At 46.2% G+C, this 144,179-nt stretch overlaps 3 protein-coding genes across 6 annotated transcripts; 2 read left to right on the top strand and 1 right to left on the bottom strand.

Annotated features, from left to right (window-relative positions):
- Nucleotides 1–25,348: 25,348 nt before the first annotated feature.
- Nucleotides 25,349–47,455, bottom strand: cnot9 (CCR4-NOT transcription complex subunit 9). Of its 2 annotated transcripts, none has more exons than XM_060828221.1 (8): nucleotides 47,307–47,455; nucleotides 41,092–41,268; nucleotides 39,087–39,202; nucleotides 35,992–36,101; nucleotides 35,433–35,542; nucleotides 34,210–34,308; nucleotides 32,294–32,385; nucleotides 25,349–27,673 (listed from the first exon to the last, which is right to left on the bottom strand). In XM_060828221.1, the coding sequence occupies exons 1-8, from the start codon at nucleotides 47,328–47,330 to the stop codon at nucleotides 27,505–27,507; spliced, it is 897 nt and encodes a 298-aa protein (XP_060684204.1). In that variant the 5' UTR covers nucleotides 47,331–47,455; the 3' UTR covers nucleotides 25,349–27,504. The 2 variants fall into 2 exon arrangements, with proteins under 2 accessions (XP_060684204.1, XP_060684205.1); XM_060828222.1 differs by lacking the exon at nucleotides 47,307–47,455 and adding an exon at nucleotides 47,068–47,104.
- A 319-nt stretch (nucleotides 47,456–47,774) lies between these two features.
- On the top strand, nucleotides 47,775–94,438 carry usp37 (ubiquitin specific peptidase 37). Its single transcript, XM_060828220.1, has 24 exons — nucleotides 47,775–48,076; nucleotides 56,076–56,283; nucleotides 59,031–59,190; nucleotides 60,686–60,786; nucleotides 61,809–61,963; nucleotides 65,217–65,294; nucleotides 65,530–65,627; nucleotides 68,264–68,342; nucleotides 68,832–68,993; nucleotides 70,418–70,549; nucleotides 71,677–71,800; nucleotides 74,311–74,516; nucleotides 75,242–75,359; nucleotides 78,762–78,841; nucleotides 79,941–80,105; nucleotides 81,419–81,481; nucleotides 82,113–82,254; nucleotides 84,237–84,504; nucleotides 85,610–85,767; nucleotides 86,115–86,175; nucleotides 88,502–88,617; nucleotides 89,461–89,530; nucleotides 91,948–92,086; nucleotides 92,984–94,438. Exons 2-24 carry the CDS (start codon nucleotides 56,128–56,130, stop codon nucleotides 93,072–93,074), a joined length of 2,922 nt encoding a protein of 973 aa, XP_060684203.1. The 5' UTR covers nucleotides 47,775–48,076; nucleotides 56,076–56,127; the 3' UTR covers nucleotides 93,075–94,438.
- An 11,469-nt stretch (nucleotides 94,439–105,907) lies between these two features.
- Nucleotides 105,908–136,420, top strand: LOC132817372 (mitochondrial chaperone BCS1). 3 transcript variants are annotated; one of them, XM_060827784.1, is made up of 9 exons: nucleotides 105,908–105,988; nucleotides 112,000–112,068; nucleotides 115,706–116,074; nucleotides 116,925–117,064; nucleotides 119,815–120,009; nucleotides 123,161–123,224; nucleotides 124,852–125,021; nucleotides 128,753–128,870; nucleotides 136,081–136,420. In XM_060827784.1, exons 3-9 carry the CDS (start codon nucleotides 115,755–115,757, stop codon nucleotides 136,331–136,333), a joined length of 1,260 nt encoding a protein of 419 aa, XP_060683767.1. In that variant the 5' UTR covers nucleotides 105,908–105,988; nucleotides 112,000–112,068; nucleotides 115,706–115,754; the 3' UTR covers nucleotides 136,334–136,420. The 3 variants fall into 3 exon arrangements, with proteins under 3 accessions (XP_060683767.1, XP_060683769.1, XP_060683768.1); XM_060827785.1 differs by having other exon boundaries at nucleotides 105,924–105,988; nucleotides 112,003–112,068; XM_060827786.1 differs by lacking the exon at nucleotides 119,815–120,009.
- The last annotated feature ends 7,759 nt before the right edge of the window (nucleotides 136,421–144,179 follow it).

Below are 144,179 nucleotides of genomic sequence, written 5' to 3'. Positions count from 1 at the left end.
TCAGGATGAAGTGAGCAAGGGAATGCTAGATTGAGAGAGACAGCAAGGGAGGGAAGACACCATTTCAACTGGGTCAACACATCCATCCTCTGACAAGCCAATCAGAGACACGTACGAGAATTCCTTGAAGCATAGCATTCCAACCGGAACTCTATTAACAAATACATTGACTTGAATCTCATTTTCCAACCCCCGAGAAAAAGAACAGGACATGACATCACCACAGGAAATGACATCATCAACCCAAGGAAACCTCAACATATAAATAGAAAGCAGGCCATGCCACCAGTGCTTCATCCGGAGGCTCACTGATAACGTTACCGCGTATGGTGACGAAACATCTGAAAATGCACCTTCCAGCTCAGCGAGCAAACCTCCATCCAGAATCCTACATGTTTCAATAAGATTATCTCATTGTAAACTCCAGTGAGTAGAGTCCCAACCTGTTTAGCCTTTGCGCATGAGACAACCCCTCCATCCCAGGGATCATTGCTGAGAACCTTCTCTGATCTGCCTCCGATGAAATGACGTCTTTCCTTAAATAAGGGATCACACAGTGCTCCTGATGTGGTCTTCCCAGCGCCTTGCACATTTTGTAGAAAGACTTCCCTACTCTTATTCTCCAAACCCCTTGAAATAAATGCATCATTCCATGACCCTTCCTGATTACCTGCTGCCCCTTGCTGTGTTGGATCATTTCTACAATGCCATAAGAGAACCAGAGAACGGTAGAAATGATATAGCACAGCAAGGAGCGATTCAGCCTATCTGGTTCATTCTGACCCAAAGACACCCAAGTTGCCCGTTCTAAATCCCACTCGGCCCATCGCCTTGCGCTTACAGCACTGAAGGTGCAGATCTGGGCACTTTATTAAAAAGTTTACGGTCTCTGTCCCCACCACCGATCAGGCAGCGAATTCCAGACACCCACCACCCTGTATGTAAAAACGTTTCTCCACATGTCCCCCCGAATGCTTCTGGAACTTAGCTTGAATTGATGACCCTGGACTTTGAATGCTCTGTCCAGGGAAACAGGTTCCTCCTGTCGACTCTGTCTCCACCCTCACAATGTTGTATACCTCAATCATGTCATCCCTCAGCCTTCTCTGTTCCTGGGAAAACTACCCCAACCTCTCTAATCTGTCTGTGTAACTACAATTCTCCAGCCTGGGCAACATTCCCGTAAATCTTCCCAGAGTAATTACATCCTTCCTGTAACATGGTGACCAGAACTGCACACGGTACACCAGGTGTGGCCTCGTCAGTGATATACACAGTTTCATCGTTACGAACCTACTTTTATATTCCATCCCTCTGCCAATGAAGGGGAGCATTCCAAATGCCTTCTTTACAACCTTGACAACCTGTACTGCCCCCTCAGGGAAACAACGCTCCTCAGACACCATCCACACTCAGTGTCATACATCGTCATACACACACTCTTGGCCTCTTCCTCCCCAACAACATCGCCTCACGCTGGCTCAGAGCTGCACTGCTCCCCAGTTCCACTTCATTCCCCAGCTCACTCAACGTTCTAACAAGAACCCTTTTCTTTTCCATTCAAGCATTAGGAACACAAGGTGCAACAATTCAGAGATACCCACGGCCCTCTGGAACCTTCCTCACCTTCCTTTCCCTCTGACTGCATTCCTGCCTCTACCCCACCCGCTGTTGGCTATTCACCATCCTTCCTGACTTTCCGCTCTATGGTGCTGAACGCTTTTACTCAGCGAAGGTCTCAATTTTCCCTCAGATCTCCCTCTGTGCCCCCACCTTTAATGAATTTCGGGGCACGACATGAAGAGTCAGGCTCTTTGTCAGTCGTCTTCCCCTCCGTGCCCATTTCTATGGACAAGAGTCCTATCCCTGTCCCATAGATCCTTTCGCTCAGTTCCAACACTCCCTCCACCTGGACCCCTCCCTCAGGTGTTTTACCTGTAAATAAACTGTTCATTGAGAACTGTTGACAGGACATTGGTCCCCTCCATTTCTCTGCCTCACTCTGACCCAATCCAATCTATCCCCCTCCAAACTGACTGCTCTCCGTACTGTCAAAACCTACCCTGAGTTTGTAATGAAGCCTACTGACGAGTGTCGTGCTGTTGTAGTCCAGCGTACTGACCGCTACATTGCAGGAGCTGATCCCCAGCTCTCAGATACCTCCCCCTACCTCCCCTTGAACCATGACCCCACTGTGGGACATTGTGTACACTACAGTCACTCACATCTGGTGATGTCCCCCCACCCCACTGCCTCTAAGCTCATAGTCTCCCAACCCCACACAGCCCATTTCTTCCCAAAATTCACAAACTGGAATACCCAGACAGACCCAATGTTTCAGCCTGTTCCTGCCTTGCTTTTTCTCCCGTTGTCCAGTTCCTTCACACTTACATCCACGATTCCTCTGATGCCTTACATCAGTTTCTGAATTTCCAGGCTCCCCCTCTTTCCCATCCTTTTACACGCCCATCCCCCACCAGGATGGTCTCAGGGATCACCCTGGAGCAAAGGCCTGAACCGTCCCCACCACCCACCGCTCTCCCCCCACCCGGCCGAGCTCACCCTCACCCTTAACAGGTTCTCTGTTACACAGACTCTGGGGCCTGGTACAGAGACACTGGGGCCTGTTACAGAGACTCTGGGGCCTGGTCCAGAGACACTGGGGCCTGTTACAGAGACTCTGGGGCCTGGTCCAGAGACACTGGGGCCTGGTACAGAGACTCTGGGGCCTGCTACAGAGACCCTGGGGCCTGGTACAGAGACTCTGGGGCCTGGTACAGAGACTCTGGGGCCTGGTACAGAGACTCTGGGGCCTGTTACAGAGACACTGGGGCCTGGTACAGAGACTCTGGGGCCTAGTACAGAGACCCTGGGGCCTGTTACAGAGACTCTGGGGCCTGGTACAGAGACTCTGGGGCCTAGTACAGAGACCCTGGGGCCTGGTACAGAGACTCTGGGGCCTGGTACAGAGACACTGGGGCCTGGTACAGAGACACTGAGGCCTGGTATAGAGACCCTGGGGCCTGTTACACAGACTCTGGGGCCTGGTACAGAGACTCTGGGGCCTGTTACACAGACTCTGGGGCCTGTTACAGAGACCCTGGGGCCTGGTACAGAGACACTGGGGCCTGGCACAGAGACACTGGGGCCTGGTACAGAGACCCTGGGGCCTGTTACACAGCCTCTGGGGCCTGGTACAGAGACCCTGGGACCTGTTACAGAGACACTGGGGCCTGGTACAGAGACCTTGGGGTCTGGTACAGAGACACTGGGGCCTGCTACAGAGACTCTGGGGCCTGGTACAGAGACACTGGGGCCTGCTACAGAGACCCTGGGGCCTGGTACAGAGACTCTGGGGCCTGGTACAGAGACACTGGGGCCTGGTACAGAGACTCTGGGGCCTGCTACAGAGACCCTGGGGCCTGGTCCAGAGACACTGGGGCCTGGTACAGAGACTCTGGGGCCTGCTACAGAGACCCTGGGGCCTGGTACAGAGACCCTGGGGCCTGTTACAGAGACCCTGGGACCTGGTACAGAGACACTGGGGCCTGGTACAGAGACCCTGGGGCCTGTTACAGAGACCCTGGGGCCTGGTACAGAGACACTGGGGCCTGGCACAGAGACACTGGGGCCTGGTACAGAGACCCTGGGGCCTGTTACACAGCCTCTGGGGCCTGGTACAGAGACCCTGGGACCTGTTACAGAGACACTGGGGCCTGGTACAGAGACCTTGGGGTCTGGTACAGAGACACTGGGGCCTGCTACAGAGACTCTGGGGCCTGGTACAGAGACACTGGGGCCTGCTACAGAGACCCTGGGGCCTGGTACAGAGACTCTGGGGCCTGGTACAGAGACACTGGGGCCTGGTACAGAGACTCTGGGGCCTGCTACAGAGACCCTGGGGCCTGGTCCAGAGACACTGGGGCCTGGTACAGAGACTCTGGGGCCTGCTACAGAGACCCTGGGGCCTGGTACAGAGACCCTGGGGCCTGTTACAGAGACCCTGGGGCCTGGTACAGAGACACTGGGGCCTGGTACAGAGACCCTGGGGCCTGTTACAGAGACCCTGGGGCCTGGTACAGAGACTCTGGGGCCTGGTACAGAGACTCTGGGGCCTGTTACAGAGACACTGGAGCCTGGTACAGAGACTCTGGGGCCTGTTACAGAGACCCTGGGGCCTGTTACAGAGACTCTGGGGCCTGGTACAGAGACTCTGGGGCCTAGTACAGAGACCCTGGGGCCTGGTACAGAGACTCTGGGGCCTGGTACAGAGACACTGGGGCCTGGTACAGAGACACTGAGGCCTGGTATAGAGACCCTGGGGCCTGTTACACAGACTCTGGGGCCTGGTACAGAGACTCTGGGGCCTGTTACACAGACTCTGGGGCCTGTTACAGAGACCCTGGGGCCTGGTACAGAGACACTGGGGCCTGGTACAGAGACCCTGGGGCCTGTTACAGAGACTCTGGGGCCTGGTACAGAGACACTGGGGCCTGTTACAGAGACCCTGGGGCCTGTTACACAGCCTATGGGGCCTGGTACAGAGACCCTGGGGCCTGTTACAGAGACACTGGGGCCTGGTACAGAGACCCTGGGGCCTGGTACAGAGACACTGGGGCCTGGTACAGAGACTCTGGGGCCTGGTACAGAGACACTGGGGCCTGCTACAGAGACCCTGGGGCCTGGTACAGAGACTCTGGGGCCTGGTACAGAGACCCTGGGGCCTGGTACAGAGACACTGGGGCCTGGTACAGAGACTCTGGGGCCTGGTACAGAGACACTGGGGCCTGGTACAGAGACTCTGGGGCCTGGTACAGAGACACTGGGGCCTGTTACAGAGACCCTGGGGCCTGGTACAGAGACCCTGGCACCTGTTACGGAGACACTGGGGCCTGTTAAAGAGACTCTGGGGCCTGGCACAGAGACCCTGGGGCCTGGTAGAGAGACCCTGGGACCTGTTACAGAGACCCTGGGGCCTGGTACAGAGACACTGGGGCCTGTTACAGAGACTCTGGGGCCTGCTACAGAGACCGTGGGGCCTGGTACAGAGACACTGGGGCCTGTTACAGAGACCCTGGGGCCTGGTACAGAGAGTCTGGGCCTGGTACAGAGACACTGGGGCCTGGTACAGAAACCCTGGGGCCTGGTACAGAGATTCTGGGGCCTGGTACAGAGACACTGGGGCCTGGTACAGAGACCCTGGGACCTGGTACAGAGACCCTGTGGCCTGGTACAGAGATTCTGGGGCCTGGTACAGAGACACTGGGGCCTGGTACAGAGACCCTGGGACCTGTTACAGAGACACTGGGGCCTGGCACAGAGACCCAGCCGATGTCAAGCAGTGAATGGAGGATTGGTGGGGGGTAACAAGCAGAGTGAAAGGTGAACTCTATTGCAGTAAAATCTTACATTATTTTCAGCATTTCAAGATGGTGCTGGAGTGTGGTAACACTTTGCATTTTGAAGAAACACTTTTCACGCTGTGTTTATATACAGCTGAGAATAAACCTAAATCTGAATCTAACCAACCCAGAGTTCCCCAGCACCATAACTGACAGGACCCTCAGCGATGTTGATCCCATTTCCTGTACTTCAGCCCTCACTCCCTCTCTTTCCTCCTTGTCCCCTACCATCCCCCAAGCATCCATATCCAGAGGATCGTTAGCTGCCATTTCCTCCACCTCTAGCAAGATGCCACCACCAGACACATTTTCTCTTTCCCTCCCAGTCAGCCTTCTGCAGGGACCATTCCCTCTGGGACAATGTGTATCCACCTCTCCTTCACTCCCAACACCCCCACCCCTACGGCACCTTCCCCTTGCAACCACAGAAGGTGTAACACCTGCCCAATTCCCTCCCCCCTCCCCAGTATCCGAGGCTCTAAACACACCTTCCAGGTGAGGCAGTGCTTTACTTGCGCTTCGCTTGACCTAGATCACGGCAGTCTCTGCTCACAGTGCGGTCTCCTCTGCATTGGGGATACAAAATGTAGGCTGGGTGACCACTTCACAGAACACCTATGTTCTGTCCGGCTGAACTTCCACTTTAACCCCCCCACCCTGTTCCCTGGTCGATGTCTCTGTCTGAGATTTGTTGCAGTGTTCCCGCAAAGCCCACCATAAACTGGAAGAACAGCACCTGCAGCCCTCCAGAATCAATACCAAGTTTTAATAATTTAAAAGCCTGCATACCTTCCTCCATGTTGTTTACCACCCTCCCACCTCCTTTTATAAGAGATTGGAGCAGAAATTAGGCCATTCAGCCCATCGAGTCAGCTCCACCATTCAATCATGGATCATTTCTCAACCTGGGCTGAGGAGTGGCAGATGGAGTTCAACCCTGCCAAGTGTGAGGTTGTCCATTTTGGAAGGACAAATAAGAATGCGGAATACAGGGTTAAAGGTAGGGTTCTTAGTCAGGTGGAGGAACAGAGGGATCTTGGGGTCTATGTTCATAGCTCTTTGAAAGTTGCCACTCAGGTGGATAGAGCTTGTAAGAAGGCCTATGGTGTATTAGCGTTCATTAGCAGAGGGATTGAATTCAAGAGTCGTGAGGTGATGTTGCAGCTGTACAGGACTTTGGTTAGGCCACATTTGGAGTACTGTGTGCAGTTCTGGTCGCCTCACTTTGGGAAAGATGTAGAAGCTTTGGAGAGGGTGCAGAGAAGATTTACCAGGATGTTGCCTGGAATGGAGAATAGGTCGTACGAGGATAGGTTGAGAGTTCTCGGCCTTTTCTCGTTGGAACGGCGAAGGATGAGGGGTGACTTGAGGTTTATAAAATGATCAGATAATAGATAGAGTAGACAGTCAGAAACCTTTTCCCCGGGTACAACAGAGTGTTACAAGGGGACATAAATTTAAGGTGAAGGGTGGAAGGTATAGGGGAGATGTCAGGGGTAGGTTCTTTACCCAGAGAGTGGTGGGGGCATGGAATGCGCTGCCCGTGGGAGTGGCAGAGTCAGAATCATTGGCGACCTTTAAGCGACAATTGGATAGGTACATGGATGGGTGCTTAATCTAGGTTAGATGTTAGGCACAACATCGTGGGCCGAAGGGCCTGTTCTGTGCTGTATTGTTCTATGTTCTATGTTCTCATTCTCCCACTTTTCTCCTGTAATACTTGATCCCGTTTACAATCAAAAACCTATCTATCTCTGTCTTAAGTAGACTCAGTGACCTGGCCACAACAGCTTTCTGTGGCAGTGAATTCCATAGATCCACCACTCTCTGGCTGAAGAAATTTCTCCTTGTCTCTGTTCTAAAAGGTCTTCCCTTTACTCTAACTCTGTGCCCTTGGGGCTTAGTCTCTCCTACCAACGGAAACGTCTTCCCAACATCTAGCGGGATACTCTGAATGTTTCAATCAGATCCCCCTCGTCCTTCTCAACTCCATTGAGTATAAACCCAGGGACCTCAAACGTTCCTCATATGTTAAGCTTTTCATTTCTGGGACCATTCTCATGAACCTCCGCTGAACACGCTCCAAGGCCAGTACATCCTTCCTGAGATATGGGGCCCAAAACTGTGTACAATACTCCAAATGTGGTCTGACCAGAGCCTTATGGACCTCAGGAGTACATCCCTGTTTTTATATTCAAGTCGCCTCAAAATAAATACCATCATTGCAGATGCCTTCCTAACCACTGGCTCAACCTGCAAGTTGACTTTGAGAGAATCCCGGACTAGAATTCCCAAGTCTCTTTGCACTTGAAACTTCTGATTTTTCTCCCTATTTAGAAAATAATTCATGCCTCTATTCTTCCTACCAATGTGCGTGACCTCACATTTCCCCATGTTGTACTCCATCTGCCACTTCCTTGCCCGTTCTCCGAACCTGTTCAAATCTTTCTGCAGCCTCCCTGCCTCCTCAATGCTACCTGTCCCTCTACCTATCTTTGTATCATCTGCAGACCTAGCCAGAATGCCCTCAGTTCCTTCATCTAGATTGTTAATGAATAAAGTGAAAGGTTGTGGTCCCAACACTGATCCTTGTAGAACATCACTTGTCACTGGCTGCCATCCTGAGAAGGACTCTTTTATCCCCACTCTCGGCTTTCTGCCACACAGCCAAGCTTCTATCCATGCTAACACCTGATCTCTAACACCATGGCCCTTATCTTACTCAGCAACCTCCCTGTGTGACACCGTGCCAAAGGCCTTCTTGAAGTCCACATAGATAACTTCCATCGGCTCTCATTGGTCTAACCTGCTCATTACTTCCTCAAAGAATTCGAGCAGATTTGTCAGACATGACCTCCCCCTGATGAAACCATGCTGACTTTGCCCTATTTTACCGTACACTTCCAAGTATTCAGAAATCTCCTCCTACACAATGGATTCCAGGATCTTACCCACGACCGAGAATCGGTCTGTAATTTTCTCTCTTTTGCCTGACTCCCTTTTTAAACAGGTGTGTTATGTTAGCAGTTTCCTAGTCCTTGTGGAACCCTCCCTGACTCTAGTGATTCCTGAAAGACCACCACTAATGCCTCCACTATCTCTTCAGCTATTTCCCTTAGAACTCTGGGGTGTAGTCCATCTGGCCCAGGTGATTTATCTACCTTCAGGTAATTCAGTTTTTCTAGCACTTTCTCCTTGGTGATGGCCACCACACTTAGCTCTGTCCCCTCACTCTCTTGAAGTTTTAGACGTTATTCCCGTCTTCCACTGTGAAAACTAATGCAAAATAATTATTCAGTTCCTCAGCCATTTCCTTGTTCCCCACCAGAGTCATTTTCCAGTGACTTCATGTTCACTTTTGCCTTTATATATCTAAAGAAACTTTTACTGTCTTCCTTTATATTACTGGTTAGCTTACCCTCATATTTAATCTTCTCCCTCCTTATTTCTTTTTACGTTGCCCTCCGTTGGTCTTTGTAAGCTTCCCAATCCTCTTGTTTCCCACTGTTCTTTGCCACATTATACACTTTCTCTTTTGCTGTTATACTATCCCTGACTTCCCTAGTCAGCCCTGGTTGCTTCATTCTCCCTGTATCATGTTTCTTTTTCCTCGGGATGAATCTCTGCTGTGTCTCCTGAATTACTCCCAGAATCCCCTGCAATTGCTGTTCCCCTGTCTTTCCCGCTGGGCTCCTCTCCCAGACAATTCTCTCCAGGATGTTTGAAAAACCAAAATTGGGTTGCCCAGATTCTGGCCCTCTCATCAAACAGGACCTCATCTTTGTCCCGCTCTCATTGACGTCAGCTTTCTGTGAGGCAAAACCTGACTGAGTAAAATACGGAACTCTAAACCCCAGCAAGTAGATGTAGCACAAACTAGGACAATAGACAATAGGTGCAGGAGTAGGCCATTCAGCCCTTCGAGCCTGCACCACCGTTCAATGTGATCATAGCTGATCATCCTTAATCAGTATCTTGTTCCTGCCTTATCTCCACATCCCTTGATTCCACTATCCTTGAGAGCTCTATCCAACTCTTTCTTAAATGAATCCAGAGACTGGGCCTCCACTGCCCTCTGGGGCAGAGCATTCCACACACCAACCACTCTCTGGGGGAAGAAGTTTCTCCTCATCTCAGGACATAGCCTGGAAATGAACAGGTACAATTAACCCCCCACCCCATTGAGTGGAATTCCCAGAGAATGAGGAGTGGTCCCCAGTGGCTGCCGTCTCAGGAGCTAGAAGACCACAGTTAATGACAGGGAGTTGTGGACACAGCCCAGTCCATCGCACAAACCAGCCTCCCACCCACTGATGCCGTCTATACTGCTCACTGCTGTCAGGAACGCAACCCACATCATCAAAGACCACTCCCACCCCAAGTGTATTCTCCTCCACCCTCTTCCACAGACGGGGGATTGAGTATATGAGTTGGCAGGTCATGTTAAAATTGTACACAACATTGGTTTGGCCGCAGCTAGAATACTGTGTACAGTTCTGGTCGCCACATTACCAAAAGGATGTGGACACTTTGGAGAGGGTGCAGAGGAGGTTTACGAGGATGTTGCCTGAAGGATTCAATAATAAGAGGTCACGCTTTCAAGGTGAGAGAGGGAATGTTTAAGGGGGATACACGCGGCAACTACTCACCCAGAGGGGGGTGGGCGTCTGGAACGCGATGCCAGCAGAGATGGTAGAGGCAGGCACGGTGGATTCATTTAAGATGCGTCTGGACAGATGCATGAGTAGGTGGGGAGCAGAGGGATACAGATGCTTAGGAACTGGGCAATAGGTTTAGACATTGGATTTGGGTCGGCTCAGGGTTGGAGGGCTGGAGGGCCGAAGGGCCTGTTCCTGGGTTGTGAATTTTCTTTGTTCTTTGTTCCATTGGGCAGAAGATACAAAAGATTGAAAACATACTCCAACACGTTTAAGAACAGTTTCTTCCCTGCTGTTACCTGAGTTATGAATGGATCTCTTCGATATACGAGTTGATCTCTCCCTGCACCTTCTCTGTAGCTGTAACGCTATGTTCTCTATTGTGTTCTATTACCCTGATGTATTTATGTAAGGTATGATTTGCCCGGATAGCACACAAAACAATATTGTTCACTGTATCTCGGTACATGTGACAATAGAAAATCAAATTGTGATGGGCCAGACGGTCTCCTACCGCTCCTATTAGTTATGTTCTTACGTTGTCAATCAAATCAAATCAAATTGGACTGGTGAAGCAATAATGTGGAGATGGCGTCAAGATTAGGGTGGTGCTGGAAAAGCACAGCAGGTCAGGCAGCATCCGGGGAGCAGGAAAATTGACATTTCAGACAAAAGCCCTTCATCAGGTTGGTTTTCCTGCTCCTCGGATGCTGCCTGACCTGCTGTGCTTTTCCAGCACCACCCTAATCTTGACTCTGATCTCCAGCATCAGCAGTCCTCACTTTCACTCTGTAAACAGCTGGATTTGCCTGGGGGCAATGCATTTCATTTCTCAATCACTACAGCTACTGACTGCCCCCTGTCCAAGTAGATAATGATTGACAACAGCATAAACCACGCCCCCTTATAGATACACAAACATCATATGCCTGTAGGTGCAGGGTTGAAATGGGTTAATGTGCCTTATGCCTCCTGCTGTTCAGACACTGCAGTGCACTCAATTCTGCAGGTGTATTTTTCACAGAGTGCCTTCAGAGCTGGGCCAGGAGTCTCCTGACTGACCGCATTGTGGTGAGATGTTCATTCAGAGACGAAACAATGAACTGCAGATGCTGGAAATCTGAAACAAAAGCAGAAAATACTGGAGAAAAACTCAGTAGGTCTGGCAGCTTTGTGGAGAGGGAATCGGAGTTAGCGTTTCGAGTCCAGTAACCCGTCCTCGGAACTGAGATATTGACGTGGAAGCAATTTTTGGCAAATACCGTATCAAACACTTGAAGCGAAAACAAAAGTTATTATGGCGAACAAGAAGATTTAAACAGAAATCCCATCAGACAGAAAACTGAACTTACACGAAAATGTAAACAAAGCCCTGCTGAAAATCAGAATCCAAAACAGGAAACTGGGCAGGGCTGGCAGCATCTGTGGACTTAACATTTTGAATCCAAGAATCCATCTTCAGTTCTCACCCCAGAACTGAAACGTTAATTCTGTTTCTCTCTCCACAGATGCTGCCAGGCTCACTGAGTTTCTCCAGCAATTACTGACTCTAAAGACATTGGGTGCAATAATGCGATTGCTGGATCAGTTTATGCTCAATCATGGGCAAAGTGATGGAAATGATGGCCAATGGTGCTATCAAGCAGATGTGGAGGCTTTGGAGAGGGTGCAAAAGAGGTTTACCAGGATGCTGCCTGGATTAGAGGGTATGAGCGATAAGGAGAGAGGAAAACTCAGGTTGTTTTCGCTGGAGCAGTGGATGCTGAGGAAAGACTCTTTAGAAGTCTATAAAATTATGAGATGCACAGATAGGGTTGATGGTCAGAATTATTTTCCTAGAGTTGAAAAGTTTAATACTAGGGGACATGTAGTTAAGGTGAGAGGGGAAGGTTCAACGGAGATGTGACGGGCAAGTTTTATTACACAGAGAGTGGTAGGAGTGTGGAACAGACAGCCAGGGAGTGGTGGTGGGGCAGATACGATAGGGGCATTTAACGGACTTTTAGATAAACACAGGGATATACAAGGAATGGAGGGATATGGATCAGTGGTGCTGGAAGAGCACAGCAGTTCAGGCAGCATCCAACGAGCAGCGAAATCGACGTTTCGGGCAAAGGGATATGGGCCAAGGTCAGGTAGAAGGCATTTGTTTAATTTGGCGTCATGTTAGCACAAGATGGTGGGCCGAAGGGCCTGTTCCTGTGCTGTTCTTTGTTCTTGGTGGCACTTATTCAGCAATAAACTGCTCAGCGACACCCAGAAAGTGAGGACTGCAGATGCTGGAGATCAGAGTTGGGAGAATGGTGCTGGAAAAGCACAGCAGGCCAGGCAGCATCCGAGGAGCAGGAGAGTCGACATTTCAAACATAAGCCCATCATCAGGAATGACATACAGATTGGGTTTGGTCAGGGTCTCTCAGCTCCTGACCTCATTACGGCCTTGGTTCAAACATGAACAAAAGAGCTGAATCCCAGAGGGGAGCTATAGGCCAGATTTGACCAGATGTGGCATCAAGGAGCCTGAGTACATGGGAATCAGCAGAAGTTGATTAAACACTTCACATCAGTCTTTACAGTAAAGAACATTAACAGCGTTTCAAAAGCACAAAATGATCGATGAGCCAAAGGAGAGCAGAAAATAAACACAGCGACCATCACTGGAGAAAAAGTGCTGAGCTAAAGGCAAATAAGTTCCCTGGAACTGGTGGGATGCATTCTAGGATTTTAAAGGAAGTAGTTACCACGATAACAGGTGCACGGGTAATAATCTTCTGAGAAGCATTGAGTTCTGGAAAAGACTCAGGAGTGAAAAACTGTCAACTGTTATGGAAAAAGAAAGTGAGACCAAAACAAAGGGCCAGTTAGCTTAACATCTGTTAGTGCGGAATGGTGTAGTAGAATGTTTAGAAATAGATATGTTCAAGCTGAATCAGTGTGGCGTCATGAATGAGGGATAAAGTTTGACAAGTTAATTGTGTTTCTTTTTGAGACGCTAATAGAGTTGATGAAGGGGGAGCAATGAATGTAACATGTTTGGATTTCCAAATGGAGTTCAATATGGTATCACAGAGAGGTTACTTAATAAGATAACTACCCATGGGGCTGGTGCACATTAGCACAGACAGAGGTTTGACTAACTAACGGGATAGAGAGAATTGGGGTAAATGTAGCACTTCCGGGATGGCATCCCGTAACTGATGGAGTGCCATCTGATGGAGTCTCAATTATCAATATCTATGGGTGGCATGGTGACTCAGTGGTTAGCACTGCTACCTCACAGCGCCAGGGTGCTGGGTTCGATTCCCCCCTGCCTGTGTGGAGTTTGCACATTCTCCCCATGTCTGTGTAGGTTTCCTCCGGATGCTCCGGTTTCCTCCCACAATCCAAAGATGTGCAGGTCAGGGTGAATTGGCCACAGTGTTAGGTGCTTTAGTCAGGGGTAAATATAGGGCAGGGGAATGGGTTTAGGTGGGTTTCTCTTTGGAGGGCCGGTGTGGACTGGTTGGGCCGAAGGGCCTGTTTCCACACTGTAGAGAATCTAATCTAATAGTAGCATGTGTTCAGGACTTAGATGTACCACAGCCAAGTTTGTAAGTGGCACTACATTAGGTTGAAGGCAACTGGTGAGGATGACACATGGAGTGTGCAGAGCGATACAGACGGGTTAAGCTCGTGGGCAAAAATACTTAGCCGCTGGAATACAATGTGGGAAAATGTGAAGTTATGCATTTTTGACAAGAAGAATAGAGTGTTACAACACGGGGTAAACCCTCCTGCTTAATTTAAACCAGCAACACAGGAAAGATTTATCCCGTGCAGTCATCTGTGAAAATTCAAGAGGCCAAGAATAATGTAAAGTAAAATTAACAACTTTATTTCTTAAAGTATAACAGAGCATAATTAACTAACCATTATTTACAACTCCTTCCTCTAACTTATCATTTATTTCCCCTCTATAATACTTGCCCAATAAAAATCCTGACTAAGATGTACAAAACCAAACTTCTTATCTCAAAACCAGGCAGCTTTCCGTTCTTCTCAGTATTCCAATCTTCTTTTCTCCTTCTTGGGGATTCTGCTTCACAGGTTACTGATCGATAAAGGTACCTTTAAGCGAGCTATTTTCCAAGCACTCTTTACACGCTGGGGGCTTGTCAGTTCATCTCCCAACTGTCCAATGTTTCCTGGTTTTACACCCTCACAGCATTGGATTGTATCATTGACTTTTAAGATTGTCAAGAGCGTGGGTTTCCGCCGGGTGCTCCAGTTTCCTCCCACAGTCCAAAGATGTGCGGGTCAGGTGAATTGGCCATGCTAAATTGCCCAGAGTGTTAGGTAAGAGGTAAATGTAGGGGTATGGGTGGGTTGCGTTTCGGAGGGTTGGTGTGGACTTGTTGGGCCGAAGGGCCTGTTTCCACATTGTAAGTAATCTAATCTAAATAATCTAATCTAATCTAATATACTCAATTCAAACTGGATTGGAGTTTGGTATTTTCGGGGAATAATTTAAACTGTTTGGCCTAATTCAAATCTGTTTTTGTCTCCAGGTAACCAGCTACCCTAACTGTTGGTTCAAAAGGTTGCATTATATCGTTTTTCAAAACACTTGGTACTGTCAGGAAGTTCGGTTGCTTTTAACTCTCTTAAAGGTACAGTACACCCACATCTTCATAACAGCTTCCCCCTTAAGAGAAAATGAAAAGATGGCTTCATTTTTTTCCTATTTTTAAACACATTACCCTTACAGATAATTTTAATGTAAGTTAATCTTAACTTCTTCCCATATATCTGTATATATATAAAACATCAAATAAATACAAATCTCATCTAAACTTTATCAGTTAAATCCGCGATAACACATCTGCGATTACATTCTTACAACCCACATGCACGGTTTTTAAATTAAAAGTCTGTAACATAAGACTCCAATGAAATTGTCTCATATTCTTGTCTTTAAAGTGTTCCAAGAATGTAAGCGGACTGTGGTCAGTGTACACAACTGTCTCCGACACATCGTTAGTGACATATACATTAAAATGCTGTAAGGCTAGTACCAAACATAATAGTTCCTCTTCGATTGGGGAGTATTTCCTCTGGTGGATGTTGATCTTTTTTGAAAAGTAACCAACTGGCAGCTCAATCCCATCCTTATCTCCCTGCAGCAGTACAGCTCCAACTCCAATGGCATGAACATCGAAGGTGACTTTAAAATGTTTTGAAAAGTTTGGTGGAGCTAAAACTGCTTTGGTGGTGAATATTGATTTCAAATGGTCAAACGCCTCCTGGCAAGGCTCTGTCCACCGAAACTTTGCGTTCTTCTTCAGCAAATCGGTTAACGGCGCCACCACACTGCTGCAGTTTGGAACAATCGTCCGATAGAATCCGCTGAGTCCTAAGAATCAAAGCACCTCTTTCTTCAAGGTTGGTCGTGGAAATTCTTTGATGGCCTTTGTCTCTGCGTTCCGTGGGGTCAACCTTCCATGACCGATGTTATGTCCCAAGAACGTCTCCTCTGCTTTCACGAATTCTGTTTTATTTAAGTTTATCACCAGTTTTGCTTCTTGTATTCATTCAAAGAGCTCTGCCAACTTAACCATATGATCTTTCCAGGACTTACTAAAGATCACTACATCGTCCAAATAGACTGCACAGTTTGTTAACCCAGCCACAACTCTGTTCATGAGGCTTTGGAATGAGGCGGGTGCATTCTTCATTCCAAAGGGCATCCCTTTAAACTGATACAGCCTATTTGGGGTTACAAACACAGACATTTCTTTCACCGTCTCTGATAAAAGTACCTGCCAGTAACCACACATTAATCCAACTTGGTGATGTCACTGGCTTGTCCGACTTTCTCCACACAGTCCTCCAATCTAGGAAGTGGATACACGTCCAATTTTGTAACGGCGTTGACCTTCCGATAATTCACGCAGAATGATTGAGTCCCGTCCGGTTTGGGAGCTAAGACAACCAGTGAACCCCACTCGCTCTGGCTCAGTTCGATGATGTTCTCGTTGAGCGTGGCCTCCACCTCCATCTGGACCTGTCTGGTTTTGAAAGGATTAAACTGATAGGAATGTTGTTTTATCAGATTAGCATTCCCTACGTTTACTTCACGTACAATAGTATTAGTCCTCCCCATCTGATTCGTACATATGTCCTTGTACTGTAACAACAAACCTTCCAACTCCGCGTTATGCCCCTGAGACAGAAAGCTCACTAACCTACCCCACTCCTCAAGGACTTCTTCATTTTTTAATCCAGTTTGAGGCACCTCAAAATCTACATCATCTGGATTTGATTCCTCGCTCTGCAGGACAGTAACTAACACCTGTTTCTCCAGTTCTTTCTCTCTAGTGTAATACAGTTTCAACATACCCAGCTTTTTTTTTCGATCTGGCATCTTCACAAAATAGTTTACCTGATTCAACTTTTTCTCAATTTGATAGGGACCACTAAACCTGGCTTTGATGGGATCTCCTATCACTGGTAACAGTACTAACACATCATCCCCTTGGGAAAACGTCCAAGTCTCAGAGCTTTTATCTGCAACCTGCTCCATTTTACACTGTGCCCTCTTTCGGTGCTGTTTAGCTAACTCACCTACTCGATTTAATCTGTCCTTCACCTCCATTACATAGTCTAAGTGTGAGATCTCCGATTTTGGTGCTGTCAATTTTTCTTTAATTTATTTCAAAGGGCCTCTCACTTCAAGACCGAATATCAACTTGAAGGGAGTGAACTAAGTAGATTCATTTGGGGCATCTCTAATGGTAAACAATACGAATGGGATACCTTTATCCCAATCATTCGGGTAATCCTGACAGTATGCTCTCAACATGGTCTCAGGGTCTGATGTCACCTTTCCAAAGCTCCCTGAGATCCAGGATGATACACATTGGATCTAAAGTGCTGTATACCTAAGCTATCCATCACCTTCTTAAACAGCCTAGCTGTAAAATTAGACTCTCGGTCTGACTGAATCTCTCTGGGTAGCCCATACTGTGTGAAGAAAGCTACTAACTCCCCTATTACGCTTTTTGCTTTGATACTCTGTAATGGAATTGCCTCCAGAGATCTGGGAGACACATCCATTATGGTGAACAAGGACTGGTTCCCAGTTTTAGTCCTCAGGAGGGGAGCTACACAATCAATTATAACCCGTGTCAAATGTGGGAATTGGCAACAAATGTACTGGTTTTATTCCCGCCTGTGGCTGACCTATCATTTGGCATGTATGACATGTACGGCAAAATTAACCACATCCTTGTGCATTCCAGGCCAATAAAAGTGTCTCTGTACCTTAGCCTGAGTCTTCTATACCCCTACGTGACCTCCTACAGGTAGTTCACATGCTACCTGTAACACTTCCTCTCTGTCTGCTATCGGCAACACATTCTGGTGCAATTCAAAGGTAATGAAGTATAAAAGTTAGTAAAGGTTTGCTTAAACTAGACAAAGCATTAGTTAGACTGCAGCTGGAATACTGTGAACTGGTTTGGACCACTTCCTGATGAAGGGCTTATGTCCGAAACGTCGAATTTCCTGTTCCTTGGATGCTGCCTAACCTGCTGTGCTTTAACCAGCAACACATTTTCAGCTGTGATCTCCGGCATCTGCAGACCTCATTTTTTACCCACTTATTAAAGCAGTAATATATTGGCATTGTAGGCAGTCCAGAGAAGGCTCACTCGTTTGCTTCTGGTTATGAAGGGGTTTTCTAATGAGGGGAAGTTGAATAGGTTGGGCTTGTGCCTCACTGGTATTTAGAGGTGACCTTACTGAAATATGTACGACTCTGAGGAATCTTGTCAGGGTGGATGCGGAGAAGTAGTTACTCACTGTGGGAGACTCTAAGGTCAGAGGGTATCAGCTTGGAGTAAGGGGTCACCCATTTATGACAGAAATGAGAAGCATGTTTTGTCTATCAGAGCATAGTGAATCTGTCAAATTTGTCATTGCAGAGAGAGCTGTATAGGCTGGGCCATTACATCCATTCAAAGCAGAGATAGACAGATTTTTAATCAGTAAGAGATTCAAGGGTAATGCAGGAAAATAGAGTTGAGGATTATTGATCAGCCACGATCTAATTGAATGATATAGCAGATTTGATGGGCTGGATGGTCTACTTCGCTCCCATTTTCTATGATCTTCTTCAGCATGAGAGAATCTAATGCAGAGGCATGGGATTGAGGGTGAGTTAGCAGTTTGGATTAGAAACTGGCTATCTGAAAGAAGGCAGCGAGTGGTGGTTGATGGACAATATTCAGCCTGGAGTCCGGTTACTAGTGGTGTGCCACAAGGATCTGTTTTGGGACCACTGCTGTTTGTCATTTTTATAAATGACTTAGACGCAGGCATAGGTGGATGGATTAGTAAATTTGTAGACGATACTAAAGTCAGCGGTGTAGCGGACAGTTTGGAAGAATGTTACAGGTTGCAGGGGGACTTGGATAAACTGCAGAATTGGGCTGAGAGGTGGCAAATGGAGTTCAATGCAGCTAAATGTGAGGTGACGCACTTTGGGAAGAATAACAGGAAGGCAGAGTACTGGGACAATGGAAAGATTCCTGGTAGTGTGGATGATAGAACCCTGAAAGTTGCCACTCAGGTGGATAGTGCTGTTAAGAAGGTATACGGTGTGTTAGGCTTCAATGGTAGAGGGATTGAGTTCCGGAGCCACAATATCATGCTGTAACTATACAAAACGCTGGTGTGGCCACACTTGGAATTTTGTGTACAGTTCTGGTCGCCATATTTCGGGAAGGATGTGGAAGCATTGGAAAAGGTGCAGAAGCGATTTACCAGGATGTTGCCTGGTCTGGAGGGAAGGTCATATGAGGAAAGGCTGAGAGACTTGGGTCTGTTCTCATTGGAAAGAAGAAGGTTAAGAGGGGATTTGATAGAGACATACAAGATGATCAGAGGATTAGATAGGGTAGACAGTGAAAGTCTTTTTCCTATGATGATGACGTCAGCTTGTACGAGGGGCATAACTACAAATTGAGGGGTGATAGATTTAAGACAGATGTATAAGGCAGGTACATTACTCAGAGAGCGGTAAGAGTGTAGAATACCCTGCCTGCCAACGTACTTAACTCAGCCACATTAGGGAGATTTAAACAATCCTTGGATAAGCACGTGGATGATGATGGGATAGTGTAGGGGGATGGGCTTAGATGAGTTCACAGGTCGGTGCAACATTGAGGGCCAATGGCTCTGTTCTGTGCTGTATTGTTCTGTGTTCTAACCACCATCCTTGACATATAAGCATTGCCATCACTGACCTTCTTCATTGTTACGGGGTTGCCAATATGTATTCCCCATTCTTAATTGCTCAGAGAGCAGTTGGGAATTATCCTCATTGCTGTGGGTTTGGAGTCACATTAGGCCAAGTCAGGTAAGATGGCAGATTACCTTCTTGATAGGACTTTAATGAACCAGTGACAGTGGGTCAACATTAGGCCAGTTTTAAAATGCGTTTTCTTTAAAATTCAAATTTCACCATCTACCATGGCAGGAATTCAAATCCATGTCCCCAGAACAATAGCCTGGGGATCTGGATTACAATTAGTAACATTACTACAAGCCCCACTAATAACAGCCTTAGGGTTACCATTGACCAGAACTTTAATGGACCAGACATATAATTACTGCACCCACAAGAGCAGGTCAGAGGCTAGGAATCGTGCACTGAGTCTCCCCGAAGTGTATCAAGCATCTGCAAGGCATGAATTAAGAGCAGAGTGGAATATTTCCTACTTGTCTGGATAAGTGCAGCTCCAACACATAAGGAGCTTGAGTGACAAGACTGTGCCTTTTAAGAGAAAGATGTTCTCTCCTGTTTCTCCTGCAGAGAGGTGTGGTCACAAAGGTGAAGGAATGCCTGTTTCACACAGACAGTTAGTAAACAGCTTCGGAGTACTCCCTGGGTGCTTCTCTGTTAATATGAGATAAAAGAATCATAAATGGGCCAGGGTCAGGCTCACACCGATTCACAAAGTCTTTCGGTTTTGCTTTCAGTTTGTTGAAGGTCTGCTGGCTGCAGTAAGCTGCTGGAATGAACTGTTAGACAAGCGATTTCCTCTCAAAGATCAAAAAACACAGCTTGTTTCTTTCTTCTGGACTGGAGAGAGACAGCATGCGAGTTTTGCTAAATTGTATTTTTGGCAAAGGCCGTGTTTAAAGGATGCTGCCTTTATTTTCCTGATGAGGAGGTGCTGGACTTGGGTGGACGAAGTTAAAAATCACACAACACCAGGTTAGAGTCCAACAGGGGCAGGATCACAAGACACAGACTTTTCTCCACGGTAACAAACTGGTTACAGCCAGCCAGCTCAGAATTAATCCCCTGAACTAAATGGATTCTGCATTTCTTGGTGATTTTTTTTCCTTAAAAGTCCCCTACACGACTGCCAAACAACAGTAGCACTGATTACTCCCCAGCACCGATCTCATGTGCATGTAGGTATAGGACACATTGAAGAAACATAGAACTTAGAACATTACTGTGCAGTACAGGCCCTTCAGTGCTCAATGTTGCGCGGACCTGTGAAACCAATCTGAAGCCCATCTAACCTACACTATTCCATTCTCATCCATATGTTTATCCAATGATTATTTAAATGCCCTTAAAATTGGCGAGTCTACTACTGCCGCAGGCAGTGCGTTCCAAGCCCCTACTACTCTCTAAGAAACTACTCTGATGTCTATCCTATATATATAAAATTCCTCAATTTAAAGCTATGCCCCCTCATGTTAGCCATCACCATCTGAGCAAAAAGGCTCTCACTGTTTTCCTGATCTAACCCTTTGATTATCTTATATGTCTCAAATAAGTCACCTCTCAATCTTCTCTCTAATGAAAACAACCTCAAGTTGCTCAGCCTTTCCTTGTAACACCTTCCCTCCATATCAAGCAAATATAGTAAATCTCCTCTGAGCCCCTTCCAAAGCTTCCACATCCTTCCCATAATGAAGAGACCAGAACTGTACACAATACTCCAAGTGCAGCTGCACCAGAGCTTTGTACAGCCACAGCATGATCTCATGGCTCCGAAACTCAATCCCTCTACTAATAAAAGCTAACATACCGTATGCCTTCTTAACAACCCTATCAACCTGGGTAGCAACTTTCAGGGATCTATGTACGTGGATACCAAGATCCCTCTGCTCATCTACACTACCAAGAATCTTACCAAGTTAAAAATCACAACACCAAGTTATAGTCCAACAGGTTTAATTGGAAGCACACTAGCTTTCGGAGCGATGCTCCTTCATCAGGTGATAGTGGAGGGCTCAATCCTAACACAGAATTTATAGCAAAAATTTACAGTGTGATGTAACTGAAATTATACATTGAAAAATTGATTGTCTGTTAAGCCTTTCATCTGTTAGAAAACAGTGATAGTTTCACTTCTTTCATGTGTAAATCACAAAATCTTTTTTTTTAAAAGTTGCATTCTCGGGTTAGCTGTTAACAATGGTGATAGCTGGACAATATGTTGAAGGTGTTGACCCCCTGTGTTCCCTGTCTGTGCCATGATGTTTAGATTGATTCTAATCTAAAAAGTGAGATAACGGAGTTCTACACAAATGCATGCAGTTTTTGAGCAAAGTACAATGTAACCCTGCAAGTACAAATTCACCCCACAAAATATATGTGTGCATGTGGGTCTTTGTCTGTCTGTGTGTGTGTCTGTCTGGGTTGGGGGTTGAGAGTGTGAGAAAGTGCATGTGTGTGCATAGTGACTGCAGAGTGTCTTAAGACTGAGGGGTTGCATGTGAGAGTGTGGGAGTGTGTGTGTCTGTAAGTGCCTGTGTGTGTGTCCATGTGTATAGGAGTGAGTGAGTGAGTGAGTGAGTGAGTGTGTGTGTGTGTGTAGTGAAATGGTGATCACCTGTAATGTGACATGAACCCAAGGTCCCGGTTGAGGCCCTCCCTATGGGTACCGAACTTAGCTATCAGCCTCTGCTCGGCCACTTTCCTCTGCTGCCTGTCCTGAAGTCCACCTTGAAGGATGGTCACCCGAAGGTCCGAGGCTGAATGTCCTGGACCACTGAAGTGTTCCCCAACTGGGAGTGAACCCTCCTGTCTGTTGATTGTTGTGTGGTGCCCATTCATCTGTTGTCGTAGCCTTTGCTCGGTTTCCCCACACCGACTTAAGGAACTCTGCACTCACACACACTGCCCCCAACCCAGACAGGCACGCACGCGCGCGCGCGCACACACACACACACACACACACCGACAGACAAAGACCTACATGCACACATATTTTGTAGGGTGAATTTGTACTTGCAGAATTACATTGTACTTTGCTCAAAAACTGCATGCATTCATGTAGAACTCTTGAGCTCAAAAACTGCATGAATTTATGTAAAACTGTTATCTCACTTTTTAGATTAGAATCAATCTAAACATCATGGCATAGACAGAGAACATAGGGGGCCAACACCTTCAACATATTGTCCAGCTATCACCATTGTTAACAGCTAACCCGAGAATGCAACTTTTTTAAAAAAAGGTTTTGTGATTTACACATGAAAGAAGTGAAACTATCACTGTATTCTAACAGATGAAAGGATTAACAGACAATCAATTTTTCAATGTATAATTTCAGATACACACTGTAAATTTTTGCTATAAATTCTGTGTTACGATCGAGAACACCTTCATCTATTCCCACCTTCTGCAAACCTAGCCAGAATTACCCTAGTTCCTTCATCTAGATTGTTAATGTATGAAGTAAAACGTTGTGGTCCCAACACTGATCCTTGTAGAACATCACTTGTCACCGGCTGCCATCCTGAGAAGGACCTTTTTATCCCCACTTTCTGCTTTCTGCCACACAGCCAAGCTTCTATCCATGCTAACACCTGATCTCTAACACCATGGCCCTTATCTTACTCAGCAACCTCCCTGTGTGGCACCTTGTCAAAGGCCTTCTTGATGTCCACATAGATAACATCCATCGGCTCTCATTGGTCAAACTTAAAATATTTTGTTAGGTATTTAAATAGTTATTCAAATTCTTACAATGTATTTTGACTACATTGTAAGAATGAAGTATGTATTGCTTAAAGCCTGGCTGTGGAGCAATGAATTTACATCTGGAATATAGCACCTTACACTTGCCTTTATATAAATATAAAAGTTAGGATTTAGGCTATCTCCTTACAATATATTGATGAAGGTAGGGCCTCATCTGGTCCATAACACTTGACACCACCCAGGACAAAGCAGCTGCCTGATTGACTCCATGTGTACAAACATCCACTCCCTCACCACAAATGGTCAGTAACAGCAGTGTCCTATCTACAATATATATTGCAGTAACTCACTAAGGCTCCTCTGACATTACCTTCCAAATCCATGATCTTTAGCACTTGGGAGAAAAGGGCAGCAGATACATGGGTACACCACCCACCTGCAAATTCCCCTCCAAGCCACTCACCATCCTGACTTAGAAATATATCGGTTTGTTCAGTGTTGTTGGGTCAAAATCCTGGAACTCCCTCTCCCCAGCACTAAGAGGGGAGGCAATGGTTTAATGGTATTATTGCTAGACTATTGATCCAGAGACGCAGGGAATCTGGGTTTGAATCCCACCACAGCAGATGGCAGAATTTGAAGTCAATAAAAATCTGGGAAAAAGTGGCTAATGATTGCTGTGAAACTAAGTAGCTGTTGGGTAAAAGCCCATCTGGTTCACTAATATCACTTAAGAAACTGCCATTATTACCTGGTCTGGCCTACAAGTGACTCCAGACCCACAGCAATGTGGTCAACTTTTAACGGAGGGGATTAGGGATGGGAAATAAATGCTGGCCTAGCCAGAGGTGCCTTCGTCCAGTGAATGAATTAAAACATACTCTTCACTGAGGAAAATACAAGAAATCTCCAAGGGACAAGGGAGAATGGGTTGAAGGAAATCAGTTTTCATAAAATGTTTGTGGTGGAGAAATTAATGATAGGGGTAGTGATCACGGTGGGGGACATAAGGAGAAATCCCAAAGAAAATTGTAATCTCTTTATTTTAATTTAAAATTCTGTTTCTTTAAAAACAGAAAACACCGCTGAACTTAAAATGGTGAAGGCTGATCACATGATTGTTTCTAGAAAATTCTGAAGCCCCTGCATTGTAGACATTCCAGCTATAGCGGAGACACTAGAGACAAGCTACCTGCTTCCAGCCAAACAATCCCTATGGAAACAGGCCATTCAGCCCTTGGAGTCTGTACTGACCCTCCAAAGATCATCCCCAAAAGATCCACATCCCTACCATATCACTGTAACCCTGCATTTCCTATGGCTAATCCATCTAATCTGTTCATTCCTGGACACCATGAACAATTTAGCATGGCCAATCCACCTAACCTGTATATCTCTGCACTGTCGGAGGAAACTGGAACACCCAGAGGAAACCCACACAGACACGGGAAGAATATGCAAACTTCACAGTTACCCGAGGGTGGAACTGAATCCAGGGCCCTGGTGCGGTGAGATAGCAGTGCTAACCACTGAGCCACCGTGCCAGCCCAAATGAGTCATACAGTCAGAGTCATAGAGATGTACAGCATGGAAACAGACCCTTCAGTCCAACCCGTCCATGCCGACCAGATACCCCAACCCAATCTAGTCCCACCTGCCAGCACCCGGCCCATATCCCTCCAAACCCTTCCTATTCATATACCCTTCCAAATGCCTTTTAAATGTTGCAATTGTACCAGCCTCCACCACTTCCTCTGGCAGCTCATTCCATACACATACCACCCTCTGTGTGAAAAAATTGTCTCTTAGGTTTCTTTCATATCTTTCCCCTCTCACCCTAAACCTTTGCCCGCTCGTTCTGGACTCCCCCACCCCAGGGAAAAGACTTTGCCTATTTATTCTATCCATGCCCCTCAGGATTTTATAAACCTCTATAAGGTCACCCCTCAGCCTCCGACGCTCCAGGAAAAGGATTGATCTCTAAGACCCAGATAAGGGGGAGGAAATTTCCAGTCATAGGAAGTTTTGGGAAACCAAAAATGCAAATTCATCTAAATTCACCCAACCAAACATCACGCCTCTGCTGTATCCCAAAAGGGTACTTTCAGAAAGAAAGCCATTTCATTTGTGCTTCAGAAATACAATAGAGTGGAGGGTGATCTTGTTACTGCTGTCAAAATAGGAAGCAAAGAATGGGATATGTACACCAGGTATCAGAATCTGTGAAAAGATAAAAAGATACAATAATGTTGGGAAATCATTCTGAAGGAGGTACACAAGATTCAGTCAGCGTAGTTCCAGCACGTCTCTGTTTTTATTACATATCAATACTGTTCCAAAAGGTGTCATTTCCCATTGACCTGCAGCAACACTGCCCTCCTCCTTCACTCTACAAATCTCACACATTTCTACCGAGACACACATGATGGTATTTAATAGAAATCAGCCCCTAAAGAGATGGAGAGATCCCTACATTATCTCTTTTTGAGAATATGGACTGAATTACGGTCAACGCCGATGAAGACGGCAGCAGTGGACCTACCCTGAGATCAAGAGGTAGAGGCTCTTCAATCGCTCAGCAGGTCAGGGCAAGGGGGATAGGGGCATCACTGCTCCCAGAAGGCCACCCCCTTCCCAAAGTCTAGTCTTTAATCTGAATCCTTCGATTGAGGGGCATTCCCAAAGATCCACAAGCAATTCCCACCGGGGTTTTCCCATTGAGCTTTCTGCCGTCTGTCCCCACTTCTCACCACTGGGAGAACACCAGCAACAGGAGGTGGCTTTTAAATGGGGGCATTAATTACCTATATAAAGGCCTCAACTGGCAGTAAGGCAAAGCAGCTCCCTACAGGGTAACCCCCAGCCTGACTGAATGCCCCCTCTCCCCAGCTAACCTACCAGGGAGAGGAGCATTACGCCGATCGCAGAGTGCTAACACACTGACAGAAAGTTGCAGATCAATGAGGAATTCAATGAATGGTGTTAAGTGACACCACGCAGACTCTGTATACCAGACGGTAATGCACCATATATGGGGGCACACATACCCACTGTACACCAAGCTAGGGAAGGAGGGGCAGTGAGGGATAATCATCACGTGCACCAGCAAGGGGTTAAGTGGCAGCTATCATTGTTATAAACACCCCTGGACCATTATGGGGCTCACAGTAAATAGATCTCAATGCAACATTTTCCTCAACACAATCTACTGGTTAACGTAACGGTATTTTTAAAAAAGTTATTACATGTAGGTTTCAATGTACCCCCCTCCCCTTAAAGAAAGCCCAGGCCAGAACTAGCCCAGAATCTACATGGGATTGGGACAGAGGTGGATGGGAATGGGAGGATTACTGTAAGAGGTATCCTGGAGGTGTGACTGGACCCCAGGGGTCCTGAGGCTTCAGTAAGTCAGGCTGGAATGTGTTAAGGCAGTTTGGGGTGCTGGGACAGCTGTGCCCCAATATTAACGAGCTGCCACCCAGTAGTGACTGAAGTGCTGTCTGACCTTAAAGTTCTCTCACTGGTGAAACAGAGGCGAAGGGAGATTCAGCTGGGCCAGAGCTTGGGATTGGGGTGTCCTCTACAACAGCCAGCCAGCAAACAGCACACAGGAGAACGGATACCCTGAAAACATAGACTTGTTGGAGGTCTGGGAAGGGAGGCTAGGTGGGAGGGTTGGGTGAACGGAAACATTGCTGGAATATACTGAAGGAAAACAGTTCAAGTTTCCAGAGACTGAGCCCATGAATGGTCAAATTAGTGGACTACCTTCCCAGAGAACTGTTTACTCACACAGATCTCTCAACTGAGTTACACATCTCCCATCCATGCCTGACGAAAAGGAGAGCCTACACCACAGTACAACCTTCCAGTCTTAGCTCGGATCATCAGTGAAGCTCCAAAGTAATAGGTGCAGGAGGAGACCAGCAGGAAGCACAGGCAATGTACCTCAGTGCAGGAAATGTCTCTCCCTACAGTACAACGCAAGGAGTGTGTGGGGCTGGTGAGAATATGCATTGGCATGTCAAAAAGGATTAATGGGAGAGAGTAGGAATAATTTTAGAAGTCATGAATGGCCTCACATTGGGACTCAACTATTCCCTACTTTCTGATGCAGTGAGGCTACATGTAACAGAGAGAAGTCCCCTTCACACAGGCCTAGAACCAGGACAAACCACTCATCAAAATTAGCTCAGCTTGGCTCATTCAATCACAGTCCATGTTGTAAATGAGTGCTATTTGGCAGCAGAGAGACGGAAGAGCAAAGAAGACGGGTTGTCCAGTAATGTACTCCACAGTTCACTGTCCAGAATCTCAGGAGTCCAACATCCCCATTATTTCAAAGACCACAGTGATCTGTACAAATAGAGCATTGCCCCACTCCCCAAATCCCAGACTGCGCCAGCAACGATGCTGCCTGATGGCCTCAGCCTATAGGAGGGTCACTTCAGTCACTGGGGTGGCAGGGGGATTCCCCGGGGGTCGGTAACCTGTCCCTCCTGGAGATTCTTGACAAGTTGGGCCAGCCAACGCTTGGTAGTAGTATCATCTTTCAGCACCTGGGCAAACGTGGTATCTTTCAGCTGGTCGGGCAGGCACTGTCGGAGCGCCTCCCTTGCCCTGCAAGATATAAACATGACACAGTAACACCCAGGCCAGCCATTCGAAAGCCTGTTACACAATATTTGATAAAGCACACCAGGGATGTTCTCTCTTCCACACTAACACAATGAAAACGTTGGAAAAGAAACAGTGATCCTGCAGTACACCAGCATTTAATCATCTACATCTGTCAAGACCCTCCCTTCTCTAAAACAAGTGTTGAAACAAGCAGCGGGGTTCTCTGTACACAGAGCCACATTCAGAGAGTGAGGATGAGGTTGCCCGATTTAGATTAGATGATTAGATTCCCTACAGCGTGGAAACAGACCCTTTGGCCCAACAAGTCCACACCGACCCTCCGAAGAGTATCCCACCCAGATCCATTTCCCTCTGACGAATGCAGCTAACACTACGGGCAATGTAGCATGGCCAATCCACCTGACCACACAACTTAGCGTGGCCAATCCATTTTTGGACTGTGGGAGGAAACTGGAGCACCCAGAGGAAACCCACACAGACACAGGGAGAATGTGCAAACTCCACACAGACAGTTGCCCGTGTCTGGAATCGAACCTAGTTCACATCAAACCCTATAACTCATGAAATCCACAGGGAATTATGGAAAGAGCTATCTATTTTGTCACTGTACTTTCCCTGTATTCCTGTAAACTCTTCTTTTTCTTGCAATTCTTTACAAATTCCTTTTGTGGGATATGGGCATCACTGATTGGGCCAGCAGTTCCCGCTGAGGTGGGGCTGGTGAGCTGCCTTGAACCACTGCAGTCCACACAGCTGTGGATTGACTCACAATGCCCTTAGGGAGGGAATTCCAGGATTCTGACCCAGTGACACTGAGGAACAGTGATACATTCCCAAGTCAGGATGGTGCGTGGCTTGAAGGGGAACTTAAAGAGGGTGATGTTCCATATATATGCTGCCCTTATCCTTCTAGATGGAAGCGGTCATGGGTTTGGAAGGTGCTGTCTGAGGAGCTTTGGTGAATTTCTGCAGTGCATCTTGTAGATGGTACACACTGCTGCTATTGAGCATCAATAATGGAGGGTGTGAATGTTTATGAATGTATTGCCAATCAAGTGGGCTGCTTTGTTCTGGATAGCATTGAGCTCCTTAAATGTCATTGGAGCTGTACCCATCCAGGCAAGTGGAGAGTATTCCATCACATTCCTGACCTGTGCCTTGCAGATGATGGACAGGCTTTGAAGAGTCAGGAGGGGAGTTATTTGCTGCAGGATCCCTTGCCGCTGACCTATTCTTGTAGCCACTGTGTTTGTATGGCTAGTCCTGATCAGTTTCTGGTCAGTGGTAATCTCCTGAATGATGAGAGTGGGGGATTTAATGATGGTAACATGATTGAATATGAAGACATGACCGTTATTTTGTCTTGTTGAAGATGGTCATTGCCTGTCATTTGTGTGCCACAAGTGTTAGCTGCCATTTTTGAGGCCAGATCAGGATTTTGTGCTGATCTTGCTGCATTTGAACATGGACTGCTTCAGTATCTGAGTGTTCAACATTCTGCATTCATCAGTGAATCCCGACTTCTGACCTTATGATGGAGGGAAGGTCACTGAGGAAGCAGCTGAAGATGGTTGGGCCTAGGATGTGACCCTGACGGACCCCTGCAGAGATGACTGATCGCCAACAAGCATGACCATCTTCCTGTGTGCCTGGCATGACTCTAACCAGAGTCTCCCCCACCTTCATCACTGAAGCTAACGTTCAATTCTAGATTCTATTAACTAAGAACAGAAGTAAGCCATTCAGCCTTAGAGGCCTCTCCATCGTCAATAAGATCATGGCTGATCAGTAGCCTAGGTCCATATGCTTGCCTTGGACCCACATTCCTTATTACCCTTGTTTAATAGAAATTTGTCTCTCTCAGATTTAACAGATGAATTAGCATCGACTGCTGTTTGTGGAGGAGCATTCCAAACCTCCTCTACTCGGTGTGCATTGAAGTGCTTTCTAAACATCTCCCCTGAAGGGTCTGGTCCCATTTCTTAAGACTTGGTTCTCGAATTTTCAACCAATGGAAATAGTTTTTTTTTATCTACCCTGTCTTTCCCTGTTAATTTCCCCCAAAGACCTCTATTAGATTACTACTTACCCTTTATAAAGACCTATTTAGTCCATTCTTGCCTCATAACCCCTGGAGTCCAGCTAACATCCTCGGAAACGTGAGTTGAACTCCCTCCAGAGCTAAATCATTCTTCCAAAGGTGTGATGCTCAGATTTGCTCACAGTACTCAAAGTGGAGTCTAACTCGGGTTTTATGGGACTTGTATCAAAAGCCTTCTGGAAGTCTGTTTGAACAATATCCATTCTGTCTACTACCTTTGTCACTCTTCAAAAAACTCTGGGGTTTGTCAGGCATGACCTACCCTTCATGAATCCATGCTGACTCTCCCTGATCAACTGAAATCTTGCAAGGTGATCAGTTATCCTATCCTTAATTTTAGGTCTAAGCAATTTCCCCAAGACAGACAGAGGTCAGGCTGACTGGTCTCTAATCCTCAGGTTTCCCCCTGTCACTCTTCTTAAAGAGCAGAACAATATGAGCAACTTTCCAATCCAGAGGTACAACTCCTGAATCAAGAATCCAATATTACAGTCAGGGCATGGGGAATGTGCTCTCCCACCTGCTTTAACACCCATGGATGGAAACCACCTGATCATGGAGATTTATCATTCCTCAATTCCACTAATTTCCCTATTATCAATGAATTACTTAAACTAATTTAACTAACACTCTGTCCCTGATCCTCTTCATTTCTTTAGGACTTCTAACAAGCTTTCCTCCTTTTCTGCTGTGAATATTGAAGCAAAATAATCGTTCAGCATGTCTGCCATTTCTTCATCATCATTAACAATATCCCTGCTCTCAGCCATCACTGGGTCAATTGTTCTCTTAACCAACCATTTTCCTTTATAATAAATATAGCTGAAAGTTTCCTTTCATAATCCTTTCTAGCTGCTCTTATGAGCTGCTTTGTGGCCCTTTGTTGGTCTTTGTATGTTTCCCATTAACTGAACCCAAATTCCATCAGCTGCCATACTGGGACTTGAACACGAGTCCCACGATCATTCATCTGGGCCTCTGGAATACTGCCCTCCTTAGAGGATTGCTAAAGCAACATCTCCTACAGCCAATTAAACCATTTCAGGAAAGAAGGACCAATGGCCGTGCTCATTAAAACACTTGGGATGGAGGTTTACTGTTGGGCAGCAGCTAACACATTATTCACATGTATACTTTTAGAGCTTGGATTTTAGAACAGTGGCACAGGTGCGTTTGATAATTTGGAGAAGGGGATCATAGAATCCAATCTGTCAACACTGTCCACACTGAACAAGTTCACAAACTAAACTAGTCCCATCTGCCTGTGCTTGGCCCATACCCTTTCAAAGATTTCTTATTCACATCTTTCCTGTTCAACTTATGGAAATGTCTTTTTAAACTCTAACTGCACCCACATCCACCACTTCGTCTGGAAATTCATTCTGCACCCAAACCAGTGTCAAAAAGTTGCTCCTGATGTCTTTTTCAAAATCTTTCTCCTTTCATCATCAAAGTATAGCCCCCAGTCTTGAGATCCTCCATTCTAGGGAAACAACACCTGTCATTCACCATATCAACAGCCCTCATGATTCTTTATAAACTTCTATAAAGTCACCCCTCAACCTCCTACAGTCCATTGAAAAGAAATTCCAGCCTCTCCTTTTAACTCAAACCATCTTGTTCCCAGCACAATCCTGATAAGTCTTTTTTTGAACCCTCTGCAGCTTAATAAATGTCCTTCCTGTAAAATTGCAACCAGAACTGGATACAGTACTCCAGAACAGGGCTCACCCACATCCTGTAAACTTCAACATCGTGTCCCAACTTCTATACTCAAAGGTCTGAGCACTGAAGACAAGCGTGCTAAACACCTTAACTATCCTGTCTACATGTTTGCAAACTTCAAAGAATTATATACCCACACCCTAGGTCCCTCTATGCTACAACACGACCAAAGGCCTCATTTTTAACTGGAGAAGCCCTGCCCCTGTTTGTTTTGTCAAAATGCAATACCTCGCGTTTATCCAAATCAAACTCCATCTGCCACTCCTCAGCCCCACTGACCTGGGATGATCAAGGTCTCTTTGTAATCTTAGATAATCATTAGATACTTTGCTTTTTATTTAATTATTTATATAATATACCTCTGTTGGTAAAGAAATTCTCCAGCCTCTTGCAACTACATTTCAGTTACTGACCAGTGTGTGAACCAATAAAAAATTACCAAGCCAGATTTCATTCTGGGATTGAACTCATCCAGTAGTACCATCAGCGTGGATCATTGCATTAATATTACATTTATAATACAACCAAATCACGGCTCCTGATTCCCTGAACACTGTGGAGCTACCACTAGGTCAGAGAGAAGAGGGAGACCAGGCACTGCTGGGGGTTTAGGGGGTCAATGCTAATAGTCCTGGACATTCCCAGTCCCAGGACAAACAGTGCAAGCTGTTGGGAAGATCACCTGCGCAGACGGAACTGCCATTTTTTTTTCAGGAGGGGGGGGGTGCGTTTTGCTTGCCAATTATCAGCTGATCATTGGGGTTTGAACTTACCTTGGATTGTCAGAGAGACGAAGGTAGCAACGAACGACATGTTTCAACAATCTGGCTGAGGGCTCTTTGGAGAGCTGCAGCACCATCTTACCCTGTGCACACAGACAAGCCAATGTTATAGCTGCTTCAGCAAATGCTGGTAAGTTGCATCATTCCCCTTTCCCCCCAACACCATCCATACTTGCTGAGGTTTCAGATTCTCATCCCATTCAAATGTGCAAATCAAAAATCAGCCACAGTTAAACTCTCCAAAAGTTCAGCACCACCCAAAACAGTCAGTCCATTCAATCAGTGCCCACGAACTCAGTATTCACTTCCTCCACAGCACGCACCATCTACAGGGTACAATGCAGCAAGTCATTAAGACATCTTTGACACGACCTCTCACCCTGCCCTCCAGCACGTGAAGGACAGGAGCAGCATGTTATAGGAACATCAAATCACCAAATTATGCGTCACCTTGTTTTGGGAGACACATTGGTTTGCCCTTTGTTATCACTGGGTCCCTATCTAACAGCACCATATGAGCATCTTCACCACTCGGACTGCAGCAATTCAAGACAACCCTCTATCATCTGTTCAAACACAATAAACGCGGTTTTCCCCATATCTAGAGAACAAAATCAGAAAAGAAAAGGAAAAAAATCAATTCTCAGCAAGGATCAATGGATGACCACCTGGAGTAGAGGTCCCAATTTGATTATTTCTCTCTAACCATCAGACACTCGAGGCGACTCCTACAATGGGCCAACAGGCTTTTTCTGAGCTATATATGACTCTATGGCTATTGTGACTGGGACATTTTAATCATCCACTTATCAAACTATAGAGCACAGAAACATCTGCACTGACAAAAACTAACTCTACACTATCTTCAATTCCCAGCATTTTTTAAAAAAAGATTAGATTCCCTACAGTGTGGAAACAGGCCCTTCGGCCCAATAAGTCCACACCAACCCTCTGAAGAGTAACCCACCCAGACCCATTTCCCTCTGATTAATGAGCTAACACTACAGGCAATTTACCATGGCCAATTCACCTAGCTGCACATCTTTGGACTGTGGCAGGAAACCCACACAGATACGGGGAGAATGTGCAAACTCCCCACAGACAGTCACCCAAGGCTGGAATCGAACTTGGGACGCTGGTACTTGCTAACCACTGAGCCACCGTTTGGCTCAAAGCCTTGAATATTATGACATTTCAAGCACTCATCCAAGTACTTTTTAAAGGTTGTGAGCTTAATCATCTCAAGCAACCTCTCAGGCAGTGCATTTCAGAAACCCACCACCCTCTGGATGGAGAATATTCCTCAAAATGTTCCCGTTTGTCTTAATCCATGAACCTAAAGATCAAACAGTCTGAAATAAACAGCGCGGGTTTTAAAAGGGACAACTGTTTTGGACTAACCAAAAGTAATTATGAATGTACAAATTAAGAACTGGAGTAGGCCATTTGTTAAATGGTGGAACGAGGTTGATGGGCCGAAGGGCTAGGTCATGGTTGAACCGAATGTGGGCTCATCTCTACTCAACTTGGTGCCCCATTATTCTGAGAATGCCCTGTAGTCCTAGACTCAGCATTCACCCTGTCGAGCCCTTCAGGAAAACGAAATGTTCTCCTGATGTGGCCTCCCCAGCACCTTGTACAGGTGCAGTGAGATTTCCCCATTCTTTACTCCAATCCCATGAAATAAGGACCAACATTCCATTAAATGTCCTGACTCCCTGCTGCATATGTGTTTCATTTTGCATGTATGATTGGTTGGGCACAACGGGGGAAGCAAGCAAGGAATTGGAAAAAATTAACAATAAACATGAAACGCAAAGGCCTGTTTAAGGCATGCAATACAAAAGGATATACTATCATTCCCAACAATGCCAATTAACAGGGAATTCAGCTCACTCTTAGCTCACCAGAATCATGGCCACATGAGAGAATCGTTCGTACGTCTGACAGATGTAAGCCAGTCCTGTGTCATCCAACAGGATCTTCTGCAGAATAAAAGTTGCAACCTAGGAGCCAGAATGAAAGAGAGGTTACACAGATCACCAAACAAAGCAAGAACATTCAATCCAACCGTGCAGAGGACATGAACACAGGATACAGTAAAGATCTGTGCCTACACCACTACTTGAAATCCACATCCTAAAACATAACAGTTCACAGGGAAAAGTTTCAAGCAGTCCAGACTGGTTGCTCATCAGCTAAAAGTATATCATCTAACAAACAGTGGTGTAAATCACCTCACCAGCAGCTCTGAACGCAGCACATTCGCAGCGTGAAGGTATTAGAGTGGGAAGATTCTAATTAGAATGTTAGAGAAAGGTTGCAGGAGCACTGGGTGTCAGAGATAGGAACTTTTAGGAGCTATCACAAGGAACTGAAACAAATAGGGGGAAGGTGCAGAGAGGGATCTCAGAGAGCTGTAACATCTCATTCAGCAAGAATACCTTATTGGGACATGAAAAGGATCCATTCTATGATCTACCTGACAACCTGTGTTAACTCTGTATTCTTTGAATGTTTCATTGTATTGAGGAGGTGAGCATTAACTGGGATTCACTTGCACTCCTTTATGTACGTTACTGGCCATCACTTGAATACAATTCAAAGAATCATAGAATCCTTACAGTGTGGAATCAGGCTCTTTGGCCCAACAAGTCCACACCGACCCTCCGAAGAGTAACCCACTTAAACCCATTCCCCTACCTTATTATTCTATATTTACCTATATTCTATATTTCTATATATTATTCTATATCTAACACACCTAACTTACAGATCCATGAATACTATGGGCAATTTAACAAGGCCAATTTACCTAACCTGCACATCTTCTGGATTGCTAGAGGAATCCGGAGCACCCGGAGGAAACCCACGTAGACAGGGGGAGAACGTGCAAACACTACACAGACAGACAGTCACCTGAGGGTAGAATCGAACCCAGGTCCTTGGCGCTGTGAGGCAGCAGTGCTAACCACTGAGCCACCATGTCACCTAATTAAAGATCCAATGAATATAAAATTAACAGTGACTGTTGGGGGCCTGGTATAATTACACAGTTTAAACCTTTGCAGAACTGTAAAGGTCAAACTTTGACAAAGACACTTCCATTTTACATGACAGCAACCCGTACCGTTTTGGACAATTCACTTCCTGACTCCATTATCCGGAGGCAGAGAGGAATAATTTCTGTTGTCAAAAGGAAGTTGATGACTTCCTGTTCATCTGTTTTCACTAAGGCGCCTGCAGAAAGAAAGACAAAAAAAAGGGTTTAAAAACACTTATCTACAGTCACACTCAACCCTGGGCTACTACATCACACAAATTGCATGGAACTAGAATTACAGCATCGCCTCCCAATCCTGCATCCCAGCCTCATCTTTCAGTCAGCTGCCTGCCCAGTGTCAGGTTGAACCACGAGAGTAAAATGACCCACATTTATACCCACGATTGACTATCAGTGATGATACTTTGCCCCAAAACTGGTCAGAAAAGTTGCACTAGATTATGACTGGCTAATGAAATGGGGCTGAGTTTGTCATCGCTTCCAATTTGCACCATTTTCACATTTACAGAGAGAACAACTACTTCTCTGAGCCACTGCAAGATGATTTCTAGTGTCAGTGAAACTTTACCACAGAATATTTACCACCAAGAAGACTCACCAAACAAACAGAAAGCTGAGTGCTTACCTATAACACCCAGGCTGGTGAGTCGCAGATACTCAAAGGGTCTCGTCTTACTGACTGTGTGCAAGAATGGATAGAGAAACAGCGGGATATGAGCTGCTAGAAATGCTGACCTGGAACACAGCAGGGAAAAAAATATTACAGATCAGGTCTGATAACATACAAGTAAATAAATCGCCTAGTTTGCATACAATTAACAAACTATAATTAAATTACAATTCTTGGTAATGCTGTTTGAATGCAAGAGCATGAATAGGCCATTCAATCCTGGTGCCTGCTCAGTCACTCAACATCCATGAATTTTCAGAGTGGTCAAAAATGTTGTGCTGTGGATTGAGCCCCACTTTAGATTCATTAGAACTGGGATCGGTCATCCATTCAATATAATCATAGCTGATCATCTACCTCAATGCCATGTTTTTACTTTAGCCCATAGCTCTTGACATTATTAGTATCCAAAAATCTGCCATCTGAAATATATTCAAAGACTGAGCTTTCACTGCATTTTGGTGTGTAGAATTCCAAAGGTTCACCACTCTAAGTAAAACAATTTCAGCTCATCTTCATCCTGTCATCCCATTACTTTGAATTTGGGTGGTCTGGCTCTAAACCCCATAACTACGGGGAAAGCCTCCCTGCATTTACCCTCTCTCTGTTCCTTTAAGTATTTTATAGGTTTTATTGAGATCACTTCTTATTTTCCAAAACTCGAGAGAATAAAAGCCCAGTTTCCCCAGCTCTCTGGACAGTGATCAGCCTACTGAAGTTCCTTCAGCCCATAATCCAGACTGATAACTCAATGCGGTACTGAAAGGTGACTTTTTTCAAAAGAGACATAAATGTCTGGTTTTGGCTGCCCCCTCAGATGAAGACTACAATAGCAGTGTGGGATCTTTTAAGAAAATGGGTTGTTCATTTATGTTCAAGAAATCCTGGAATACTGGGAAGGAGTATGAAGAAGTTCACAAACTGGGTCTGTTAGCTTTTAGCATGGAGCATTTGACAGGTCCCATTTTATCTGCAAAGAGGACCATTTGTCTAGAATATCTCTACTTCACTTTATACACTTCCATCAGGGCGACCTGACAGAAATATATAAAATGATTAGTCATGGTTAGGAGTCAAAGTCTTTTTCCCAGGATATAAATGGCACGTACTAGGGGAACATAGATTAAAGGTGAGGGGGAAAAGTTTAAGGGGTTTGTTTTTTTTAAAAAGCACTGAGGGTGCTAGATGCCTGGAACATGCTGCCAGGAAAAGTGGTCGAAGCAGAGATGATAGCAATGTTTAAGAGGCATTTAGAGAAACACATGAACAGGAAGGGAACAGAGGGATATGGACCATGTGCATACAGATGAGATTAGTTTAGAATGGCACCATGGTTAGCACAGACATGTTGAGCCGAAGGGTCTGTTAATAGTGCTGTACTGTTCCATGTGCTGACCAACATTTCTCTCTCAGCTGACATCTAAAGCAAATGAAACAAAGTGCTGGAGAAACGCACAGGTCTGGCAGCATCTGCAGAGAGAAAAACAGAGTTTAAAGTTCTGAGTCCAATGATTGTCCATCAGATGTTCTGAAGGAGACTCACGGACTCAAAAGATTCACTCTTTCTGCTATTATTTCTGTTTTCTAACATTTTCTGGTGTCCAAAACTAGAGGGCATAGGCATAAGGTGAGAGGGGAAAGATTTAAAAAGGACTTGAAGGGTAACTTTTTCATGCAAAGAGTGAGATGTGAATGGAATGAGCTGACAGAGGAGGTGGAGGAGGCTGGTACAATTATGACATTTAAAAGGCATCTGGTTGGGTTATGAATAGGAAGGATCTAGAAAGATATGGGCCAAATGATGGCAAATGGAACTAGATCAGATTGGGATGTCTGGTCAGCCCAGACGAGTTGGACTGAAGGTCTGCTTCTGAGCTGTATGACTCTGATATTAAAGACTTCAGAACTTTAACTGTTCGTTGTCTGAATGAAAAGATAGGCTATTATACATAACAGCTTATTGCATTCTGAGTTATTGCTAAGAAACAAAGACAGACCATTACACAGATACTCAAGCAATTAGCTGAGATTACATAAGCAAAATTGCTTTGACACCTGTCTGATAAACTGAAACTTTATTCTCACAAGAATTGAATGTTCGACAAAAGCATTTAAAAAAAAATCACAGGAAAGTAGTGGCCTCAATAGACACTCAAGGCAAAAGTAACAAGAAACAAAAATTACTTTTGATAAGGAAGTCAGCCGCAGACCTACAGTAACTCAAAAGAAAGAATTATAAAGAAATAATCAATATAGCAACTCAGACACAGAAGGACAAAACTCTGTATAAGAATTGAACACCAGAACTCCATTTTAGCAGAACTTCGAAGAACAATACTGCAGAAGGAGGCCTTCCATTAACAGTCCTGGCCAGATTTCACCTTTAATCAGGTAATAACTAAGTTGGGTCACTGGCTTATACTTGCTTGAGGATTCTAATATTTGGTTCTTACATGCAATGAAGTTTGAATTATTATTTCAGTGCTTGATTGTCTGTGAGAATTCTTAATAAGTATCAGAGTTCAAGGCAATTTGTGGTAATTTACCCATAACTCTATGTTCTTTGTACTTACAGCGTCAAACAGAGGATTTCACTTTGTTGCTGCTTGTGGGGCCTTGCTACGCAAAAATTGGCTGCTTTGTTTCTTACAGTACAACACTTCAATACCTCCAACCTGTAAAGCACTTTGATACCATGTGAGATTATGAAAAGTGCTATATAGATCTTTTATTCCTTCTTAAAGTCATAGCGATGTACACTTTCAAAACAGGCCCTTTGATCCAACTCCAAGCAGCTATTCTAAATTAATTTAGACCTATTTGCCAGCATTTAGCCCATATCCCTCTCAATTCTTCCTATTCATATATCCTACTATTGTTTTGCAAACCCTTTGCAGCCACCACAGCCTTCACTGGGGGTGGAGACTCAGGGTGAAGCAATCCAACAAGAAATCAGACAAATACAAGGTTGGACTTCCCCAAGTGAAGCCAAAGAGCTCAGCAGGAAATAACAGAAGCAAACAGAATCCTAGATGCATATTTGATGTTACCTGGTTTCTGGATGTGATGCTACGCATTGTAACAATGCGAGTGCATTACACACGCGGTTAGATTGATGAGCTGTGAGAGTTGGAGGGTTGATAGATGGATAAATATTTACAATTTCCTGGAAAACAAAATGCAGAAATAAAACACATTAAAATACAAAGAGAGTAATGCAGGAAGTGAGCAGGGTTACAGCATGACCATCAGACAACCACACCAAATCATGGTTCTTCAGGTACTGTCAAAGCTACAATCCTGTTGGCGTTCCCAGAAGCTTCCGCAGGTTCTGAATGGGATCAGCATCAGGTGACAAGGGAGCAAAGAAATAAGACCACAGAGCCTGGAGAAACTGAGCAAACAAAGCGTACATTGAACAGGACCCGTTTAAACAATATTTATTTGCAAGATATTGGCATTGCTGGTGAGGTTAGCATTGATTACCCATCAGCAGTTGCCCAAGTCTTACAGCCACAACAGTTACTGCCCCATTTCAAAAGATGGTTAAGCCTCAAGCTCATTGTTGGAGTCACACACTGTACAGGGTGGACAGGGAAACAGCTGTGGATTTCCTTCTCTCAGAGACATTCAGAAACTGACGGGACTTTAATTCACAATCTTCTCATTTCATGGTCGCTGTTGCTGCTTCTTTTCAATTTCAGGATTTGGTCTGGGGTGTATAAAGTTAAAAAATCACACAGCACCAGGTTATAGTCCAACAGGTTTATCTGGTAGCACGAGATTTCAGAATGCTGCTCCTTCATCAGGTGGTTGAGGAGCAGTGCTCCAAAGGCTAGTACAATCAAATTTAAACTCCCATGGGAGATGTGGTGTCTTGTTGAAGCCTCTGCACTATTAATGCAGCAACAAACCCTGGTCTGCTACTGCATTGTGTACATGCTTCATACCCTTCAACTGTGTGAACATTTCATACACACCTTCCCCGCCACACAGCTTAGGTCATCAGGCTTGGTTCAGCAACTAGGAGATAGTGAGGACTGCAGGTGCTTGGTCCACGCTGAAAGGAGGGTCTAAATGTCGTCATTTTTGTTTGTATTTATATGGAGTTTTTTTTTGAAAAACTGCTGTTTAAGCAAATTTAAGAAAACAGAGGTCTGGGAAAAGTCTGACAATTAAACAAAACAATAAAAAAAATGATCACAAACTCTTGCACCTCACTAGTTTTGGCAGTGCTAATCAGCTTGCTGAGACTCACCATCGTAGACCCTCTACCCTTTTAAAATGAAAGTCAAAATTAATTAATAATTCCCCTGGGCCACGTAGGAGTTATCACACTATTATAATCCCATTTTGTAGCAATTGGCACAGAGCCTTTTAATGCCTTAGCATCAAGTGTGCAGCTAAAAGCTTCCTAAAATGTTAATGTCAATGTGTTTGTTGATAGAGTTCTGGTTGGAACGTCATGTTTCTAGGAATTCTCATGCTTATCTCGGGTTATGCTGTCCTGGAATAGATGTGTTGTCCCAATCAAAGTGGTGTCCTTCCTCATCCGTATGTAAGGATACTAGTGAGTCACAAAACGACATGACCCAATCTCAACTCGTATCCTTACGTACAGATGAGGAAGGACACCATTTCGACAGGGACAACACACCCATCCTAGGACAAGCCAAACAGAGACATGCACGAGAATTCCTAGAAGAGTGGCATTCCAAACGGAACTCTTATCAACAAATATATTGACTTGGATCCCATTTACCACCTCAAGAAAAAGAATGGGAAATGACATCACCATAAGAAATGTCACCACCGGAAATGACATCACCAACCCAAGAAACCCAAACATACAAATAGCAAGTGGGCTACACTGCCAGTTCTGCATTCGGAGGTGGACTGAAGATGTTACCTAGTATGGTCTGAAAACAAACCTTCCAGCTCAGCGAGTAAACCTACATCCAGAACCTCAACCTGAGCTACAAATCTTCTCAAAACTCACTACACAATATTCGAGCTGTGGCCTAAACAAATATTTATAGAGTGAATGACCCTCACCTGTAGGAGGGCAGCAATAGTTCCGAAAGAGTGCCAGAGCATGGGGGCCAGGTCAGGCACCGATTCCCTCTTCTTGCTGAGTTCTAACAAGGCATTTTCCCGGGTCTCGGGGCTGGATAGCTCATTGATCCACTGGTAAATCTTCTCACGATCCACCTGAGCCAGCGCAGTAACCGGCTGTGAGCAGGAGAGGGAGCAAAGCAAAAAAAAAAAAATCAACAAGCAGATCAGCATCATGACAAGGGAATCACACACAACAGTCAAAACGTGAGGCACTGGAAAAGTGGGTGGTCAGGCAGCACTCAAGGAGCAGGAGAGTCACACACAATAGAATCGCAGGAAGCCATTCGATTGGTCAGGTCTGTACCCATGCCTTTGTAATAGCAATTCAGCTTGTCTCACTCCACCATCCTGCTTTTCCCCTTAAGCCCTGCAAGACCGCTCTCAATTTATGCATCTAATTCCTTTTTAAAAGCTACACTGAATTTGTCTCCATCATGTTTGCAGGCTGTAAATGCACAGCAGCCACATCACAGTCATCCCACCAGAGTTTCTCCCATCAGAACAGTCAGTTACCAAGGCAATGATTATTTAACACAAAAAAGAGACCACCCATTTTCAGACAGTTTTCCGTTAACCAACACACAGCATTTACCAGTAGGTGACGTTCCCTGTTTAATGTGTGGTCAAGACTTTACAGAGCACTGACAATGCTTTGGCAGCCCCTTCTCTGTTGCTGCTCTTAGTCACTACAGGAATGGAGAGGAAGCTGCACCCCACACCAGCTGGAGGGATCACAGCAGCTGAGTTTGTTTACACTGTCCAACACTGGTCAGGGAAACTGCCATGCAAATTAAAACATACTTCAAGGGTTCGGCTAGAGGTCGCTCACTTGGCCAGAGTCTGAAACTAAACAACATGGTCTTGGAGTAAGGTCTGATGAAGAAAAATACCTTCACCTCCAGGACTGTATATCCCTGGAATTCTCTTCCCCAACGAGAGAGAGGACAACTGATACATTCAAGACCAAGATCAACAGATCCTCGAATTCCAAGAGAATCAGGGAATACGGAGATCAGGTAGAACATAACAGCAGAGGCCATTCAGCCTCTTCAGCCTACTGCACCATTCTTGATAACAGCTGATCATCTACTCAACACCACGCTCGCCGGCTATCTTTATCTATAAATCCATCACTGTCACTCCATTGATTCATCACCCCCCAAGTGAAGAAATTCCTCTATCTTGGTTTGAAATGGCAACATGGGGAATATCTTCTTGCAGCACGTTAGGATGTGGAATGCACTGGCTGATGGTTTGGAGGTGGTAGATTCAATCGCAGCTTTCAAGAGGGATTTGGATCCTTATCTGAAGAAAAAATTCTTTGCAGGGGAACTGGAAAAAAGCCGGAGAAGGGCACCAGCTGAGTTGTTTTTGTAAAGAGATAGCACGGATGTGAGAAGCTGAACGGCTTCCCTCTATATTGACTGATTTATGAGACTAGAAGATAATAAGTGTTAGGGCCAGACCGCTCAGGAGAGATGTTAGGAAGTATTTTATGCACAAAAAAGTGGTAGAGGTTTGGAATTCTCTTCCACAAACAGCAGTGGATGCTCAATCAGTTGTTAAATTTTAAATCGGAGATGGATACATTTTTCGTTAAGGAAAGGTAGCAAGAGATATGGGCTGTAAGGCAGGTATGTGGAGTAAGGCCACAGGTCACCATAATCTGTCTGAATGGCAGAACAGGTTTGAGGAGTGAAGCAGTTTATTGCCGTTCTTATAGTGTGTCTAAGATTCAGGCATTGGTGGAATGGGGTTAACAGAGAGGTATTTCTCCCTGTGGTTTGGGGTGAGGAGGATAGAACTACAGATTATAAATAAGACAGTTATAAGCACAAGAGGGAATTCAGGAAAAAAAAACTATCTAGAGGGCTGAAGAAATGTGGAACTTAATAACAAGTGAAACAAAATTGATGCAAATAGCTAGATGAGGAACAAAAAAAAGGACATGATTATGGGAAAAGACAAAGGCGGCTAATATGGAATGGACTTTGAGGATTTGGCACAAATACAAAAACAGAAAGCAGGAGGAGTAGTCCATTCATTCCTTTATACAGCTTCACTATTCAATACTGTACAATCATGGCTGCTCCTCCACATCAATACCATATTCCAGCTTTCTCCCCATACCCCACAATGCCTTCCAAAACCTACAAAAAAAGACTTTCTTGGTCATACTCAGTGACTTGGCCTCCAAAGCCTTCTGGGGTAAAAACGTCCACAGGTTTACTGTCTTTTGAGTGATGAAGTATTTCCTTATCTTAGTCCTAAATGGCCTACTCAATATCTTGAAACCGACTCCCACCTGAGCAGAACTTCCAGCTTCCACCATAGTGCACTAAGCCCAACATTCAAGGGTTACAGACAAAACAGGCAGAGGAAAAGGCCTTTCAAACTTTCGATGTGACCTTAACTGTCTTTCCTGTCTGCTTTTCCATAGCACTTGTCTTCCCGGTAAATTAAGTTTAAAAAAAAATCACACAACACCAAGTTATAGTCCAACAGGTTTATTTGGAGGCTGTAGCTTTTGAAATGCTGCTTCTTCATCAGGTTGATTAAAATAGTCGGACCCAATCTCTACTGCCCCCAGAAGTATTATAAACAGTAACAATCCTCAGAAGAAATTTCTCCTTGCCTTCATCTGTAAATAAGACCCCAAAACTATTCTTCCTAGTTCTACATCACTTCACGTGACAATAGATACAGGGAGAAAAAGGGGTATAGTATGAGAATGCCCTTCTCAATCTTGTGTTTCAGTAACATCACCTCCAACTCCAGTAGGTACAAGCTCAATTGTTCCTTTCCCTTTATATTTTTAGAGGGCTGTGAGCATTACTGACTAGTCCAGCACATATTGCCCATTCCTAATTGGTCTTGTACTGAGTGGCTTGCTGAGGCCAATTCAGAGGGCAGGTAAGGGTTCAATACACCTGAGAGTCTGGAGTCACCAGGTAAGGACAGCAGATTTCCTTCTCTAAAGGACATCTGCAAACCAGACGGGGTTTTACAACAATCGATGATTAGTCACATGAGACTAGGGCTCAAATCCAGATCTTATTAACTGAATTTAAATTACATCCCCAAATTGGACATTACTAGTCCAATGATGTCACCATCTCCCTTCCAACATCTCACCATCGCCCCTCCCAGATGTCCCCAATAACAAAGGTAGGCACCAGCGTTGAATGTGACCAGTGTGGTCCATCTACACACAGCTGCACCTGTGAGGTCACGCCAGTTGATTCCATGAGACATGTCAGGTCCTTTTGATTACATTTTCTCTTTAAATTCATTTTTTCAATTGGCCATGGTGATTATCAACATTTAGTTATAATTACTTTTTCGGCAGTCCCTCGGGATCAGGGAAGACTCCTACACCAAGTTGTGCACCCTCGGGGTGAGTTAGCAGCACTGCTGGCATGGCCACAAAAGGATCATGATGTTCCAAGTCCTAAACTTGGCTTTGAGGACAGGGACAGGGGTGTGGGAGAAAGCCCATTGTCCAGGGATAGCCAAGAGGATTGGAATCCAGGCTCTGCTGCACAGACATTGAAAAACACACTCCACAATCCTAACAGTTTAAGCTGGATAAGAATTTAAAAGCAACAGTGATTGTGAGGGTGGTGTAGACATCTGCTGAAAATGTGTTGCTGGAAAAGCGCAGCAGGTCAGGCAGCATCCAAGGAACAGGAAATTTGACGTTTCAGGCATAAGCCCTTCATCAGGAATCCTGACGAAGGGCTTATGCCTGAAACGTCAAATTTCCTGTTCCTTGGATGCTGCCTGACCTGCTGCGCTTTTCCAGCAATACATTTTCAGCTCTGATCTCCAGCATCTGCAGACCTCACTTTCTCCTGGTGTAGATTAGATTCCCTACAGTGTGGAAACAGACGCTTTGGCCCAACAAGTCCACACCGACCCTCCGAAGAGCTACCCACCCAGACCCATTCCCCTACATTTATCCCTGACTAATGCACCTAACACTGTGGACAATTTAGCATGGCCAATTCACCTAACCTGCACATCTTTGGACTGTGGGAGGAAACCCACACAGACACAGGAAGAATGTGCAAACTCCACACGGGACAGTTGCCTGAGGCTGGAATCGAACCCGGGTCCCTGGTGCTGTGAGGCAGCAGTGCTAACCATTGAGCCATCGTGCCACCTAAAAGACATTAGATTAGATTAGACTTACAGTGTGGAAACAGGCCCTTCGGCCCAACAAGTCCACACCGACCCGCCGAAGCGAAACCCACCCATACCCCTACATTACCCCTTACCTAACACTACGGGCAATTTAGCATGGCCAATTCACCTGACCCGCACATCTTTGGACTGTGGGAGGAAACCGGAGCACCCGGAGGAAACCCACGCAGACACGGGGAGAACGTGCAAACTCCACACAGTCAGTCACCTGAGTCGGGAATTGAACCCGGGTCTCTGGCGCTGTGAGGCAGCAGTGCTAACCACTGTGCCACCGTGCCGCCCACTGTGCCACCGTGCCGCCCACTACACATCTGTAAGTCCTAGCAATAAGACTGGACCATTCAGCCCCTCAAATTTCTTCTGCCATTAAATGAGATCGTGGCTGATCTATGGCCTAGTTCTGTATACCTGTCTTTGGCCCATATTTCTCAATAGTTTTACTTAGCAAAAAGAAATCCTCAATTTAAAATTAACAAGTGTCCTAGTGTTCAGTGCCAATTGTGGAAGAGTTCCAAACATATACCACCCTTCGTGTGCAACATCTCTCCAGAATGAAATCAGAAATTGCTGGAAAACTCAGCAGGTCTGCTAGCATCTGTGGAGAGAAAACAGCATTAACATTTCTGCTTCAGTCACCCTTCTTCAAAATGCAATGGTCTTGAACGATCGTTCTCAGATTATGCCTCTAGTTTAGAATCTCCAAGCAGTGAAAATAGTTTCCATTTATTTGCCCTGTCTTTTCTTGTTAATATCTTGAAGATTTGGATCAGGTCACTATTCAACCTTCTACATTCTAGAGAAAATGCCACTTAATCCCTGAAGTCCAGGTACAATTCTTGTAAATCTACATTATTCTCCCTCCAAGGCCAACCTATCCTTCCTGAATCAACAGAGAATCAAGAATTCAGAACAACAGGAGAGATTATTTGGCCGCTTCAGTCATTCCATAGGATTAGATTAGACTTACAGTGTGGAAACAGGCCCTTCGGCCCAACAAGTCCACACCGACCCGCCGAAGCGCAACCCACCCATACCCCTACATTTACCCCTTACCTAACACTACGGGCAATTTAGCATGGCCAATTCACCTGACCTGCACATCTTTGGACTGTGGGAGGAAACCGGCCAATCACAGGAGCAGGATTCCTGATGAAGGGCTTATGCCCGAAACGTCGATTTTTCCTGCTCCTCTGATGCTGCCTGACCTGCTGTGCTTTTCCAGCACCACACTCTGACCTAGACTCTGGTTTCCAGTGTCTGCAGTCCTTGTTTTTACCGAGTTTCGGGCAAAAAGCCCTTCACCAGCGATTCTCTGATCGTGGCAGGTGCTGGTCTGATTTTAACCTCAGGGTCTACTTTCCTGACTCCTTCCACCCCCAGACACACCCCCCACCCCACTCTCCCCCCCCAACTCCCAAGCCCCCGCCCCCACTCCCCCCCAACTCCCAAGCCCCCGCCCCCCCAACTCCCACACCCCCCCAACTCCCAAGCCCCCGCCCCCCCCAACTCCCACACCCCCCCAACTCCCAAGCCCCCGCCCCCCCCAACTCCCACACACCCCCAACTCCCAAGCCCCCGCCCCCCCCAACTCCCACACACCCCCAACTCCCAAGCCCCCGCCCCCCCCAACTCCCACACCCTCCCCCCCACCCCCACTCCAACCCACCCCGTCTCCCATAAACCCAGCGGATTCGGCCTGGAGCCTACCTACGGGGCTCCAGCGGCCGCCTGGGGCGGAATGTGCTCCCTTCCCCCTCCCCCTCCCCCCCAGCACGGGGAGTGCGAGCAAAGCCTGCCCCTTGCACCACAACCCAACCCCCGCAGCCCAGGCCGTACCCTCCGCCTGGAGAGAGCGCGGGAGGAGGCGGCGGCCCCAGGGCCGACAGGTCGCCCCTACCCCCCGGCGACAGCCTGAGTTGGCCCTCCCCATCCCCGTGAGGACTCACCGCTCCCGCTCCCAGGCTGTGCATCTTCCGCCGGTGCCTTTTCGGGGGAAATGAAGACCTTCACATCGACATCCCGAGGCTCCAGGGCGCCTGGACCCGGTGAACCCTGACCTCTGACCCCACCCCCCGAAACACAATTACATTTCTAACGGCAGAATCTTTCAGGGTCTTCACACCCCGTTCCCCACCCCCCCCGGTGTCCCTCTCGGTGTCGGATAATCTCCGGCTTGAGCCCGTCCCCGCGGAGTTCGATGTTTGAACGATGTCACCTTTACCCTTTCACCTCGCGGCTTTAGCACGCCCGGGTTTTTTAAAAAAATATTACGGTTTAATTTCCCATGAATTTATTCCGTCCCACCTACTCCCGAGAACGCTTTAGTGAGTTAGAACATTTCTTTTTTAAAAAAATAAAGATTTTTTTTGCGGGAGCGGGGCGGCGCGCGCTGCATGCTGGGAGGCTGCCTTCCCGCCATTTTGAGCGGCGGTTGGGTTGAGGGATTTTATTTTAATGTTTTTATTTGAGGCGGGTGTCGGGGTTTGGAGCCGGTTGGTTGGTTGTGGCCGGTTGTGGCCGGGCCGAGCCGGGTGGACCGGAGCTGGGCAGCGGAGAAGGGGAGCACGGCGGGCCGGCTCTGAGCCCGTCGCCCCTCCCCCCCGGCCCTCACCATCAGCCGCCGGGCCCCGGGGCATTGTGGGAGCGGCGGTCCCGCCATCTCGCGGCGGCGGCGGCGGGAACGGGAGGCGCCGTCTCTATGGGAACGGCCGGAGAGGTACCGCACCCGGGGGAGGGAGAGAGTGGGGTGGTGGGGAGTCCGGCACCCTCGGGGGAAGAGAGGGAATATTTGAGGGGTGTGTGTGTATATACTGTACCCTGGGGGAGGTGTGTGTGTGAGAGATACCCTGGGAGAGTTGTGGGGGGGGGGTACTATACCCTGGGAGAGTTGTGGGGGGGGGTACTATACCCTGGGAGAGTTGTGGGGGGGGGTACTATACCCTGGGAGAGTTGTGGGGGGGGGTACTATACCCTGGGAGAGTTGTGGGGGGGGGGTACTATACCCTGGGAGAGTTGTGGGGGGGGGGTACTATACCCTGGGAGAGTTGTGGGGGGGGGTACTATACCCTGGGAGAGTTGTGGGGGGGGGGTACTATACCCTGGGAGAGTTGTGGGGGGGGGTACTATACCCTGGGAGAGTTGTGGGGGGGGTACTATACCCTGGGAGAGTTGTGGGGGGGGGTACTATACCCTGGGAGAGTTGTGGGGGGGGGGTACTATACCCTGGGAGAGTTGTGGGGGGGGGTACTATACCCTGGGAGAGTTGTGGGGGGGGGGTACTATACCCTGGGAGAGTTGTGGGGGGGGGGGGTACTATACCCTGGGAGAGTTGTGGGGGGTACTGTACCCTGAAGGAGAGGGATTGTACTGTACCCTGGGGGAGAAGGGGTGGTATTGTACCCTGGGAGAGAGGGGCTGTGGGGTACTGCACCACAGGTGGGGGTTGTGGTACTGTAACCCAGGAGAGTCGGGGGAGTGAAGCTTCTGTGTGGGGGGAGTGGGGTTGCTGTATCCCAGGAGAGAGGGATAGTGGGGGGCTACTTCACTCCTGGGGGGGATGGGAATCGGGTGGGCACCTCACCCCTTGGGTTTCGCTTGCACTAAAACCTGTCCAGCTCAGAATGCTGGAAACAAATCATGGAATCCCTGCAGTGTGGAAACAGGCCCTTGCCCTAAAAAGTCCACACCAACACTTCGAAGAATAACCCACCCTATTACTGTACACTTCCTCTGACTAATGCACCTCGCCTACACATCCCTGAACACCATGGGCAATTTAGCATGGCCACTTCACCTAACCTGCCCATCTTTGGACTGTGGAAAGTAACTGGAGCACCCGAAGAAACCTCTCTCAGACACTGGTAGAATGTACAAATTCCATGCAGACAATCACCCAAGGCTGGAATTGAATTCTAGTCCCTGGCAATGTCAGACAGCAGTGCTAACCACTGAGCCACCGTACCCCAAAGTCATTTCTGGATTTTGGAATTTCCCGAATCATAAAATAATATCAATATCTAAACAGATTGTGTGAACAGAAAAATACAGAGCAACCTCGATTATCCAGCATTTGGTTAACCGAATTTCGGATTATCCGAACACGATTGCAAGGTCCCGGTGCTTGGCTAACTATTTTATCCGGCATACAATTAACAATGAAATACTCCCCGCCCGTGTCCTTCGGATACTCGATATAAATATTTATCTGAAACATAAAATAGTACTAAAGCTGTTTAGATTAGACTTACAGTGTGGAAACAGGCCCTTCGGCCCAACAAGTCCACACCGACCCGCCGAAGCGCAACCCACCCATACCCCTACATTTACCCCTTACCTAACACTACGGGCAATTTAGCTTGGCCAATTCACCTGACCCGCACATCTTTGGACTGTGGGAGGAAACCGGAGCACCCGGAGGAAACCCACGCAGACACGGGGAGAACGTGCAAACTCCACACAGTCAGTCGCCTGAGTCGGGAATTGAACCCGGGTCTACAGGCGCTGTGAGGCAGCAGTGCTAACCACTGTGCCACCGTGCCGCCCATTGGAAAAAAAGTAAGCTGTTGTGGTTCTGCTCGCCAAGCTGGGAATTTGTGTTGCAGACAGTTCATCCCCTGTCTAGGTGACACCCTCAGTGCTTGGGAGTCTCCTGTGAAGCGCTTCTGTGATGTTTCCTCCAGCATTTATAGTGGTTTGTCTCTGCCGCTTCCGGTTGTCAGTTCCAGCTGTCCGCTGCAGTGGTCGGTATATTGGTCTAAGTCGATGTGCTCATTGATTGAATCTGTGGATGAGTGCCATGCCTCTAGAATTCCCTGGCTGTTCTCTGTTTGGCTTGTCCTATAATAGTAGTGTTGTCCCAGTCGAACTCATGTTGCTTGTCATCTGCATGTGTGACTACTAAGGATAGCTGGTCGTGTCGTTTTGTGGCTAGTTGGTGTTCATGGATGCGCATCGTTAGCTGTCTTCCTGTTTGTCCTATGTAGTGTTTTGTGCAGTCCTTGCATGGGATTTTGTACACTACATTGGCTTTGCTCATGCTGGGTATCGGGTCCTTTATCCTGGTGAGTTGTTGTCTGAGAGTGGCTGTTGGTTTGTGTGCTGTTATGAGTCCTAGTGGTCGCAGTAGTCTGGCTGTCAGTTCGGAAATGCTCTTGATGTATGGTAGTGTGGCTAGTTCTTTGGGTTGTGGCATGTCCTCATTCCGTTGTCTTTCCCTTAGGCATCTGTTGATGAAATTGCACGGATATCCGTTTTTGGCGAATACATTGTAGAGGTGTTCTTCTTCCTCTTTTTGCAGTTCTGGTGCGCTGCAGTGTGTTGTGGCCCTTTTGAATAATGTATTGATGCAACTTCTTTTGTGTGTGTTGAGGTGGTTGCTTTCGTAGTTCAGGACTTGGTCTGCGTGTGTGGCTTTCCTGTATACCTTTGTGGTGAAATCTCCATTAGGTGTTCTCTGTACCATCACATCTAGGAATGGGAGTTGGTTGTCCTTTTTTTCCTCTCTAGTGAATCGGATTCCTGTGAGTGTGGCGTTGATGATCTGGTGTGTGTTTTTAAGGGCTCTGGCCCAAAACGTCGAATTTCCTGTTCCTTGGATGCTGCCTGACCTGCTGTGCTTTAACCAGCAACACATTTTCAGCTATGGTTACAAAGGTGTCATCCACATATCTGACCCAGAGTTTGGGTTGAATTTGCGATAAGACTATTTGTTCTAATCTTTGCATTACCACTTCTGCTATGAGTCCAGAGATGGGTGAACCCATGGGTATGCAGTTGATTTGTTCATATATTAGGTTGTTGAATGTGAAGTGTATTGTGAGGCGCAGGTCCAGTAGTTTGAGTTTGCCGTCTTTGTTGATAGGTTCATTGTCTGTTGTCTGTTCTGTATGTCCAGCAGGTTGGCTATTGTTTCTCTGGCTAGGGTTTTGTCAATAGAGGTGAACAGTGCCGTCACGTCGAATGAGACCATAGTTTCTTCCTTGTCTATGTGTATATTACTGATGATGTCCAAGAATTCCTGCGTTGACTGTATAGAATGTCTGGATCCGCAGGAGGCTCCCAAGCACGGAGGATGTCACCTAATCAGGGGACGAAACATCTGCAACACAAATTCCCAGTTCAGCGAGCAGAACCACAACAATGAGCACCCGAGCTACAAATCTTCTCCCAAACTTTGAATAGTACTAAAGCATTAAGCAGTAATAAACAAAAGTTAAATGATACAAGTACTGTATCATCATTGTTTCTGCTTCCTAAACGTTGCACTCAAATACTCCAGTCTGCTCAAAACATTTCTTGAAAACTGATGCTTCTGAATTATAGATTTTTAGACTGGAGTGGTCATATGTAATAAGTTATGCTTTTACAAATGTCGTTTTATTTCGTGTTGGATTGTGATGTTGAATGTTTTCCCACAAACAAAAATAGGCTGACTGACCTTTTAGCCATCTCTCCTTTAAAAAGGGATGTAACGTTTGTGATCATTAACTTCTGGGTTAACAAGCCAATATCTAAGGAAGGGTTGGAATTTCATGGGTAGTTTTTACCCTTGTTTCTCTCATGAATCACATCTAGAATGTCACTTTTCTATTTTGTGAAAAACCAGCCTAAGTATCTCTCTATCCTATCCAACATCTCTGCATCTTTCAGGTTTACAATGCCAGCATCCTTTTCTCCATGGAAGTGACTCCAGTTTAGACCATAAGACAGAGGAGTGGAAGTAAGGCCTTTCAGTCCATCGAGTCCATTCCACCATTCAATCATGGCTGATGGGTATTTCAACTCCACTTCCCCGTACTCTCCCCGTAACCCTTAAATTCTTGATCTCACAAGGAATTATCAATCTTTGAGTTTCTTGAGGTGTTGTCCCCTCTCCACTTTAAATTTTGTCTCACCCTTGATAAAACAACCCTTTTTCCCACCCCCTTCAATCCTTGGAAACTACCATCCCCTTTCAACGTCCAATTTTTCTCCAGAATCCCTGAACGTGTTATCGCCAAATCCTTTCCTAATTTTTGTGGAATGCCAAGTTTGAATCCCTTTGATCAGGTTTTTGCACTGTCAGTACTAAAGTCGTATTACATCCTTGGTAACTGTCATAAAAGTAAGCTTCCCATCTTTGTTATTTATGACCTGTCTGTATCCTTTGCTTCTGTTACCCATAACATCACCTCCAACACCTCTCTGTTGTTGTCCAGCTGATTGGAAGTGGTCTCGCCTGGTTTCATTCTTATCATTCTAATCATAGACAGGGAATCACTTACAATGCCTCTCCTGTTGTAGCACTTACCTCTGGTGACCCACAAAAGTCGACACTTGTTGCTTTTATTTCTTATCTACATGCTGCCCTTTAACAAGATAATCTGAAAACACAACATTTGCCTTCATTTGTATACTGACGACAGCCATCTCTACCTTGCCGCCATCACTGTTAATACCTCCGCTGTTGGTAAATTATCGGATTGTTTATCTGATGTCCAGTATTGGACGACAGAGGTATCCATTCCTTAAATGTCAAGAAGGGAGCCCTTCCCTCAGGTTGAATTCTTTTCAACTTTAACCCTATCTCTGATGGCAGTTAATTCAGTCTCTACAACCTTGGTGTTTCACTTTGTTTTGTGATGATCATCTAGTCTCATCTCTGCAGCTCCTAAAACCCACCTATTTCCATCTCATAACTTTGCTTGACTTCAAATATTCCTTTGCTCATCTGACAAAACCTATTCTGATGGACTCCTGGCTGGTTTTCCACATTCACCTCTCCATAAACTTGAGGTCATCCAAAACTCTGCCACCTGTGTCTGAACTTGCAGCAAATCCTGTTCTGCTATCAATCCTACGCTTGCTGACCTTCATTACCTCCTAGTCAAGCGACATATAAAACCATAAGTAGGAGAACAGGGCCAGGTGGCACAATGGTTAGCACTGCAGCCACAGTGCCAGAGATCCAGGTTTGATTCCAGTCTCGGGTGACCACCTGTGTGGCATCTCTTAGTTTTCCCTGCGTTTTCATGGGTTTCCACTAAGTGCTCTGGTTTCCTCCCACAGTCCAAAGATATGCAGGCTGGGTGGGTTAGCCATCATAAATGTGTGATTATGGATATAGGTTGAGAGTCTTCTTTGGAGGCCATTGAAGAATGGCCTCTTTCTGCACTCTAGGGGTTATGTGATCCGAGTAGACCATTCAGCCCCTCAAACCTTCTCTATATCTAAAATGATGTCTGAAAAGGCATTCCTGATGTCCACTTTCCCACCCTTTCCCCATAACCCTTGATTTTCCCTATTGATCAAGCATCTATTTATCTAAGCCTTAAACATACACAATGATCTTTTTATCTCTGTCTTGGCCATGTATTCTGTACCCAGTGGTTAGCACTGCTGCCTCACAGCGCCAGAGACCCGGGTTCAATTCCCGCCTCAGGCGACTGACTGTGTGGAGTTTGCACGTTTTCCCTGTGTCTGCGTGGGTTTCCTCCGGGTGCTCCGGTTTCCTCCCACAGTCCAAAGATGTACGGGTCAGGTGAATTGGCCATGCTAAATTGCCCGTAGTGTTCGGTAAGGGGGAAATGTGGAGGTATGGGTGGGTTGCGCTTCGGCGGATCAGTGTGGACTTGTTGGGCCGAAGGGCCTGTTTCCACACTGTAAGTAATCTAATCTAAACCCAAACTGTAACCTGTGCAAAAGCTCGTCAGTGTTCAGTTAGTGTTTTTGCCTAACAGTCTTAGGTTTCAATCCACTTCAACCCCTTTAGAGGTAACAGTAGTTGGCTTTGATTATTTTGTTTTATTCAAAACTTTGAAACTTGATATTATGATCCCTGATTCCAAAGGCTACCCCAATGAAAAATCATCTTGTCGCGTGTAACTTGGGAGACTGTGAAGCGATATGATAGCAAGGTTAAATGTAGGGCAGGATGTGTATGGCAAGAGTTTGAATGAGCTGTGAGTTAAAGTAGGTAGAGCTTAACAGGTTGTGGGAAGAGCACTGTAATAAGTTGGTGATTGAGGTAAGAATATAGAATTTAAAGCTCAGCTTGGTAGAATACAGTACAGTAGTCTGCTATGAAGATCAAAGTTGACTAGAGTAGCTTCTGTTGGTGACATTATTGAGGATCTTGGAGAGAGAATGGGGAATTACAGGTATGATGTCTGGTAGATAATTGGAAGGGTATCACTGGATTTTTTTTAATGCAAAATATTGCATGGGAAGTGGCATCAAGGATTGTGTGTATGTGTATCCTGAAGAAACAAACCATTGCTGAAGATTGTGGAGAGTAATGGGAGGATGGAGATACTGTGGGGTAGTGATTCCACAGTTGGCTCAGTTTTAATGTTCTGTTGGGTATATGAACAATCAGTGTATTTTGCTGCCATGTACATTGTACCTTGTGTATCTGAGTAAGGAAGTGCAGAGTTGAGACATGCTGTCCAGTCACTGGGAGAAATCAGTGTCTATAGTTCACTATCAGTGACTGACCATTGAACTTCCCAAGCGAACTGTCTCTGTAGGTTTTGAGGTGTAATTGAGTGTAGGCCATCATAAGGTGCTGATAAGTTGGCCCTCAACATTTATTTATTAATGTAGAATATTTTAATTTTAGTTTTTCTGACAAGTTAGAGAATCATTACTGTAACCATGTCAAAGATATGAAGCTGGTTCATAGAGTAATTGTAATTTGACATGAAACCTGAGACTTTGTCATCAGTCTTGAAGAAAATCTTAGAAATAAAATTAAATTCTCTGAAAATTGATTTGGATATATGGACCTCTAAATGGCAAGAAACATTTATGCCAGGTAAAATCTTTTTCTGTTGGTGGAGGTGGTTCACTCCTTCCCCCGACTGTCAGTTGTGTCCGATGCCATTAACTGGGAAGAGGCAATATTGATGAGCAGTCATTGTAGACCAGCCATAACCAGGCAGAATTAAAAGAGTAGGACTGAGGTGCCGCCCAACATCATAATCTACGCTGATTGTGTGAAGAATGTGCTGGAAAATTCAGCCTCTGTCTGGGATGATATCTGTCAGGTCACTTGGATGTTGTTATGAAGGATCAGATACTTGCTGTGGGAGGTAAGGTAGTTGGTGTTTTCTTGATTCTTGTATTTTGTCACTAATTACTGCACAACAGGTGTGTGCTTTCACCATGCACACTGGTGGTTTATGTTTGAACTAGTTCAAGGTTTCAGCTCTGCTTGCCTGTCATCTAAGCTGTTATAATGTTCTGGTCGCTTGATTAATGCAGTAGATCAGGGCTCCTTTATTCAAGTGCACACAATAGCTGATGAAATGTATTGTCTAAAGTTTCCTTAGATCACCAGCACACTGGCTGTACAGAGCATAAGCAGAACCTCATTTTTGTTGCCCTGACAGCACCTTCCTCTCCTCCCAAGAAGGACAAGAGCAGCAATGCAGCAGCAGCATCATCAGGTGCAATTACAGTCCAATCCTGCCTTGAACATCAATCATTACTTCGATGGTTTTGAAATCTCTTATTTATAACAGTTGTGGGAGGCAATCACCATTTAGCCTGCAGCAGTTCAGGGAGGAGAATTTTCATTTACGACACCTTGGGCAGCTAGGATTGGCAGTTACTATCCGACTAGCTCTGTTTTACACCAATAAGAACATATAGTGCACTTTGTTTTTCTCATGGTGAGGCTGAATTCAGTAGAAAATACCTCTCATTTAAAAGTTGTCTACATTTTTAAATTTCAGATTTGATGGTGGAGTTCATAGCTGTTTGAGGACCTGATAACTCTTTTCCACGATGGCACCAATGAAGATTTATGGTCAGATTCGGATCAACAGCATTCAGACTGGCACCACCAAGTGGAGGGAAGGCAGTTTTGAAATTGTTGAGAAAGACAACAAAGCTTCTCTGGTTGTGCTCTTCAATTCTGGAGGTCCCGCAAAAACATTCCAGGTAATAGGGTGATAAAACTCTGGTAGGCCTGTATTGTGAACTGAACAAAGCCCAGTTCTTGGTGGGATGGAAAATGACTTTGAAATTAGAGCTCATCTTTTTTATTCTTTCTTGGGGTGTGCCTGTTGCTGGCAAGGCCAGACTTTGTTTCTCATCGCTAATTGCCCTTGAAGTGAATAACTTGCTAATTCATTTCAGTGGGAAGTTAAGATTCAATCACATTGAATCTGGAGTTGGAAGGAGGCCAGCCCAGGTAAGGCAGCAGGTTTCCTTCCTTGGAAACATTAGCAAACCACATTCATTTTACAACAATTAATTCATAGCTACTATCTGTTCAATTCATATTCCACCAGCTGCCTTGTTGAGGTTTAAACTAATGTCGCTCAGACGTTTTGTCTGGTCTCTGGATCACTAACCCTGTAATCGCAATGCCACTGTCAGGAAAGCACATTTTCATACAATAAGTAATGGAAATCCTGATACAGGTACACAATCCTTTATCTGAAATCTTTGGGGCCTGTTGTTTTTTGGAATTTGGAATTTTTTGGATTTCATAATAAATAACATTTTCACAGTGGGAAAAAAATTACCTAACCGCAGACGCACGCGTGAATAGTACAAGTGCTGAAACACAATTGATGCCCGCCAGTGCTGCGCCACACTGCCACTTCACATCTGAGTGATGTGGTTCTAGTGGGTATGGATTTGGGTCACCTGTTTGCACGCCAAAATGACACTCCACACTCCACAAAAAAATGTTTGGATTTGGATAAAGGATTGTGTACCTGTCGCCGAATTAATTCAGAATTATGAAGCCAAATCAGGTGTTTGAAGTTGAAATACAAATTGGCTGTGCTTTAATAGAATCGTTGAATGGAGCTGACAGACCGGCCTGTCCTGGCAGTATGTGCAAGTCCTCTTTCCCACTGTAACGGAATGGTGAAGATTTTCTTAAAAATTGATAGTTGCCCAGCATCTCATCATTTCACTTCCCATGGACCTCTGAGCTCATGGAATAACAACAACTTACTTTGGAAAAGTAACTTCCTAACATTGTAACACGTTGTCACGTGTCTCACCGGAGCATCATCAGTTTCACATGTGAGACAATATTGTGACAAGTGACTAAAAGTTTCCCCACGTTTGTGGGGAAAAATAAGAGAGGGGTTTAGGAAGGGACATTCCAGAGCCAGCCTTTGAGCATTAGAAAACCATTAAGCCCATCGAGTCTACATTGACATGGTGTAAGGGTAATTCAGTTAAGTTGAAGGAGATTAGGGTGTACAAAAGTCCAAAATTGACAAAGCACAAACATCGGTTTCTTGCAAGTGTTTAGAGATTGAGGGAGGTAAGGCCATGGTTTGGTTGGGGTTCAGGAGGGCAACGGAAATTACAAATGGCTGAGAAATCTTGTACCTTTACAGACTAGGAGACAGACAGTCGGCAGTCTCACAGGTGTTTTAAGATGGGTCTAGATGCCTTCGAAAAGTGGCAGCGTTACCATCCTGATCTCTGGCTCCTTATGATTGGCACTTATCCTTCAGAACTGTCACCCTTTTGTAGCTGATGGGCCAGAACTTGATCAGTTTTAATTGACAGCTGTGACTGCCTTGGCTTGTGAAAGAATGTTCCGTGAAGCAGGACAAGAAAGTGATATAAGCTGAAAATGTGTTGCTGGAAAAGCGCAGCAGGTCAGGCAGCATCCAAGGAGCAGGAGAATCGACGTTTCGGGCATAAGCCCTTCTTCAGGAAACGTCAATTCCCCTGCTCCTTGGATGCTGCCTGACCTGCTGCGCTTTTCCAGCAACACATTTTCAGCTCTGATCTCCAGCATCTGCAGTCCTCACTTTCTCCTCCAAGAAAGTGATATAAACCTCATGATCCAATGGGAGAGAGGAAAATGGGAGACAAGAGGCCATAAATGAGCAGATTGGCTGTAGAATGAAGCAATATAGATGTGCATCTTTTGAGCATTGAGATAGTGAACTCTACCCGAGTTAATGAATGAAATGAAGCAATGCAGCAATTTTCATATGTTCAGCAGGCAGTTAAAAAAACTGGGACCTGGGAATGTGACAGATAAGGGGGAGATTGTACCTACACATGGAAGATAAAGACCAACAGAGACCCTTTCTGTGTTGTACCTTCTGTCCAGCTCTCTTCTAGCTATGTATTTTCCTTCAGCGGGACATTGCTTGATAACGATCTGAAGCATCGAAAAGTTTACCCTTACATGGAAGTTGGTTGATTAAAAGAAAACACTAAATTCCCACTTTTGTTTTATTTTTGACATCCACTTAATTTTAATTATCTAATAAATTAATGGAGTTAAAATAAAACTGAAATCAGTTGAAAGAACTGCAGGTGGTGGAAATCTGAAACAAAAAGAGAAATTGCTGAAAAACCTTTCAACAGTTCAGCAACATCTGTGCAGAGAAATGAGAGTTAATGTTTCGGGTCCAGTTCCCCTTATGTGGAAGACCAGAAAAAGAGTCACTAGAGTCAAAACATTAATTCTGATTTCTCTCCATGGATGCTGCCAGATCTGCTGAGATTTTCCATCAATTGGTTTTTGTTTGAAATCAGTTGATTGAGTGCTGGAGGTTCAAGGGTGTGCTGCGGGGTTTTCACTGATCCATATCCAAGCAAGCTTCACTATGGTCATGTTTGGTCTGCAGCTAAGACGGGGTACTCGTCTTTTTGATATTACTTTCTTTTTCCCCCTTTTTCCTTCTGTCCCTATCTAGCTGAGCCACAACGTGAAGGTGGTGAAAATTAGTCCCTCAATGAAGCAACAGAGTCGGCTCCTACTGACGCTGCAAGACAAAAGCAGTCTGATCATTGACAAGGCTCCAAGCACCGATGCTCTGAACCTGAAGGAATACTTGGAGAACCTGAACCGTGCAGGTGAGTACTGTGTTCACAGTTGAACATGTGCCAGCGGGTGCCCATCTGAAGACACTGTCGATGAGCAAATGCAGGCTGAAGGAACATTTTTTTTAAAAAAAGAGTGCTGGATATGGGGAGAGAAATAGTTAATTTTCAGGTCAATGATCTGCCAGAATAGATGCATTGGCATGTGTTACAGGGGCTACTGAAGGCTGGTAGTTGCTTCCAGGGCAGCATTTAAATCCTTCAAGTTTGTGATTTCCTCTGATTAACGAGCCTTCCCTGTCATTCTGCCTCAATCATTCAATATTTGGTCCTGAGAGTTTTCAACTGATTTGACATCATCATTTCTCACTCCCAACTCGTGCTGTGATGGCACACAGTATCCCCCAAAAGAGAAAATAGGTGGGAGACTCTCATCTATCTGGGTACAAACAAGGACTGCAAATGCTGGAAACCAGAGCTCTATTCCTGATGAAGGGCCCGAAACGTCGATTTTGCTGCTCCTTGGAAGCTGCCTGACCTGCTGTGCTTTTCCAGCACCACTCTAATCTAGACCCTCTTCTGCCTGCCTTGAGTAGGTGAGAACAGCCCAGGTAAAGTTCTGTATTTCGCCTGAGTTTCCACTGAGCTGAGACTGAGGTTGGGAATGCCACAAGAGGTCCCAGTGGATTGCTGAGGCCCTTCACTCAGTCTTTTCTCAATGTTCCTTTATTCCTGATGAAGGGCTTTTGCCCGAAACGTCGATTTCGCTGCACTTTGGATGCTGCCTGAACTGCTGTGCTCTTCCAGCACCACTGATCCAGAATCCCTTTTCTCAATGTGTTGCTTCATCAAGTGTCTGACTTTACAACAGGAGACTATTCAGTATATCATGTCAGTACTGAATCTTTGAAAGAGCTATTCAGTTAATTACTTCCTGCCTATTTCCTTAAGCCTGCAAATTTATTTCCTTTTCAAGTATTTGTTCAATTTCCCTTTTGAACATTGTTATTGAATCTGCTCCCATTACTTTCTGATAACGCATTCCGTTTACAACAACTTGTTGTGTAGGGGAAAGGTTTTTTATAAGTGGTCTCTAGGTACGGAATCAAACGAGCTCTGCTTTAGAAAGAATAATCCTAATCTACTCCAGTCTATTGAGGTTCTGCAAAAGAATGCAGATCCTGTGGATGTCATTTCCACATGCCCTGGAATTCCTCCAGGGTTATTCTGATTTCATATCTGGAAATCATGTCAGTCCTGATGCTTTCAAAGAACTGTTCAGTTAGTTATTTGTTGGATATTGACTCAACTCTAAAATTTCTTTTCTCTTCAAGTATTTATTCAGTTTCCCCTTTAAGCATTCACACTGAATCTGCTCCCGTTACTTTTGGATAGAGTTGTTCTCATTACAAACAAGGCTCATTCAATTCCTACTCTGGCACCCAGCCTGATGTGAGGTTCTTTGAATAATTTCAGCCTGCTGCTGTGTGATGTTTTGTTTGGTCTTTCAATTGCCATTCTGTTTCAGGGGTAAAATCACATCAAGGATCTGGCAACTTTGGTGGAAATTTAGGAAACCGGAATCCGTCAAAGGACTCTCACCGGCAGCGATTTAACATAGAGAACCAGGTATGCTCTCCCGGTACAGTTTTGTGTTATGTAATGGTTAAAGTGACTCTTGACTGTTGCTTTTATCTCTATCATTGTTGAAATTCTGGTCTCTGACTCTTCGGAGATAAAACAAAAAGTCTGATGTTTACAATTTGTCAAATTCCAGCTTGAAAATATCTGAAACAAGAAGGGTATTCAACAACAATCTAAATTTGTATAGCACCTTTAATTGAGTATTTACCCAGAGAAGATTCTGCTTGACTGTAGTTTAGCATGGTCTAGATTAGAGTGGTGCTGGAAAAGCACAGCAGGTCAGGCAGCATCTGAGGAACATGGACAGGGGTAGGGGGAAGCATGATTTGGTCTGAGATAAGATATTGGCAGCAGAATTTTGGATGATCGCGCTTACAGAGGGTACAATGTTGCAAGCTCTGTAGGAGTACTCTTCTACATTCTGTGCATATACTGGAATATTCACTGCTAATCATAGGGTAGGAGCAGAAAGAGAAATAATCACAAGTGATGCTGTGGCACTGGTTAGTTGGGTAATCAATGGATCCAGGTGAAAGCTGCCCTACCGGCTGGGTAACAGTGGAGAGCTGAAGGGATCCTTTAGTGGTGCAATGATAGTATCTCTAGTGCTAAGACACTACACTGCAACACGAAAGAGTCCCTTCAACTCGCCGCTGTTAGAGAAATGTGTCATACCATCTTTACTACATTGATTAGAAACCATCTAAAATTGAAGCTTGGTGAGAAAAAGACTGGAGAGGTATTGGAGGAGGATGGTGTGGTCACAGTGTCAAAGGCTGCAGCCAGGGTGAGGAGAGAAAGTTCACCTTTGTCACAAGATGACATTGATGACTTAGATAATACTTGTCAAATAATTTGTTTTCAGCGTCCAAGAGACTAATACTCAGACTGGGCTCCCTTATTACACTAATACCTTGATATTTTCCAAATGTACCAACAGTTATAGCCACGCCCTTTTTCCTTTCACATTTAAAATCAATCTTGTGGCTTTTAAACATTCTTTTCAGACACCAACCAGGCGTGATGAGACTCCAACCCGTAAAACCCTGGGCAGCCCAGGCAGAGCCGCCCTGCAGCATGGAGCCAAAACTCCACAATCAAGCAGCTCCCCAGGAAACCGGATGGGAACAGCACTGACCCTGACCTCTCACGCTTTACCCAGGTCAGTCCTGTCTGAGACTCTGTAGGAGACTGTGCATAGGAGAAAGGCCTTTTGTCAGTGTCACTGCCATAGGCAACTTCAATCCTGAATCAAGCGATCCTTTCACTCTTTACAGTAAAATTATGTACAGATGACTATTTGGTGGAAGATCATTGGCAACTCAAATAGTCTTTCAAAGCAGATTCTGGGTAAGTTTGCACCTTCTGACCTGAATTGGTTAATTGGTTTTGTTTATAGGATGTGGGCATTTGCACGTGCCTAGTTGCCCAGAGGGCAGTTTAGAGCCTCCACATTGTTGTGTGCCTGGAGTCACTTGTAGTCCAGACTGCCATAAGAATGGCAATTTTCCTTGTAAAGATGTAATGGACCACATTTGGGTCGTTTTTCAATAATTGACAGATCACTATCAGGCTGGCTTTTTAATTCCAGATTTTTATTAGATTCAAGCTTTACCATCTGGCACTACACAAAATATTAGCCTGGATTCTAGATTTTTCCAGTGATATTGCCACCACTCCCACCCTCCTTTCAAGGATAATTTAGACAACCGGTCGAAGATTTCAGAGTTGTGGCAGAATTCTTGATCCCTCCTATCCCAAGACCTTTAGAGATCTATAACTAGAGACTCCAAGTGAGGTTAGGGAGGAGACAATGTTAGCTTGGTGAATTATGTCAGATTGGACTCTGGGCTTTGTTCTTTTATGTGTTTTGGTAACATACTCCCTCATCTCATCCACGGAAAGATGCGTTTGATGAGTTTAAATTCATTATGGTTTAGTTTAGCTCTCTAATTATGTTGAACACCATAGTCACAGTAATTGGTATGTAGGATAAACTGGAGAGGGATGGGGACTCTTTGCATTAGAACAGTTTGATATATCACACCTCAGCTTACTGATCCTTTTATTACTATGGATTAGCTTGCTAGGTTCTTTCAGAGGACGTTAGAGTCACATATAGGCTAGACCTGTTAATGGCCCATTTTCTTCCCTAAAGGATATTTGTAAACTCAGTGAGTTTTTAATATTATCATCAATGATTTCCATGTCACCATTAGACTGGCTTTTAATTAGCCTCATGGAGATGTACAGCATGGAAGTAGACCCTTCCGTCCAACTTGTCCATGCCAACCAGATATCTCAACCCAACCTAGTCCCACCTGCCAGCACCCAGCCCATATCCCTCCAAACCCTTCCTATTCGTATACCCATCCAAATGCCTTTTAAATGTTGCAATTGCACCAGCCTCCACCACTTCCTTTGGCAGCTCATTCCATACACGTACCACCCTCTGTATGAAAAAGTTGCCCTTTAGGTCTCTTTTATATCATTCCCCTTTCACCCTAAACCTATGCCCTCTACTTCTGAACTCCCCGACCCCAGGGAAAAGACCTGTCTATTTATCTTATCCAAGCCCCTCATAATTTTGTAAACCTCTATAAGGTCACCCCTCAGCCTCCGACGTTCCAGGGAAAACAGCCCCAGCCTGTTCAGCCTCTCCCTGTAGCTCAAATCCTCCAACCCTGGCAACAGTCTTGTAAATCTTTTCTGAAACCTTTCAAGTTTCACAACATCTTTCCGATGGGAAGGAGACCAGAATTGCATGCAATATTCCAACAGTGGCCTAACCAATGCCCTATACAGCCGCAACATAACCTCCCAACTCCTGTACTCTGACCAAGAAAATAAAGCATACCAAATGCCTCCTTCACTATTCTATCTACCTGCGACTCCTCTTTCAAGGAGCTATGGACCTGCACTCCAAGGTCTCTTTGTTCAGCAACCCTCCCTAGGACCTTACCATTAAGTGTATAAGTCCTGCTAAGATTTGCTTTCCCAAAATGCAGCACCTCACATTTATCTGAATTAAACTCCATCTGCCACTTCTCAGCCCATTGGCCCATCTGGTCCAGATTCTATTGTAATCTGAGGTAACCTTCTTCGCTGTCCACTACACCTCCAATTTTGGTGTCATCTGCAAACTTACTGACTGTACCTCTTATGCTTGCATCCAAACCATGAATGTAAATGACAAAAAGTAGAGGACCCAGCACTGATCCTTGTGGCACTCCACTTGTCACAGGCCTCCAGCCTGAAAAACAACCCTCTACCACCACTCTCTGTCTTCTACCTTTGAGTCAGTTCTGTATCCAAATGGCTAGTTCTCCCTGTATTCCATGAGATCTGACCTTGCTAATCAGTCTCCCATGGGGAATCTTGTCGAACGCCTTGCTGAAGTCCATATAGATCACATCTGCCACTCAGCCCTTATCAATCCTGTCTGTTTGTTCTACACTTAGTAATTGAATTCAAATGTCCCCATCTTATTACTAGTCCAGTGACATTATTGCTGTGCCACTGCCTCACTTATAGCGCTGTATCTTAGGATAGATTGCATGCTTCCAAAGACAGTGCACGTTCACTGTAATGTTAACTTGGGTTCTGTTATTTGGATTATGAAGAGAGTTTACCCCATCTAGGAATGTAGCTCATGGGATAGAGAAGGTCAAGGAATGTTTTAGTTGAGTTTTGTGTGGATTTGAAAGGAATTGTTGACTTGGATAAAACCTTTTTCTGCTGATGTCAAATCTTGGATGGGGCATGTAACCTTAAAATCTTTCAGGAGACAAGATAGGAAACGTTTCGTTATGAAAGGGTGGTAGAAGTGCAGAACCTTCTCTAAAAAAAATCAGTAAACACAAGCTCAAATCAACTGAGATGATTATATTGAGTTTGGTTGCTGAACAAGTTAAATGATATGTAGCCAAGGTGTGTGGATGGAGGAGTAAAAAGTGAGGTCTGCAAATGCTGGAGATCAGAGCTGAAAATGTGTTGCTGGTTAAAGCACAGCAGGTTAGGCAGCATCCAAGGAACAGGAAATTTGACGTTTCGGGCTGGAGCCCTTCATCAGGAATCATCAGGAATGTGTGGATGGAGGTCAATCATGATCGATCGATAACAGAACTAGACCAAGTGAGCAATGGTCTTGGCCCCTTCATTGGTTGGACTTCTTATTCGTTACTTCTGAGACTAAAATATTGCCATGGTCTTACCAGGCCATCGGACTGTGCTCTCGTTAGAGAGAGACAACTGGTGATAGTTTAACCTAATGGTCACCGCACCTCAGGCAAGGAAAAAAATGAGAAGAGTCCTTTGTGGTTACCTCCGCCATACTGTTGGGCATCAGTCTGCATCACAAACTAGCTGTCCAGCCAATTGAGCTAAACCAAACTGTTATTATCTTTCTGTTGAAGGACTGAAAAGAGAAAAAGGATGCTGACTCCAGATCTGGAATTAACTGAAGATTATCCTAAAGAGAATGATTCCTCCAGGTTAGTAGCTGCAGGAAAGTTGGAGGTGTAGGATCAGCATCGTGATGCTATTTGAAGGTAATTGGAAGGGTTTCATGTCCAAGCCAGCTTTGAGAACTGGGAGCGATACATGGTGATGTAAAAGGGTGTGATGGAGTTTGCGCTGGCAAAGGTGGTGGTGTTAATTGGGGGAGGAAATGGATCTAATGTCACTGCTGAGTAGACATATGAATTAGATTTTACCTTTTATTTGCAGCAATAACAAGGTAACTGGTGACACTTCTCGCAAATTCTTGAGTAGTTATCGAGAAAAGCAACTGAGTATGAAACAGGCAGAGGAGAGCAGGAGTTCTGGTAAGTATTTTGTCTTTTGAAAGAAATCTTTGAACCACATGCATTTCTCCTGTCCTCGCCACTGTTGAAAGACTTATTTGAGTTCTGGTTTGGAGATGCTGGTGTTGGACTGGGGTCTACAAAGGTAAAAAGCATACAACACTAGGTTATAGTCCAACAGATTTAATTGGAAGCATGAGCTTTCGGAGCACTGTCCCTTCATCAGGTGGTTGTGGAGTATAAGATCATATATAGCAAAAGTTTACAGTGTGATGCAACTGAAATTATACATTGAGAAAGACCTGGATTATTTGTTAAGTTTCTCCATCTATTTAGAATGACCATGTTGCTTTCAGAACTTTCATATGTAACTCCCAGAACTTTCATATGTAACTCCCAGAACGTTTTTAGAAGTTACATTCTCAAGTGAACTTTCACAATAGGTGCAGTGTTTGCCCAGATAATACATTGAAGTTTGTGAACAAAAGAAATGTCAAAATGGAATAAAGCAAACCATTTTCTTATAGAAAAAATTCAAAGATTTTCAAATACACAGTAATAGTGTAATCTCATTAGTCCCAAAATACTCCTTTATAAGTTGAAAAGAAAACAGTTTGTGTGCAGTAATGAAGACATATGCCTGGTGCAGTACCTAACAACACCACTTGTACAATACTAATACCACAGTCCCTGTCTCTAAACCTCAGTAGGTTTATGTCACTTGTGACTTCAACTTTTAGACTGAAACTGCAGCTAGCTACTTCCTGGTGCAGTCACACAACTGCTTAAACGTAATCTGCTTTAATTAACCTATTTAAGGTTTTATCCCAACACTTCTGGCTTGGGACTATTGCTAGCTGTTTACTGCAAGGTTTGCTATATATTCTTTCATCTGATTGAAATTGATATTCACCACTGTGCTGTAAGATATCAAAGGCAACATTGATGTTTCTGCCTGGATTTCCTTTACAGTTTTAAAAAAAAGTTCCAAAAGTCGTTAGCTCTTTGAGCCCTCATTATTTACCTGACTAGATCTTAAAAGTCCGTTGGTGGTGCAAAGCATCAGCCAGAACACTCAAACTATTTTACAAGAAATCACTGTTGCTACAGAGATATTTCCAAACTAATTCTTAACCTCACATACGCAGAGAACCTGCCAGTTACTAACTCAAAATCCAGATACCCAAACCTAAGCTGAATAGTATTAAAAAATATATATTAAATCCTGTAGTTACATCACAATTCTCATTCATCTGTTTTGTTTTAAATATTATATTGAAATAGTTAGCCTTTCTAGTCTTATGTGATGGTTGACTCCTCAATTCATAGTGCTTCCTATTGTCATTTCTCCTCTTACTGTCTTGACTCCTGCTTGATGTACCACATCTTTGCAAATTTGATCCGTATAGAAAGTACTGCAGGGCATCTGTGGATGTTAAAATTGTTACATAAATGCTTTGCAACACAGTTAATTCTGTTTACAGATACTCTCGTTCTAATCGCATAAGATTGTCAGATGAGGTACAGTGTTAAATACTCTTCACATGGAGAGCAGTGTCTCTGGATTCTAGTCACTTCTTGGGTTCTAGGTTGTGTACATAAGAATATTAAGGACAGAAGGAGAATTGGGAGGGTGTCCTGAAGAAGGGCTCATGCCCGAAACGTCGACTCTCCTGCTCGTTGGATGCTGCCTGACCTGCTGCGCTTTTCCAACAACACATTTTGCAGCTCTGATCTCCAGCATCTGCAGTCCTCACTTTCTCCTAGAAGGAGAATTACTCCACATCTAACTTCTACCTTCCCCAGAAGTGTCTGCTGCTGTCTCTGCTTCCTTTCTAATAATATTCCTACACTTGTGATGAATAGAATATTGATGTCTTTTCTAAAATTTCAATCTCGTTTAAAAGTTCCAAATGCAAATGAGCCTGGCACACATGAAGATGTAAATGAGACCTGTTGTCAAAGACCTCCCATTTGTCACCATGTGGTTGTCAGATGCATTTTAATTGTGGAACCTACTGTACCAGGAGACGGACAAATGGTATATTTGGAAGATGGGAACGTTGGAACAGGAGTAAGCTATTCGGTCCCTTGAGCTTGTTCCTTTATTCAGTAGGATCGTGGCTAGTTGGTGGCCTAACTCCATACAAATTAATATCTTGGCTTACAAAAATGTATCCATCGCAAATTTAAAACTAACAACTGATCTCACATCTACAATTCTGAAGATGGGTCACCAGATTAAAAAGGTTAACTGTGCTGTCACACTAGCAGATGCTGCCAAACCTGCTGAGTGTGTCCAGCGGATTCTGGTTTCCTTCGATTGGATTAAGAAGGGGGACATGGGTTTTTAACCAGTTTCAGAATAAGGAGTAATCAGTTTAAAACTGAGCAGAGCTGGAATAGCTTCTCTCAGTAATAAATCTTTGGATTCTACCCTAGTGGGCTGCGGAGTTATTGTGTATGTTCAATTCTGTAATATTAAAGACATCAAGGATATGAATGTAATATGGGGAAAACGGTGTTGAGGTAGATGATAGACGGTGAATGAGTTGAATAGCAGTGTAGGCTTGAGTAGCTGAATGTTTATCTCCTTCTGTATTGGGATGTTGGGCTCCAGTGTTGTAGTGCTTCAACATCTGACCAACTCTTTGCAGGTACAATGCCACTGCAGAGCTTTTACGGAAGCAGAGCCTCGTCTAAGGATTACTCTGCGGGGAATTCGTTTTTGGACAGGTATGTGTGGGCTGTAGGTTTTGCGGTAACTTAACCCACCCTTGGGAGCAAGGGAGGCCTCTTCTCTTTGCCCAGTTGCCAATGAGGCTCTTAAATGAGGTTGTGTGGGGGGGGAGGGAGAGAGATGTGTGGTGTCTGTGTGTTGGGGGGGGGTTTGGAAAAAGAAAACTCCAGGACTGGAAGCAGCATCAGTGATGGTAGACCAGTTAAACTGAGGGACAAACAAGATGCCAGGATGGTAGTGTCAAAATATCCCATGGTCTTGTAGAGCTAGAGGAGGGAAAGGCCCTGGGAATTAGGTTAACACATCAAAATGTTTGCGAATGCTTTCCTCAGATGTCGATGCAATATAAATGCCGAAGGGGTGACCTGAAGCAATTTGATCAGGTGGAGGCTTGTGTAAAGCATATGTCAGTACACACCTGTTGGGCGCCATTGTCTGTGTTCTGTGAATTTGATGCACTTAATTATTCTCCTTGCTTTTGACAGGTCCAGCCTTCTGGGCCAGGTTCCATCAGCTAAAAGGAATTTGGGATTTTTACCTCAGCCCATCCCTCAGTCAGTGAAGAAACTGCGTGCAAATCAGGATTACACTGGCTGGAACAGACCCCGGGTGCCTCATGCCACACAGCTCCCTCAGCCACTACAGGGGTAAGAAGCTAACAGGCATCTTGACTGGGTCAAGACTGCACACATGCCGCCTGTCTGTTGAATCTTGTTTGGAGACAGCCCTTGGGAGCTGTCACTTTGGTAATGGTGGGCTATTGACATGATGATCTCTCTCAGCTGCTGGAAACAAGCAGCTGACAAAGTTTAATTAGTCGAATTGTAGGCTTTTATTCTGCATTCTCTAGTCCGTCGGGTTTACTTTGGATAATAATAACCCAGAGCAGTTTGAACAAGGAAATTTATCCAGTGTTCTTTATTTAAAGTAAAGTGTCCTAGAAATAATACTACCAAATTCTCACCCATACACTGCTGACAATCACAAGTGAACCCATTTACATGGATTTGTCTGAGTCTCAGACTGAAAGAGGCGATCAGCCCTCACTCTGCTCCAACTTCCAGTTATTGATCAGATGCCTTCTCCTGATCTAACTCTAGTTTGAGCTAAGCTTCCTTTACTTCATAAAAGTAAGTTTTGCATTCAAACATTTACACTGTCCAGTCTCCAACATAGGTTTAGTTTGACCACTGGCAAATGCCACAAATGTGTCATCAATCATGTCTGGTTTGATTAATTGTTTACTAAGTTTGTTTTCCTCTCCCTGAAAAGAGACTTCTCTCTTGGACCCTTTGAACAACTTAAACCTTTGGCCAGCTTGCTCATATAGGCTGTTTCCACACAGGTTTTGTGTCAACTGGATGATAATTATGTAGCACAATTCTGTGATAATCACAAATTAACACAAGTCTGATTTATGTTCTATGTAAAATATAACCATGTATGGAATCATTAAACTGAACTTCAGCTATTCCCAGTTGCTGTGACAGTTCAATGCGTTTACTGCTGAGTTATAACTCTTAATATAAACATGTGCATTCCTTCAGCAAAACAGCAACAAGTGGAAACCTGTGACCTTTCTCAGAAATAGGTCATCACTGGGCTTTGTGTGATTTCTCCCCTCATTTCATTTACTTTTATTTAGCTTCATTTTGACTCACCCAGCAAATTGACATTACTATGTACAGAGTACATCAGAATAGTTGCAATGTCGGAGGAGCCCATTTGGTCCATTGTACCTGTGCTGGCTTTCTGTAGAAGTAATCCATCTGGCATCATTTCCCCATTCATTATCTCATACCACTGCACAATTTTCCCAATCAATCCATGTTCCTGAAGTCCCTTGTCCTTGGAACTATTCACAAAAATCATTACTGCAACCTCTAACGCTTCTATATTCTTCATATAGTGCCAGTAAGGATTCAATACTCAGTGTTTTGTTTTATATTTGTGCCCTCTTGTTATTCACACTCACTGTTGGACTGGATTGCGTCACTCCCTTCCGTATCCTGCTGTTGTTCAGCCTTCTCTTGTGGCCCTTTTAATGACTTAGCTTTGCTTTGGAATGTAGGTTTTCTAACCTTGGCAATACCTGTTATATGAATGCCATTCTGCAGTCCCTGTTTTCACTTCAATCTTTGGCAACTGACCTGCTGAAGCAAGGCATCCCATGGAAGAAAATTCCAGCAAATGCTTTGCTCAAGTAAGTATTTTATGATTTGGAATTATAGTTTTGCATGAATTTGAGAACCTGTGTGAGTATTGAATCATAGAATCGCTGCTTTGACCTGTTGAGTCTACACCGACCCGCCAAAGAGAATCCCTCCCAGATGTATACTATCCCTGTAACCCTGCATTTCCCATGGCTAATGCACCTAGCCTGCACATCTCTGTACAGTATGGGAAATTTAACATAACCAAACCACCTAACTTGCACATGCTTGGACTGTGGGAGGAAACTGGACCACCCATACACTGGGCAAAAGTCACCCAAGGGTGGAATCAAACCTGGTCCCTGGCTCTGTGAAGCAGCAGTGCTAACAACTGTGCTGCCCTGTTATGTAACTTCACCAAGTTTTCTTCTGCATGTGCAAGTGTCAATGGACACCGGTCACAGTGGAGCAATGAATAATACTCACTCTAACTAATGTGCGTGTACGTTTAACGGGGACATATGTACTTGAAGTGAGGGGAGACATGATGATGGAAGGTTGGGAGTTAAGGTGAGTGATACCACTCTGTGGCTGGGTGAAGGAGAGCAGCAAGTGAGTAACTGGTGAGGGTGAAGATGCTAGCGAAGTCTGTTTCTAAGGTGGGGAGGGAGGGAGGGAGGGGATTTGTGGCAGTGATTGGAGGGCCCTATTGCTTTGAGGCTGAGCATATGGCTCCTAACTGAAGTGGATTGTTGCCTCTAGAGATTTGTAGCTGAAAATGTGTTGCTGGTTAAAGCACAGCAGGTCAGGCAGCATCCAAGGAACAGGAAATTCGACGTTTTGGGCCAGAGCCCTTCATTCCTGATGAAGGGCTCTGGCCCGAAACGTCGAATTTCCTGTTCCTTGGATGCTGCCTGACCTGCTGTGCTTTAACCAGCAACACATTTTCAGCTCTGATCTCCAGCATCTGCAGACCTCACTTTTTACTCTAGAGATTTGTATTCAAATGATGATTGTTTTTCTTAATTTTCTCTCCTCCATGCTAAGGTTAATGTGTACTGTGATGATAGTTCATTAAACCTCTGAGAGGGACTTTCTTGTTTTATCTTGTTCTTTGGGGAACCATGTGGAGCTGGGGAAGGATTCCTTCTCATCCTCTTGTGTTGACTACTTGCAGGCGATTTGCCCATCTTCTGATCAAAAAGGATAATTGCAGCCCAGAGGTGAAGAAAGAGCTGCTGAAGAGGGTGAAGAATGCCATCTCTACCACTGCTGAAAGATTCTCTGGATATGTACAGAACGTAAGGGTCTTAACTGTTGGGGCTGATGGGTAGGCATTGACTTTTAAAGCTGCAACTCTGCTTTTCACCATTGATAGCTGAAAATGTGTTGCTGGAAAAGCGCAGCAGGTCAGGCAGCATCCAAGGAACTGGAGAATCGACGTTTCGGGCATGAGCCCTTCTTCAGGAATGAGCCCTTTTCACCATTGATACCCCAGGTGGAAGGAGGCATGGGGATTCAATAGAGGAGTGGCAAAGATTGAAGTAAGGTGAAACTTGTGTGACAGTAAATTTGGATTGTCAGATAAAGTAATTCATCAGGGAAAAATAATTTACTAAGAACAGGGTAAGAGGTTGGAAAATCATTTTGTGATGACAGTATGCATTCAGACCGAACGGGGACATGATGTACTGTACTTGGAAGGGGGTGGTGAGTTTGGACCTTGTTACTAAAACTCTTCTAGACTGGAGGTCTTCATTGCTTCATGGCTGTTGGAAGGTCATTAATAAAAGATAGATTGTGGTGATTACTCCTCAACGTATTAACACTGGCAGGATGGTAATAAAAGACCAAATCTTCATTCATATCATACCTTTCACAACTCCAGAATATTCTAAAGCCCTTTCCAACAGTGACTACTGGTACTGGATCATAATCTAGGAGTCTGAGAGGCCAATTTATGCATGGCAAGCTCTCCCAAACAGCAATGAGATAATTTTGTTTAAAGGTGATGTTAGTTGAAGAATAAATGTTAGCTAATGGGTCAGGGTGAAATTCCCTTCAAAACAATGACCTGGGATCCTATACACCCTCCTGAGGGGGTAAGCAGTGCCTCAGTTTAACACTTCGTCTGAAAGACTTCAGTGCTGTTGCCACTGCATTCAAATGGCAGCCTAGACTTTTGAAGATGGACCTTGATCCTTTCCCACAAGGCATCTGATAAGTTAACCCCTTGGTAGGCTGATGGAGAAAGTGAGGTTGCATGGGGTCCAAGGTGTACTAGCCAGATGGATAAAGAACTGGCTGGGCAACAGGAGACAGAGTAATAATGGAAGGGAGTTTCTCGAAATGGAAGACTGTGACAGTGATGTTCCACAGGGACCTGTGTTGGTTGTGATAAATGATCTGGAGGAAAGTATAGGTGGTCTGATTAGCAAGTTTGCAGATGACACTAAGATTGGTGGAGTAGCAGATAATGAAGGGGACGGTCAGAGAGTACAGCAGAATATAGATAGACTGGAGATTTGGGCAAAGAAATGGCAGATGAGTTCAATCTGGAAAAATGCGAGGTGATGCATTTTGGAAATTCCAATTCAAGAGCAAACTATACGGAAAAGCCCTGGGGAAAATTGATGTACAGAGAGATCTGGGTGCTCAGGTCCATTGTTCCCTGAAGGTGGCAACACCGGTTGAAAGGATGGTCAAGAAGGCATACGGCATTGCTTTCCTTCATCGGGCGGAGTATTTAGTGCAAGAGTTTTCACGTCATGGTACAGTTGGGTAGGACTTTGGTTTGGCCATGTTTAGAATACTGTGTACAGTTCTGGTTGCCACATTACCAAAAGGTTGTGGATGCTTTGGAGAGGGTGCAGAGGAGGTTCACCAGGATGTTGCCTTGTATGGAGGATGCTAGCTATGAAGAGAGGTTGAGTAGATTAGGATTACTTTCATTAGGAAGACAGAGGTGGGTGGGGGGGATCCGATTTGAGGTCTATATCATCAGATATAGACAGGGTGGATAGCAAGAAATCTCTTCCACAAAGTGGGGGTCTCAATTATTAGGGGTCACGAGTTCGAGGTGAGAGGGGAAAAGTTTATGGGAGATATAGGTGGAAAGTTCTTTACACTGAGGGTGGTGGGTGTCTGGATGCGTTGCCAGGTACAGGTGGTCACGATAGCGTAATTTAAGATGTATCTAGACAGATACATGCCTGCCTGGCACACTCTCCTCATTCCTGATGAAGGGCTCTGGCCTGAAACGTCGAATTTCCTGTTCCTTGGATGCTGCCTGACCTGCTGTGCTTTAACCAGCAACACATTTTCAGATACATGAATGGGCAGGGAACAGATCCTTAGAAAATAGGCGACAGGATTAGATAGAGGATCTGGATCGGCACAAGCTTGGAGGGCCGAATGGCCTGTTCCTGTGCTGTAATTTTCATATTTCTTTCTTTGTTCATAAATGTACCAAAAAGCTAAAGTGAGATGAGAAGTTGAAACGGTGGAATAAGAATGATGAAGTAGAGTAAGTGGTTGTGAGGCACATGGGGAGAGGAAGAGCCTCAGATCAGAGATTCCTGAACTGCACGTTCACGAGCTGCTGGTGTTTTCCATAAAAGTTGAGTAAAACTCTGCCATTGAGCGTGTTGGATCAGAGGGATCTTACAATCTTGCTTAATTGCCACGAGAGGGAGCTGTGTTCTATATGTAGCTGGGTTAGTGAGTCTTTAGTACTGACCTGAAATGGAAAGCAATCAAAGCAATACATCTCTCTCAGTTTCTCCTTTTTCTCTCTTTCACCCCAAACAAGGATGCCCATGAGTTCCTGAGCCAGTGCCTGGACCAACTGAAGGAAGACATGGAGAAGTTAAACAAGACGTGGAAGAACGAGCCGGTGGCAGGCGAGGATTCTCCGGCTGCGCGGGGTTGTCATGAGGCTGTGGCTGCTCGGGTCTTCACCTGCCCCATTGTCTCCAACGTGGAGTTCGAAGTTCTGCACACCATCGGTTGTAAAACGTACGTCAGCGGTGAGACTGGCAGGCAGGTCTGTAAACCGTGTGCGGTTGCTTCGTGCCAAGTGGCAAACCTGCCTTTTCTACCGCATTTGACAATTCTATCAATCAAGCGACAATGGTAAAGATTATCAGTCTATGTGGAGTCAGCCGATTTCCTCAGTGCCCCATAGTGTCAGGGACAGGAAATATCAGCCAGGCCTGCCTCTCCCTGTGTTGTGCCATTCTGTACCTGCAGAACAACGGAAGTGTGTCTCACTCTGGTGATAGTCCTACCATCGATTTGTACAGGAAGGAAGAGTGCCCACACTTCCTTCAATCTTGTTCTAGCACACTCCTCTCAGGGCAGCAGGAAGGGCAGTGACATCCAGTATAATGCTCAACAAGGTCTCTCTCTCATATCAATGCAGCCAAAATAATGTGAAACAAAAGGACCTGGGCAATGTGACTTAAACATGTCCACTGGGTCACATGTTTCCTGAGGGAGCAGCGAGAGGGGTCTTAGTGTGTTTCTCCACATCTGTACTGATTCCTGTACAGCTCAAGTGATGTGGGCAGGTTGGTTTGTTTCTGAGGACTGTATCTCTGTGCAGGACTGTTCTGTACCTGCAATTATGGTATAATGTATTCCGTGTTTGACCAGTGTGTTTGTATTGTAGCCTCTGAAAGGGGCCGGCAAAGCACAGTTTTGTTTCACTTGGGTAACATAGAATTCTGGTTGTCTTGCAGGTGTTGTGAAAGTGTTACGAAACGAGAACAATTCAATGACCTTTCCATCGATCTTCCTCGGCGTAAGAAGCTTCTGCCACCGAGGTCTATCCAGGACTCCCTCGATCTCTTCTTCAGGGTATGTATTTCTTCCTTTACTTTCTGCAGTTTTGTGTGTGGGAGCTATGACACGTGTACAACAAAAAATGAAGGAAGGAGCTGGGGGAGAGCTGGTATTGTTGGCAGTGGCTTGGTGGATTTCTTTCACATCTCAGAAGATCGTGGGTTCAAATCCTACTTCTGACACCTTAATGCATAAACTAGGATGACCCTCCCAGTGGAGTACTGGGGGAGCGCTGCATTGTCAAAAGTCAAAATTCCATTGAGGTGTTAAACCAAGACCTGTCTGGTCTGTCAAGTAGTTGTAAAGATGAATACAGTCCGTTGATTTCTCAGAAACAAACCCAAACAAGCAGACAAAACACGTCCAGAAACCCCAGCCACTCTCCCCTATATCAAAGACATCTCAAAAATGACTGTCGGACTACTGAGACCTTTTGGCATCACGGTGTCCCACAAACCCACCAACATAGTAAAACAGCAGCTAATGAACTTGAAAGATCCTATACAGACAAGAAGCAAAACTAAAGTCATTTACAAAATACCGTGCAAGTGTAACAAACACTACATTGGACAAACAGGCAGAAAACTAGCCACCAGGATACATGAACATCACTAGCCAAAATACAACATGACTTTCTGTCACTAGTATCCTTACATACAGATGAAGAAGGACACCACTTCGACTGGGACAACTCATCCATCCTATGACAAGCCAAACAGACACGCACGTGAATTCCTAGAAGCATGGCATTCCAACCGGAACTCCATCAATAAATGCATGAAGTTAGACCCCATCTACCACCCTCTGAGAAAAAGAGCAAGGAATAACGTTGCCATATGAAATAATGTCACCACAGGAAATGACATCACCAACCCCAGGAACTCCCAAACATATAAATAGAAAGCAGGAAACACCAGCAGTGCTTCGTCTGGAGGCCCACTGAAGATGTTACCCAGTATAGTGACAAAACGTCTGAAAAATGAACCTTCCAGCTCAGCGAGCAAACCTACATTCAGATCCTCAACCTGAGCTACAAATCTTCCCAAAACTCACTAGTTGTAAAGATTTCTTGCTGCTGATTAGTGTGATGGAATCTTCTACATGAACCAGTATTTTGTATTGAGTAAGCCAGCAATCTATAACCAGTAACATTTATGGAATAGCGTTCTGAGATGTTAGAATGTTGCTAGATGGCAGCATTCAGTTCCATTCAGCAAAATGGAAGAGGTTTTGTTGTGAGATTTTAAAAAGATCACTGAAGAGTTCAAATGTTTTTGACAGAGTTTGAGAAGGAGACAGAGCAGATGCTGTGTAGGGCGTGTTTTTAGCTGTGCTACTGGAATCCACCTGAAATGATGTAGGAGCCTCTGTGAAGTCAAGAAGTTGGGGTGGCTCAGAGAATTCAGGAGGAGGTTCTAAGCAGCTAAGTGTTGGCGCCTGAGGAGTCCTGGGAAGCTGAGAAAGTAAGATGGTCACTGTCTTGTTGGGGGAAGCCATAAGAGGCTTGGTAGAAACCTACGAGCACGAATCTTTCAGTGCAGCTGAGAATGGGGGTTGTAAAGTTCTCGAGTAGTTGTTGCTGAATGTAACCAACCACATTTAGAACTTGGTCACCCCCAGTCCCTGGAGGCAAGAATGGTTTATTGAAGCTGGTGGTCACTGAAGAACTGGAATCAAAACAGAAAATACTGCAGAAACGTAGCAGAACTGGTAGCATCTGTATGGAGAGAGAAACACAGTTAATGACGTGACTGTTCAGAACCAAAAGGGGCTGGGAAATTGTGCTTCTATGCTGTTTACAGAGGGAGAAGAAGAGGAGTGAGTGGAACAGATGTTGAGGGTGCCCATATTAAAATGGGTAAAGGAATGATAGAGATAAAACCATAAATGTAAATGAAAAATCTGAAGAGGAAACAGAGGAACTGCACTGCTCAGAGTGAAGATAACAAGCTCTGGTCGGATTAAGTAAGGAATCCAAAATGGTAGATGGAGGTCAAGCTCTGATGTTGTTGATCTTAGTGCTGGGCCCTAGAGGCTATACAGAACTTAAGTGGAAAATGAAATGTTGTTCCTCTAGCTTACATTGAACTTCATTGGTTCCATTTTATACTTCAGCATTTGGCAGCTTCTAGCACTCAGCATTGAATTCAGCAACATCAGAACATATCCTCTGTCCTCAATTTTGATTTCAAACCCCACTGTTCTTGGGCATGTTTTGTTTATATCTTTAGTAGTTTTGCTGTTTAGCAAACTGTACCCAATTTCTCATTTCCACACCTATCATTAACAACTGCTTTACATCTGTGATCCTCCTTTACCACCACTGTCCTCTACTCTGGGCCACCTCACCATTAGTGTCATTTGCATAAATAGCATTAAAACCACCATTTTCTAGCCCTTTGTTACAAAGGAGAGTCTTCCCAGAGTCAAAACGTTAATTCTGCTTTCTTTACAATTGCTGCCAGATCTGCTGAGGTTCTCCAGAAATTTGTTTTTATTTTGTATTTCCAGCATTTATTTGGGTGAAGAGCTGGTGTTACGCTTACAAATGGGTAACTGGAGTGAAGTTTGAGTCCAGGGTCGGAGCAAGAGCAGTGAGGATTGAGGCGCTTCATGATGGAGAGAAATTGACAAAAGCAGTGACTATAATCCCTTGTGAAGTTTGAAGAGAGTTGTTGGTTTGCTGTGTCATTAACGTCTGGGGAGTTGCTGAGAAATCAGTGGGATTTTCTTTGATCATATTTGATTATTGATATGTGCTGCTTGACTGTAGTCTGTGACTCATTCATCACATGTTAATGTTGGGTGTTAGGAATAAGTTGTACCTGTATTGTTGATTGTGTTACTGTTCTAACATTGTCGAGTAAAGTCTGTTTCTTTAAGACCATGAAATCTTGTCACTTTACTCTCTCAGCCAGTTGAAGTGTGTAGTGCTGGATAATCACAGCGGGAGAACCAATGTTTCTTCATCTGGAATCCTGATGAAGAGCTTATGCTCAAATCGTCGACTCTTCTGCTCCCTAGATGCTGCCCGACCTGCTGTGCTTCTCCAGCACCAGACTCTTTGACTCTGACCTCCAGCATCTGCAGACCTCACTTCCTCCCAGCCAGTCCCGTAGATCTCTCACTCTTTCTGCTTTAAAATAAAGGCTATTAAAGAGAGCCAGCCAATATTTATACCTAAACCAACATCACCAAAAACAACTATGTAGTTATTATCATTTCACTGTGTGGGAGCTTGTTGTGCTCAAAATGAGCTGCTATGTTCGACATCACCATAGTTACACCGCTTCAAGACATAATCAGCTGATGTGAGGAGTCTATCCATTTAAACCTGGCTCTCAGTTTGTGTGTATAATGTATATTTACGAGCTGGTCAGTTTGATGTTGCTAATGGCTTTGTCTCCTTTACTTCAGGCCGAAGAAATTGAATATTCCTGTGAAAAGTGTAATGGCAAAAGTGCAATTGTGACCCACAAGTTCAGCAGGCTGCCCAGGTCAGTATCTGAGTGTGGGGCAGGCAGGGCTCTGATCTCTGTTTGGGCACCATGTCTCCAGGCTGATAGTGCAGGTATGTCTTGTACATCCTGCAATGTTGTTTGGGAATAAAGATGAATGCTCCCATCTCTGCAGGTAAACCAGATAAATCTGGGAGCAATCTCTACTCTGTTCGGAGTGAGATAGATCTACCAGGCAAAGACCTGAAGTGCAGCAGTAAGCAGTAGCTGAAGTGAGGATTGGTCCATTGGAGGATGAGGCTGGGAACTTCATTGTGGAATCTCTAACTCAGTATATTATTTTATAATCAATGTTTTCAGTGTACCAATAGTAATGTGATGCAGAAGTTACAAAGAAGGAGGAATCTAGAACAGTCAGCACCATTAGGGGAAAATGTACTGAACATACTATTGGATTGAAGAGCCAGGTTCCAGTGGATTGGCCAATAGTTTCCTCCCCAGTGAGTTTAATATCTGTCATGGGAATTTGTTAGAATCAATAAAGAAGTAATTACAAAACACTTGGAAAGTCAAAACCTAAAATAGATGAGGGTGAATGAGTCAAAATTTGACAAGTGAAGCTTTTGTAAATCACTGGCAGGGTTTGGGTATTGCAGGCTAGACCAGCAGTTATTGCTCATCCCTAGTTGCCCAGCAGACGGTTAAGAGTCAAAATGTATCACCTCACACTTGCCTGCATTAAACTCCACCTGCCACTTCTCCCAACTTTCCAACTGGCTTGTATCTTGCTGTATCCTTTCACAGCTTTCCTTACTACCCACAATTCCCATTAATTTTCATATTGTCGGCAAATGTATAGTCAGGCCTCTACATTATCAACCAATTCATTTATCTGTATTACAAACAAACTCTCAGTTTAGAAGAATAGAGAGCTTTGTATCCAGTCTGATGCTGTAGCAGCTCCTCGGAGTGTTGGGGGACAGTACAGAGAGAGCTTTAGTTTTAATTTAAAGAGTAGAGCTTTATTCTGTATCTAATCTGCTGGAGCTGCCCTGAGAGTGAGTTTGATGGCAGGTTGTTGCTCACATGTACTACTGAAAGTGCTTTGCTGTAATGGCTGCCTGACTTCTTCCCACAGGGTCCTCATACTCCACTTGAAACGATACAGTTTTAACGTGCAGCTGTCTGTGAATAACAAGCTTGGTCAGCAGGTGATCATTCCAAAGTACCTGACCCTGGCGGCTCACTGCACAGAGACCACAAGGCAGCCCTTTTCTCTCGGTTGGAACACGCCATCTGCAGTGTAAGTGAGGGAAAAATGAGGATTGTTACAATGAAGAAAGAGGGGTATTGTGTAGGGATATGGCTTCAATAGCCAGGCTGATGGTGCAGGTATGTCTTGTACATCCTGCAATGTTGTTTGGGAATAGTTTGGAGGACCCCAATGTACCCAATAGGTTGCTAATAATCTGTATCCTCAAAAGAAAGTTAAATTTCTTGCTTCATCTGGGCTCAGTGGGTTTGATTCTGTATCAGAAAGGTTTTGATTTAAGTCTTTCTTTGGTAAGGTGGGCACACAATTGGACAGAAAAGCAGTTCTTGTGTTCTTGGCTGAGTCACTATCTCTTTGCTTGCCTGTGTTGTGATGAACCTGAGAGACCCTGTGAGCTCTATGGAAGAAGACCAGAGGTCTTTCTCTATTGTGCTGCCCAGCATCTATTTCTCCCCCAGAGTTAGAAAGGTTAAGTCGTCACAGGCATAACTAATGAATCTTGGTAACTCTGGCTGAGAGATAAAATGCTGGAGAGGGCAGTAGAGAGAGTATCCCTGCTCTTCTTTCATAGCATGGGAGTTTGCTGTGTACAGATTGGCTGCTTTGTCCCCCATATCACAACAGTGATTACACTTCAAAGTGCATTAGGCCATCTGAGCAAGTGAAAGGTTTTGTAGAAATGCAAGCTCTTCTTCCTTAAAAGCAGCTGTGAATTACGTGAGATGTTGCAATGTGTCACCACTATTCATCCCAGCACAAAGTAATGTATCCTTCCCGACCATTTTGCTCTTCATTCTGTTTCTGTTTGACCGCCTGTGCAGAGGTGGGTGTAGGTTAGTTTGTTTCCTGATTTCAGGTGCTGGGTTCAGATTTGGGATTAGCAAGTCTTTAACAAAGTCTCTCCAGACAGTGGCCAGGATTGGTTTCAACTGTATTTTTCCACCAGTGCAATAGCCGCAGTGCACGTTGCCTTTAATCATGTAACATTTCCCAAGGTGTGTCATGATACTGTTATCAGAAAAAGTAGGGAGTCCTCTATAATTCAGCTTTAAGGTTTTAGTAACACTTGCAGATTTTTGGGAAGGAAGTAGCAGTTTGCTTCCTGGGCTGATGTGCACTCTCTGACATGGCAACATACCTCGTTGAATGTTTTTAAGACAAAGATAGATTTTTGAACAATAAAGGAATTCGGGGTTATGGTGAGCAGGCAGGTAAGTGGAACGGAGTCCATGTAAAGATCAGCCCTGATCTTATTGAATGGTAGAGCAGGCTTGACACACCAGATGGCCTACTCCTGCTCCTAGTTCCGATGTTATATCATCTCTCTGTTTTGAATGTTACAGATCACGACCACTCAAAACTTCGCAGTCCGTGAACTCAACAACTTCCGGCTCCACGCTGGGGAGGTGAGTAATCACAGTCTGGTCTCAGTGTTTTGTATCCTATAGTTTGTAGAGTGCAGGGAAGTGAGAAACCCAGGAATAAGTAGAGCAAATGGGATGTGGAACGTAGAAGCTGGAGGAAATGGGGATAAGATGGGGGGGACACCCCAGATTTAGGGTGGATGCTGAGTGGAACAGTTGAGTTCTGACACAGGTGGTCAGCACAGGATTTGAGAGGATGCAGGTGTAGGCAAAAAACCAAACTTATTTGGATATTGTGAGGGCAATGAGTTTCAGCAGGGATTGAAACTTTCCCCTGATGTTTATAAGTAGTGCTTGATGCTTCCTTAGGTCAGAGAGGAAACTCCAACTGGGGTTTGTGTTCTCACCCCCTCCTGCAGCAAGCTTGGTTTTGACCCAGCCTCCGTACTGGTAAGCTGCTTACATGCACCGGAACATTTTCTGGCTGGAGATTATTAATTGGGACAGCCATGACCTAGTCAGAGTTCAGCCTTCTAGGATGGGAGGAAAAGGAATGCACTTTGAGCAGTGAGTGTTTCAGAGTTGTTGGTGAACAGGTACAAGATGGGTTCCTGCCTCCTTATGTTGTAACTGAATGCTTTTGGCTGCCTCATTTCCAAGTGTTCACCCACAGGAAGTACTGCTTCAGGTCTGCAGTCGTAATCCTGGACTCTGACAGTGAGGAGGAGCAGGTGAAGCGGGCAATGGTGGTCAGCAGGCAGCTGAATGAGCAGGTCCAGCGTGAGGTACAGCAGGAGGAGGAGGAAATGCAGCTGGTAAGTCTGGCTGAAAGCTGAGGATATCACATAACCTACCTCTCTGTCCCTGGGCAAAAACGAATTCCCATTCATAACTGCTCTTTTCAAAACCTCAAGTCATCCCAAGTGCTGTATAAAGAAAGCAGTACTTATGAATTGTGGTCACTGTTGTAATCTATGAAACATTAGTTGCCTTCCAAACAATTCATTTTGAGGTATGTTACTCAAACCAGGAGAACAGCCCTGCATTACAATGGATTGTAACTGCTGTTAAAGCCTTGGCTCAATGTCTCATCCTAAAGATGGTATTGTCAACAGAAGCTCAGTTTTCACTGCAGTCATGAAGTGGATCTTATGACTCGTGTCTTCGGTGTGAGTACCAACAGCTGAGCAGTGCCACCAACTCCTCTGCCGGTGCATCAGATGGGTATTCCCATCAAGCCGCACCAAGGGTCTGCTCCTGAAATGCCAGTCTGTACTTCCTGTCTGCTGATGGTGTTTGTTACCAGCATTTCCTGCTTTGGAAAATTACTGAACAAGCAAGGAAGGAGTTTTTCCTAACTATTTTTGTACTTCTAGTTGGAAAATGTAATACTGGTTTTAATTTATGTGATAATCCCTATAAGGCCCATGTGGAATCACTAATTCATCTCACTATAGAGCTCATTGAGTGAGTTCCCTTGCTCATTCCCACGATATGAGATCCCCTGGCTAGGCCAGCATTCATTGTCCAGAGGGTAGTTAAGAATTAACAACATCACTGTCTGGAATCACATGTAAGTCATACCAGGTAAGGAAGGCAGTTTCCTTCTCTAAAGGACATTACCACCTGGAAGGACAGGTTCAGTATAAGGCCGCAAGTTTGGAAGGTGCTGACTAAGGAACCTCGGTGATTTTCTGGAGCGCGTCTTGTAGTTGATACACTCTGTAACCATTATACACTAAATGCTGAAGGTGATGGGTGGGATGCTAATCCGACAGACTGTTTTGTCTTGGAAGCTGTTTGAATGTTGTGGGAGTTGCTGTCTTCCAGAGAAACAAAGAGTATTGTTTAAAACTCCTGACTTGTTCCTTGTAGATAATGATCAGGATTTGGGGAGTCAAGAAGTGAGTTAGTTGTCATAGAATTCCCAGCCTCTGACCTGTTATTTTTTTAGCCACTGGTTCAGTTCAGTTCCTGGTCAGTGCTGACCTATAAGGTGGTGATAGCGAGGTGCAGTCAGTAAATGTAATGCTGCCAGTTTTAAAATGCTGCTATTTACTCCCCAATAACAAGTGTACCTACTCAGTATGGACAGGGGTGGTCTAAGGTGGCAGCATACCACCTCAGTCTCCAGGGCAGTTAGGGACAGGTGATCATTCCTGGTCAAGTTAGCAGTGTCCACATCCTGTGAAACAATAAAAGAATTTTTGTCAGTGTGTACTGATCATCTGTAGTGATATCCAAGGAACAGGAAATTCGACGTTTTGGGCACAAGCTTATGCCCGAAACGTCGAATTTCCTGTTCCTTGGATGCTGCCTGACCTGCTGCGCTTTAACCAGCAACACATTTTCAGCTCTGATCTCCAGCATCTGCAGACCTCACTTTTTACATCTGTACTGATCCTCCAGTGAAGCATTGTGGAATAATGTTTATATTAACGATTCTGGGCGTGGAACACCCTGCCAGCCGCAGTAGGAGACTCTCCATCTTTAAGGGCATTTAAATGGTCATTGGATAAACATACGGATGAAAATGGAATAGTGTAGGTTAGATGGACTTCAGGTTGGTTTCACAGGTTCAATATCGAGGGCTGAAGGGCCTGTACTGGGTTGTAATGTTCTATGTTCTACTTGAGCTACTGTAGAAATGCAAGTTCTGTGACTGAGGTAATTACTGGACCAGGATGCCATTATATTCTGCACCCCATTGATTCATCGTTCCCTCTTTTTCCTCTATCTCATTCTGCACCCCCCCACTTCCCTCCGTGCTCTCACTCTCCTGTATCCCCCCTCCCAGGCACTGAAAGCGAGCAAGCGAGAGTCGAGTCGCCCAGCTTCAGCCTCTGCACTGGACTCCTCGTTTGACAGCATGAGTGAAGACGAGCTGCTGGCAGCCGTGCTGGAGATCAGTAAGCGGGAAACCCGCTTCTCGTTTGGCAAGGCGGAGGAGCAGGAGAAACCGAGCAGCAGCCCTGACACTGGCTTTGGCGATGACGAGGCTCAGGAATTGCTGGAACAACATGAATCGCCAGAACCAGATGGGCCCAGGGCCCCCGTGGAGATGGGTAAGTAGGAAGGTGGAGCAGGGCACAAGGTCATAGAGGAGGCTGAGGGGCGACCTGATAGAGGTTTACAAAATTGAGGGGCATGGATAGGATAAATAGGCAAAGTCTTTTCCCTGGAGTGGGGGTGTCCAGAACTAGAGGGCATAGGTTTAGGGTGAGAGGGGTAAGATATAAGAGAGACCTACGGGGCAACTTTTTCACGCAGAGGGTGGTACGTGTATGGAATGAGCTGCCAGAGGAAGTGGTGGAGACTGGTACAATTGTAACATTTAAAAGTCATTTGGATGGGTATATGAATAGAAAGGGTTTAGAGGGATATGCGCCGGGTGCTGGCAGGTGGGGGTGGCACAGTGGTTAGCACTGCTGCGTCTCAGCACCAGAGACCTGGGTTCAATTCCCGCCTCAGGCAACTGACTGTGTGGAGTTTGCACATTCTGCGTGGGTTTCCTCCGGGTGCTCCGGTTTCCTACCACAATCCAAAAATGTGCAGGTCAGAGTGAATTGGCCATGCTAAATTGTCCGTAGTGTTAGGTGAAGGGGTAAATGTAGGGGAATGGGTCTGGGTGGGTTGCTCTTCGGAGGGTCGGTGTGGACTTGTTGGGCCGAAGGGCCTGTTTCCACACTAAGTAATCTAATCTAGATTGCGTGGGATATCTGGTCGGCATGGACAGGTTGGACTGAAGGGTTTGTTTCCATGCTGGCTGGGAAGATGGGCAGGTGAGATGTTGAATGATTTTGGAGCTTCACTCCTATCTTACAGACAGGGGGATTTGCAGGACAGGCCATTGTATCCCCGCCAGTCAGAAACAGCCACCTATTTTAATCTCATTTTCCAGTGCTTGGCCCTTCACCTTGAATGCCATGGTATTCACAATATAAACTTTTTTAACAGACATTTATCAGCCTCCACTTTGAAATGAATAACTGACTCTGCATCAGTTGCCATTTGGGGTAATGTTTCTAACATTATATTTACTAATTACTCTGTTGAAAGACTTGGATTTGAGATTTCATGCCCGAGATGTTCGCCCTCTAACCAGCATAAATAGTTGTATTTTTAATTTACTTGAGTCCTTTAACATCTTAACCTTATTTATTCAAATAGAGCCTGCCGAAGTCCTGAAAGACTTTGATGAGAACAAGGAGAATAAAACTCCAGAGGACTCGCAGTGTGAGATGGACTGGATGCAGCAGTATGACCTGGACAGGGAGCGAGAGGAACAAGAGTTACAGCAAGCACTGGCCCAAAGTCTCCAGGAACAGGTTCGCACTTGGGAGATCTGGCTATACGGTTAATATGTGCTTTTGATCAGAGGATGTTTGGATTTTTGTTTGCCAGAAAGCCGACCTTATGAGGCTTCCATTACTTGACGGGCTTGGGTTATCAACATCCTGAGAGACCATTACCGGCACCTGGCCGTATGATTGGCTCAAATTCTGGAATAGACCCTAAGCTTGTGACATTTAAACCTCGTATGCCCTGTTGCTCTCCATTTGCCTGACTTGTGTCATTTGATAACAGTGCATGTGGAAACCACGGTGAATGCTATTTGTCATTAACCCAGAGCCATTAACCCAATTTGCTAAACAAATTCTCTGTGGTTTGTCAGGAAGCGAGAGAAATGAAAGAAGATGATGACTTAAAGAGGGCGACAGAGCTGAGTATCCAGGGTAAGGTACCACTGACCGGCAGGAGTTTTTGCTTCATTACTGTTTTCAGTTGTGTTTGCTGATACGTATATGTCAACTGGTTTTTCTGTCAGGTTTGCAAGCAGTAAACAATGGTTGGAAACACTGCAAGAAATGTTACCTTCAGATAAATTCATGGGATCCTTTCTCTTGACATGTAGACTCTCGGTTTAAAGTCTCACTGAAAAGACAAGACTTTCAAAAATGCAGCACTCCCTCTGCCCATGAGCTCTGTGCTGTGCTGGGGCATCAGCTGTCATCACTTGTGGCTTGGGTGAGAGTGTCACAAACAGAATCAAGGTGTGCTGCGTCAGGGCTCTTGTGCAGTGGTAGTGCCCCTACCTGCATTCAAGTCCTACCTGCTCCAGAGGTGTGTAATAACCTCCTTGACCAGGTTAGAATCATAGAATCCCGACAGTGCTGAAAGCAGCTGTTTGGCCAATCACGTCTGTGCAGACCCTCCAAAGACCATCCCACCCAGATATAGACTCTCTCTCTCTCTCTCTCACACTCTCTCTCTCTCACACTCTCTCTCTCTCTCTCTCTCTCACACTCTCTCTCTCTCACACTCTCTCTCTCTCTCTCACACTCTCTCTCTCTCTCTCTCTCACTCTCTCTCTCTCTCTCTCTCTCACACACTTTGTCTCCACCCTATTCCCCTTAACCCTGCAGTACCCTTGGCCAATCCACCCAGTCCCAGTCTGCGCATTCCTGGGCATTGCGGGACAATTGAGCATGGCCTGTCCACCTAATCTGCACATCTTTGGACCAATTAGAAATTATCATGAGAAAGTGGGAACAGAGCACTGGATTGGACAATCAGCCATGACCATATTGAAAGGCAGAGCAGACTTGATGGGCCAAATGGCCTACTCCTGTATGGTATGATTCTATATGTATACGTTATGAACTATATTAACAGAATTAAAGATTTGCTTCTCCCTAGCATGAGCTATGTCTTAAAGACCATTTTACATTGAGGTGAAGTACACGTTGGCAAGCCTCTTATTGCATAAGTCTTGGGTATGATACTGGTGGCCTGTTGTTTGTCAATAATTTAAAAGATATTTCAAAGTAGGTGTTGAATTAGCTGAAGGGGAGAGAGTAGTGATGTTCAGTTATTTATCTCACAAGTGGGCAAAACTCTCCCTCCGGGCTCAGTGTTAGAACCAAGAGTAGAAACTGCTGGAGAAACTAAGCAGGTCTTTTTTTTAAATTTCATTTGTGGGACTTGGATGTTGCTGGCTGGCCAGCATTTATTGCCCATCCCTATTTGCCCTTGAGAAGATGGGGATGAGCTGCTGCTTTAAATTGCTGCAGTCCACTTGCTGTGGGTTGACCCACAATGCCCTTAGGGAGGGAATTCCACGATTTTGACCCAATGACTGTGAAGGAACGGAGGTATATTTCCAAGTCAGGATGGTGAGTGGCTTGGAGGGGAACTTGCAGGGGCTGGTTTTCCCAAGTACTTAATGCCCTTGTCCTTCTAGATGGAAGTGGTTGTGGGTTTGGAAGGTGCTGTCTACAGATCTTTGGTGAATTTCTACAGGAGGAATTGCCTAGTGGCATAACCTCTCTACTATTAATCCAGAAACCTATTATAATATTCTGGGGACCTGGGTTTGAATCCCCCACAGCATTTTGAATTCAATAAAAACTACCTGGAATTAAGAGTCAACTGAAGACCATGAAACCATTGTCAGTTGTTGGAAAACCCCTATCTGGTTCATTAACGAGCTTTAGGGAAGAATATCTGCCAGTCCTTACCTGGTCTAGGTTACATGTGACTCTAGGTTACATGTGACTCCAGACCCACAGCTGGTTTACTCTCAACTGACCTCTGAAACGTCCGAGCAAGCCACTCAGTTTTATCAGTCGCTAAGTCTGGCAGTGTCTGTCAAGTGAGAAACCGAGTTAGTATTGATCTAAAAAAGAATCCTATTGGATTTGAAACATTAACTTTGTTAGTCTCTACAGATACCACAGACCTGCTGAGGTTCTCCAGCATGTTCTGTGTTGATGTCCAGCATCTGCAGTATTTTGCTTTCATTAGAAGCTCTTTACCCCATCCTTTCCAAACCAGTTTTGCAAAAGCAACAAATAAATGTGTAACATAATCTCTGTACTGTGCCTCTCCATTCGAAGGAGGTGAATTCAATAATGGATGACCCACAGAAAACTAAGTATGGACAGATAGTTCTTCCTGAAACAGCACTTTGTGAGGCTTGCTGTATTCTCATTTTTTAATTAGTGTAAAGTGATCTTTGTTTTAATTCTCTTGCAATGAAATCATCATAAATCGTTGCAGAGTTCAATAACTGCATTGGTGATCTTATGGGCTCGGATGAAGATTCTGGCAATGAAGAAATCTTGGACATGGATTACAGTGAGGTTGAGGCTGAGGAATTAAAAAGAAATGCCGAGGTGAGGTGTGAGAGAGCGAGCGCACATATGAACAGTGTGCAGTTGAGCTGTGGCTAGCAGCCATGCAAATCTGTCCGTTAGGAAATTCGTGACATTGGAAGTGCAATGCCAAATTGGAGGGTACCTCAAGATCCTCCCCTTGCTCTTCACCTGATCCCTCCATTCACCCTGACCCTGTGGGATTGGGAACTACGCTGTCCTTCTGTCAAGCTCCCTAACCTCCAATTTAGGCTTGGATTGCATAGTCAGTCTGGGCAGAGCTGCTACAGATTGTGGCTAATACTCTGAGGTGTTCTGTCTTAGAGTGTTCACAGCAGAGAAGAGGTCATTGTCCATGACCGCTTTCTGCAGGATCATTGAGGCTACTCCCACACTCCTGCCCTACAATCTTTCCCTCTTCTTAGAGTCATAGAGATGTAAAGCACAGAAACTGATCCTTCGGTCCTAAATTAATCTAGTCCCATTTGCCAGCATTTGGCCCAAGTCCCTCTAAGCCCTTATTATTCATGTACCCACCCAGATGCCTTTTAAATTTTGTAATTGTACCGACTTACACCACTTCCTCTGGCAGCTCAGTCCATACATGCACCACACTCTGCATGAAAATGTTGCCCCTTGGGTCCCTTTTAAATCTTTCCCATCTCTCAGATAATGATCCCAATTTCATTTGAAAGCCATAATTGAATCTACCTCCACCACATTCTCAAGCAGCACATTCCCAATCTAACCGTCACTCTATCCAAATGTTTTCTTCATGTTGGCTTTGGTTCTTTGTATTGACTTATTATGGTCAATACTGTTATCTGTTGAGACCTTTTACTAACTGGGTTTCTGTTCCTGCAGACAGGTGAACTTGCACATTCTTACCGGCTAATCAGTGTGGTCAGTCACATCGGCAGCTCCTCTTCTTCTGGTAGGTACCAGATAATTGTTCATTCTTTTTCAGAAAAAGATATGAGCATCACTGGCTAGGTCAAGAGTTGGTGCCTGTCCCTAATCACCCCAGTGCTTTAACCACCACAATCCATCTGGCATGTATCCGTGCACAGTGTTGAAAGGGAGGGAGTTCCAGGATTTTGACCTAGTGACATTGAAGCAACAGCGGTATATTTCCAAGAGAGGCTGGTGAGTGTCTTGGATGGAAGCATGTGGATGGTGAAGTTCTTGTGGACCTGCTGCCCTTATCCTTATCTGAAAAATCTGATTTGCAACCAGATTAAATCAGTGGGTTGTGAGAAGATTTGTAGCTCAGGTTGAGGTTCTGGATGTAGGTTTGTTCGCTGAGCTGGAAGTTTCATTTTCGGACGTTGCGTCACCCTACTAGGTAACACCTTCAGTGGGCCTCAGGTATATGATCCCTGCTCTTTATTTATATGTTTGTGTTTCTTTGGGTTGGTAATGTCATTTTCTGTTCTCTTTCTGGGGTGGTAGATGGGGTAGATTTAAATTATATGCCTGGCCAATGTAACCTGGGATTCGGGGATGATGTGGATTTATATCTGTGATGAAGTATTTTGTGTTAGTTGTAAAAGCAGAGAAGCTACAAATCTCTGTTGAAGAGTCTTTGGATAAAGTTAAGACAACACTAATAATCCAGAGACCCAAGCTAAATGTAAGTGTGCTTGCTGAGTTGGAAGGTTTGTTTTTAGACGTTTCGTCACCATACTAGGTAACCTCATCAGTGAGCCTCCAGTGAAGCGCTGGTGTTAGTGACCCGGTTTCTGTTTGTATCTATGTTTCCTTGGGTTGGTGTTGTCATTTTCTATGGTGATGTCATTTCCTGTTCTTTTTCTGAGGGTGGTAAATGGGGTCTAACTCGATGTGTTTGTTGATAGAGTTCCAGTTGGAATGCCGTGATTCTAGGAGTTCCCTTGCATGTCTCTGTTTGCCTTGTCCTAGGATGGATGTGTTGTCCCAGTCGAAGTGGTGTCCTTCCTCATCTGTATGTGAGGATACAAGTGAGAGAGGGTCATGTCATTTTGTGGTTAGTTGGTGTTCATGTATCCTGGTGGCTAGTTTTCTGTCTGTTGTCCAATGTAGTGTTTGTTACAGTCCTTGCACGGTAATTTGTAAATGACATTAGTTTTGCTTGCTGTCTGTATGGGGTCGTTCAAGTTCATTAGCTGCTGTTTTAGTATGTTGGTGGGTTTGTGGGCTCCCAATGATGCCAAGAGGTCTGAGTAGTCTGACAGTCATTTCCGAGATGTCTTTGATATAGGGGAGAGCGGCTAGGGTTTCTGTACGTATTTTGTCTGCTTGTTTGGTTTTGTTGCTGAGAAATCGGTGGACTGTGTTCATTGGGTACCCATTCTTTTTAATACACAGTATAGGTGATTTTCCTCTGCTCTTTGTAGTTCCTCTGTGCTGCAGTGTGTGGTAGCTCATTGAAATAATGTTCTGATGCAGCTTCGTTTGTGGATGTTGGGATGATTGCTTCTGTATTTGGTCCGTATATGGTGTTTTCCTGTGGATGCTGGTGTGAAGTTCCCCATTGACTGTTCACTCTACTTTGACATTTAGGAGTGGCAGTTTGTTATTGCTTTCCTCCTCTTTAGTGAATTTTGTGCCAGTACAGATATTATTGATGGTTCAAAGTTTGTGCGAAGATTTGTAGCTCGGGTGCTTGTTGTAGTGGTTCTGTTTGCCGAGCTGGAAGTTTTTGTTGCAAACGTTTCGTCCCCTGGTTAGGAGACATCATCAGTGCTCTGGAGCCTCCTGCGAAGCGCTTCTTTGATGTTTCTTCCGGCATTTATAGTGGTCTGTCCTTGCCGAAAGCGGCAAGGACAGACCACTATAAATACCGGAAGAAACATCAAAGAAGCGCTTCGCAGGAGGCTCCAGAGCACTGATGATGTCTCCTAACCAGGGGACGAAACGTTTGCAACAAAAACTTCCAGCTCGGCAAACAGAACCACTACATTATTGATGGTCTCAAACTTTTCCTCTAATTTGTTTCTCAATCTTCTCAAAACCCACTAACCCAAGCTAAAGTTCTGAGAATGTGGGTTGAAAACTAATCTCAGTAATAGTGACCGTGGACCATCCTGGTCTGGCCTATGTGTGACTGCAGGCCCACAGCCATCTAGGTGAGCCTTGACTGCCCTCTGTAATTGCTTCACGTGGGCTGGGTACCTTTCGGCTGCTGTGGATACCAGTAAGTGAGTATATCGAGACTAGAACGCTCAATCAAGGGCTATGGAGAATAGGCATTAGGTTAAAGAATGGGCTGTGATGTTATTGAATGGGTGGAATAGATGTAAGGGGCTGAATAATTAGCACCTCATTTATTGTACAGCTGGTTGACCACTCATGACTTTTAATTTTGTGAAGGGCACTACATTAGTGATGTGTATGATATAAAGAAGCAGACCTGGTTGACGTACAACGACCTGGAAGTATCCAAGACAATGGAAGGCACAGTGCAGACGGACCGAGACAAGAGCGGCTACATCTTTTTCTACATGCACAAGTAAGAACTTGATGAGTCTCACCCCCTTCACACATCCTCATGAGATCAACTGTACACCTGCAAACCTGGCTGATGGGCAGTTTTTCCCTTTGTGCTTTTTAGCTTCCAGAGGAATGTTTGTCTTTACTCCTTTGTTCAGTGGTTAGCTTAGTTTGAAAGTCAGTGCTGACTTCAATCCTGCAAATGTGTTGCTGGTCAAAGCACAGCAGGTTAGGCAGCATCTCAGGATGCTGCCTAACCTGCTGTGCTTTGACCAGCAACACATTTGCAGCTGTGATCTCCAGCATCTGCAGACCTCATTTTTTACTCGCTGACTTCAATCCACAGAGTTAACTGATCTGAGGAGGGACCGTAATTGTCTCTTCTGGGTTAGGTGAAAGAAATCAAACATGTATTCCACTGACAATTACTGAGGGATGTATTGCGTACTAATTTGCCTGGATCTCCATCCTGTTGTTGTAGTTGGCTTCCTTCTCCAATCCCACCAGCCGATTCCAGGCCTGTTCCTGTAGTAACTCACTCCTTCCACTTCACCCCAAGTCAGTGCCTTTCATTGTATTAAACACTCGCTCCCCTGAACCTGTCGTTGCTGTAACTCCCTATCCAAATCCTGCTCTTGTTATTGCAGTAACTTCCTGCCCCAATCCCATACCTAGCCCATATAGCAGATCGTATACTTGTAATGATTGAATGATAAATATTTGCATATTTCATGCCAACTTGGGCCCAAGAGAGCAGTGTTAGGTAGCGGCTCCTGTTTTGCTATACCTGAGGTGTCTTGTGTGTTTGTGGTGCAGGTTGGAGGCAGTGTCTGCAAGACGCTCCTTTTCTCCTTGCATACAGTGCTGGCTTGGGGACAGTTCTGTTACTAATCTTCTCTGTTTGACTTTGCCACAGAGAGGTACTGGAAGAGTTGGTGGAGGAAGAGGAGAAGTGCTCACAACCAACGGGTTTGGACTCCAGCAGGCCTGTGTTGCAACCTCTGTGACAATGTGTGAACTTTAATACAGGAGCTAGTTCTGCTAGCCCTATACTGCCAGGGACTAAATGTCATTTACAGCTAGTCCTGGGATAAATACCTCCTAAAGTAGTGATAGATCTTCACCAGGCTGCAGTGATCCAGGGCCTTCGCTCGTTTGGTTATTGGAGTCAGGAAATGATGCTGAAGGTCAGCATTCCAAGTTGAATATGCGATGAACTCCTTCCCCTTACAGCCAGAAGCCTGGGAGAATTACAGAAGTCCTAGACAATTACTGGTGTCAATCTGTCACTACTTCCAAAGATTTTCAAGGAATTCAAGTTGGAATTGTATCACGAGACTGTTTCGATTTAAGGGTTTATGATTTTTTTTTAAAACAGGAGAAAAAAAAATATAATATATGGTTCTAAAGTTGCTGTTCCTACCCCGAAGAGGTTTGTGTTTGCCAACGGAAAAGGGAGAGTGGATCCTGACCCAAGTCTCCCTGTGACACACTCACCTGAGACTTGAGAGGGTTTAGGTTTGGTTTTTGTATAGTCTAGTTATAAGATGTAAGTTGTTTTGGTCAGCATTAACACTGTATTTACATGTGCTTGGGGGTGTGAGATTTTTCTTTCAGATGGGAGGGCAGGCAAAGTTTGAGATTCTCTCACGTAATCAGTTTCTGTGGCTTCACTCCGTCAGAATCCCCACCCCCGCACAGTAAGCACTATTCCTACTATTACAATCCAACCCCCTACCCTGCCCACTCTCCTCTGCCTTACTTATAAAGTTTTCGGAAAGCTTGCAGCCCTGAGTGAGGTTTCCTTGAGACAGTGGAGAACTCCTACTTTCAAAGCTGTCTTAAGTTGTAGCAGTGTCAGTTAGACTGGAATTGAATTGTTTGTCCAAACACACACCAGCTCAAAGTCCTTGTCTGATCTGAGACGATTCCTGTGTTGAAGAATAAGCTTTTCTAAAAACAAGTTTGTGTTGTCGGGCTGTTGGAAAGTAGTTTTGGTTGCTGATAACTTGCCGCCTCACTTTGTCAGGCTGAGGGATAAGCCTGTGGTTCAGCCTCACTATTTCACACTGCACTTTATTCTCCCCACCCCTCTGTGCTGCTTGAGGCTAATACACTGGAGACAACTCCCTCCTACACCGTGCCCCTCTCCCCAAAGCTCCCCTCTATCCACCTAAAACCAGAAACTGGGCCCCTGAATCTGCTCAGAGAGTGTGGGGGATAGTCAAAAAAAAAACTCGCCATCAGTTAAGGGCTTTTCTCCCTGCAGGTCTAAGCTCCCTGAGATTCTGTCCTTTCCTCCTACCTGGGCGCTGGGCGCAGTGTTTGTACAATTAAAGCATCAAATAAATTATTAATTTTTTGAAAATAACGCCGTATCTACAGCACCTTTTGAGATGTTGCAATATTGATGTTTTTATGGTGGAATTAGCTACCATCACCGCAGCACTCAGCGAGAACCTCTGCCTTTGATTTTTAAATCACCTTGTGCTTTGAGTTCACCACCTGCTAAGAAACTGCTGGCTTTTCTTTTTGTGTTAAGGAGTGTGGGAGGGGGTGGTGTTGTGAGTGTAATTACTGCTGGCCCTGACCTAATGGGCAGCGAAGAACACCCAGAGATGCTGGATAGCCTTGACGCAGACCCTGTCATTGTCACTGGAGTTCCTAAAAGAGAAACTGACAGGACATTATCACTGACAGATCTCATCATTACAGCACATCTGTCTGCATGCTTGCTGCCCATTCTCTTGCATTGGTCAGGTCTTGCAGCTGCAGTTCAGTCTCCACAATCTGGCCTGTACTCCAGTCCCCCAGGGCAGCCTTAACTACAGTTATTACGTACCCAGGTCACCCTGCTTCAGGGCGCTCTGTTTGAACAGTAACCAGAAAGTGACAACCTCTCAAATTGCTCTCCGTATAAAAGAACACCAGCTTTAACACTAACACAATTGGGAACTGTTTCCCAATTTCTTAATAATTAATCTAGAAAATGACGAAGAGATGAAGACCCATCAACTCCCTGGGGTGTACCTTACGCCAAGAGATTTTGTTAATTGGGGATTAGCAAAATCTGCCTGTTGTTTGGAAGTGCTGGTAGGTGTCTTAAGTTCTCTGTCTCAACATCTTCGCTCAGTCTATCCCACAAGCACCAGGAATGGTAACTACCAGCTATTTTGGTTGTGGCGGGGGGGGGGGTGTCAGTGTCACATAGTCTCAGCAGGAAGGGATTCTGACAGTCAGGGAAGGGCTTTGCTTGAGGGGGAGGGGTTGTTGGGATTGTAATGCATGTTTTGTCCCTCCAGAACTCCAGTTGCTTGTTTTTTGATCTTCTCCAGCTCCAGTCAGTCAAATGTTCAGTTCTCTCCCCCTTCACTTGGGGTGATACAGCTCTCCACACTCAAACACAGTTTGTGGATATCAGACTTGGAGAATTACTAAGTCTCTGGCTTCAAAATATCTTAACAATGTATGTGATAGACTGCAGGACCACCACGCGTTAGTCCTCATTTCTCTCCTACTTCCCTCTTCCATCACTTTCGACTCGAGCATAAGTAACACCCATTCAGAGTATTACAGATTGCATGCTCCCGAGCAAATGGAGGGACTTGGTGATCAGAAAGCAAGTCAGTCCGAGTTTTACCATGCACCATTTGTTACTGAGGACCTGGATTCATGAGGTTTACCTAAGGCTTTCCTGGTCTGATCCTAAAATCCGATGCTTTGGATTTGTCGGAGGGTCCTACTAAACCACAGCTGGTTGGAATGCCTTCCCCACTCTGAAAACCATCCAGTTTTGATTCCAAGTCCCAAATGCAGTGGTATTAATTACTTTAATAGTGAGAACTGCAAACTGCTGGTTGATTTTAGTCTCCACACTGTCAGCGAGCTTTGCACTGGGTAGGAACATAAATCAGAGAGATTTCCCTTGGCTGGTGTGTCAGCCTTCTCCTTTCAGAACTTACACCAAAACAAGGGACCTGAGGATTTATCTGTAAAATCCTGTCAGTCAGTATAGATTATTCCACTCCTCCATTTATGCAGGTTTCTCTGTTTCCCATCCTCAGGGACTATCTGCTCCCCATTGTTTCTGGGAAGGTGCATTCAGTGAATGTGTCTCCTATCAGAATTCCTCTGTGGGCATATCTACCCTGGGAAATGGCTTCATGAGCGATCACTCAATTGCTTTTGCAGATCCCTTGATTTAAAAGACGACAGGATTCTCTGAAAAGTAACCATTGATTTTTCTTTTAACCTGTTTGGGTTACGGTGTGTTAGGTGTGGGGGGAGAGTTGAAATAGACAACCCCCTCTCCCCTTTCCAGCATTGACTAGATTGTAGCAGGTGTTCTGGGCTTTCTGAGGCAAAGAGAAAGATTGCGAAGTTTCCTGCCTCCTGCAGGTGTGACGCCAAATCGCCTGTTCTCCAGATTCATAACTGCAGCAATGTCAGGCCAACAATGCTGATGCCAAGCCAAGCACAGACTGGAAGCTGAGTGCGAGAGTGCCCCTCCTTGGAAATGGCCGGGGCAGGGTCACGCAGCGTGAGCTGCCAGCTGTTTGGCTTTTCGAAGTTTGCGATGAACTTGTTAGCTGACGGTATATTTTGTTTGATTCTGGGATGCTCCATGGCTCGACCAATCCAGTATGACTGGTCGTATTTATAGAATATATCCAGATATTTATGTACGTAAATGAAATTAATTTCATGTCTGAGAAAAACATAATTCTTGCAAGGGATGGACATTTCTTTTTGACGGAGTCCACATAACCTGCCCCGACCTTTATTCGGTGCATTTGATTTTCTTTGCTCAGAATTTATGGCATTTTTTCTTCAAGTGTGACTGAGAGCAGCACCCCTGTGTTTTGAAGTGTTTTTTTCTGTGTTTTAGCAGATCAATTTTTTTCCTGTGATGATTGCTGCTGTCCCTGTGATTTTTTTTTTAAAAACACAGCTCACGCAGAGATTTGTGACAATAAAAGATGATTCCGTTCAAAAAAAAGAAGTTTGCTCTGCTTTAAGAATTTCAGATTGGCTTGAAATGAATAGTAGGTATTTGGGGGAGGGATGGACCATTGTATTCTGCCTCAGAACGCCACTGCCTCACCCTGGAATTCATGCTTTACTCGAGGACACCCATTTTGCACCACATTCCTGCTCTTCTGAGGAGTTTCTGGATAAATATTCTCTCCGAAAGGCTAAAGTTTCCAAAGCAATTATCAGCTCGAGGTGCCAAGTGACTGCATCTGGGTCTGCTCCAGTGGTCTCCAGCATCAGTTTCAGCCAACTTCATTCATTCCACATGATATTAACAAATGGTTGGAGACACAGGATAGTGCAACGGTCGTGGGCTCTGACAACATTCCAGCAATAGCACTGAAGACTTGTGCTCCAGAACTTGCTGTTCCCCTAGCCAAGCTGTTCTACCCAATGATGTGGAAAATTTCCAAGGTTATGTCCTGTGTACAAAAAGCAGGACAAATCCAACCTGTCTCCTCTCTATCACCAGTAAAGTGATGGAGGATGTCAGCAACAGTGCTATCAACCAGCACCCCCTCAGTGATGCCCAGTTTGGGTTCCCCTAGGACCACTCAACTCCTGAACTCATTACAACCTTGGTTCAAACATGCTCAAAAGAGCTGAATTCCAGGGGGGAGGGGAGACTGACAGCCCTTGACATCAAGGCTGCATTAGACAAGAGTGTGGCATTAAGGAGCCCTGGCAAAACTGGAGTCAATGGGTATCAGTGGGTAAACACTGTTGTTTGGAGTCATATCTGACACTTTGAAAGATGAATGTGATTATTGGGGGTCAGTTATCCCAGCTCCAGGACATCAATTCCTGGAATGGCAGGAATACCTCACGCTGAAAGACTGAAGCGACTGGGCTTGTATACCCTTGAGTTTAGAAAGCTGAGAGGGGATCTGATTGAGACATATAAGATTATTAAAGGATTGGACACTCTGGAGGCAGGAGGCATGTTTCCACTGATGGGTGAGTGCCGAACCAGCTTAAAAATACGGGGTAGACATTTAGGACAGAGATGAGGAGAAACTTCTTCACCCAGAGAGTGGTGGCTGTGTGGAATGCTCTGCCCCAGAGGGCAGTGGAGGCCCAGTCTCTGGATTCATTTAAGAAAGAGTTGGATAGAGCGCTCGAGGATAGTGGAATCAAGGGTTATGGAGATAAGGCAGGAACAGGATACTGATTAGGGATGATCAGCCATGATCATATTGAATGGTGGTGCAGGCTCGAAGGGCAGAATGGCCTACTCCTGCACCTATTGTCTATTGTCTCTGCAGGAGTTCCTCAGGGTAGTGTCTGATCCCAGCAATCTTCAGCTGCTTCATCAATGACCTTCCCTTCATCATAAGGTCAGGAGTGGGAATATTTGCTGATGATTGTACAATGTTCAGCACCATTCACCATTCCTCAAATTCTGAAGCAGTCCATGTTCAAATGGAACAAGATCTGGACAATATCCAGGCTTGGGCTGACAAGTGGCAAATAACATTACTCAAATGTTAGGTGCTGACCATCTCCAGTAAAAGACCAGCTAATCACCATCCTTTGAGATTCAATTGCGTTACCATCTCTGAATTCCCCCAGAAACTCAATAATTACAAGAGCAGGTCAGAGGCTAGGAATACTGAGAGTAACTCACCTGACTCCCCACAGTCTCTACCATCTAAAAGGCACAAGTCTGTAGACTGATGGTGGACTCCCCACTTCCAGGATGTGTGCAGTTTTAACAACCCTGAAGAAGCTTGACACCATCCAGGACAAAGCAGCCACTTGATTTGGCACATCATCCCCTCCGTCCCCCACCAACGCTCAGTCGCAGCAGTGTGTACCATCCACAAGTTGCACTGCAGGAATTCACCGAAGATCCTCAGGCAGCATCTGTCCATTTCCATCCAGAAGGACAAGGGCAGCAGATACATGGGGTATACAACCCCTGCAAGTTCCCCTCCAAGCCATTCACCATCCTGACCTGAAAATATATCGCTGTTCCTTCACTGTCTCTGGGTTCAAATCCTTGAATTCCCTCACATCACTTTCTCAAGAGCAAGTGGGGATGAACAATTAATGCTGATTCTAGATTAGAGTGGTGTTGGAAAAGCACAGCAGTTCAGGCAGCATCCGAGAAGCAGGAAAATCGTGTTTCGGGCAAAAGCCCTTCATCTGGAATAGTGGCAGAGTGCCTGCAGGGTGGACAGATAAATGAGAAGGGGGTGGGGGTGGGGGAAAGTAGCACAGAGAACAATAGGTGAGTGGGGGTGGGGATGGAGGAGAGAGGTAAGGGAGGAGGGTGGAGGGAGGTAGCAAAGAATACAATGGGGCTGGGGATGGAGGTGATAGGTCAGGGACCTATCACCTTCATCCCCACCCTCATTCACCCATTGTACTCTTTGTTACTTTCTCCCCACCCCCACCCTCCTCTCATTTATCTCTCCACCCTGCAGGCACTCTGCCTCTATTCCAGATGAAGGGCTTTTGCCCGAAACGTCGATTTTTCCTGCTCCTCGGATGCTGCCTGACCTGCTGTGCTTTTCCAGCACCACTCTAATCTAGACTCTTGTAATTCCAGCATCTGCAGTCATTGTTTTTACCTAATAAATACTGGCCTAGCCAGCGGTGCCCACATCCCCGTGAGTGAATGTTAAAAATACGTTTGCTAGATATCATTTTAAAAACTTGTGTATTAGAAGGGGATTGAAAGGTGAAATTGGTGGTTTGACAGAAAATACAGGAGTTTCTTATTTATGAATATCTGACTTAGATCACAGAAATGGACCCATCACTGTTACCATCACTGAATCCCCCAGAAACACAATTGGATTTGCCTCATAAATACAGAATTACAAGAGCAGGTTAGAGGCTAGGAATTCATATTGATAATGTTCCCCAAACTAAACTGGTCCCACCTGCTTGTGTTTGGCCCATGTCCCTTCAAATAGTTTCCTATTCATAAACTTATCGAAATGTTTTTTTAAAAGGCTGTATCTGTACCCACATCCACCACTTCATCTGGCAGTTCATTCTACACATGAACCACTCTTTTTTTTAAAAAAGAAGTTGCTCTTCGTATCCTTTTTAAAACTTCCTTCTTCTCCCCTTAAAAATATGACCCCTAATTTTGAACTTGACCGCGCTAGGGAAAAAAAAACCTTTGCTATTGACCTTATCAATGTCCCTCATGATTTTGTAACCCTCTGTAAAGGTCACCACTCAATCTCCTAGGCTCCAGTGAAAAAGTGCTGAAAATGTGTTGCTGGAAAAGCACAGCAGGTCAGGCAGCATCCAAGGAGCAGGAGAGTCGATGTTTCAGGCATGAGCCCTTCTTCAGGAATCCTGAGGAAGGGCTCATGCCCGAAATGTCGACTCTCCTGCTCCTTGGATGCTGCCTGACCTGCTGTGCTTTTCCAGCAACACATTTTCAGCTCTGATCTCCAGCATCTGCAGTCCTCACTTTTTCCCTCCAGTGAAAAAGTCCCAGCCCATTTTTATAATTCAAACCCTCCAGTTCCAGCAACATCCTGGTAATTCTTTTCTGAACCCTCTCCAATTTAATAATATTCTTGCTATAGTAGGATGATCAGAATTGGACTCAGTACCCCAGATGAGGTCTTACCAATATCCTTACCTCCTCCACATGGCATCCCAACTTCTATACTCAATGGTCTAAGCAATGAAGGCATGCATGCTAAATGCTTTCTTAAGCACCTGTGACATAAACTGTAACCTCAATCAGAGGTGTAAATTTTGAGGATCTGACATACAGATTCTGTAATTACAAACAACTCCTTTTACTTGCCTTGCGTTGTGTTCTGATGTACAAATCAACTTGTAAACAGATTCCAGAATGAAACCTGTTCACAATCTGGGACTACCTGTAATTTACAACGAGCATTGTCATTTTGCAATTCAGCCTGTTGTGGATCTTATATCTGCCTCAATTCCATTTTCCTGCCTGCTTGCCATAACCCTTCAGTAACCTTAATTACTAATTAAAATTAGTGAATTAAAAATCTATCTCCAATTTACTCATAATCCCAGCATCCCCTCACTCTAGGTAATAAATTATACAGATTCACGACCCTTGAGAAAAGAAATTCCTCATTTACCTGTGGAATTCATTGCCGCAGAGTGCAGTGGAGGCCAGGACGCTAAATGTCTTCTAGGCAGAGATTGATAAATTGCTGATGTCACAAGGAATTAAGGGCTACGGGGAGAACGCTGGTAAGTGGAGTTGAAATGCCCATCAGCCATGATTGAATGGTGGAGTGGACTCAATGGGCCGAATGGCCTTACTTCCACTCCTATGTCTTATGGTCTTATTTATAGCTCTGTTTTAAGTAAAAAATGAGGTCTGTAGATGCTGGAGATCACAGCTGAAAATGTGTTGCTGGTTAAAGCACAGCAGGCCAGGCAGCATCTCAGGAATAGGGAATTCGACGTTTCGAGCATAAGCCCTTCATCAGGAATGAGAGAGAGTAGCCAAGCAGGCTAAGATAAAAGGTAGGGAGGAGGGACTTGGGGGAGGGGCGATGGAGGTGGGATAGGTGGAAGGAGGTCAAGGTGAGGGTGATAGGCCGGAGTGGGGTGGGGGCGGAGAGGTCAGTAAGGAGATAAAAGGTAGGGAGGAGGGACTTGGGGGAGGGGCGATGGAGGTGGGATAGGTGGAAGGAGGTCAAGGGTCCCGCCGCACCAACCAGTACCCTTCCACTGACACCCTCCTTCGACTGACTGAACTGGTCCTCACCCTGAATAACTTCTCTTTTCAATCCTCCCACTTCCTCCAAACTAAAGGAGTTGCCATGGGCACCCGCATGGGCCCCAGCTATGCCTGTCTCTTCGTAGGATATGTGGAACAGTCCATCTTCCGCAACTACACTGGCATCACCCCCCACCTTTTCCTCCGCTACATCGATGACTGTATCGGCGCTGCCTCGTGCTCCCACGAGGAGGTTGAACAGTTCATCATCTTTACTAACACCTTCCATCCCGACCTCAAATTCACCTGGACTGTCTCAGACTCCTCCCTCCCCTTCCTAGACCTTTCCATCTCTATCTCGGGCGACCGACTCAACACAGACATCTACTATAAACCGACTGACTCCCACAGCTACCTAGACTGCACCTCCTCTCACCCTGCCCCCTGCAAAAACTCCATCCCATATTCCCAATTCCTTCGTCTCCGCCGCATCTGCTCCCAGGAGGACCAGTTCCAACACCGCACAGCCCAGATGGCCTCCTTCTTCAAGGACCGCAGATTCCCCCCAAACGTGATCGACGATGCCCTCCATCGCATCTCCTCCACTTCCCGCTCCTCCGCCCTTGAGCCCCGCTCCTCCAACCGCCACCAGGACAGAACCCCACTGGTTCTCACCTACCACCCCACCAACCTCCGTATCCAGCGTATCATCCACCGTCATTTCCGCCACCTCCAAACGGACCCCACCACCAAGGATATATTTCCCTCCCCTCCCCTATCAGCGTTCCGCAAGGACCACTCCCTTCGTGACTCCCTCGTCAGATCCACACCCCCCACCAACCCAACCTCCACCCCCGGCACCTTCCCCTGCAACCGCAGGAAATGTAAAACTTGTGCCCACACCTCCACACTCACTTCCCTCCAAGGCCCCAAGGGATCCTTCCATATCCGCCACAAGTTCACTTGTACCTCCACACACATCATCTATTGCATCCGCTGCACCCGATGTGGCCTCCTCTATATTGGGGAGACAGGCCGCTTACTTGCGGAACGCTTCAGAGAACACCTCTGGGCCGCTCGGACCAACCAACCCAACCACCCCGTGGCTCAACACTTTAACTCTCCCTCCCACTCCACCGAGGACATGCAGGTCCTTGGACTCCTCCACCGGTAGAACATAACAACACGACGGCTGGAGGAGGAGCGCCTCATCTTCCGCCTGGGAACCCTCCAACCACAAGGTATGAATTCAGATTTCTCCAGTTTCCTCATTTCCCCTCCCCTCACCTTGTCTCAGTCGGTTCCCTCAACTCAGCACCGCCCTCCTAACCTGCAATCTCCTTACTGACCTCTCCGCCCCCACCCCACTCCGGCCTATCACCCTCACCTTGACCTCCTTCCACCTATCCCACCTCCATCGCCCCTCCTCCAAGTCCCTCCTCCCTACCTTTTATCTTAGCCTGCTTGGCTACTCTCTCTCATTCCTGATGAAGGGCTTATGCTCGAAACGTCGAATTCCCTATTCCTGAGATGCTGCCTGACCTGCTGTGCTTTAACCAGCAACACATTTTCAGCATAGCTCTGTTTTAAGCCAAGAGATAGCAGATTTAAAACAATTACCCCTCATTCTAATTTCTCTCTCAAGGGTAAACGTCTGCTCTATGTTTACTTTGTTAATTGACTTTAGCATCTTGTGTACTCCAATTATATCTCCTCTAATTCTTCTAAACTCTAGCATGTTTCCTTGCTCTCCTCTGAATCTTTGAGGGTTATTAGGGATCTGTAATAAAAGCCAACCATCCCGTACAGAATTTCAACACATTTATGTGGCACGTTAGGAATATCCCCAAGCACAGTACAGCCAATTTTTAAATACTGGGATCAGCGCTGCTGGCAGGGTGTTTTGTCAATCACTAATTGTTCTTAAAACTGAGTAAATTGTTTGGGCTATTTCAGAAGGCAGTTGAATGTCAATCATATTGCTGTGGATCTGAAGTCACATGGAGGATAGATGAACATAGGAAAAGGGAGTAGGAGTAGGCTATGCTCCATTGAGCTATTCCTCCGTTCAATAAGATCATGGCTGATCTGATTGTAACCTCAAATCAACATGTCCAACCCTGATACCATTTGCTTAACCATAATCTATATCTGCTTTATAAATATAAATCTGCTTCCTTCACCTTCTCTGGAAGAGAGCTCCAAAGACACTCAGCCTTGAAAGAAAATAGTTTTCATTCTTCTCTGTCTTAAATGAGAGAGCTCTGACTTGTAAACAATATGGAGAAAGAGGCGTCTGTAAGACTTAGGAAACTGAAGATAGACAGAGCCCTCAAAGAATGCAAAGAAAGCAGAAAGAACTCAGTCAAGGAACTGGGGGGGGAGGGGAGGGGGGATTGCTAAATGAGGTTGTGTCTTTGGCAAGCAGGATTAAGGAAAATCCCAAGATGTTGTGGTTCTGTTCGCCGAGCTGGAAGTTTTTGTTGCAAACGTTTCGTCCCCTGGCTAGGCGACATCATCAGTGCTTTGGAGCCTCCTGCGAAGCGCTTCTTTGATGTTTCTTCCGGTATTTATAGTGGTCTGTCCTTGCCGCTTCCGGGTGTCAGTTTCAGCTGTCCGCTGTAGTGGTTGGTATATTAGGTCCAGGTCGATGTGTTTGTTGATGGAGTTTGTGGATGAATGCCATGCCTCTAGGAATTCCCTGACTGTTCTCTGTCTGGCTTGCCCTATGATAGTAGTGTTTTCCCAGTCGAATTCATGTTGCTTGTTGTCTGCGTGTGTGGCTACTAGGGATAGCTGGTCGTGTCGTTTCGTGGCTAGTTGATGTTCATGTATGCGACAAACATATATAGGACAAACAGGAAGACAGCTAACAATCCGCACACATGAACATCAACTAGCCACGAAACAACACGACCAGCTATCCCTAGTAGCCACACACTCAGACAACAAGCAACATGAATTCGACTGGGACAACACCACTATCATAGGGCAAGCCAGACAGAGAACAGCCAGGGAATTCCTAGAGGCATGGCATTCATCCACAAACTCCATCAACAAACACATCGACCTGGACCCAATATACCAACCACTACAGCGGACAGCTGAAACTGACAACCGGAAGCGGCAAGGACAGACCACTATAAATACCGGAAGAAACATCAAAGAAGCGCTTCGCAGGAAGCTCCAGAGCACTGAGGATGTCGCCTAGCCAGGGGACGAAACGTTTGCAACAAAAACTTCCAGCTCGGCGAACAGAACCACAACAACGAGCACCCGAGCTACAAATCTTCTCACAAACTTTGAAAATCCCAAGATATTTTATGCATATACAAGGAGTAAGAGAGGAGCTAGGGAAAAGGTAAGTCCACTCAAGGTCATTTATCTGCGGAGTTGATGAAGTGGGTAGGTTCCTTAACAAATACTTTTTCTCAGTATTCACTAGGAGAAGGACACAGTGGATGACGTATAGATGCCTTAAAATTATGTCTTCAAACCGCAGTGTTAAGGGTGAAGTGGATAGGACAATGAGCAACTGAGAGACAACGGAAAGTACTGGAAAACAGGGAGAACAGCCAGTTTTAACTGAAAAATACCCAACTAGCCAATAAAGTGAACCAAGTGTTAAACAACTCCAGCCAATGGTGATTACCAGCCCCTAACCAACCAATAGTGATAACCAGCTCCTAACAAGCCCCTAACCAGCCAATAGTGATAACTAGCTCCTAACCAGCCAATAGTGATAACCAGCCCTTAACCAGCCAATGGTGATAACCAACCAATAGTGATAACCAGCTCCTAACAAGCTAATGGTGATAACTAGCTCCTAACCAGCCAATAGTGATAACCAGCCCCTAACTAGCTCCTAACCAGCCAATGGTGATAACCAGCCAATAGTGATAACTAGCTCCTAACCAGCCAATAGTGATAACCAGCCAATAGTGATAACCAGCTCCTAACCAGCCAATAGTGATAACCCAGTCTCTCCCCCCGCCCCGGGATGCCCGGTGTGAAGGCTCTGATTGGTTGGTGAAGGCTCCAGGAGCCCCTCAGGCCCCGCCCCCCGGGTGCACCCACTTCCTGGTTCCTCCCGGCTCCGGGTCCGGAACCTTTCCGCGGGGTCCTGGCACCGGCCGGAAATACACAACCAGCGGACCGGAAACGAGCGGGATCGGCAGCGCGGGAGGAGTTAAAGTTCAAATCGGAGTAAGTGTGAGAATAGTGAGTGTGTAAATCAGAGTAAAAACAGCGAGGAAGTGTGTAGATTAGAAAATAAAACATTGTGTAAAGCCGACACAGAAAATAGTGTGAAAACCCGCGTGTAAACAGTGAGTGTGCAAACAGCGAGTGTGAGCACCGTGCTCATTAGGGCGAGTGTGTAAACAGTGAGTGTGAGCACCGTGTACAATAGGGCGAGTGTGTAAACAGTGAGTGTGAGCACTGTGCTCATTAGGGCGAGTGTAAACAGTGAGTGTGAGCACCGTGTACAATAGGGCGAGTGTGTAAACAGTGAGTGTGAGCACTGTGTACAATAGGGCGAGTGTGTAAACAGTGAGTGTGAGCACTGTGAACATTAGAGCGAGTGTGAGCACCGTGCTCATTAGGGCGAGTGTGTAAACAGTGAGTGTGAGCACTGTGCTCATTAGGGCGAGTGTGTAAACAGTGAGTGTGAGCACCGTGTACAATAGGGCGAGTGTGAGCACCGTGCTCATTAGGGCGAGTGTGTAAACAGTGAGTGTGAGCACCGTGAACATTAGGGCGAGTGTGTAAACAGTGAGTGTGAGCACTGTGAACATTAGGGCGAGTGTGTAAACAGTGAGTTTCTCTGTCTCGCCATCAACAACAACTTACATTTGTAGAGCACCTTTCAGATAGTGATGCAGCCTCAGGCTTGTCACAGCAACATTCGACATTCTGCTTGATGTTCGGGGCAGGTGAACCCAAAGTCTTTTCAAAGACGAAGATGTTAGGAATATGTGGAGGGAAAGGTTACGGAGAGAATTCCAGATCTTAGGATCCCAGGTCGCTCAAGGCTCAGCTGCCAATCAGATTATTCAGATTGGGGTTGTACTAATGGCCACAGTTAGAGAGTGTCAGAGAGTTAAGAACACCCATGGATTCGAGCCTGCTCTGCCAGTCGAGAAGATTGTGGCTCATCTGATCGTAGTGTGATCTGTATCATCTCACTTATCTGGAAACTCCACTGTCAATCAAGAATCTATCTATTTCTGCCTGAAAATGTATTCCTTGTTCCAGTCTCCATCACCTTTTGGGAAAGAGAGTTCCACAGATCATTGACCCTCTGAGAGGGAAAAACCTTCTCATCATGCTTTAAATGGGCAACCCCTTATTCTCAAATAGTGATCCCTAGTTTTTGTCTCTTCCTTAAGGTGAAACATCTACCATTCAAAAGGATATTCTAAACCCACAACCACTTCTATCTAGAAGGACAAGGACAGCAGATCCATGGGAACACCACCCCCTGCAAGTTCCCCTCCAAGCCCCTCACCATCCTGACTTGGAAATATATTGCTGTTACTTCACGGTCACTGGGTCAGAATCCTGGAATTCCCTCCCTAATGGCATTATGGGTCTACCCACAGCACATGGACTGCAGTGGTTCAAGAGGCAGCTCACCCCCACTTTCTCAAGGGGTGGCACGGTGGCACAGTGGCTAGCACTGCTGCCTCGCAGCGCTAGAGATCCGGGTTCAATTCCTGACTCGGGCGACTGACTGTGTGGAGTTTACACGCTCTCCCCGTGTCTGTGTGGGTTTCCTCCGGGTGCTCCGGTTTCCTCCCACAATCCAAAGATGTGCGGGCCAGGTGAATTGGCCGTGCTAAATTGCTCGTAGTGTTAGGTAAGGGGTAAATGTAGGGGTATGGATGGGTTCCGCTTCGGTGGATCGGTGTGGACTTGTTGCGCCGAAGGGCCTGTTTCCACACTGTAAGTTTTCTAAACTAGGGATGGGTAATAAATGCTGGGCCCAGCCAGTGACGCTCACATTCCATGAATTAATTTTTCAAAAATGACTTGTCACATTCTACCTCGGGTTGCATGAGATTACAACAATAGAAAGTAGAAGTACAGCATTCAGCCCTTTGAGCCATCCCCACAAGGAGGAGTGAGGCAATAGAGACTGAAGCCACAAATTAGAATTTCAAAATCCTGGGAGCCAATATAGGCCCAATAACTCCAACAGTTGGGTAGCAAGTCTTGTTGCAAGTTAAAATGTGGAGCTGGAAAAAGCACAGCAGGTCAAACAACAGCAGAAAAGCAGGAAAGTTGATGTTTTGGACAGGACCCTTCATGGAAACATCCACTTGGTTGCTCCTCTGATGCTGCTTGACCTGGCGTGCTTTTACCAGCTCTGCATTTTATCGATTCTGACCTTCCAGCATCTGCGGTCCTCAGTTTTTTCTTGTTGCAAGTTAAGGCATGACAGAGTTTTAGATGACTGTGGGTTAGGAGGGTAGAATGTTTAGAGATTGGAAAGGTATGGCTGATGATTTCAGTCACACGTGAGCAGTGGGAATAGGCGGGCTTCATGGTGGCAAAATGTTCGAGTAAAAAATGAGGTCTGCAGATGCTGGAGATCACAGCTGAAAATGTGTTGCTGGTCAAAGCACAGCAGGTCAGGCAGCATCTCAGGAATAGGGAATTCGACGTTTCGAGCATAAGCCCTTCATCAGGAAATCAGGTGGTAAATGATCATGACAGAGGTCGATAACCAGGGAATACAGTACTCAAACATTGCTAGAAGCAGACAAAGCTTTTCATTTCATATATTTCACTACACTAAATTGTGTCTGCCTATTTCAACATTCTCAGTCATCTTGAAGTCTATTACTCTCATCGCTATTTATGATATTATTGAGCTTTATATAATCCATAAACTTCTAAATTGTACTGCCTAAACAATTCAGTCAATTATAAACAACAATCAGTGGCCCTAAAATCAAACCCTCAGGTACCTCTTTCAGGTTATTCAAAAATGATTTTCCTTCATCAAATTGATACTTGGCTAATGTGAAAGCTCGGTAAAAGTGAGGGCTGCAGTTACTGGAGATTGGAGTAAAGAGTGTGGTGCTGGAAAAGCACAACAGGTCAGGTAGCAGGAAAATCAACGTTTCAGGCAAAACGCCTTCATCAGGAAAGCTGTCAAGAAGAGTATGTCAAAAGACTGGAAAGCAAGAAAACAAAAAAAAGTTTCTTATGCTCTCACCATTGAAGAGGCAGTTTCGGTTCAGATTTAAATCTCAAATATTCATAGGAAACAAATGCAGAATATAATAAAATATGTTCTCCAAATGAAACTTCCCAATTAAAGCCGTCGGAATTATAGTGACAACTTTGGTAGAGATCAACATTCTTTGAATTTGCAATATGAAGGGGGCCGATGAAGTCTTAACGATAATCAACAGAAATGAAACAGCTCAGCCTCAAGTTCTAATATTCTCTAAAATCTTAACAAAGTATCAAAATTAAGTGGACTTTTCATTTTGTGAAAACTCTGCATTTAATTCAATACTCTCATCTGGCTGAAGCGTGACCACCAACACAATTATTTTTTTGAAACAGGCATTGTAGAATTTCAAACAAATCAGGGGCTCAAGGTCCTCAATCACTTTGTTTGACACGGTCCTGTCCCCCTTAGTCCAAGAACTCCCCACCTACGTTCGGGACACCACCCACGCCCTCCACCTCCTCCAGGATTTTCGCTTCCCCGGTCCCCAACGCCTTATTTTCACTATGGACATCCAGTCCCTGTACACCTCCATCCCCCATCACGAAGGACTCAAAGCCCTCCGCTTCTTCCTTTCCCGCCGCACCAACCAGTACCCTTCCACTGACACCCTCCTTCGACTGACTGAACTGGTCCTCACCCTGAACAACTTCTCTTTCCAATCCTCCCATTTCCTCCAAACTAAAGGAGTTGCCATGGGCACCCGCATGGTCCCCAGCTATGCCTGCCTCTTCATAGGATATGTGGAACAGTCCATCTTCCGCAGCTACACTGGCACCACCCCCCACCTTTTCCTCCGCTACATCGATGACTGTATCGGCGCTGCCTCGTGCTCCCACGAGGAGGTTGAACAGTTCATCCACTTTACTAACACCTTCCACCCCAACGTCAAATTTACCTGGACCGTCTCAGACTCCTCCCTCCCCTTCCTAGACCTCTCCATCTCTATCTCAGGCGACCAACTCAACACAGACATCTATTCTCAACCGACTGACTCCCACAGCTACCTGGACTACACCTCCTCCCACCCTGACCCCTGTAAAAACACCATCCCATATTCCCAATTCCTTCATCTCCGCCGCATCTGCTCCCAGGAGGACCAATTCCAATACCATACAGCCCAGATGGCCTCCTTCTTCAAAGACTGCAATTTCCCATCCGACGTGGTCAACGATGCTCTCTACCGCATCTCCTCCACTTCCCGCTCCTCCGCCCTTGAACCCCACCCCTCCAATCGCCACCAGGACAGAACCCCACTGGTCCTCACCTACCATCCCACCATCCTCCAGATACATCGTATCATCCTTCGTCATTTCTGCCATCTCCAAACAGACCCCACCACCAGGATATATTTCCCTCCCCTCCCCTATCAGCGTTCCGGAAAGACCACTCCCTCCGTGACTCCCTCGTCAGGTCCACACCCCCCACCAACCCAACCTCCACTCCCGGCACCTTCCCCTGCAACCACAAGAAATGCACAACTTGCGTCCACACCTCCTCCCTTACCTGTCTCCAAGGCCCCAAGGGATCCTTCCATATCCACCACAAATTCACCTGCACCTCCACACACATCATTTACTGCATCCGCTGCACCCGATGTGGCCCCCTTTATATTGGGGAGACAGGCCGCCTACTTCCGGAATGTTTCAGAGAACACCTCTGGGACACCCGGACCGACCAACCCAACCACCCCGTGGCTCAACACTTTAACTCCCCCTCCCACTCCACCGAGGACATGCAGGTCCTTGGACTCCTCCATCGCCAGACCATAACAACACGATGCCTGGAGGAAGAGCGCCTCATCTTCCGCCTGGGAACCCTCCAACCACAAGGGATGAATGCAGAGTTCTCCAGCTTCCTCATTTCCCCTCCCCCCACCTTTTCTCAGTCCCAACCCTCGAACTCAGCACCGCCCTCCTAACCTGCAATCTTCTTCCTGACCTCTCCGCCCCCACCCCACTCCGGCCTATCACCCTCACCTTAACCTCCTTCCACCTATCGTATTCCCAATGCCCCTCCCCCAAGTCCCTCCTCCCTACCTTTTATCTTAGTCTGCTTGGCACACCCTCCTCATTCCTGAAGAAGGGCTTATGCCCGAAACGTCGATTCTCCTGCTCCTTGGATGCTGCCTGACCTGCTGCGCTTTTCCAGCAACACATTTTAAAGTCTTTTCTCTGGGATGGGTGAGTCCATAACTAGAGGGCGTTGGTTTAGGGTGAGAGGGGAAGGATATAAGAGACCTAAGGGGCAACTTATTCACACAGAGGGTGGTACGTGTATGGAATGAGCTGTCAGAGGAAGTGTGGAGGCTGGTACAATTGCAACATTTAAGAGGCATTTGGATGGGTATATGAATAGGAAGGGTTTGGAGGGATATGGGCCAGGTGCTGGCAGGTGGGACTAGATTGGGTTGGGATATCTGGTCGGCATGGTCGGGTTGGACCGAAGGGTCTGATTCCGTGCTGTACATCTCTATGACTCTTTGACTTGTTGGTGTGCGAGTTACGTCAAAGATTCCATCACCACCGAGTCCCAGGAGATGAAGGGTCGATTGAGTGTTAAGTTTAGAGAGAGATCAAGGTGAAACTTACCCAGCCATCTCTCACAACCAACACACAGACGATTACTTATTCAGTCCACAGAAAGGAAAGGAGAGGAGAGTGTTAGTCTTCGAGGACTCAATAGCTAGAGGGTCAGATAGAGGGGACTCTAATGGTGTCCCTCACCTCCAGCATCATGCAGGTAGAACATTCCCGTCCCTGCACTGCCATCCCCTGCTAGTCCCCTTTATCAGAAAGTAGAGAAGAAGAGAAGCTGATCTGGTGTTTAAGGTTCGAGGAGGTGGATGGGTGGGAGATCCTACAGGTTACAGTCTCAGATTTAGAAAACACTCACTTCTGTGGCTTTCCCAGAAACCTCTGCTCTCTGATGTCAGATGTAAAAATTTTAATTAACGACTCGCCTTTCCCAGCAGGTCCCTGGTCCCAGCTCCCACTCCTCCTGCTGCTGAAAACAGAAATGGAGGGCTCTGACACCTGAGGTAAGGTTTGAACAATTTAAATTAGTGACTCACCTTTCTGGCAGGCCCCTGGTTCAAGCTTCTGCTTTTCCTGCTGCTGGAAACAGAAATGGCCGACAGGGAGAGGCTGAACAGGCTGGGCTGTTTTTCACTGAAGCGTCGAAGGATGAGGGGTGATCTTATGGAGGTTTATAAAATCATGAGGGGCATGGAGAGGGTGAATTGCCAAGGTCATGTTTTTCCCAGGGTGGGAGATTCCAAACCAAACGGCATAGATTTAAAGTGAGAGGGGCAAGATTTAAAACAGACCTAAGGGGCAACGTTTTCATGGAGAGGGTGGTACGTGTATGGAATGAGCTGCCAGAGGAAGTGGTGGAGGCTGGTACAACTACAGCATTTAAAAGACATCTGGATGGGTATATGAATAAGAAGGGTTTAGAGGGATATGGGCCAGGTGCTGGCAAGTAGTTCAGGATATCTGGTTGGCATGGATAGGAGCTGTTTCCGTGCTGTACATCAATGACTGTATCAGCACCGTGATGTTGGGAAGTCCAGGAATTTTGGAGTCAAATTTCAGCAATTCAGATCTTTACAGGAGATTTCTACGTGAGGACTTGGTCAGGGACTTTCAGTGTTCTCGTCTCATCGATATCAACACCTTGAGTTCATCTTTGTTGTTCAACTCCTCACCCTCATTATACCTGTCGCTTGTATCACCAGACCTTCAGTCTATCTGTCCCTCTCTCTCCTAACCCTCAGCCTATCTGACCCTGTCTCTCTCCTAACTCTCAGTCTAAAAGTTTCTCTACCCTAGCCAGAGAAACAATAGCCAACCTACTGGACATACATAACAGAACACAGGAGGCCGAACCTATCAACAAGGACGGCATACTTAAACTACTGGACTTGTGCCTCACCACACACTTTACATTCAACAATCAGATATACGAACAAATCAACGGAACACCCATGGGATCACCAATCTCGGGACTCATAGCAGAGGCAGTTATGCAAAGGTTAGAACAAACAGCCCTACCACAAATTCAACCCAAACTCTGGGTCAGATATGTCAATGACACGTTCGTTATCATCAAAAACACGGAAATAGAAAAAACACACCGGATCATCAACGCCACACTCACAGGAATCCGAATCACGAGAGAAGTAGAAAAGGATAGCCAACTCCCATTCCTAGACGTGATAGTACAGAGAACACCGAACGGAGAATTCACCACTAGGGTACACAGGAAAACAACACACACAGACCAAGTCCTAAACTATGAAAGTAACCACCCCAACACACACAAACGAAGCTGCATCAGGACACTATTCAAAAGAGCTACAACACACTGCAGTACACTGGAACTGCGAAAAGAGGAAGAGGAACACCTATACAAGGTATTCGCCAAAGACGGATACCCGCACAACTTTATCAACAGATGCCTAAGAGATAGACCACGGAACGAGGACATGCCACAACCAAAAGGACTAGCCACACTACCATACATCAGGAGCGTTTCAGAACTGACAGCCAGACTACTGCGACCCTTAGGACTCATAACGGCACACAAACCAACAGCCACGCTCAGACAACAACTTACCAAAACAAAGGACCCAATACCCAGCATGAGCCAAACTAACGTAGTTTACAAAATACCATGCAAGGACTGCACAAAACACTATATAGGACAAACAGGAAGACAGCTAACAATCCGCATATATGAACACCAACTAGCCACGAAACGACATGACCAGCTATCCCTAGTAGCCACACACTCAGACAACAAGCAACATGAATTCGACTGGGAAAACACTACTATCATAGGGCAAGCCAGACAGAGAACAGCCAGGGAATTCCTAGAGGCATGGCATTCATCCACAAACTCCATCAACAAACACATCGACCTGGACCCAATATACCAATCACTACAGCGGACAGCTGAAACTGACAACCGGAAGCGGCAAGGACAGACCACTATAAATACCGGAAGAAACATCAAAGAAGTGCTTCGCAGGAGGCTCCACAGCACTGATGATGTCGCCTAGCCAGGGGACGAAACGTTTGCAACAAAAACTTCCAGCTCGGCGAACAGAACCACTACAACTCTCAGTCTATGTGTCCCTCTCTCTCCTAACCCTCAGTCTATCTGTCCCTGTCTCTCTTCTAACCTTCAGCCTATCTGTCCCTCTCTCTCCTAACCCTCAGTCTATCTGTCCCTCTCTCTCCTGACCCTCAGTCTATCTGTCCCTCTCTCTCCTGACCCTCAGTCTATCTGTCCCTCTCTTTCCTAACCCTCAGTCTATCTGTCCCTCTCTCTCCTGACCCTCAGCCTATCTGTCCCTCTCTCTCCTGACCCTCAGACTGTGTCCCCCTCTCTCCTGACCTTTGGTGTGCCTGAACTCTCTTCTGGCTTCTATGTAAGTTCTTCCAATGCCTTAAATACACATCTAGGTGTGTTGATGTATTCTGCAGCGTGCAGTGTCCGTTGTTTTCTGATGAGGAAACCATTTGGTACTTAAGTCTAAAGCTTTACTCCAGAACATTGATCACCGCGTGAGAGAAAGAAGATGGAGGGTATTGTTGTAAAGGGTGAGCAGCAGCAGAGGGACCTGGATGTGAATAAATCATTGAAGGGGGCAGAACAAATATAGAGAGCAGTTAATACAGCATTAATGGACATGGGGGGGCCACTGAAGTTACTAAGAGACTTTTAGATTAGATTACTTACAGTGTGGAAACAGGCCCTTCGGCCCAACAAGTCCACACCGACCCGCCGAAGCGCCACCCACACCCCTGCGTTTACCCCTTACTTAACACTACGGGCAATTTAGCATGGCCAATTCACCTGACCCGCACATCTTTGGACTGTGGGAGGAAACCGGAGCACCCGGAGGAAACCCACGCAGACACGGGGAGAACGTGCAAACTCCACACAGTCAGTCACCTGAGTCGGGAATTGAACCCAGGTCCCTGGCGCTGTGAGGCAGCAGTGCTAACCACTGTGCCACCGTGCCGCCCACTTGTTAGTAATCAGCTGGATAATTGTCTAGAGTTATTGTCCACACTTCGGGAAGGATGTGAACACATTGGAGAGACTGTGGGAAAGGTTTCCAAGAATGGTTCCACAGACGAGGACCTTCTGTTATGAGGGTGGATTAAAAAGATTGGGACTGTTTTACTTGGTGAGGGGGTGGCTAAGAGAAGATTTGATACAAGTTCTCAAAATCATGAGGAGTGAGGGTAGAGTAGATAGGAAGAAGGTGTTCCCAATCGTCAGAGGGTTAAAAACAGCAGGGCAGTTTTAAAGAAATAAATGTGATGTGAGACAAGCGTTTTCACACAACAAGTGGTTAGGGTCTGGAATGGATTCCCACGCAGTGTGGTGGAGGGAGGTTCAGTTGAGGTATTCATGAGGCACTAGGTGGAAGAAACACTGCCCAGGGTTACAGGGAAAGGCCTTCAGAATGGCTCAGAGAGCTAGTGCAGATGCAAGGGCTGAATGGCCTCCTACACTTTCATAATTCTGGGAATGATGTGAGTGACCAGTTGCTATTTTCAGTACCTTACAGACACAAGCTCCTGGGCCTATTAGTGAGTCATGCTTGGAATTGGTTTGCATTACAGATGAGTTTTTGATGTGCATTCTGTCTCCTGTAGATCTTGCTGCTAACACCATGCTCCCTACGCACCAGTGAACTGGTAAACAATGCCTTTCTCAGACTTTGTTCTGGCCCTGAAAGATAACCCATACTTTGGGGCTGGTTTTGGCCTGGTCGGGGTAGGAACAGCCCTAGCGCTGGCTCGCAAAGGGGCGCAGTTTGGGATGGTCGCCTTCAGGAGGCACTGTATGATCACGCTGGAGGTGACCAGTCGAGACAAGAGCTACCACTGGTTACTCAACTGGATCACGCACCATGCCAAACGGACGCAGCACCTTAGTGTTGAGACATCCTACCTCCAACACGAGAGCGGCAGAATCAGCACAACCTTCGACTTTGTTCCCAGCCCAGGAAACCACTTCATCTGGTGAGTGAAGGAATGTGTGCTCCATTGTGCTGCTCTATCCCCATGCTCGTTACTGTACTTGTGCCCAAAAAACATTGAATGTCATCAGAACAATGCTCAGCACTGCTCTCTATTGTAGAAAATTCCAAAGATTCATAACATTCTGTATAGTTACTGTGCTGTCCCTGTCCTGGGAGTGTTTGATGGGGACAGTGTAGAGGGAGCTTTACTCTGTATCTAACCCCGTGCTGTCCCTGTCCTGGGAGTGTTTGATGGGGACAGTGTAGAGGGAGCTTTACTCTGTATCTAACCCCGTGCTGTCCCTGTCCTGGGAGTGTTTGATGGGGACAGTGTAGAGGGAGCTTTTACTCTGTATCTAACCCTGTGCTGTCCCTGTCCTGGAGTGTTTGAGGGGGATAGTGTAGAGGGAGCTTTACTCTGTATCTAACCCCGTGCTGTCCCTGTCCTGGGAGTGTTAGATGGGGGACAGTGTAGAGGGAGCTTTTATTCTGTATCTAACCTCATGCTGTCCCAGTTCTGGGAGTGTTTGATGGGGTTGGTGTAGCCGGAACTTTAGTATGTTTTAATGAAATAATAACAGTTAATGCTGGAAATATTCAGCAGGTAGACTGTATCCGTGGGGAGAAATAGGAGTGAATGTTGAAGTTTGATATCCTTTCCTGGGAAGTGAAGGACAGTGGGGGACAGTGATTAATTGTGCTTCAAGCCAGCGTGCAGCTGCTATTCTCTCCCCCAAACCGTGGACACTTCCCCAGGGGTGGCCTGCTGGTGTCAGTGTCAGTACTGGGACTGTACTCCATCCCACTGTTCCTGAAGGTTGTGGGGTTCACTTTGTGCTGGGTTGTTGCAGGTACAAGAGCAAATGGCTTCGGGTGGAGAGAAACCGGGAGAAGCAGATGATCGACCTGCACACAGGTACCCCGTGGGAGACCGTCACCCTCACCTCGTTGGGCAGTAACCGCCAGGTCTTCTTTGATATTTTAAGGGAAGGTGCGTGTTTCCTTTATGATACAGCATAGTGCTGATACAGCATAGTGCTGATACAGCATAGTGCTGTTACAGCATAGTGCTGTAAGATGGTTATTCACTGATACAGCATAGTGCTGTAAGATGGTTACTCACTGATACAGCATAGTGCTGTAAGATGGTTACTCACTGATACAGCATAGTGCTGTAAGATGGTTACTCACTGATACAGCATAGTGCTGTAAGATGGTTATTCACTGATACAGCATAGTGCTGTAAGATGGTTACTCACTGATACAGCATAGTGCTGTAAGATGGTTACTCACTGATACAGCATAGTGCTGTAAGATGGTTATTCACTGATACAGCATAGTGCTGTAAGATGGTTACTCACTGATACAGCATAGTGCTGTAAGATGGTTACTCACTGATACAGCATAGTGCTGTAAGATGGTTATTCACTGATACAGCATAGTGCTGTAAGATGGTTACTCACTGATACAGCCTAGTGCTGTAAGATGGTTACTCACTGACACAGCATAGTGCTGTAAGATGGTTATTCACTGATACAGCATAGTGCTGTAAGATGGTTATTCACTGATACAGCATAGTGCTGTAAGATGGTTACTCACTGATACAGCATAGTGCTGTAAGATGGTTATTCACTGATACAGCATAGTGCTGTAAGATGGTTATTCACTGATACAGCCTAGTGCTGTAAGATGGTTATTCACTGATACAGCATAGTGCTGTAAGATGGTTATTCACTGATACAGCATTGTGCTGTAAGATGGTTACTCACTGACACAGCATAGTGCTGTAAGATGGTTATTCACTGATACAGCATAGTGCTGTAAGATGGTTACTCACTGATACAGCCTAGTGCTGTAAGATGGTTATTCACTGATACAGCATAGTGCTGTAAGATGGTTATTCACTGATACAGCATAGTGCTGTAAGATGGTTACTCACTGATACAGCATAGTGCTGTAAGATGGTTACTCACTGATACAGCATAGTGCTGTAAGATGGTTATTCACTGATACAGCATAGTGCTCTAAGTTAGTTACTCATTGATACAGCATAGTGCTGTAAGATGGTTATTCACTGATACAGCCTAGTGCTGTAAGATGGTTACTCACTGATACAGCATAGTGCTCTAAGTTAGTTACTCATTGATACAGCATAGTGCTGTAAGATGGTTATTCACTGATACAGCCTAGTGCTGTAAGATGGTTATTCACTGATACAGCATAGTGCTGTAAGATGGTTACTCACTGATACAGCCTAGTGCTGTAAGATGGTTATTCACTGATACAGCATAGTGCTCTAAGTTAGTTACTCACTGATACAGCATAGTGCTGTAAGATGGTTACTGCACCTTAAATTTATGTCCCCTTGTAATACTCTGTTGTACCCGGGGAAAAAGTTTCTGACTGTCTACTCTATCTATTCCTCTGATCATCTTATAAACCTCTATCAAGTCACCCCTCATCCTTCGCCGTTCCAACGAGAAAAGGCCGAGAACTCTCAACCTGTCCTCGTATGACCTATTCTCCATTCCAGGCAACGTCCTGGTAAATCTTCTCTGCACCCTCTTCAAAGCTTCCACATCTTTCCTAAAGTGAGGTGACCAGACTGCACACAGTACTCCAAACGTGGCCTAACCAAAGTCCTGTACGGCTGCAACATCACTTCACGACTCTTGAATTCAATCCCTCTGTTAATGAACGCTAATACACCATAGGCCTTCTTACAAGCTCTATCCACCTGAGTGGCAACTTTCAAAGATCTATGTACATAGACCCCAAGATCCCTCTGCTCCCCCACCTTACTAAGAACCCTACTGTTAACCCTGTATTCCGCATTCTTATTTGTTCTTCCAAAATGGACAACCTCACACTTGGCAGGGTTGAACTCCATCTGCCACTCCTCAGCCCAGCTCTGCATCATATCTAAGTCCCTTTGCAGCCGACAGCATCCCTCCTCACTGTCCACAACTCCACCAATCTTCGTCTCATCTGCAAATTTACTGACCCACCCTTCGACTCCCTCATCCAAGTCATTAATAAAAATTACAAACAGCAGAGGACCCAGAACTGATCCCTGCGGAACTCCACTTGTTACTGGGCTCCAGGCTGAATATTTACCATCTACCACCACTCTCTGACTTCGACCAGTTAGCCAGTTTTCAATCCAGTTGGCCAAGTTTCCCTCTATCCCATGCCTCCTGACTTTCCGCATAAGCCTACCATTTCTGCTCCTGTGTCTGATGGTCTTATGAGGGACATAGATAAATTGAATAGTAAAGTCTTTTACCTAGGGTGGGGGAGTTTAAAACTAGAGGGCATAGGTTTAAGCTGAGAGGGGAAGGATTTAAAGGGTCAGTTTCTGTGCAGCAACCTGATGTACACAAATCAAAGAAAATTGGCCAAGGAGGGGGGAGATGAGGGAATATTTTTTGCAAGTGAGCTTTAATGTGAAATGTGCTGCCTGAAAGAGCAATGAAAGTAGATTCAACAAGAACTTTCAGAAACTGGGTAAGTCGGTGAAGGGAACACATTTACTGGGTTATGGGGAAAGAGTGGGGGAAATAGGGCAAACTGGAGAGATTGTTCAAACATCTGGCAGGGAAATGATGGGCTGAATGGCCACCACCTGTGTTATACAGTACTGTAAAGAGGCAGTGAACAGCGGGAGCTGTGGTTTGTTCAGTGACACTTGCTAAGGAGCTTTGTGGCACGTCTCTGTTCTCCCTCCACTCCCTCTCTCAGCAAAGGACCTGGCTCTGAAGCAGCGGGAAGGTAAAACGGTGATGTATACTGCCATGGGAGCAGAATGGCGACCATTTGGATTCCCGAGGCGCAGGCGGCCCCTGGATTCTGTCGTGCTGGATAAAGGAATCTCGGAGAGCATTGTCCGTGACGTCAAGGATTTCATCGGGAATCCCAAGTGGTACACAGACCGGGGTAAGACGTGACAAACTCGGCAGCTCTGGCAGCATCTGTGGGGTGATAAACAGCTTTAACATTTCAAATCCAACCTGACTTGAGACATCAACTCTGTTTCTGTCTGCACAGATACTGTCAGACCTGCTGAATTATCCAGCACTTCCTTTTTTGATTTCATATTTCCAGCAGCTCTTGTATTTTGCTTTTATTTGTGTTTGGGGGTTGCTGGCTGGACCCAGCATTTATTCCCCTGTCCCTAGTTGCCCCTTGAGAAGGTGGGGGTGAGCTGCCTTCTTGAACCTCTGCAGTCCATGTGCTGTAGGTAGTCCCACAATGCCCTTAGGGAGGGAATTCCAGGACTTTGACCCAGTGACACTGAAGGAACGGTGATATATTTCCGAGTTGGGATGTTGTCTGATGCTGTCCTGAAGGAAGGTGATTTGGAAATAAGCCCTGCAGAGTTGTTCTGTTGAGACTGTTTCTCCCATTCCCTCACCTTCAAACGCTTTTCCCACCTGCAGTATGGGCACTGATAATACACCGTCATCTTAAAATGAAATGGCAGCTTCTCAGTTGGACAAAGAAGAGCTGTTGGACATGATCTACTTGTATTTCCCGAAGGCCTTTGACAAAGTGCTGCACAGGAGGCTGCTCAGTAAGAGACATGGAGTTATACAGCACGGAACAGACTCTTCGGTCCAACCCGTCCATGTCAATCAGGTATCCTAAGTAAATCCAGTCCTTTTTGCCAGCACTTGGCCCATATCCCTCTAAACCCTTCCTATTCATATACCCATCCAGATGCCTTTAAATGCTGTAATTGTACCAGCCTCCACCACTTCCTCTGGCAGCTCATTCCATACTCTCCACATCCTCTGCATGTAAAAGTTGCCCCTTAGGACCCTTTTATATCTTTCCCCTCTCACCCTAAACCTATGCCCTCTAGTTCTGGACTCCCCTACCCCAGGGAAAAGACTTTGTCTATTTATCCTATCCATGCTCCTCATGACTTTATAAACCTCTATAAGATCACCCCTCAGGCTCCGATGCTCCAGGGAAAACAGCCCCAGCCTGTTCAGCCTCTCCCTATAGCTCAAACTCTCCAACCCAGCAACATCCTTGCAAATCCTTTCTGAATCCTTTCAAATTTCACAATATCTTTCCGATAGGAAGGAGACCAGAATTGCACGCAATATTCCAACAGTGGCCTAACCAATGTCCTGTACAGCCACAACATGACCTCCCAACTCCTGTACTCAATACTCTGACCAATAAAGGAAAGCATACCAAACACCATCTTCACTATCCTATCTACCTGCAACTCCACTTTCAAGGAGCTATGAACCTGCACTCCAAGGTCTCTTTGTTCAGCAACCCTCCCTAAGACCTTACCATTGAGTGTATAAGTCCTGTTAAGATATGCTTTCCCAAAATGCAGAACCTCACATTTATCTGAATTAAACTCCATCTGCCACTTCTCAGCCCATTGGCCCATCTGGTCCAGATCCTGTTGTAATCTGAGTTAACCCTCTTCGCTGTCCACTACACCTCCAATTTTGGTGTCATCTGCAAACTTACTAACTGTACCTCTTATGCTCACACCCAAATCATTTATATAAATGATGAAAAGCAGTGGACCCAGCACCGATCCTTGTGACACACCGTTGGTCACATGTCTTCAGTCTGAAAAATAATCCTTCACCACCACCCTTTGTCTTCTACCTTCAAGCCCATGGTGTTAGAGGCAATGTGCTGCCGTGGATAGAGGATTGGCTGAGTGGCCGAAAGCAGTGAGGGGGGATAGAGGGGTCATTTCCAAGATGGCAGCCAATGACTAGTGGAGTTCCACTGGATCCACTGTTGGGACCACAACTATTCATGTTATACATTAACGATCTGGTTGAAGGAACATTGTTGCTAAGTTTGCAGATGACACACAGATAGCTGGAGGGACAGGTAGTGTTGAGGAATTGTGGAGGTTAGACTGACTCAGAGTGTGGACAAGAAGTGGCAGGTGGAATACGATGTGGGGAGGTGCGAGCTAATGCACTTTGGTCAGAAGAATAGAAGCGTAGACTATTTTCTAGTTGAGGAAAAGCTTCAGAAATCTGAACTGAGGAATCCTAGTTCAGGATCCTCTTAAAGTTCACATGCAACATCACTTGGCAGTTAGGAACGTAAATGCAATGTGAGCATTGATTTAAAGAGGGTTAGAATACAAGAGCTGAGATGTACTACTGAGGCTGTATAAGGCTCTGGTCAGACTGCTTTTGGAATATTGTTAGTAGTTTTGTTCCCTGTATCTAAGGAAGACTGTGCTGGCCTTGGAGGGGAATCCAGAGGAGGTTTACAAGAATGACCCCATAGACAAAGGGCTTGTCATATGAGCAGTGGTTGAGGATGCTGGGTCTGTACTCGATGGAGTTTAATAGGATGAGGGAGGTCTGATTGAAACTTACAGAATACTGAGAGGCCTGGATAGAGTGTCCGTGGGAAAATGTTTGCATTAGTAGGAGGGACGAGGACCAAGGGGCACAGCCTCAGAGTGAAGGGATGACCCTTTAGAACTGAGATGAGGAGGGATTTCTTCAGCTAGGGGTGGGGGATCTGTGGAACTCATTGCTGCAGAGGGCTGTGGAGGTCGAGTCACTGAGAATATTTGAGACAGAGCTAGAAAGGGTCTTGGTTAGTAAGGGGATCAAAGGTTAGGGAGAGGAAGCAGGAGAATGGGGTTGAGAAATATATCAGCCATGATTGAATGATGGAGCTGACCTGACGGTCTGAATGCACTCATTCTGCTCCCATAGCTTTTGGTTTCATTGGTCAGTGTTCCATAGAGCGTGTGAGCTATAGTTTGAGAGTCTCCAGGCTCATACAGGGATTTTGGAGTGGGGGCTGGGAGGGGGAGGTTGTTCTTAGCATGGAGCCTGGTGTTATTAATATGCCAACCTTGTATAACTCTGCAGACAGGTGCTGCGTGTTGGGGGAGGGGAAGGTGTGGGGGGAGGGCACTCTTTATGCTGGGGAGTCTAACACTGTAGCTGGCTTAGTCTGTCATCTGTGGACCATTGTGTTACTGTCTCCTGCTATCCTGTAGTCAGGCTCCACTCTGACCATTCAGTGCAATCTCTGCCTGTTGTCAGTCTGTGATTGAACTGTCTTTTTCCAGGGATTCCTTACCGACGTGGGTATTTGTTGTATGGCCCGCCTGGATGTGGGAAAAGTAGTTTCATGTGAGTATTGACCTGGGTCAGGAGGGCAATTATAGACGTTATAAATGCCTGTGATATAACTGAGTGCAAAGACTTTTACTGACAACAAATTTATGATAATCAGTTGTTTTCTGAGATATTTATGCACTCAGCCCTTCTCTCTGCAAGTAAAAAGGAACATGTTCCGATCGCGTGGTGTTATGAAATTAATTGGGAGCTGAGGGAGCTTTCACACTGCTTTCTTCATGGCCATGGATCATCGCAGTTGCCTCACCAACCAATCTGCACCCTTTTTCCCCTGTCGGATTAATTGTTGTGATGGTTTGTATTTAGAGTTTATTGCAGTTGTCCTGGGGGCAGTGAGATGAAAAGTTTCGGCAAAGTATAAATAATGGCCAGGACCCCAGACACTACTTTTCATTGAAATAGTGACCACGGGGATCTTTACACACTCCACATGAGAGGGCAGATGGGACATTGCTTTAATAAAGCATTATCTCTAACTGCAGCTCTGACAATGCAGCATTCCCTCAGTACTGCAGCTCCCACAATGCAGCATTCCCTCAGTACTGCAGCTCCCACAATGCAGCATTCCCTCAGTACTGCAGCTCCAACAATGCACCATTCCCTCAGTACTGCAGCTCCCACAATGCAGCATTCCCTCAGTACTGCAGTCCCTCAGTACTGCATTCCCACAATGCAGCATTCCCACAGTACTGCGTCTCCCACAATGCAGCATTCCCTCAGTACTGCAGTCCCTCAGTACTGCATTCCCACAATGCAGCATTCCCACAGTACTGTGTTTCCCACAATGCAGCATTCCCTCAGTACTGCAGCTCCCACAATGCCGCATTCCCTCAGTACTGCAGCTCCCACAATGCCACATTCCCTCAGTACTGCAGCTCCCACAATGCAGCATTCCCTCAGTACTGCATTCCCACAGTACTGCGTCTCCCACAATGCAGCATTCCCTCAGTACTGCATTCCCTCAGTACTGCAGCTCCCACAATGTAGCATTCCCTCAGTACTGCAGCTCCCACAATGCAGCATTCCCTCAGTACTGCATTCCCACAGTACTGCAGCTCCCACAATGCAGCATTCCCTCAGTACTGCATTCCCTCAGTACTGCATTCCCTCAGTACTGCAGCTCCCACAATGTAGCCCTGTCTCAGTACATTGGCTATAACTTGAACCCATGAGCATGTAATTCCGAGTGAGTCTGCTGCCCTCAGAAGTGTGAACACCACCTGCATACTTCAAAGACAAGTGCTTTGCTTGTTGGAGGTTTTGGGTGTGTATTAATGATGTAACTCTCTGTATCGATAAGGGATGCCTTCTATAATGATTAGTAATCTGAATGCAGAAGTCTCTGTGTCTGCTTGGAATGGAATGGCTCACTGAGTGAGTGAGACTTTAGCCCTTTCCCTAGCTGTCGGGATGTGGGAGTGTGTCTGGTGTTGCAGACAAAGCCATCAACTGTCAGGCTCCTGGGTTCCTTAAGAAATACCTTGTAACCCAAGGTGGAAGAGGATCTTGGGTTTGCAGGGATCTGTGAGCTGTGCTGGGGCTGTGTCTCACGAGGATGTATTTGGAATGACATTGCCGTTAGTTACTGATGTGCGGCTTTCCCTCTGCCCTGTCCCCTCAGCACAGCGCTGGCTGGCGAGCTGGAATACAGCATCTGCCTGATGAGCCTGAGTGACAGGAGCCTGACTGATGACCGACTCAATCACCTGCTCAGCGTGGCGCCCCAGCAGAGCATCGTCCTATTGGAGGATGTGGATGCGGCCTTCGTCAACCGGGACTTGGCCAAAGAAAGTGAGTTAGCGTTCCCCACTGTCATCTCTCCAAACGGTCTGTCCTGCTCCTGGATGCTCATTCTGTGTCTGTCCCTCTCTTTGTGAATATCAATTGTTCTTGCATCTCTTCACATTCCTGATGAAGGGCTTATGCCCGAAACGTCGAATTCCCTGTTCATTGGTTGCTGCCTGACCTGCTGCGCTTTTCCAGCAACACATTTTCAGCTTGCATCTCTTCAGGTGACTTAGTACTGTACTCAGCTTTAAAACCCTCCTCTGAAACCTCGGGGGACATTCTATTAGGTTAATGACTTTTCAATAAAATCATCTAATCTTGCGTTCTCCTTCCGTCTGTTTCTGTAGGTTTCACTGGTTCTCCCCTCTGTGTCCTTCTCTGTTTTAGTGTCTTTTTCTTTCTCTCTCACTCACTCATTCACTCACACGCATACACCCTCAGTCCCTCTCCCTCTTTCTGTCTTCACTGCACTGTCTCAGTACTGACTCGCCGATAGTGCAGCACTCCCTCAGTACTGAACCTCTGACAGTGCAGCACTCCCTCAGCACTGACCTTCCGACAGTGCGACACTCCCTCAGCACTGACCCTCTGACAGTGCGACAATCCCTTGATATGACCCTCCGACAGTGCAGCACTCCCTCAGCACTGACCCTCCAACAGTGCGGCACTCCCTCAGTACTGACCCTCCGACAGTGCGGCACTCCCTCAGCGCTGACCCTCTGACAGTGCAGCACTCCCTTAGTATGACCCTCTGACATAGAACATTGGCCCTCGATGTTGCGCCGCCCCAAGCCCACCTAACCTACACTAGCCCACTATCCTCCATATGCCTATCCAATGCCCGTTTAAATGCCCATAAAGAGGGAGAGTCCACCACTGTTACTGGCAGGGCGTTCCATGAACGCACGACTTGCTGAGTAAAGAATCACTTCACACTTAGCTACATTGAACTCCATTTGCCACCTTGCTGCCCAGCTCTGCAGCTTATCTATATCCCGCTGCAACCTGTCACATCCTTCCTCACTGTCAACAACTCCACCGACTTTCGTATCATCCGCAAACTTGCTCACCCAACCTTCTAGCGCCTCCTCCAGGTCATTTATAAAAATGATAAACAGCAATGATCCCAAAACAGATCCTTGTGGAACCCCGCTGGTAACTGCACTCCAAGATGAACCTTTACCATCAACTACTACTCTGTCTTCTTCCAGCCAGCCAATTCCTAATCCAAACCTCCAACACACGCTCAATGCCATACCTCCGTATTTTTTGCAGTAGCCTACCATGGGGAACCTTATCAAACGTCTTGCTAAAATCCATATACACCACATCTACTGCTTTACCCTCACCCACTTCCTTGGTCACCTTCTCAAAGAATTCAATAAGGTTTGTGAGGCACGACCTGCCCTTCACAAAACCATGCTGACTATCCTTGATCACATTATTCCTATCCAGATGTTCATAAATCCTATCCCTTACAATTCTCTCTAAGACTTTGCCCACAACAGAAGTGAGACTCACCGGCCTATAGTTACTAGGGTTATCCCTACTCCCCTTCTTGAACAAGGGAACCACATTTGCTATCCTCCAGTCTTCTGGCACTATTCCGGAGGACAACGAGGACATAAAAATCAAAGCCAATGGCTCTGCAATCTCCTCCCTTGCTTCCCAGAGAATCCTAGGATAAATGTCATCAGGCCCAGGGGACTTATCTATTTTCACCCTTTCCAGAATTTCCAACACCTGTTGTGGGTGGCACAGTGGTTAGTACTCTGCCTCACAGCGCCTGAGACCCGGGTTCAATTCCCACTCAGGCGACTGACTGTGTGGAGTTTGCACGTTCTCCCCGTGTCTGCGTGGGTTTCCTCCGGGTGCTCCGGTTTCCTCCCACAGTCCAAAGATGTGCAGGTCAGGTGAATTGGCCATGCTAAATTGCCCGTAGTGTCAGGTAAGGGGTATGGGTGGGTTGCGCTTCGGCGGGTCGGTGTGGACTTGTTGGGCCGAAGGGCCTGTTTCCACACTGTAAGTAATCTAATCTAAAAAAAACCTCTTCCCCTCATACCTCAAAGCCATCCATTCTCATTAATTGTGACTCTATATTCACATCGGCAACAGTGTCCTGTTCCTGAGTGAATACTGATGAAAAATATTCATTCAGTGTCTCTCCAATCTCTTCAGCCTCCACACGCAACTTCCCTCTACCATCCTTGACTGGACCTATTCCTACCCTAGTCATTCTTTTATTCCTGACATACCTATAGAAAGCCTTTGGGTTTTCCCTAATCCTACCGACCAAGGACTTTTCATGTCCCCTTCTCGCTGCTCTTAGCTCTCTCTTTAGATCCTTCCTGGCTACCTTATAACTCTCAATTGCCCCAACTGAACCTTCACGCCTCATCTTTACATAGGCCGCCCTCTTCCCTTTCACAAGGGATTCCAATTCCTTATTAAACCACGGCTCCCTCACAAGACCCTTTCCTCCCTGCCTGACTGGTACATACTTATCAAGGACACCCAATAGCTCTACCTTGAACAATCTCCACATATCATTTGTGTCCTTCCCTTGAAGCCTACTTTTCCAATCCACACATCCTAAGTCATGCCTCACCGCATCATAATTTCCCTGCCCCCAGCTATAACTCCTGCTCTGCAGTGCACACTTATCCCTCTCCATCACTAGAGTAAAAGTCACCAAGTTGTGGTCACTGTCCCCGAAGTGCTCACCTACCTCCAAGTCTAACACCTGGTCTGGTTCATTACCTAGAACCAAATCCAGTATAGCCTCACCTCTTGTTGTCCTGTCTACATATTGTGTCAGGAAACCCTCCTGCACACATTGGACAAACACCGACCCATCTAACGTACTCGAGCTATAACTTTCCCAGTCGATATCTGGGAAGTTAAAGTCCCCCATAACAACCACGCTACTACTTTCACTCTTCTCCTGAATCATCCTCGCAATACTTTCCTCTACGTCTCTCGGACTATTAGGAGGCCTGTAGAAAACTCCTAACAGGGTGGCCTCACCTTTCCTATTTCTAACCTCAGCCCAAACTACCTCAGATGGCAAGTCTTCCTCCATCGTCCTTCCCACCGCTGTAATACTATCCTTGACAAGCAATGCCACACCTCCCCCTATTTTACCACCATCTCTGACCCTACTGAAACATTTAAACCCTGGAACCTGCAACAGCCAGTCCTGTCCCTGTTCTAACCATGACAGTGCAGCATTCCCTTGGTATGACCCTCGGACAGTGTGGCACTCCCTCAGCACTGACCCTCTGACAGTGCAGCACTCCCTCAGTACTGAGCCTCCGACAGTGTGGAACTCCCTCAGCGCTGACCATCTGGTGCGGCAATCCCTCAGCATTGACCCTCCGACAGTACGGCACTCCCTCAGCACTGGCCCTCCGACAGTGCGGCACTCCCTCAGCACTGGCCCTCCGACAGTGCGGCACTCCCTCAGCACTGGCCCTCCGACAGTGCGGCACTCCCTCAGCACTGGCCCTCCGACAGTGCGGCACTCCCTCAGCACTGATGCTCCGACAGTGCGGCACCCCCTCAGCACTGACCCTCTGACAGTGCGGCACCCCCTCAGCACTGACCCTCTGACAGTACGGCACCCCCTCAGTTTTGAATGTGGTATGGAGTTTCTGGAGTGGAGCTTGAATCCATCACCCGGTGATTTTGTGCGGGCTGAGAGACACTAAACATTGGTTTGTTTGTGATTACAGACCCTACGAGGTATGAAGGAATGGGCCGTCTGACATTCAGCGGTTTGCTAAACGCACTCGATGGTGTGGCCTCTGCTGAGGCAAGGCTCGTGTTCATGACCACTAACCACCTGGACAGGTAGGTCTCGATCGATCTTCATTCCCTTCATTGGAGAAATACAGAGTAAAACTCCAGCATCAGCCCGGATTGAATCATCACTGACACTCCCAATCTCCCCTCCACACAGTCGCAGAAGCCACTGGCATGGGGTGTGGGTCGCTCAGGGCTAAATAATGAGAGAAATGTTCTTTAAAATCTTTCTCCAGCGCCTTCAGGTGCTCAGACTACTTGGGTAAACTCGATAAAAGATATTTAGCGTCAACGTGATACAACTGATTCTCTGTGAGAGCTCTGTCCAGCTTTTTCTCGTGTGCGGAGTCAGTGACCACAGGCACAATCCGACACTCCCAGAGACTCCCTGCTGTCAGTGACCACAGGGACAGCCCCTCACTCCCAGAGACTCCCTGCTGTCAGTGATCACAGGGACAGTCCCTCACTCCCAGAGACTCCCTGCTGTCAGTGACCACAGGGACAGTCCCTCACTCCCAGAGACTCCCTGCTGTCAGTGACCACAGGGACAGTCCCTCACTCCCAGAGACTCCCTGCTGTCAGTGACCACAGGGACAGTCCCTCACTCCCAGAGACTCCCTGCTGTCAGTGATCACAGGGACAGTCCCTCACTCCCAGAGACTCCCTGCTGTCAGTGACCACAGGGACAGCCTCTCACTCCCGGAGACTCCCTGCTGTCAGTGACCACAGGGACAGTCCCTCACTCCCAGAGACTCCCTGCTGTCAGTGACCACAGGGACAGTCCCTCACTCCCAGAGACTCCCTGCTGTCAGTGACCACAGGGACAATCCGACACTCCCAGAGACTCCCTGCTGTCAGTGACCACAGGGACAGCCCCTCACTCCCAGAGACTCCCTGCTGTCAGTGACCACAGGGACAGTCCCTCACTCCCAGAAACTCCCTGCTGTCAGTGACCACAGGGACAATCCGACACTCCCAGAGACTCCCTGCTGTCAGTGACCACAGGGACAGTCCCTCACTCCCAGAGACTCCCTGCTGTCAGTGATCACAGGGACAGTCCCTCATTCCCGGAGACTCCCTGCTGTGAGTGACCACAGGGACAGTCCCTCACCCCCAGAGACTCCCTGCTGTCAGTGACCACAGGGACAATCCGACACTCCCAGAGACTCCCTGCTGTCAGTGACCACAGGGACAGTCCCTCACTCCCAGAGACTCCCTGCTGTCAGTGATCACAGGGACAGTCCCTCATTCCCGGAGACTCCCTGCTGTGAGTGACCACAGGGACAGTCCCTCACCCCCAGAGACTCCCTGCTGTGAGTGACCACAGGGACAGTCCCTCACCCCCAGAGACTCCCTGCTGTCAGTGACCACAGGGACAGCCCCTCACTCCCAGAGACTCCCCGCTGTCAGTGATCACAGGGACAGTCCCTCACTCCCAGAGACTCCCTGCTGTCAGTGATCACAGGGACAGGTCCTCTCACTCCCAGAGACTCCCTGCTGTCAGTGATCACAGGGACAGGTCCTCTCACTCCCAGAGACTCCCTGCTGTCAGTGATCACAGGGACAGGTCCTCTCACTCCCAGAGACTCCCTGCTGTCAGTGATCACAGGGACAGGTCCTCTCACTCCCAGAGACTCCCTGCTGTCAGTGACCACAGGGACAGTCCCTCACTCCCAGAGACTTCCTGCTGTCAGTGATCACAGGGACAGGTCCTCTCACTCCCAGAGACTCCCTGCTGTCAGTGATCACAGGGACAGGTCCTTTCACTCCCAGAGACTCCCTGCTGTCAGTGACCACAGGGACAGTCCCTCACTCCCAGAGACTCCCTGCTGTCAGTGACCACAGGGACAGCCTCTCACTCCCAGAGACTCCCTGCTGTCAGTGACCACAGGGACAGTCCCTCACTCCCAGAGACTCCCTGCTGTCAGTGACCACAGGGACAATCCGACACTCCCAGAGACTCCCTGCTGTCAGTGACCACAGGGACAGTCCCTCACTCCCAGAGACTCCCTGCTGTCAGTGACCACAGGGACGATCCAACACTCCCAGAGACTCCCTGCTGTCAGTGACCACAGGGACAGTCCCTCATTCCCGGAGACTCCCTGCTGTGAGTGACCACAGGGACAGTCCCTCACCCCCAGAGACTCCCTGCTGTTAGTGACCACAGGGACAGGTCCTCTCACTCCCAGAGCCTCCCTGCTGTCAGTGATCACAGGGACAGGTCCTTTCACTCCCAGAGACTCCCTGCTGTCAGTGACCACCGGGACAGTACCTCACTCCCGGAGACTCCCTGCTGTCAGTGATCACAGGGACAGGTCCTCTTACTCCCAGAGACTCCCTGCTGTCAGTGATCACAGGGACAGTCCCTCACTCCCAGAGACTCCCCGCTGTCAGTGACCATAGGGACAGTCCCTCACTCCCGGAGACTCCCTGCTGTCAGTGATCACAGGGGCAGTCCCTCACTCCCAGAGACTCCCTGCTGTCAGTGATCACAGGGACAGACCCTCACTCCCAGTGACTCCCTGCTGTTAGTGAGCACAGGGACAGTCCCTCACTCCCAGAGACTCCCTGCTGTCAGTGATCACAGGGACAGGTCCTCTCACTCCCAGAGACTCCCTGCTGTTAGTGACCACAGGGACAGTCCCTCACTCCCAGAGACTCCCTGCTGTCAGTGATCACAGGGACAGGTCCTCTCACTCCCAGAGACTCCCTGCTGTTAGTGACCACAGGGACAGTCCCTCACTCCCAGAGACTCCCTGCTGTCAGTGATCACAGGGACAGTCCCTCACTCCCAGAGACTCCCTGCTGTCAGTGATCACAGGGACAGACCCTCACTCCCAGAGACTCCCTGCTGTCAGTGACCACCGGGACAGCCCCTCACTCCCCGAGACTCCCTGCTGTCAGTGACCATAGGGACAGTCCCTCTTACCCACCCTCCCCAAACACTTCGTTTAACGTGGGTATTGCACCAAAGTAACAGAGCTCGCTACTTTAACATTAAACGCTGGGGTTTATTTTGAGAGGCACTGAGCTTACAAAGCTGAAATGTTATATTAATCCCATGCAGAGTTGTACTTTAGCCTACCGTTGGGGTACTGTGAAGTGTGTCGGTACGATACGAGAATGTGGAGGGGATGGGGAATGTGCAGCAATGACTAACTGGGAGGATTCCAAATCCATCGCTTCCAGTGGCCAGGAAAGTTTAACCAGGCTGGGGATTTTATCTATCTCGTGACCTCAGGCCGGTCTTGAGGAGTATTGTGGGGTTTGATGAAGTGAAGAAGTTCCACCTTGGAACATCCCAAAATAAAGCCACGTTCCTCAGAAGAAGCTGTTCAGTTTATGGGGCCCGGAATATCCTTCAGGGAAGGAAGTTTGCTGTCGCTACCAGCTCTGGCCCTCACATGACTGCACACAGATCTACAGCAGTGTGGTTAACTCCATCCTGTCCTCCAGAGCGGCCCGGCCTGACACTGAGTTCCGAGGTAGTTAGGAGTGTTTACAGGCGCTGGCCTTGCCAATGATCTCCCGAGTCCATGAAAAAAAATAAAGCAGCAAAGGATTTACGAGATAAAGCACGGGCTGGAGGCACTGTGGCCTGTTTGGTCCAACCCTGAAGGGGGCAGGACTCTGGGGAAAAAGACAAGCAAACAGCCTCTGAGTCTTTATCAATAGGGGCACGGATATATCAGCAAGAAAGTGATGGTACACCTTTATAAAGCACTCAATTAACCTCGACTGGAATCTTGTGATCGATTCTTGGTGCCACAGTTCACAAAAAATTGTGAAGACATAATAGAGGATGCAGCAAAGATTGGTTCTGGAGATAAGTTTCAGTCTCCTAAGTAGATGGGAGGAATTGGGGCTGATCTTCTGGGAGGAGAGAAGGCTGATGGGAGATTGGTCAAGATCAGGAGACCTGGAAAAAAAGGCAATAGAGAAAGGACCATTTCCTGTTGGTATCAGGAACCAGGGGGTACTGATTCACGGTGACGGAGGGGGGGGGGGGGGGGGGGAGTAAAAGCAGCAGCAGGTGAAACAGTTTCTCGTGGTGAGTGGGGAGGATCTGGAATGCACCGTGTGTGATAGAGGCAGGTTTAATTGAGACTTGGAATTGGTTTGTTATCTGGAGAGGAAAGGTTTGCAGTGCTGTGGTGAGAGGAATTGTACATCGTGAAGTGTACTAGCACAGTTGTGACGGGCAGAATGTCCTCCTGTTCTGTGTAACCATTCTGATTCAGCTCCTCACTTCTTAGCAAAGAGCTGGAGGAAGCCAATCAGCCCTGAGGCCATTCCGCTTCCTGCTACACAGGAAAGGACCACTCAGCCCCCATGGCTGATCTGTCCTTAAACTCCATTCACAGAATCAGGAAGTGGAACAGCACAGAGGGAGGGTGGTTCTGCACTCGCTCTTCAAATGAACGTCATTGTTTAGTGCCCAATCTCCTGCCGTTTCCCCGTGTTCCTGCACACCATTTTGATCCACATGACCATCCAATCCCCCTCGGAATGCCCATGTTAAATCTACCTGCCCCACGTTTCCCTGCCTGTCTGGTTTGGGTTCCTGTCTCTGCAGTGTTGTTGTCCCTGCCCCACGTTTCCAGGCAGTGCATCCCACACACTGACTCCTCGCTGGGCGAAAAAGATTTTTTTTCTCACTTCACTCTCACTTTTTTGCATGTCAGGTTAAATCTGTGCTGAAAACAACAAACGCTGGAGATCACAGCGGGTCAGGCAGCATCCACGGAGACCGAGCTGGCGATTGCTTTGAGTCCAGATGACGCTGGTGAAGAGTCACCGAGACTGGAAACATGAGTTTGTTCTCTCTCTCTCTGTGGATGCTGCCTGATGTGCCGTGATTCCTGGAATGTTGCTGTTTTCAGTACAGGTTCCAGCATCTGCAGTAATTTGCTCCTACTTGAAATCTGTTCATTCTTGTTCCTTTCGCAAACAGGGATAGTGTCTCCTTATTCTCTGTAGCTAGCCCACTCGTGGTTTTGAAAGCCTCTGTCAGATTGACCTGTCTTTGCTCCTTATCCCTTGACGCCTTTATTCCTTATCCTTCAATACCTCTACTCAACTCCAATCTCAGTCTTTCCAGCTGCAGTTGTCCCCTAACAGGGTAAAAACAATGACTGCAGATGCTGGAAACCAGATTCTGGATCAGTGGTGCTGGAAGAGCACAGCAGTTCAGGCAGCATTGCTGCTTGTTGGATGCTGCCTGAACTGTTGTCCCCTAACACCCATGGCAATCGACAGAGATCCACATGCTCCTGTTGCATGGAATGGCTCAGCTCTAAGTAAATGTTCATGTCTCTTTGTCCTTGACTCCTCCAACAGAGAAGATAGTTCCTCTATATCGTCTCGATCAAATCTTTGTAATGTTTTAGATGCTTCAGCTAGACTTTTTAAATTCAAGAGACTAAAATCCAGGGTTATGCAACTCCATTTTAACTTCCTAATCTAATCAGACAGAGAAAACCAAAGATTACAGATGCTTGAAATCAGAAACAAGGAAAACCTGCTGAGCCGGCCTGGAGAGGAGGAGTTTCAGTGGATGGGAGTATGGAAACAGGCCCTTCGACCCAACAAGTCCATGCCGACCCTGCAAAGAGTAACCCACCCAGACCCATTCCTTTACACTTACCCCTGACTAATGCCACTAACTTACACATCCCTGAACACCGTGTGGGCGGCACGGTGGCACTGCTGCCTCACAGCGCCCGAGACCCGGGTTCAATTCCCGCCTCAGGCGACTGTCTATGTGGAGTTGCACGTTCTCCCCGTGTCTGCGTGGGTTTCCTCCGGGTGCTCCGGTTTCCTCCCACAGTCCAGGGATGTGCAGGTCAGGTGAATTGGCCATGCTAAATTGCCCATAGTGTTAGGTAAGGGGTAAATGTAGGGGTATGGGTGGGTTGCGCTTCGGCGGGTCGGTGTGGACTTGTTGGGCCGAAGGGCCTGTTTCCACACTGTAATGTAATGTAATGTAAAACTACGGGCAGTTTACCACGGCCAGTTCACCTAACTTGCACATCTTTGGACTGTGGGAGGAAACCCACGCAGACACGGGGAGAATGGGCAAACTCCACACAGACAGTTGCCCGAGGCTGGAATCGAACCTGAGTTAACAGTGCTAACCACTGAGCCAGCGTGCTGCCCAAGCTGGTCTGGTCTGGCATAGGCTTTCTCTGCACAGGTGCTGCCTGACCTGCTGAGCTTTCCCAGCTATTTCTGATTTTGATCTTGGTCTAATTAGGCCCTTACTTGCAAAGACAAGGCTCATTTCCCAGCTTCACAAATGCTGCCTTGACCCCCCATTTTCTCTCTCACACACACACCCACCCACCCAGCTGCCCCCACCCGGGCCATGCATTAACTGCATTTCCTTCCAAAACAGCACCTTCCCAGCGGTAAGCCCTTCCGGACTGAGATGAGAAAGAATTTCTTCATTCAGAGAGTTGTGGAATTCTCTCCCACAGGAAGCAGTTGGAACCAGTTCATTAGATATATTCAGGAAGGAGCAGGACATGGCCCTGGCATCTAAAGAGGTCAAGGGGTATGGGGAGAGAGTGGGAATGGGATACTGAGATTGCATGATCAGCCATGATTGTATTGAATGGTGGGGCAGGCAGGAAGGGCCGAATGGCCTACTCCACCTATATAATACGTTTCCTGTCATATTCTGTTTGGTCACTGTCCTCTGAAATGGCTTGGGGTCTCTGACACCTGTAAAGGTGCTCCAGAGTTGAGAGAGTTGCTTGCGCAACAGCAAAGGCAGCACGGTGGCTCAGCGGTTAGCACTGCTGCCTCACAGCACCAGGGTCCCAGGTTCGATTCCACCCTCCGGCGACTCTCTGTGTGGAGTTTGCACATTCTCCCCGTGTCTGCGTGGGTTTCCTCCGGGTGTAGGCCCCTCAGCCCATCGAGGTAGCTCCACCGTTCCGGTTGGATGTGGCTGACCTTCGGATTCGGCTCCACCTCTCCCTGAATTTCTGAGATTCAGTCTTACAAATGTTCAGTGATGGAACATCTACAATCCTCAATCTAGAGAATTCCAAACAATAATAATCCTTTCAGCGAAGGAATTTCTCCTTCTCTCAGTCCTCAATGGCCTCTTTCTCTGAATCCGTACCCCTGTGTCCGAGATTCCCCGGCGATGGGGACACTTCCAACAGTTCACGCTGAGATGCGGCATCAGACCATTGACTGTAACTCCCGGATTTCTGTGTTATGTCCGTGTTTTTGTGTCTCCCCTCAGGCTGGATCCTGCTCTGATCCGTCCAGGGCGAGTGGACCACAAGCAGTTTGTTGGTTACTGCTCCCACTGGCAGCTCTCCCAGATGTTCCAACGGTTCTACCCAGAGCAGCCAGCAGCGAGGGCAGAGGAGTTTGCAGACAGAGCACTGGCTGTCTCTGCCACCATCAGTGCTGCCCAGGTACAGGGGCACTTCTTACTGTACAAACTGGAACCTCTCCAAGCCAATGAGAATGTCAAGCGTATCATCATGTAAATGCCAGGAAGGAGGGGAGGAAAGGGGCCCAGGTGGCCCAGCACTGAACAACTAGACTCTATTTAAAAGAATAAAATCTAAACGTGATGCCTGTTCGTCAGCGCTCAATGTGTGTGAAAAGATCCTTTCATTTATAGTCCAGTACGGGGGGCTAATGTTAGCCAGCTGAATGGCCCTTAATCATCTGTTTCTCTTTCTGGGATCTTGTTGTGTGAAAACTAGTGAGATGCATTTGCATAACAGAGGAATTAAAGAACAAAGAACGTTTACAGCCCAGGAACAGGCCCTTCGGCCCTCCAAGCCTGAGCTGATCCAAATCCACTGTCTAAACCTGTCACCCAATTCCTAAGGATCTGTATCCCTCTGCTCCCCACCTACTCATGTATCTGTCCAGATGCATCTTAAATGAATCTATTGTGCCTGCCTCTACCACCTCTGCTGGCAACGCGTTCCAGACACCTACCACCCTCTGTGTGAAGTACTTGCCGCCCTTAAACTTTACACCTCTCACCTTGAAAGTGTGACCTCTCGTTATTGAATCCTTCACCTTGGGGAAAAAGCTTGTCTCTATCCACCCTGTCTATCCCCTTCATGAATTGTTGAAAGTAATTCAGCGTGCGCAGAGTGCTTACCCTGCAGCAGTGTTAATAGTGATCGGGACTCTGAGCAGAGCACCCCAGCTCTTCGCCTGTGGAATCTCTGACGTCCACCCAAGAGACCAGAGAGAGATGTGACCAAGCAGCACCCCCTCAGTCCTGGCACTTTACAGCCAGCTGGGATTGAGTCCTGAAATGATTGGCCAATCCTGACACTGAGAGGTGTGCTATCCACTGGAACCTTCCTTGATGCACACACGGAGGGGAGGTGAGTCTGATGCAGTTGTGCAGGGTAAGCTCACCAGCGGAGCAGGTTAACTGGCCTTCAGTTTCTTGTTGCTGTCCGTAGCGTCATGGCATGGGCTAGCTGCAGGAAACCTTTCCCATCACAGTCACTGCCTGCGTTTTGAAAAGTGCCCCATTAAACGCAAAGTGCTGGAAGCCTGAAAAGCAAACAGTTAAAGTTCTTACATTCACCCTCCCTATGTTAGGGGTCAGGGAGGGAAGGTTCCTGTGCTGTCTGTGGTCCCTGCGTCTGAACGCCACGTGAGGACATCCTCGATTCCCTGTGATCTCCCGACTGAAGGTGATGCAGAGGTGAGTGAGTCATTTGAGCCAAGTATCTGACATTTGGCATCTGTGAGCCCGTACTAACACACACAACTGGATGAGCAAATCTCACCTTTTACTGTCACAGAAAAGCAAAACACTGAATGCTGGAAATCTGAAAGAAACATAGACATTACCGGAGAAACCCAGCAGGTTTGGCAGTTTCTGTGGAGACAGAAACAAAGTTAATGTTTGTTGTTGATAACCTTGTCTTGATGAAATGACAGACCTGGACATGACATGGTGTAATGTGTTAACGTTCCTGGAGTTGTATGAAAAGGATTCATTTTACCCAGGCTGACACCAATTAAGGGATTGTATCGATAGGAATAATTGTGAGCCAAAGAGTGTTTCAAGTCCTCTTTTTGTACACGTTCTTGAGACTTCCTATTCTCGCAACTCTCATGAGATGGACAACAGTAAATGACAGAAACAATTCCTCTTCAGCTGTTTCCTTTCTGAAAAAGAAGCTTACATCTCGGCCTTCTGTGGTGTGGCCCTGACATTTTATATCGCTTTAGAACATCGAACAGTACAGGCCCTTCGGCCCTCAATGTTGTAGTGGCCTTTTATCCTCCTCTAAGGTCAGTATAGCCTATACACCCTTCATTGTACTTTATTCCACGTGCCTATCCAAGAGTCGCTTAAATGTCCCTAATGTCTCTGACTCTATTCCCACTGCTGGCAGTGCAATCCACGCCCACCATTCTCTGGGTAAAGAACCTACCTCTTGACATCTCCCCTAAACCTTCCTCCAATTAAAGGTTAAATTTTAAAAGAAGGAAAACAGATAGGGACATACCAGACGATCAGTGGATTAGATAGGGTAGACAGTGAAAGTCTTTTTCCTAGGATGATGATGTCAGCGTGTACGAGGGGACATAATTACAAAATGAGGGGTGATAGATTTAAGACAGATGTCAGAGGCAGGTTCTTTATGCTGAGAGTGTTAAGGGCGTGGAATTCCCTACCTTTTAATGTAGTCAAGTCAGCCACATTAGGGAGATTTAAACAATCCTTAGATAAGCCCATGGATGATGATGGGATAGTGTAGGGGGACGAGCTGAGAATAGTTCACAGGTCGGCGCAAAATCGAGGGCCGAAGGGCCTGTTCTGCGCTGTATTGTTCTATGTTCTCTAATTACCTTAAAATTATGCCCCCTCGTGATAGCCATTTTCACTGTAGGGAAATGTCTGTGGCTATCTGCTCTATCTATACTTATCATCTTGTGCACCTCGATCAAGTCACCTCTCATCCTTCCTTGCTCCAATGAGGAAAGCCCCTCAACCTTTCTTCATAAGCTGTCAGTCCAGGCAGTGCCCTGGTAAATCTCCTCTGCACCCTCTGTAAACCTTCCACATCCTTCTTATAATAAGGCGACCTGAACTGAGCACAATATTCCAAGTGTGCTCTAACCAGGGCTGTATAGAGCTGCAGCATAACCTCGCGGCTCTTAAACTTAATCCCCCGCTAATGAAAGCCAACACACCATAAGCCGCCTTAACTTGGGTGGCAACTTTGAGGGATCTATAGACATGGACCCCAGGATCCCTCTGTTCCTCCACACTGCCAAGAATCCTGCCTTTAACCCTGTAATCTGCATTCAAATTTGACCTTTCAAAATGCATTACTTCACACTTTTCCAGGTTGAACTCCATCTGCCACTTCTCAGCCCAGTTCTGCATCCTGTCAATGTCCTGCTGTAACCTACAACAGCCCTCCACACTATCCACAACTCGACCAACATTTGTGTCATCAGCAAACTTACTAACCCACCCTTCCACTTTTCTCATCCGAGTCATTTATAAAAATCACAAAGAACAGAGATCCCAGAACAGATCCCTGTGGGACACCACTGGTCACTGAGTTCCAGGCTGAATACTTTCCATCTACCACCACCCTCTCCCTTCTATGGGCCAGCCAATTCTGTGTCTGGACAGACAGGTTTCCCTCTATCCCATGCCTCCTTACTTTCTGAATGAGCCTACCATGGGGAATCTTAACAAATGCCTTACTGAAATCCATGTACACCACATCCATTGCTCTATCTTCATCAACAAGTTTTGTCACATCCTCAAAGAATTCAATAAGGTTAGTGAGGCATGACCTGCCCCTCACAAAGCCATGCTGACTATCTCTAATCAAACTATGGTTTTCCAAGTAATCAGTATTCCTATCTCTCAAAATCCACTGCAATACTTTGCCCACCACAGATATAAGACTGATGGGTCTGTATTTGCCAAGATTATTCCTATTCCCTTTCGTGAACAAAGGAATAACATTTGCCACCCTCCAATCATCTGGCATTACTCCAGAGGACAGTGAGGAAGCAAAGATCATCGCCAAAGGCGCAGCAATCTCTTCCCTCACTTCCTGTAATATCCTAGCGAATATCCCATCTGACCCAGGGTATTTAGCTATCCTCATGTTTTTCAAAAGTTTGAGTAGATTCTCCTTAACATCAACCTGTTCAGGCGTATCCGCCTGTTTCAGCTGTCGTCACAAATGACAGGGTCCCTCTCAGTAGTGAATACTGAAGCAAAGTATTCATGAAGGATCTCCCCTACCTCCTCCGACTCCAGGCACAAGTTCCCTCCACTATCAGCCCTACCCTCAATCTGGCCATCCTCTTGTTCCTCACATCAGTGTAGAACATCTTAGGGTTTTTCATGCCCCCTTCTAGCTCTCCTAAGTCCATTCTTCAGTTCCTTCCTGGCTACCTTGTAACCCTCTAGAGCCCTGTCTGATCCTTGCCTCCTCAACCTTAAGTAAGCTTCTTTCTTCCTCTTGACTAGATGTTCCACATCCCTTGTTATCCAAAATTCCTTCATCCTACCATCTCTTCCTTGCCTCAATGAGACAAACCTGTCCAGCTCTATAGCAAGCGCTCCCTAAACAACCTCCATATGAGGAGGGGAATTTAGTGATGGGATATGATGGTATGGCCGAGGCATTGAACAGGTATTTAGTATCGCTCTTCACAGTGGAGGGCACTAACAACACGGCAGTAATTGAGAAAGGGAAGAAGGGAGGTAAGGACCTGGAAACAATCATTATTACGGACGAGGTAGTGTTGGGCAAGGTAATGGAGTTAAGGATAAACAAGTCTACTGGTCCTGATGGGAGTGCATCCCAGGGTACTAAAAGAAATGGTGGGAGAAATAGCAGGTAAACTGGGGGTAATTTTCCAAAATTCACTGGAGTCTGAGGCAGTCCCAGCAGATTGGAAAGCAGCAAATGTGACGCCACAGTTTAAAAAGGGCAATAGACAAAAGATGGGGAATTATAGACCGGTTAGCTTAACCCTGTTGTGGGGAAGATACTTGAGTCTTTTAGCAAAGAAGAAATCGGATGGTATCTCGATAGAAGTTGTCCTGTTGAGCAGACACGGATTGGATTCATGAAGGGCAGGTCATACTTAACTAATCTTTTGGAATTCTATGAAGACATTACGAGCAAGATGGACAATGGGGACCCTGTGGATGTGATGGACCTCAATTTCAACAAGACCTTCAACAAGGTGCCACACAAGAGGCTGCTGCAGAAGATAAGGATGCAAGGCATTAGGGGTAGAGTATTAGCGTGGATCGAGGATTGGTTGACTGACAGGAAGTAAAAAGCGGGGATAAATGAGTGCTATTCTGGCTGTCAATCAGTAACTAGTGATGTGCCTCAGGGATCGGTATTGGAACCACAATTATTCACAATTTATATCGATGATTTGGAGTTGGGGACCACGTGTAGTGTCCAAGTTTGCTGCTGACACTAAGATGAGTGACAGAGCATAGTGTGCAGAGGACTGAGAAACCATGCAGAGGAACATAGATACATTGAGTGAGTGGGCAAAGGTCTGGCAGATGGAGTACAATATTAATAAATGTGAAGTCATCTATTTTGGTCAGAGTAACAGTAAAAGGATTATCAGTTGAATGGTAAAAAGTTTCAGCGTGCTGCTGTGCAGAGGGACCTGGGTGCCCTTGTGCATGAATCACAGAGGGTCGGTCTGCAGGTAATAAGGAAGGCAAATGGAATGTTGTTCTTCAGTGCTAAAAGGATTGAGTTTAAAAGCAGGGAGGTTATGTTGCAGCTGGACAAGGTGCTGATGAGGCCACACCTGGAGAACTGTGTGCAGATTTGGTCTCCTTACTTGTGAAAGGATGTACTGGCCCTGGAGGGGGTGCAGAGGAGGTTCACTAGAATTCCAGAATTGAGGGGGTTGGCTTATGGAGCAGAGACTGACTAGACTAGGATTATATTAATTGCAATTTGGAAGAATAAGGGGGAATCTTACAGAAACATATAACATTATGAAGGGAATAGATAAGATCGAAGCAGAGAGGATGTTTCTGCTGGCGGGTGAGACTAGGACAGCAGGGCATGGCCTCAAAATTACAGGGAGCAGATTTAGGAGTGAGTTTAGAAGAAACTTTTTCACCCAGAGGCTTGTGAATCTGTGGAATTCCCTGCCCAGGGAAGTAGTTGACGTTATTTCAGTAAAAGCTTTTCAAGCTAAGACAATTTTTTGAATAATAAAGGAATTAAGGGATATAGTGAGAGAGCGGGTAAGTGGAGCTGAGTCCACGATAAGATCAGCCATGATGTTATTGGGTGATGGAGCTGGAAGGGTTGAGCGGCCCGACTCCTGTTTCTGGTTCTTCTGCTCTCAGATCTTCCCAGTGCCTTGAGCGCATGTGTCCTGGATCAGTTAGAAATGTCCTGGGTGTGTTTGTTCTTCATATGCAAAGATTGTGCAGAATCAAACTGTTCCAGTGACCATGTGTATATAAAGATTGTTATGAATAAAGTGCGTTTTTGAAATTAAGAAAGTTTTATCATTGTAATCTGCTCAGGATAGAGAGTGGGAGTGAGAGATCTCAGTTTGGTGATGACTGTGTTAAGTTGGGTGACCAGTTCCTGGATTATTGGCTGTCGTTGATGGGGTTGATAAAGTTCAGCAGGAGAACTCAACTCTTCCTGCAATCTGTGGAGGTTAGGGACACTGCCAGTCTCCATGGTGACTACGTGTGCAGCAAGTGTGTTCAGCTGCAGCTCCTCATTTGCAGCACGGAGCACCCGGACTCAATATGGGGTTGAGGATTCCTGAAGAAGGGCTCATGCCCGAAACGTCGATTCTCCTGCTCCGTGGATGCTGCCTGACCTGCTGCGCTTTTCCAGCAACACATTTTCAGCTCTGATCTCCAGCATCTGCAGTCCTCACTTTCTCCTACACAGAGAAAGAGTTGAGTGATTGCCAGAAAGTGTACGCAGGAGTTCCCTGTGGCTATTCCCCTCGTACACAGACGTGCTGTTTTGGATACCATTCAGAGAGTCATAGAGATGTGCAGCAAAAAAATAGACTCTTTAGTCAAACTCGTCTATGCCAGCCAAATATCCTGACCTAATCTATTCCCATTTGCCAGCGCTTGACCCATATCCCTCCAAACCCTTCCTATTCATATGCCCATCCAGATGCCTTATAAATGCTGTAATTGTACCAGCCTCCCCCACTTCCTCTGGCAGCTCATTCCACACATACACCACCCTCTGTGTGAAAAAGTTGCCCCTCAGGTCCCTTTTAAATCTTTCCCCTCTCACCCTAAACCTATGCGCTCTAGTTTTCGACACCCCTATCCTGGGAAAAATACCTTGGCTATGTCCCTCATGATCTTATAAGCCTCTATAAGGCCACCCCTCAGCCTCCAACGTTCCAGGGAAAACAGCCCCAGCCTGTTCAGCCTCTAGGTAAAAACACTGACTGCAGATGCTGGAAACCAGATTCTGGATCAGTGGTGCTGGAAGAGCACAGCAGTTCAGGCAGCATCCAAAGTGCAGCAAAATCGACGTTTCGGGCAAAAGCCCTTCATCAGGAATAAAGGCAGAGAGCCTGAAGCGTGGAGAGATAAGCTAGAGGAGGGTGGGGGTGGGGAGAGAGTAGCATAGAGTACAATAGGTGAGTGGGGGAGGGGATGAAGGTGATAGGTCAGGGAGGAGAGGGTGGAGTGGATCGGTGGAAAAGGAGCTAGGCAGGTCGGACAAGTCCGGACAAGTCATGGGGACAGTGCTGAGCTGGAAGTTTGGAACTAGGGTGAGGTGGGGGAAGGGGAAATGAGGAAACTGTTGAAGTCCACATTGATGCCCTGGGGTTGAAGTGTTCCAAGGCGGAAGATGAGGCGTTCTTCCTCCAGGCGTCTGGTGGTAAGGGAGCGGCGGTGAAGGAGGCCCAGGACCTCCATGTCCTCGACAGAGTGGGAGGGGGAGTTGAAATGTTGGGCCACGGGGCGGTGTGGTTGATTGGTGCGGGTGTCCCGGAGATGTTCCCTAAAGCGCTCTGCTAGGAGGCGCCCAGTCTCCCCAATGTAGAGGAGACTGCACCGGGAGCAACGGATACAATAAATGATATTAATGGATGTGCAGGTAAAACTTTGATGGATGTGGAAGGCTTCTTTAGGGCCTTGGATAGAGGTGAGGGAGGAGGTGTGGGCGCAGGTTTTACAGTTCCTGCGGAGGCAGGGGAAGGTGCCAGGATGGGAGGGTGGGTTGTAGGGGAGCGTGGACCTGACTAGGTAGTCACGGAGGGAACGGTCTTTGCGGAAGGCAGAAAGAGGTGGGGAGGGAAATATATCCCTGGTGGTGGGGTCCG

This window comes from Hemiscyllium ocellatum, chromosome 7 (assembly GCF_020745735.1).
Source record: "Hemiscyllium ocellatum isolate sHemOce1 chromosome 7, sHemOce1.pat.X.cur, whole genome shotgun sequence".
In the NCBI taxonomy this organism is placed as follows: domain Eukaryota; kingdom Metazoa; phylum Chordata; class Chondrichthyes; order Orectolobiformes; family Hemiscylliidae; genus Hemiscyllium; species Hemiscyllium ocellatum.
Note: the sequence above shows the minus strand (reverse complement) of the source record. Positions and strands in the feature narration are given on the sequence as shown.

Coding starts and splice junctions, on each gene's coding strand:
- usp37 (XM_060828220.1), top strand. CDS start 56,128: ATGGCACCAATGAAGATTTATGGTCAGATTCGGATCAACAGCATTCAG. Junction 71,801..74,310: donor TCTCTGGATATGTACAGAAC/GTAAGGGTCTTA, acceptor ACCCCAAACAAG/GATGCCCATGAGTTCCTGAG. Junction 74,517..75,241: donor CACACCATCGGTTGTAAAAC/GTACGTCAGCGG, acceptor GTTGTCTTGCAG/GTGTTGTGAAAGTGTTACGA.
- cnot9 (XM_060828221.1), bottom strand. CDS start 47,330: ATGCACAGCCTGGGAGCGGGAGCG. Junction 34,309..35,432: donor GAAGTGAATTGTCCAAAACG/GTACGGGTTGCT, acceptor TCTGGCTCCTAG/GTTGCAACTTTTATTCTGCA. Junction 32,386..34,209: donor CTCATGTGGCCATGATTCTG/GTGAGCTAAGAG, acceptor CTGTGTGCACAG/GGTAAGATGGTGCTGCAGCT.
- LOC132817372 (XM_060827784.1), top strand. CDS start 115,755: ATGCCTTTCTCAGACTTTGTTCTGGCCCTGAAAGATAACCCATACTTT. Junction 116,075..116,924: donor CCAGGAAACCACTTCATCTG/GTGAGTGAAGGA, acceptor GGGTTGTTGCAG/GTACAAGAGCAAATGGCTTC. Junction 128,871..136,080: donor ACCACTAACCACCTGGACAG/GTAGGTCTCGAT, acceptor GTCTCCCCTCAG/GCTGGATCCTGCTCTGATCC.